Source organism: Chiloscyllium punctatum, chromosome 36 (genome assembly GCF_047496795.1).
Source record: "Chiloscyllium punctatum isolate Juve2018m chromosome 36, sChiPun1.3, whole genome shotgun sequence".
NCBI classification, from domain to species: Eukaryota; Metazoa; Chordata; class Chondrichthyes; order Orectolobiformes; family Hemiscylliidae; genus Chiloscyllium; species Chiloscyllium punctatum.
The window spans coordinates 64,781,191-64,920,122 of NC_092774.1; the positions used below are offsets into that span (position 1 = coordinate 64,781,191).

The following is a 138,932-nucleotide window of genomic DNA, read 5'->3' on the forward strand; positions in this document are numbered from 1 at the left end:
CTCACACCCACGCATACATCTTCGCACATGATTACACTCCATCACACACACACTTTACCCAGCCTGCACGCGCACATACGCACTGTCTCTCTCATTCATGCACTCACACATTTGGGGTGAATTTGCATTTGCAGGATTATATATTTGGAAATAGAACCAGTCTGACTCAAGATTGGGATACAGAGAGAATCTCACCTCACAGCTTTCATGCGTTGTTTGATGTGAGGTGTTACCTCCTTTTATAAAACATCAAGTTTCCTGGAGAACGTGACTTAAAAGAAGTTCTGGAATGTACAAATTAGTGAACCAAAATCTGCAGCCCATTTTAAAAGATGAAAGATTTAACAGTAATCTCGGTTTCTTCAATATGTCACTTATGTTGCATGACAGTCTAATGTTTTTGCGATATATTCTGTGTCTTGTGATTCTACACCACAGCTACCTGAAGAAGGAGCAGCACTTCGAAACCTAGTGTTTCCAAATAAACCTGTTAGAATATACTCTGGTGTTTGTGAGATTTTAAAACTTTGTTTCCAGTGAATACAGCCCACACCTCCCACTGTTGCCAGTAAACTTTGCAATTTCAATGAAACAATGAACCAGAAGTCCTGAAAAAATATACAGTTTGGAACAATATTAGCTACTCATTCACTGGTCCTTCTGAGACATGACATTAGTGCTGGAGGCTGAAAGAAATGAGCAGCTTTAAAACAAAAACCTGTTGGACCTCACAGAGTCTAAGCCGGGCGGTAAGTTCAGGTAACCTTTACTCCGACCCTATTTTGTTACAGCTTCAGATTTCCCCAGGAAATAGGCTTACAAAAAGTAGTTTTTAAAGAAAACACCTCCAGGTCAAAGTGCACCCAGTCCCCCCACCCCACTTTCTTTGTTGGTCAGCTGAGTTGTCCGTTTGTAACTGGATCCCTGGTACAGCCGGGTAAAACATGCAGCTGGGATGACTGAGTGAACCCTTTCCCGCAACGGCAGTTTCCTTCACTAAAAAGGACATAAGTGAATCAGATGGTGTTTTTCCCCCGAAACGTGGTTTCATCCTGAGATTCTGAAGTCCAGGTTACTGACCGAACTCCAATTCTGCAATCTACCACAGTGGGATTCGAACCTGGGACGCCCCAGTGCTGGGTTGATCGGAGCACTTGGCCATCGCTTCTTTCATCTCCTTGCGCTGGCACGTGAACTCGATGGCGCCGCCGCAGGTGGGAGGAGCAGATGAAGCCATTTTGGAACTTACAGCAGGTGAAAGGCCTCTCTCCAGTGTGGACCCACTGGTGGGAGGGCAGTGCAGCTGACTGAGTGAACTCTCCCCAGCACATGGGGCACGTGAATGGCTTCTCTCTGACTGAACCCCTTCCTGCACACTGAGCAGGTGAACGTCCTCACCCCATTCTGAATTCCTCTGTGGGTTTCCAGCACTGATGGGAAAGGGAATCCTTTCCCACAGTCCCCACATTTCCACGGTTTCCCCATTGGGTGGAGCTTTCCTTGTGTTGCTCTGCGTTTGAAATTACAAACAGAGCGGGGACATTGTCTTTCCCACTGCGAGGGGTGTGATTTTAATTCCCCAATCTGAGTAAATGGTTTAAAGCACTTTTCACAGTCAGCGCACTGAATCTCCCTCACTCGGTATCTCAGTATTCTCCCTGCCACACCAGTGTCCAAAGTCTCTCAAGCAGACAAAAGCAAACATTTCTTCAGGACCATGGGGGCAATGGATGACGTATCTGACTCCACCTACTTGTTTCAACTGCAGCTCACAGCTTCTTCACACATCCCAATTAAGCTTTCTCATTGTCATGAAACCGGCGTATGGGTACAATTCCTAATCTGCAGGAATGAGAATATTTTCACTGTCTCGCGTCAGTAAATGTCCCTGAGAACATCAGAGTCCCGTCACAGCGCTGTCAGAGGAGGGGAAGCTGAAAGAGACCCACATGCTGCTCATGGGCACATTTCACTTTCCCCAACTCACCGCCCCAACCACTGCGGCTCTTGGGAGTGGAAAGGGAACAAACACCAAAACCCAGTCTCAGCTTTGTAAATCTTCAGGAAATAGGAAAACTGTACATCCTTTCGGATCTTCCATCGTGGGCTGACAGCGTTGATTTTAAATGGCTCTCCAGTCAGTGTCGATTCGTTTTGGCTGAAAAAATCTTCCTTATCTTATCCCAGCATTTCTTGCCACAGAGAACTGTGCGGCAGATTTCATGTATATATTTCCTTGTATGGTATTTTGTAAATTACATTCGTTTTCTGGTTGTTTGTATCGGGTATTTCAGGTTCATGAGCCGCTGTTTAAGTTGTGTTGGTAGGTTTGTGGGCTACCTTGATGCTGAGAGGATTGAGTTTTCCGGACATAATTTCCCAGATGTCTTTATTGTAAAGTAATGTGGCTAGGGTTTCTGCAGACGTTGTGTCTACTTGTGTCAGTTTGTTGATGTGAAATTGGCACACTGAGTTTATTGGGTCGGCAAAAATGAGGACTGCAGATGCTGGAAACCAGAGCTTAGATCAGAGTGGTGCTAGAAAAGCACAGCAGGTCAGAAAGCATCCGAGGAGCAGGAAAATCGACGTTCCGGGCAAAAGCCCTTCATCAGGAATAGAGGCAGGATCCCTCCAGGGTGGAGAGATAAATTGGGGCTGGGGTGTGCTGGGCCAAAGGTAGCAAAAAGTACAATAGATGAATGGGGGTGGGGATGGAGGTGACAGATCAGAGAGGAGGGTGGAGCGGATAGGTGGGGAGGGAGATTGGCAGGTAGGACAGATCATGTGGACAGCGCTGAGCTGGAAGGCTACAATTGAGGTAAGGTGGGGGAGGGGAAATGAGGAAACTGATGAAGTCCACATTGATGGCCTGGGGTTGAATTTACCCCAAGCGGGAGATTAAACGTTCATCCTCCAGGCATCGAGTGGGGAGGGAGCGGCGATGGAGGAGGCCCAGGACCTGCATGTCCTCGGCAGAGTGGGAGGGGGTTTGAAATGTTGGGCCAGAGGGCGATGGGGTTGATTGGTGCCGGTGTCCTGGAGATGTTCCCTCAAGCGCTGTGACTTGACTCTGCGAGGAGTCTCCAGTCTCCCCAATGTAGAGGAGACTGCATCAGGTGCAATGGATACAAGAAATGACATTGTTGGATACACAGGTGAAAGCCTTCGAACGACCACGGCCCGGATTCGATTTCCGGGCAGGGAAGTAATTTTCAGTAGAGCTATCAGGCTGTGCTTGCAACTCCCTGGTGGTCTAGTGGTTAGGGTTCGGCGCTTTCACCGCCGCGTCCCGAGTTCGATTCCCGGTCAGGGAAACTGTTTTCAGGGGGTATCTAGGCTCCCCGTTCTTCGTAATTGCTCTAGACAGTTATTTATTGATCTTCGTAGTTCCTGGGTGCTGCAGTGTGTCGTGGCTCGTTGAAATAGTGTCCTGATTCAGATATGTTTGTATGCATCGGGGTGATTGCTTCTGTGGTTAAGTTCTTGGTTCGCGTGCATTGTTTTCCGAGAGACGCTTTTTTGAATTTACCATTAACTGTTCGCTCTCCTGTGACATCTAGAAATGGCACTTTGTTGTTGTTCTCCTCTTTTGTGAATTTTATGCCAGTAAAGATATTGTTGATGGTGTTGTAGGTTTCCTCTAATTTGTTTCAATATTTGATGACAAAAGTGTCATCGCTGTAGCGGACCCAAAGTTTGGGTTGGATCGTTGGAAGGGCTGTCTGTTCGAGTTTCTGCATTATTGCTTCTGCGAGGAATCCTGATGCTGGAGGTTTCGTGCGTATTTCGTTGATTTGTTTGTCGGGCTTGTTATTGAATATGAAGTGGATGGAAAGGCACAGTTCCACGAGCTTGACAGTGCTATCTTTGCTGATGAAGTTGATGCTGTGTTTGTGTCTTTGGTTCTTCGAGTAGTGTCTTCAGTTTTCTTTGGCCACGTTGATGTTAATGGATGTGAACAGGGCTGTTATGTCAAAGGACAACATTAATCCATCCTTTTCTATCTCAGTGTCTTTGGTGTTCAGGAATTCTTGGATGGAGTAAATGGAGTGGAGTGAATCTTCGACTAGGTGTTTTAGCCTTCAGTCGTGGCCTTTGACTGGTCTGTATATTGGTGTTCCAAGTACTGAGACTATGGTCTAAGGGTGGCTCCTGGTTTGAAGGGAAGGAGAACAACAACAGAGGGCCATTCCTTGATGTCACAGTAGAGCGAACAGTCAATGGGGAACTTCAAACTGGCATCTACAGAAAAACAACAGACCCAAACCAAGTACTTAACTGCAGAAGCAATCATCCCAACACCCACAAACGAAGCTGCATCAGGACATTATTTCAACGAGCCACTACACACTGCAGCACAGAGAAACTACGAAGAGCACAAGAGAAATACGTATATAGTGTATTTAAGGAGAACGGGTCCCCAATAAACCCTCTCTGCCGATTTCTCATTGATGCTTCCAAGGTGACACTCAAAAATTCGGTTTATCCCTCCATTCTTTCCTGTTTGTTTTTTGTGGGTTTTGAAAGCTTTCGCAATCCTCTGACTGAGTATTGGAGTTGGAAGGTTGTGTTGTGGTTGTACAGGACATTGGTTAGACCACTTTTGAAATATTGTGCACAATTCTAGTCTCCCTCCGATCAGACGGATATTGTGAAATTTGAAAGGGTTCTTAAGCACCAAAGGGTCCACAGAGATGAAGAGGCCCTTCTGCTGCCGTGAGTGTGGGAAGGCCTTCAGTGATTCCTCTGCCCTGCTGACGCACCAGTTGGTCCATACCGGGGAAGGATGTTCTCCGGCCCCAAGTGCGAAATGGTCTTCAGCAGTTCTTCCCATCTGCAGAGACACCAGTGGGTCCACACTGAGGAGAAGCCGTTCTTCTGCCCCGACTGCAGAAAGGGCTTTGCACTTTCCTCCGACCTGCTACCCCATTGGTGGGTCCACATGGGGGAGAGGTCGTTCAGTTGCCTAAGTGCAGGAAGTCCTTCATCAATTCCTCAGCCCTGCTGATGCACCAGTCCGTCCACACCGGGGAGATGCCATTCTCCTGCCCGAGTGTGCTAAGGGCTTTACCCGCTCCTCCACACTGCTGAAGCACCAGCTGGTCCACACGGGGGGATGGGGGGTGGAGAGGGGAGGCCTTTCTGCTGCCCTGAGTGCGGGAAATCCTTCAGCAATTCCTCCGCCCTGCTGAAGCACCAGTGTGTCCACACCGGGGAGAGGCCCTTCAGCTGGCCCGAGTGTGGGAAGAGGTTCATGTTTTCCTGCAACTAGCGGAAGCATCAGCGGGGGCACCAGCGCACCCAGCAATCAGATCCCACCGGTAACGCTGCCTTTAGTCACCCCCCAGGACTGAACCTCCTGCCAGTTCTGACAGTGGGTGCACTGGGAGAGTAGGTAGGCTGTTTTAGTCTTCTGCTGGACGGCAATTGCCTGCCCAACCCCCCACAACTACAACCCCATGGTGGCTCAGGGTTAGCACTGCAGCCTCATGGCACCAGGAACTCGGAATACTTCCACCCTTGGGGATCTGTGTGCAATTTATGGAGGATAGGAAAATGGATCTGAGTGGGTTACTCTTCGGAGAATCTGTGCAGATGTGTTGGGCTGAAGGACCTGTTTCCACACTGTCGGAGTTCAACCAACATATGAGCTTTGTTTTCATTGGAAACTGCTGCTCATTGAGCCAGGGACTGCACATTGCCAAATGAAATGATCCAGAGAAACGTAAGACCGCAAGACCATCGGAGCAGAAGTTAGGCCATTCGGCCCATCGAGTCTACTCAGCAATCCGTTAGTGACAATAGTAGCGCAGATGAGATTAGCTACAGTGTGGAAACAGGCCATTTGTCCCAACAAGTCCACATCGACCCTCCGAAGAGTAACCCATCCAGACCCATTTCCCTCTGACGAATTTACCTAACTCTATGGGCAGTTAAGCATGACAAATCCACATGACCTGAACATCTTTGGACGATGGAAGAAAACAGGACCACCCAGAGAAAACCCACGCAGACACTGGGAGAATATGAAAACTCCTCACAGACAGCCACCCAAGGCTGGAAACAAACCTGGGTCCCCGGCACGGTGAGCCTGCAGTGGTAAACACTGAGCCACTACATATTGCAACCCGAAGTAGGCAAGCAGGAGGTTGGGAGAATGCAGCAAGCCAGGCAGCACCAGGATGTGGAGTAGTCAGCGGTTTGGGTATTAACCCTTCTTCAGGACTGAAACGTTGACTTCTCTGTGAGAAACGATTTACGGGAATGTTGCTGGGGGTTGGAGGGTTTGAGCTACAGGGAGAGGCTGGACCATCAGAGGCAGAGGAGTGACCTCATAGAGGTTACAAAATCATGAGGGGCATGGACAGGGTAATAGACAAGGTCTTTTCCCTGGGATGGGGTAGTCCAGAACTTGAGGGCAAGGGTGTAGGGTGAGATGCGAAATATATTAAAGGGACAACTTCACAGGATTTGGGTCAGGTGTTGTCAAATGGGACTAGATTACTTTAGGATATCAGGTCAGCATGGACAAGTTGGACCAAAGGGTCTGTTTCCATGCTGTATGTGTCTCTGACTACTGGTCCTGATGTAAGTTTAAAATAGAGTCCAAGTAACTTTGAATAGTTCAATCTTGTTGAACTCACCTCCTGAAAAGTTTCAGATGAATCCCTCTGAGAGATACTGTTTAAACATGCTGAGTTGGACAAAGTATCCCATCAAGTTCAACACAAACCCAGAGTTGAAGAAGTCAGAAGTCAGAACACCAAGGGGACCAAAACTGATCATAATATTCCAGGTGCAGCCTCATCAACGTCCTGTATAACTACAACATAACTATATCTATACTCAATTCCCGAACTGATGAAGGTTAGTGTGCCTAAACCTTTCTACATTGCATTGTGTATCGATGTAATCAGAGATATAGGACCTACTTTACACTGAACCACAATCCTGCTTCTGGGAGCACAGTGACTAATAGGGAAGGCAAAAGGGAGATTGACCTTTAAATGGAGTATAAAAGTAGGGAGGTTATAGTGGAGGTTTTGATTGAAAGTGCAGTGAAGATTCAACCAGCTGACAGTGGATCTGAATCACATGTAGATCAGACCAGGTTCGGACAGCACGAAACCAGATAAGTTTTTACAACAAACCACAACGAGGTCATCATTAGACTCTTAATTCCGGATTTATATTGAATTCAGATTCCACCATCTGCCGTGGCAGGTTTTGAACACAAGTCCCTAGAACATTACCTGGGTGAATAGTCTGGTGACAATAAAGTCGGCCATCGCCTCCCCTGAACACATTGGCTTATTGTGTTCAGAGGTAACAAAGGAACAAGAGGTTTTAGCAACTGTTAAGTTGTTGATGTTACACAAGGGAACATCAGAACTCTCAGTAATGGCACATACTGAAGTCAGTGTCCTGGATCAGAGGTAAGGGCTCGGGAACAATAAGAAATAGGAACAGGAATATACCATTCAGCCCGTTGAGCCTGCTTCTCCATTCAGTAGGATTCTGGGTGATCTGGCATTCCCCACAGTCACTTTCCAGCCCTTTTCCTGCAACTGTTCATCCCCTGACTCTTCACAAATCTATCCATCCTAGTTTTAAAGTGACATAAAGGCTGTCAACAGAGTTACTGGGGTGGGGGTGGGGGGGTGGGGGGCGGGTACGGGGGCTCAGGTCGAACTTGGGGACTAAAACAATGGCTTCACACTTCACAACATTTAACTAAGGGAATGTTTATGGTTATCCAATGCTGGAAATTGGGCAGGCATTCAGGTAAAATTATTGGTAAATTATGAATGACAGAGGAGTCGGGAGAGAAGTGGTGTTCAGGTACAGTTGGATATCATTAGTATAGATGCCAACACCAGCAGCTACGGTAAAACAAATCAGAACGGAAGACGCTAAAATCATACCCTCCCAGAGGATAGAGTGATGCTAGAGAGGGTCAGTACTGTCATTAACCCTGATCAAGGCTGTCCGCAGGTCGACGAGGGAATGTTCATCCCTGTCACCGTGACAAAGGATGTCAAATATCACCTTGATAAGAACTGTTTCAGGGGTGGAAACCAGACTCGAGGGCTTTAAACACAGAATTCTGGAAAAGATGGGAATGGCTAATTCAACAATGTTACATCCAAATTAACACTTCTTTTCGTGCGATAATAATAGAAGTGTTTTGGTTTTATGTTTGAAGATTCTCAGCAACACTGAGTAAGAAGCAACAAAATTAACACAAGAAATACTGCAATTGCTACAATGTGCCTGCTCCCAATAGGGGGCCATCGGTGTGAAATTAACTGTCTACAAGGGGCAATATTGGAAAGGAATTACCCAGTTCATAGCTATCAGAGGGGAGACACAGACTGATTGATACAAACATATAATGGGCGGGAGTTGGCCACTCGGCACTTCGAGCCTGCTGCAGCATTCAATAAGATCATGGCTGATCTGAATTCAACCTCAACTCTACATTCCAACACATCCCCGACAATCTTTCATCCCCTTGGTTATCAAGAACCTATCTACCTCTGCCTTAAAGATTTTGAATCCACTGCCTTTTGAAGAAGACACACAACCCTCAGAAAGAAAAGAAATCATCCTCATTTTTGTCTTCTACATTTAAAATATGACCCTGTACTTTCAGATATTAAGATAGGGACACAAGCTGCATTGAAATAATACTTGTGGTACAGTTAACTATCTCAAAGTGCTTCACGTGAACATTATGAGAATTCCTTTAAAAATCACAAGACCGGAGCACAGATGAGACAGGTGACAAAATACTTGGTCAAAGGGACAAGTTTAGGGCAATCTTTTAAACAGGTTCAATTTCCCAAACATCAGAAGACAAAGACGTGAACAACAAACACAAAATAGCAACGAATGGGAAACAACAGTGTAGTCATAACGTCACAGGATGAGTAATCCAGGGAACATGAGTTCAAATCCCACCACAGCAAGAGGTGAGATGAGAATAATTCAAATCATCAATGGGGAACACAAAGTAAGTCTCAGTATGGTATCGATGACACTGACGTCAATTGTCCTAAAAACCCATGTTCACCAATGTTCTTTCAAGAGGGAAACTGCCATCCCTGCATGGTTTGACTTACATGTGACTCCAGACCGACAGCAATGTGGTTGACTCTTAAACTGCCCTCTGAATTGGCACAAGCAAGGCACCTTGCACTTAGGGATGGATAACAAATATCAACCGTGTGAAAGTGTCATAACAGAAATTGCTGGAGAAACTCAGCCAGTCTGGCAACACTGGTGGAGAGACAGAGAAAGAAACAAAGACAATATCCTGGCTTGAGTCCAGAACAGTTGTGAAGAAGGGTCACAGCACTTGAAATACTAACTCTGCTTCTCTCTCCACATGTGCTGCCAGTCCTATTGAGTTTCTCCAGCATTTAACGCATTTTTGTGTTTCAGATCTCCATCATCTGCAGTTCTTCATTACACTGACTTAGGGAAGCTCAAATCCCATAAAAGGGTCGAGCAGAAGGGCTGGAATTACTCAGCAAGTCTGGCACCAGTTATGGAGATAAAAACAGTTCGTACTTCGGGTCATTGAATGATCTTACATCAGGGACAAACTTTTGGGGAAGCTGCAAGAGTAAAAGGCACTGGTGTAACTTCAACATCTGAGAGAACTCTCTCAGCCATGGAGGTCAGGCTGACTCAGCATTCTGGTCCTGCTCATTACCTGTTAAATTCTCCATTTGTTTTTCTTGTTATATTTCTACATGGTTGACACATTCCTATGTTTTAAAATGAAATTACAAACAGACAAGAATTTTCCATGTAAGTAATCATACATTAGAAGGTTTGGAACGTGAATGTAAACTTTTAAACAGAAAGTATTTATTCATGCATGGGGTGTGGACATCGCTGGCAATGCCAGCATTTATACCCATCCTTAACCACCCTGTGGTTGGTTGGAAAAGTGCATGAAGGTGTCTGAGATTGTCTTGATCAGCACAGCAATCTCAAAGATGGGTGTGCTCAGGTACAAGTACCCTGCACTCCCACAGCCAAGTCTGCATTCACTTCAATTATAGATGCCATCTAAACCTCCCAGGACAAGGACAGCATGGGATGACAATCAGAATAAAGCTTCCTCTACTCTTGAATTTCAAGTGAAGCTACCTCAACACTGTCCCCAACAAACACTGCCAAGACAGACACAGCATTGGGTTAGATACAGAGTAAACCTTCCTCTACACTTCCCCATTCATACAGTCCCAGGACAATGACAGCAGAGGTTTAAATAAACAGTAGAGCTTCTTCCATTCTGACTGACACTTAGTACGTCCTACACTAACCCTCAAGGAAAATTCAGAACTGAAGTATTATCTGGTACTGAATTCACACATCCTAATGGGAATGACAGCAACAGAAAATCATGTAGTGAAACACAGATAAAACACACACAATGTACAACAAAACTAGACTGTTATTTGGATCAAAGACATAGTCCCTGCAGTGATCCGAATGTGAGCTGAACAAATTTCACACTTGAACAATATTCCCTGAGAATGCAATGTCCACCTCACTGCTGTCTATTCAGTTCCTCTGCTCTCGTTCAGGGCTGAGTTGCGGCTGACCACATTGTGGCGTGGAGGTCAAGAGGTTGGACAGTTAAGGTCAACTTGGATTGAGGGCATCCTTTGTCATGCCAGTGAGGTCGAGGGTCGCTCATTTACTCAACTTATAATCGGGGACAAGGGGATGTCAGGCTGGGCTTGTATCAGTTTGAGTTTAGAAGAAACAGATGATCCGATGGAGCTGTATAACATCTGGAGAGGACTTAATGCAAATGTAATGTCAACTCAATTCTAGCCAGAGACTAGTCTCTCATTTAAGATAGGAGAGTTTTGTTTTTCTCTCAAGTGTTCCCGAGTCTTTGAAATTCACTTGTTTAGAGAGCAGCATGTGGTGGTGGCACGGTGGTGAGCACTGCTGCCTCACGGCATCAGTGACCTGGGTTTGATCCCACCCTCGGGCAGACTGTCTGTGTGGAGTTTGCACATTCTCCCCTTGTGTCTGCGTTGGCTTCCTGTGGTGCTCTGGCCTCCTCCCACGGTCCAAAGGACATGCAGTTGATGGTAGACTGAACATGGGAGATGCAGGGTTACAGGGATAGGGTAACGAACTGGGTCTGGGTGGGACGGTCAGTCAATGTTGACTCGATGGGCTGAATGGCCTACTTGCACGCAATTGGCCTATAATAATCAATACTATGCACTTGCTTTATGGTTATCGACATCAAATTACATGAGTGGTTTTGGTTATTTCATCTCTTATTATCGTATTCAACCAACTACAGCATCTAGAAACTTGCTTAATTACAATATCCAATATTTGCCGAGTACTGTTTCTTTTTGTCACGACCATTATCTTGAACTCTGACGTGTGACCTCCTTATTGCTGTCAAAGTTCTTTATTTGTCTATACATTGTCATGTTTTTACTTTGTCGAATGTCTTCCTGACATTTGCAGTTAAGACCCTATATTCTGCCCTCGTCAACATTTTCCCTTACAATTCTCTACTAAGGATTTCACGAAAAACCTCAGAGTGTGGTGAGACTGCAGAACTCACTACCATAGTGAATACTTGGTTTGGAAGACACGACAACTAAGGGTAAGCAACCCAATACAAATGACTGTCACTGACACCAGATTCACAACACAGTGAAATTTAAACATGCAATATCCCTCAATTTCTCAACTGTCCCAAACCAGACTTGGTGAAGAACAGGTCTTGCACATCAACATTATAATTTAAACAAAAACGAACAATTATAAATACGGCAAATTTTCTAGGGCAAAGTTAAAGAAGATAATTTAATTAATAGCAATGATTTAAACCCTTTGATCAAGTCCCCCACCATCTCAGAGACAGAGACTTCAGCGCCAAATTAAAAAAAATTTTTTAAAACATACCAATTCAAGCAAACAGTTTCCAACATAGGATTGCCAAGCCTTTGTGCAATCTTTGGACTATTACTGTTTCACAGACACGTAACTGTAAATCTAATTTAAAAGTCACTGCTGAATGTGAATAGACACCCCAGTATTCAGCTGTTTCTTACAGGCTGGGACTCATTCACAGAAAGAGACAACAATTCTTTAACAGGACAGTAGAATCTGGAGAGAACAGCTCCTGGTCTCAACGAGCAGCAGTGCCCAATGGAAGCAAAGTTGCAGGGGTGGGGGAGCACGACGGCATAAAACAATAAAAACCGACCGACTCTCCCACTATAAGCACTGTCAGAATGTGCAGGGGTTCAGTCCTCTCAGTGACCCACAGCAGCTTCACCAGCAGAATCAGATTGTTGGGAGCACTGGTGTGCCCGCTGGTGCTTCTGCAAGGTGCAGAATGATGAGAACCTCCGCTTCCACTCGGGGCAGGTGAACGGCCTCTCCCCGGTATGGGCCCACCTGTGCCTCAGCAGGTGGGAGGAATTGCTGAAGGCCTTCCCGCACTCTGGACAGGTGAAAGGCCTCTCCCCCGTATGGACCCGAAGGTGGGATACCTGGGTAAAGCCCTTCCCACACTTCAGGCAGGAGAACGGGCTCTCCCCGGTCTGGACCCGCTGGTGCCTCAGCAGGGCAGAGGTATCGTTGAAGGCCTTCCCGCACTTGGAGCAGCTGAAGGGCATCTCTAATATGTGGACCTGGCGGTGGGTCCGTCCGACGGAGGAATAGCTGAAGGCCTTCCCGCATTCGGGGCAGGAGAATGACCTCTCGCCTGTGTGGACCCCCTGGTGCCTCTGCAGTACAGAGGAATTGCTGAAGGTCTTCCCGCACTCAGAGCAGGAGGACAGTCTCACCCCGGTGTGACTGCGCCCATGAGTCTCCAAGTCAGATGGGAAACGGATGCCTTTCCCACAGTCGCCATATTTTCATGGTTTCTCCACGGGACGGGATTCCTTGGGTTTCTCCATGACCGAAGCTTCAGCTGCACACAAACGCGTGTACAGCACCTCCCTGCCGTGAATTCCACTTCCCAATCTGTATAACGTTTACTGGCTCCACAATCAGAGTGCTGCAATAGTCGGGTCTCTCAGCCAGTCTCACTGATGCTGAAAACGTAATGAAAGAGGAACCAAAAAGCTTGTTTCCTTCTCACAGAATCATAGTCGAAAATTGTTATCGTCCCGATGGATTCAGTGACTGCCAGACATTGACGTGAAATTGAGGGCTGCAAATGCTGGAGAGTCAGAGTCAAAGCACAGCAGATCAGGCAGCATCGGAGGAGCAGCAGAGTCAATGTTTCAGGCAAAGCTCTTCATCTATTGATATTGAAACGTCCGTCTTCAGATCTTCAAATAATCTGTAAAAAGAGATTACAAAAGACATTACTGTCAGTCCAGGTTAGAAATTCCAAACAAGCAATTCTACTTTCTGCAGAATATTCTTTTCTTTTTCCACAAAATTGAAAGTCCCATCGCACTCCCTTTCATCCCTCTATTCTCACTCCGCTCAAACTAATTCACCCGACGGTACTGATTCAGGATCTTACAGAGACCGAAAAGTGAAAACATCAAGACAGACACCTCTGAATTTAGGATACCTCCACCTGAAAGTTAGTATCTTTCACGACATCTAGGAGTGAGTAAGTCTGATTTTGGGAAGCAAAAAAAAGTGTTAATTCAGGATGAACCTTCAATGCAGCTTCTTGAGAAACAACCAGACACGAAATGGTTAACATCTGGGGAGGTGGAAGTGGGGGGATGGAGGAAATGAGATATCAAGGCATTGACACCGACACCAGACAGAAACTGAACACATAGGCAGGGCAAACATGACGGGCAAGCCAGAGTCATAGAGATACACAGCACAGAAACAGGTCCTTCAGGCCAAATCATTCGTGCCCACCACATAGCCTAAATTAATCTCGTCACATTTACCAGCACTTGGCCCATATCCCTCTGAACTCTTCCTATTCATATACCCGTCCAGATGCCTTTCAAATGTTATAATTGGACCTACATCCACCACTTCCTCCGGCAGATCATTCCTTACACTTGCCTCCCTCACCTCAAACATATTATCCTCCTGTTCTGGACTTCTCCCATCCCAGGGAAATGACCTTGTCTATTTACCCTATCCATGCCTCTCATGATTCAATAAACGTCTGTAAGATCACCCCTCAGCCTCTGGTATACCGGGGAAAACAGCTCAAGCAATGCACTGCGTTTCCTTTTAGCTTCACACTCACAGAACCTTACTCCCGTGTAAAACATTGTTTCCCTCCCCCACACTGTCCATGGGAAAAGCCAAGGCTGCTGAGACTCTGGAGTTGGGGGAATGCCACGTAGAATTCCTGCAATGTGGAAACACGCCATTCAGCCCAACAAGTCCACACCGACCATCCAAAGCGTAACTCATGTGGACACATTCCCCTATCCCATTCCACTACACTTACTGCACACTATGGGCCCATCTAGTATGGCCACTTCTCCCGAAACTGAACACCTTTAGATGTTGGGAGGAAACCAGAGCACCCAGAGGAAACCCAGCAGACACGGCAGGGAGAATGTGCAAAATCCACACAGAGAGTCGCCCCAAGGCTGGAATCGAAAGTGGATCCCTGTCGCTGTAAGGCAGCAGTGCGAACCACTGATCCATCGTGCGGCCCATGTGTGCGGAAAGAAGTGGGGGCTGGGAACTTTGTTAATTGTACCACACAGTGGATTGTTGAGTAAGGTTAAATCTCACGGGATCCAGGGAGAGCTAACCAACTGGGCACAAAATTTAGAAACGCGCTGTTGGAGATGCTGGAATCCTTCCTGAAAACAACAAATGCTGGAGATCACAGTGGGTCAGGCAGCGCTGTGCTACTCTATGACTGGACAGTGTGGACGTGGAGATGATGTTTCCACTCGGAGAAGGGTTGAGGATGCCAAGTCATTTCGGGCATTTAAGACAGAGATAGGTTCTTGATTAATAAGGGGTCAAGGGTTATGAGGAGAGGGCAGCAGAATGGGATAGAGAAACATATCAGCCATGATCGACTGGTGGAGCAGACTCGATGGGCCAAATGGCCTCAGCCTGCTCCTGTGTATTATGGTCTTAAAGCTCGGCAGATGACTTAAGGGGTTCTCACAAACTATTTCAGAATCCTGAAGAGGAGTTGTTGGACTCGAAACTTTAACTCTGCTTTCTCTCCACAGATGCTTCCAGTCCTGCTGAGGTTTTCCAGTGTTTTCAGTTTTTGTTTCAGATTTCCAGCATCCACAGTTCTTTGTCTTATTTATCAAATTCATTTCTTGCCCTTCCCAAGTGTCTGGAACTTCATCTCCCTGATCTACAAACTGTTCACTTACCCTAGAAATGACCACTACCTCCTTATCAGAGTAGATCCCTTTGTTGCAAAATGATTGTTCAATTCTGTGACCAAAATTATTGCATTCGTAATTACTTACACCAGGGACTCTCAATATCTCAGGCCAGAACACAGCTAGATTGTTTCAGACAGTACATTTATGTGATTTGATGCAATTCCCTATTCCCGACCTTTCCAGCGTGTTGCAGGGAATGGAGGGTTTGAGTTAAGAAGAAGTTGGGACATTTTTCCAATGGAGCCGAGGAGGTTGACAGTTAACCTTATAGAGATTTTTAAAATCAGAAGGGGTATAGATAAGGTGTCATTCCCAGGAGGCTCAGAATATTTTATTGCTCCAGAAGGTGTAAAAGGGGGTCAAAGCTTCAACAGAAATCGAGCAGAGCTGAGAACAGATAATATTTAACCCTGTGGGAAGAGGGAGATCAGAGGACAGAGAAATCAGGACCTGAAATCCGAGCTGACACCAGACTACCATGTTATCAGTGCTTTGATTAGCAGTGCCCACCCTCTACCTTTACTGAGCCTCTCACTCGACTTGAATGCCACGTATCCCCTCGATATTCCGGATCCAATCCTTGCCATTCTGAAGCCATATCTCTGTAAGGAGTCTCAGATCATAATTATTCTCTACAATGTGTGCAGTAAATTAATTCGCTTTTGTTACAATGCAGCACACATTCATATACTGAGCTTTTAGTCTTATTTTTTGTGATGGTTAGAATCCAGTTTTGATTGCTAGTACATTTATTCTTCTTGTCCCTTTCTATCATTCTCTGGTGTTTGGTTTCCACATCACTACATTGCTCACTGGCCTTGATTTGGATTGGCTATGCTAAATTGCCCAGTGTTTAGGGATGTGCAGGTTAGGTGGGTTGGCCATGGGAAACGCAGGGTTATCGTTTCAAAGTAATAGAAGGAGTAGGCCATTTGGCCCATCGACCCTGCTCCGCCATACATTAAAATCATGGCGGATCGATCAATCGTCTCAGCTCCTCCTAATTGCATTATCCCAACTTCCCTGAGTTCCCTTACCTCGCAAAAAACCCATCCAACAGTGTCTTAATGAAGCTGCCTCTACTGCTTCCTTGAGCACAGAATTCCATTAATTTACCATTAACCACATAGGTCCTGCCCTGAGTTGCCTCATCAAAATGCAACAGCTCATATTTGTCTAAATTAAACTCCATCCACAATCCTTGGCCCATCGGCTCATCTGATCAATTATAATTTATATTAAACTTTCTTTCCTACGTTATTCCCTAAAAGCTGAAAATCTCCATCCCAAACTCTCGCCCTCCGTTCTCACTTTGTTGAATCTAATCACGGATGTCCTCAATCTGAAGGGTTTGGTTCATGCTGATTAACAGGCCCACATTCAAGGGGGATCTAACTGAAACGGACAGAACATTGAACGGCCTGGACAGAGTGGATATTGGGAAGATGTTTTCATTGGGAGGAGAGACTAATACCAATGGGCATAGCCTGAGCATAAAGGGAGAATGGAGATTAGGAGAAATTTCTTTAGCCAGAGAGTGGTGAATCTATGGAATTCATTGTCACAGAAAACTGTGGAGGCCAGGTCACTGAGTATGTTGAACATTGAGATAGAGATGTACAGCACAGAAACAGACTGTTTGGTCCAACTTGTCCATGCCGACCAACTATCCCAACCCAATCTAGTCCCACCTGACAGCACACGGCCCCATATCCCTCCAAGCCATTCCTAATCATACACCTACCCAAATGCATTTTAAATGTTGCAATCGGACTAGCCTTCACCACTTCCTCTGGCAGATCATTCAATAAACGTACCATCCTCTGCGTGAAAAAGTTGCCCCTTTGGTCTCTTTGTATCTTTCCCCTCTAACACGAAACCCATGCCCTCTCGGTCTGGACTCACCCACCCCAGTAAAAGACTTTGTCTATTAATCCTATCCATGCCCCTCATGATTTTATACCTGTACAGTTACAACGTTGAAAAGATATTTGGATAAGTACATGAATACGAAACTTTCGAAGGTTTATGGGCCAAACACTGGTAGGTGTGCCGAGTTTAGTTTGAGAACATACTCAGCATGGACTAGTTGGATGAAGGGTCTGTTCAGTGCTGTCAGACTCTGTGACTGATCTGTACTGGTCTTAAAACCATTTTCTTACCTCCCCCGATAAGCATCCACTTCTTTGTTGTTCAAAACTCAGATGAACTTAGCCTTGAATATGTTCAGTGACCCCACTTCTGAACTCAATTCCTCTTCGTAATATATCACTTGCCTCGCTCATTGCCTGCTGCATCTGCCCGACAACTGGCATTGACTGGTGTGGAGGGACTCTGAGACCCCTTAGTACATCCATACATCATTCCTGATGAAGGGCTCGTGCCCGAAACGTTCCCTGTCCTGCTCCTCAGATGCTGCCTGACCTGTTGTGCTTTTCCAGTGCCACATTTTTCGATTTTCACCTCCAGTCCTCACTTTCTCCACATTCCAATATGTCACCATTTCAACAATGCACTGCTTTTTTTTAAACAGCAAAGGCTATAACTTCACATTGCAGCACTGCACTTGCCATGTGTTTGTCAATTGAGACACAGACCTGGACCAACTTCGGGAAGAGGCAGAACACTGAGTTCTGAACAAAAACCGTAGCACACTCAAAACGTCGGCTCTGTTTACCTTTCCACTGATGCTACTCGACCCGTTGGCTTTCTGCAGTATTCGCTGTGTTTGTTCGACACAAATGCTGCTTTCCATTAAAGAACTGCAATCCCTGTCCTCTGGTAACTGACCCTAGTCAGTGGCAATAGGTTCTTCTGATCATTAAGGTAAAAACGATGACTGCAGATGCTGAAAACCAAATACTGGATTAGTGGTGTTGGAAGAGCACAGCAGTTCAGGCAGCATCCAACGAGCAGCGAAATCGACATTTCGGGCAAAAGCCCATCATCAGGAATAAAGGCAGTGAGCCTGAAGCATGGAGAGATAAGCTAGAGGAGGGTGGGGGTGGGGAGAGAGTAGCATAGAGTACAATGGGTGAGTGGGGGAGGAGATGAAGGTGATAGGTCAAGGAGGAGATGGTGGAGTGGATAGGTGGAAAAGAAGATAGGCAGGTCGGACAAGTCAAGGAGACAGTAACTGAGCTGGAAGTTAGAAACGAGGCAAATGTGGATGTGGTACCGAGTTTGTTTCACAACATGGTTGAAGAGCTTCAGAGCAGAGGAAATGACCTGGGAGTTGCCGTGGGAGAGGGACTCCCTGAGATTCTTGTAGAGAGGAGGAAAACTTCTTCAAGGCAGGCATCCTTGCAAGAGGATTCGCAGTAGGGTTAAAATCAACAAGGTAAAAACAATGACTGCAGATGCTGAAAACCAAATACTGGATTAGTGGTGCTGGAAGAGCACAGCAGTTCAGGCAGCATCCAACGAGCAGCGAAAACACCACGTCTTCTCCCATCATTGACAGAAACCCCTGGAAATCTCCAGTTAACCTTCTTTGCTCCAAAGAGAACATTCCCAAACTTGGGAATGTCTCCACAAAATGGAAATTGCTCATCCCTGGACATGATGCAAATGTTACAATGGGGCAGAGGTTTTGGCAAAATATTGTCAGTTAGCAGGTGGAAAAATGTTCAGGAAGTAAAACATAAATCCCAGTCTCCAGCTTTGTGAATCTTTAGAAACTCTTTGGGAAGTGGAATTAGAGGAGAATGAAGGATGAACTGACGGACTGAGCAGAGACTGTCCAGACACCGTCCCCTTGTTTAAGAGGCTGATTGACTCTGATATTCTCGGGAGATGAACTGACCCGAGACATTGAACGAATTCTCTGCACATCAGGAATTCAAACCCATTCTCGGCTCGGGGCCAATGAGAAAATTCGGGAAGAGGCAAAACACTGAAAGGCTCGGAGGGCGACGGTCCCGGTGTAGGAGAGCTCGTTCCTCGTGACATGGATGTGCCTGCAGATGGTGGGATCAGGCTGTCCCCATGTCTCCATAATGTATGTCCAAGTCTTTATTATGGAAAAATAAAACCGATAGAAGACAATGGTAATTTTTGGGCGGGGCGGGTTGAACTATGAATTGAATAGTAGGTTCCTCAAAGACACTGCCAGTAGCGTTCGGGCCTGTCTCTGTGGCGCAATTGGTCAGCGCGTTCGGCTGTTAATCGAAACGTTGGTGGTTCGAGACCACCCAGGGACGGGTTGTTTCTTGTTCTCGCTCCTACCGCTTTCTTGGCTGCGGAGATGCACGTTTTTAATGGTTTCAGGAAAATGTTTCCCAAACGGAAATCTTCTCCACTGAGGCAGGACAAAGGGGTTTCTGAATTTATTGAATTTCTAACGTAAAGGACTGCGGATGCTGAGAATCCGAGACAGAAAGCGAAACTGCTGGAAAAACTCAGCAGGTTTGGCTGTACTTGGATGAGGCAAAAAACGAGTTCTGAAATGTTGTCTCTGATTCTCTTTCCACAGATCCTGCCTGACCTGCTGAGGTGCTCCTGCAATTTCTGTTTTTGACTGAACGTCCATTTCATCTTTCGGGATGAAACACCCAGACTCGCCATTTGCAGATATTTAACCCTTTCGAAACCTGTGAAGTGATTGGATTCAAACAAACTCTGCGATGATTCACTCTTTCTCAGCTCCACAGGCAGAGAGACCTGGGAAATGAAGCTGTCATTGTGGTTCTGTATTGATGGGTCGAGTGGTTAATGCGATGGACATGAAATCCATTGCGGTTTCCCCACGCAGGTGTGATCCCTGCCGACTACAGTTGAGAAACGACGTCAAAAGAAAAGGGAGATTGCTCCACGGTTTTTTTTAAATGCAATCAGTGGAGGGGTTGAAATATTTCAATCACATTGGGACTGGTCGGGAATCTGCAACCCACTGCCTGTCAGGGTGGAACAAGCAGATACCCACAGAGCTGCTTTTGAGGCTATGAGCCAAGAGTTTGGAAATGAGAATAGAACAGTGAGGGGCGTGAAGTCGTGATCTAAATGAAGCAGGCACCTGAGGACAAAGGTGTTTTATTTGCCAGTGAAAGATACTGCTTCACAAAGTTGGGACTAAGGAAGGGAATCAGTGACGGTGATTATCTTTGGCTGTTCCTCTTGTGAATGTTCCCATTGCTGCGCATGTCCGTGTTAACGTCAGAACTCTGCAGCATGGCGGCGTCAGGTCCGCACAGTGTCAGGAGTCCAATGGATGACTCATCTGACTCCACCCACCTGTTTGAAATGCAGCTCACAGCTTCTTCACACACCCCAATTAATCTTTCTCATTGTCCTGAAGCCGGCATACGGTTTGAATTCCCGATCTGCGGGAACGAGACTCTTTTCACTGTCTCGCGTCGGGAAATCTCCCTGAGAACATCAGAGTCAAGTCACAGCGCTGTCAGAGGAGAGGAAGCTGAAATAGTCCCACACGCTGCTCATGGGCACATTTCACTTTCCCCAACTCACCGCCTCAACCACTGCGGCTCCTGGGAGTGGAAAGGGAACAAACACCAAAACCCAGTCTCAGCTTTGTAAGTCTTCAGGAAAGAAGAAAACTGTCCATCCCTTCGGATCTTCCATCCTGGGCAGACAGCGTTGATTTTAAATGGCTGTCCAGTCAGTGCCGATTCGTTTTGGCTGAAAAAAATCTTCCTTATCTCATCCCAGCATTTTTTGCCATAGAGACCTGTGTGGCAGAGTTCATGTATATATTTCCTTGTATGGTATTTTGTAAATTACATTCGTTTTCTGGTTGTTTGTATCGGGTATTTCAGGTTCATTAGCCGCTGTTTAAGTGTGTTGGTAGGTTTGTGGGCTACCATGATGCTGAGAGGGTTGGGTTGTCTGGACATCATTTCCCAGATGTCGTTAATGTAAAGTAATGTGCTAGGGTTTCTGTAGACGTTGTGTCTACTTGTGTCAGTTTGTTGATGTGAAATCGTCACACTGGGTTTATTGGGTCGGAAAAAGTGAGGACTGCAGATGCTGGAAACCAGAGTTTAGATCAGAGTGGTGAGGGAAAAGTACAGCAGGTCAGACAGCTTCCGAGGAGCAGGAAAATGGACGTTTCGCGCAAAAGCCCTTCATCAGGAATAGAGGCAGGACGCTTCCAGGGGTGGAGAGATAAATTGCGGGGTGCTGGGCCGAAGGTAGCAAGGAGGACAAGAGGTGAATGGGGTTGGGGACGTAGGTGACAGGTCAGAGAGGAGGGTGGAGCGGATAGGTGGGAAGGGAGATTGACAGGTCCTGAGGACAGCGCTCAGCTGGAAGGTTGGAACTCAGGTAAGGTGGGGGGAGGGGAAATGAGGAAACTGGTGCAGTCCACATTGATGTCCTGGAGTTGAATGTACCTGAGGCAGAAGTTGGGGTGTTCTTCCCCCAGACATCGGGTGGAGAGGGAGGGGCGATGGAGGAGGCCCACGTCCTGCATGTCCCTGGCAGAGTGGAAGGGGAGGTTGAAATGTTGGGCCACAGGGCGATGGGGTTGATTATTGCGGGTATACTGGAGATGCTCCCTCAAACGCTGTGACTTGACTCTGCGACGGGGCTCCAGTCTCCCCAATGTAGAGGAGACCGCATCGGGAGCAATGGATACAAGAAACAACTTTGGTGGAAGCCTTCGAACTGCCGTGACCCGGTTTCGATTTCCGGGCAGGGAAGCAATTTTCAGTAGAGCTGTCAAGCTTCAATGTTGTCTCGCTGGTGGTCTAGTGGTTAGGATTCGGCGCTTTCACCGCTGCGGCCCGGGTTCGATTCCCGGCCAGCGAAGCTATTTGCAGTGTGTTTCTTTGGCTGCCCATTCTCCTTAAATGCGCTGTAGAGTGAGTTATTGGTCTTCGTAGTCACTGGGTGCTGCACTGTGTTGTGGTTCGTTGAAATAGTGCCCTCGTTCAGATTTGTTTGTATGTGTAGGGATGATTACTTCTGTAGCTAAGTACTTGGTTCACGTGTGTTGCTTTCCTGCAGCGGCTGTTTTGAATTTATCATTGACTGGTCGGTCCACTGTGACTTCTAGAAATGGCACTTTGTTGTTGTTTTCCTCTTTTGTGAATTTTATGCCAGGAAGATAATTGTTGATGGTGTTGTAGGTTTCCTCTAATTTGTTTCATTTTTTGATGACAGAAGTGTTTCATGGGCGTTTCGTTGATTTGTTTGTAGGGCTTGTTACTGAATATAAAGTGGGTGGTAAGGCACAGTTCCACGAGGTTGACAGTGTTATCTTTGCTGCTGAAGTTGGTTCTGTGTTTTTGTCTTTAGTTCTTCGAGTAGTGTCTTCAGTTTTCTTTGGCCACGTTGATGTTAATGGATGTGAACAGGTCTGTTATGTCAAAGGACAACATTATTCCATCCTCTTCCACCTTTGGTGTTCAGGAATTCTTGGATGGAGTAAATGGAGTGGCATGAATCTTCGACTTGGTGTTTTAGTCCTCAGTAGAGGCCTTTGACTAGTCTGTATATTGGTGTTCCAAGTAGTGAGACTATGGCCTGAGGGGGGCTCCTAGTTTGAAAAAGAGGAGAACAACAATAAACTGCATTCTTAGATGTCACAGTCGAGCGAACAGTCAATGAGGAACTTCAAACTAGCATCTACAGAAAAACAACACACACAAACCAAATACTTAACCACAGAAGCAATCATCCCAACACCCACAAACGAAGCTGCATCAGGACATTATTTCAACGAGCCACTACACACTGCAGCACAGAGAAACTACGAAGACCACAAGAGAAATACGTATATAGTGTAATTAAGGAGAACGCGTCCCCAATAAACCCATTCCGCCGATTTCTCAGTGATGCTTCCAAGCTCACTCTCAAAAATTCGGTTTGTCCCTCCATTCTTTCCTGTTTGTTTTTTGTGGGTTTTGAAAGCTTTCCCAATCCTCTGACTGAGTATTGGAGTTGGGAAGGTAAAAACAATGACTGCAGATGCTGGAAACCATATTCTGGATTAGTGGTGCTGGAAGAGCACAGCAGTTCAGGCAGCATCCAAGTCGCTTCGAAATCGACGTTTCGGGCAAAAGCCCTTCGTCAGGAATAAAGGCAGTGAGCCTGAAGCATGGAGAGATAAGCTTATCTCTCGATGCTTCAAGCTCACTGCCTTTATTCCTGACGAAGGGCTTTTGCCCGAAACGTCGATTTCGAAGCTGCTTGGATGCTGCCTGAATTGGAGTTAGGAAGTTATGTTGTGGCTGTACAGGACATTGGTGAGACCACTTTTAGAATATTGTGTGCAATTCTGGTGTCCCTCCAATCAGAAGGATATTGTGAAATTTGAAAGGGTTCTGAAGCACCAATGAGTCCATAGAGGGGAAGAGGCCCTTCTGTTCCCCTGAGTGTGGGAAGGCCTTCAGTGATTCCTCTGCCCTGCTGACGGACCAGTTGGTCCACACCGGGGAAGGCTGTTCTCCAGCCCCAAGTGCGAGATGGCCTTCAGCAGTTCTTCCCACCTGTTGAGACACCAGTGGGTCCACACTGAGAGGCCGTTCTTCTGCCCCAACTGCAGGAGGGGCATTGCTCTTTCCTCCGACGTACTGGCCCATTGGTGTGTCCAAATGGTAGAGAGGTCGTTCAGTTGCCCTATGTGCAGGAAAACCTTCAGCAATTCCTCAGCCCTGCTGAGGCACCAGTCTATCCACACCGGGGAGAAGCCCTTCTCCTGCCCCGAATGTGGGAAAGTCTTTACCTGCTCCTCCACACTGCTGAATCACCAGCTGGACCACACGGCGGTTTGGGCGGGGGGTGGGGGGGGACAGTGGCGGAGGAGGGGAGACCATTCTGCTGCCCTAAGTGCGGGAAGGCCTTCAGCAATTCCTCTGCCCTACTGAAGCACCAATGCGCCCACACCTGGGAGATGCCCTCCAGCTGGACCGAGTGTGGGAAGAGGTTCATGTTTTCCTACAACTTGCGGAAGCACCAGCGGGGGCACCAGCGCTCCCAGCAATCAGATCCTACCAGTGATGATGCCTTCAGACACCTCCCAGGTCTGAACCTCCTGCCAGTTCTGACAGTGGGTGCAGTGGGAGAGTAGGTGGGCTGTTTTAGTCTTCTGCTGGACTGCAATTGCCTTCCCGACACCCCAAAATCACAACTCCATGGTGGCTCACGGTTAGCACTGCTGCCTCATGGCACCAGGAACCGGAATAATTCCACCCTTGGGAGTCTGTGTGCAAGTTATGGAGGGTAGGAAAATGGATCTGAGTGGGTTAGTTTTCGGAAGATCAGTGCAGATGTGTTCGGCTGAAGGACCTGTTTCCACATTGTGGGGGTTCTATGATTCTATGAGCTTTGCCTTCAGTGGACACTGTTGCTCATTGAGCCAGGGACTGCACATTGCCAATGAAATGATCCAGAGAAACCTAAGACCGCAAGACCATCGGAGAAGAAGTTTGGCCTACTCTGCCATTCGTTAGTAACAAAAGTATTGGATGAGATTAGCTACAGTGTGGAAACAGGCCATTTGTCCCAACAAGTCCACACCGACCCTCTGAAGTGTAACCCATCCAGACCCATTTCCCTCTGACTAATGTACCTAACTCTATGGGCAATTAAGCATGGCCCATCCACATGACCTGCACATCTTTGGTTTATGGAAGAAAACAGGACCACCCAGAGAAAACTCACTCAGACATTGGGGGAAAGTGCAAATTCCTCACAGACAGCCACCCAAGGCTGGAATCAAATCTGGGTCCCCGGCACTGTGAGGCTGCAGTGATAATCACTGAGCCACTACACATTGCAACCCGAAGTTGGCAAGCCGGGGGTTGGGAGAATACAGCAAGCCAGGCAGCACCAGGATGTGGAGTAGTCAGCGTTTTGGGTATTAACGCTCCTTCAGGACTGAAAGAGTGACTTATCTATGAGAAAAGATTTACATGAATGTTGCTGGGGATTGGAGGGTTTGAGCTGCAGGGAGTGGCTGAATAGCGTGCGGTTGTTTTCACTGGAGCATCGGAGGCAGAGAAGTGACCTAATAGCGGTTATAAAATCATGAGGGGCATGGACAGGGTAATAGACAATGTCCTTTCCTTGGGTAGGGGAGTCCAGAACTAGATGGCATAAGTTTCGGGTAAGAGGCGAAACAAATTAAAGGGACAACTTCTTCATGCAGAGGGTGGTACATATATGAAATGAGCTGCCAGACTATATGGGTCAGGTGCTGTCAAATGGGAGTAGATTAATATAGGATATCAGGTCAGCATGGACAAGTTGGATCGAAGGGTCTGTTTCCATGCTGTACGTGTCTCTGACTACTGGTCCTGATGTAAGTTTAAAATAGAGTCCAAGTAACTTTGAATAGTTCAATCTTGTTGAACTCACCTCCTGAAAAGTTTCAGATGAATCCCTCTGAGAGATACTGTTTAAACATGCTGAGTTGGACAAAGTATCCCATCAAGTTCAACACAAACCCAGAGTTGAAGAAGTCAGAAGTCAGAACACCAAGGGGACCAAAACTCATCACAATATTCCAGGTGCGGCCTCATCAACGTCCTGTATAACTACAACATAACTTGCCAACATCTATACTCAGTTCCCTAACTGATGAAGGCCAGTGTGCTGAAACCTTTCTTCACTGCCTTGTGTACCGATGTAATCAGAGATATAGAACCTCCTTTAAACTGATCCACGATCCAGCTGCTGGGAGCACAGAAGTAGAGAATTGCTGCGTGAGTGTGGTGGGTAGATAACCCAGAGGTCGATGGGTAAAAACCATGTGATTCTATTGCTCAATGTCTCTGTAAGCTGCTTTCATATACAAAGGTTCTCTGTTCTGCATCTTGCCTTTGCATCTGCTTCCCAAAGCTTCTTCAATGGAGGCGCGGCCGCTGGAGCCCAGGGGTTCAACAACCCCCGGGAGCTGGAGGAAGGTCCAAGCTCCAATAAGAGGGGGGGGGGGGGGTAAGGCTGGAAGCTGGATTTGCTCAATGCTTGTATTTTTGACTCATTTAAATGGTACCTTCTGTATGGGGCTATGGTTTACATTAAATCCGAAGGATCATATCAGAGTGTTTATATTTTGCAGTGGTAGTTGGTAAAATGCACACTCTGGGGGAGCACTTTCTATGATGCTGCATTTCTCGCCTTCTGCCCTTCCCCCATTTCTTATCTCCCATCTTGATTTTATATTTGTTTGGTCAAATTTAATTTCAGATTAATCAGACTTGTGATTCACTGTGTGCTATTAATTTGTTTGTTCGAATATTTCAAGTCAACATTAATGCTGTAATTTAATTTCTGATGTCAGAGTTTGACATTGAATGTGCAGGTGTGAATACCAGTAAGTTGTGAAAATAAATCAAGAACTTGTGGTTTTTAACAAAAGGAGCAGTTCACTGATATTCATGGCATCGTCTCATTTGGGAGTGATTATTCAAATCTGACCAACAAACCGTTTCATGCAGTCATCCAATTGAATAAAAATTTTCTTTAATTTAATAAAAGAAAATAATTCTGGCAGGCTAAGACTTATGCAATCTATTTATAAGATTTTGTCCATTGCTCGCAATATGGTCTCAACCACATTGGGGAAACTGGATGCCAACTAACCGAATATTTCAGGGAACAACTCTTGGACTCTAATTCTAACCGACACACCGCCCTGTGGCTGAACACTTTATCCCACCCTCCTCTAGCTTATCTCTCCACGCTTCAGGCTCACTGCCTTATTCCTGATGAAGGGCTTTTGCCCGAAACGTCGATTTCGCTGCTTGTTGGATGCTGACTGAACTGCTGTGCTCTTCCAGCACCACTAATCCAGTATTTGGTTTTCAGCATCTGCAGTCTTTGTTTTTACCACTTTAACTCCCCCTCCCATTCCACCAAGGACATGCAAGTCCTGGGCCTCCTCCACTGCCAACCTCTTGCTATCCGACACTTGTAGGAAAAACACCTCAACTTCTGCTTTAGGACCCTCCAACCTCATGGTATCAATGCAGATTTCATCAGTTTCCTTATTTCCTCTCCCCCACCTTGTCCCAATTCCAACCTTCCAATTCGACACCAACCTCTTGACCTGTCATACCTGTCCACCTTGCTTCTCACCTATTTACTTCACCCTCATCTCTGATCTATCACCATCAATTCCTACCTCCATCTACCTATTGCACTCCCAGCTGCCTTCCCTGCAGCCCCACTTCCTTCCCATTTATCTCTCAGCCCCCTTGGGCCACCCTTTATTCCTGATGAAGAGCTTATGCTCTAAACCAAGACTGTGATGAAGCAACATCCTCAACAAATAGGAAATAGCTCCCAAGTCAGATTTCATTCCCTCTTCTGTTTCCCAGTTCTTTCAGAAATAAGGAATGTCTTTTTCTTCCACTAGAAAGTGGTCTTCCACTTTGCGCTGTCTGAAGTGTTATCCCTCACGACTACTTCAGACACCTTTTAAGAATCCTTTCAACCTGTTTTTCTAACAATTGTGGAGGTGACCAAAAGCAAACATTTCACTTCTCCTCAATGTCCCATTTCTCCTCCTATGAGCCATTTTGTCATGTTGTCTCTGTTACAAGCAGCCGAGTGCACTTGGTTTCTGAATTGAAATTTGGCCATTGAAGTGAACAGGATTAATATTTATCGATAGCTAGCTGTGTTTGCACTAACTGTAATTTTCCATCAATATGATGTCTTTTGTTCCACAAAACTGGAAACAATGATCTGTGTTTATATTGCAGTCGGATGCAGAAAATCATCCCAGTGATCTTCACGTTATTATAGTTTACTGAGGCCATAACATCATTACGTGGCAGTTTGATGTGACTAAAACCTGGATGGAAATCTCTAGATTATGTTGTAAAAATATCGGTATAATGTTATTCACACTGCGCTGTCACCAACTGAATGAACCGGCTGTGTGTTTAAATCCCGTGATGAACAGTTTGTATTCGACTTCGCACGTTGCGGGGAGCTGAGCATTTCCCCAAATAATGGGCACACCACATTCTCTCACTTTGTCTCCATAACCCTCCATCATCTTGATGCTCAAGAACGTCTTCATCTCAGTCTTAAATATCCTCAGTGACCTGGCCTCCACCACAGCCTTCTGTAGCAGTGAATTCCATATATTCACCGCTTTCTGGCTGAAGAAGTTTCTCCTTACCTCAATTCTAAAAGGTCTTCCCTTTACTCTGAAGCTGTGCCCACTAGTCCTAGTCTCTCCAGTCAATGGAGACACCTTCCCAACTTCCACTCTTTCCAGGCCATTCAGTATTCATTACGTTTCAGTTATTACACCCCTGCTTGTGGGCCTATTAACCAGCGTCAACTGCATCCTTCAGGATGAGTTACAGCAGGGATTAGGTTCAGCAAACTGAGAATGGAGGGAGAGTGTGTGGGATAGAGATTTTCAACTTCTAAGGAATAAGCAAGGAAAGAGAGTTCACTATAAATTAGAACTGATCAGGTGGGCTGATTGGCCAAAGTGTGGTAGATGGAGTTTAAATCCGAGAAGTGTGTGGTTTGCATTTTGGTTAAGCAATCCAGGCAGAACTGACACGGTAAAGGGGGATATTGCAGAACAAAGAGACCTTAGAGTGCAGGTTCATAGTTCCTTGAAAGCGGAGTCACCGGTAGACAGGATAGTGAAGAAGGCATTTGGTATGCTTTCCTTTATTGGTCAGTGCATTGAATATAGGAGTTGGGAGGTCATGTTGTGGCTGTGTAGGACATTGGTTAGTCCACGTTTGGAAGACTGTGTATTCATTTCTGGTCTCCCTTTTTAAAGGAAAGACATTGTGAAACTTTGAAAGGGGTCGGAAAAAATTTACAAGTCTACAAGTGACAAGGAGAGGCTCAAATGGCTGGGGATATTTTCCCGAGAGCATTGGAGGCTGAGGGGTGACCTTATAGACGTTCATAAGAGGCATGGATAGGGTGAATATCCAAGGTCTTTTCCCCAAGGTAGGAGAGTCCAAAACTAGAAGGCATACGTTTGAGATGAGTCGGAATTTTTAAAGGCATCTGAATGGGTACATGAATAGGAAGGGTTTAGAGAGATGTGGGCCACATGCAGGCAAATTGGATGAGATTAATTTAGGATATCTGTTTGGCCAGACGAGTTGGAACAAAGGGTCTGTTTCCGTGCTGTATGACTCTAATCTCCTTCGGTGAAAGCAGTAGTGTGATTATGAAGGCTGGAGTTTCAGAGCAGCTTTCAAAGATGTTTTGCCCTTAATGGGAGCAGAAGAAGTAACAATGAAATCCTGCATTTGTGAGACAGCAACTGAGTGAGTGAGTACATCCGGGATTTTGGTGGAAAGTGGGAATTCATTGCACTGTGGGGATGAAGCTCTACCTATTGAGTCATTTCTGCTGGTGAATGAAACCAGGCCTCAAGACGAGGAGGAGTAGATTCAGGACAGAGATGAAGAAGAACTGTTTTTCCTGGAGAATAGTGAATCTGTGGAGTTCTCTGCCCAAGGAATCAGTAGAGGCAGCTTCATTAAGTATATTCAAGACACAGTTGGAGGTGGTTTTTGCATGGTAGGGGAATTAAGGGTAGTTGGGACAATGCAGGGAGGAGGAGCTGAGACAATAGATAGATCAGCCATGATCTTAATGAATGGTGCAGCAGGCGAGATGGGCCAAATGGCCTACTCCTGCTTCTATTACTATGAAACTACAAACCTGCATCTCCCATGGCTAACCCACCTAACTTCAACTTTCTGGGCAATTTAGCATGAACAATCCAAACCAAGACCAATGAGCAATGTAGTGATGTGGGAAATGAACTTCAGAGAATGATAGAAAGGGACAAGGAGAGTAAATATTCCAGCAATCAAAACTGGATTCTAAAGATCACAAAAATTGAAACCAGAAATGGTATCTGAATGTGTGCTGCATTGTGACAAAAGTAAATGAGTTGACTGCACACATTGAGGAGAATAATTATGATCTGAGACTCCTTACAGAGACATGGCTTCAGGATGACAAGGATTGGATCCTGAATATCGAGGGTTTGGTCATATGGGAAGCGAGGTAAAGGTATAAGGTTGGTGCTGCTAATCAAAGCACTGATCACAGGGTAGTCTGGTGTCAACTCGGATTTCAGGCCCTGATTTCTCTGTCCTCTGTTGATCTCCCTGTTCCCACAGAGTAAGGTGTCGGTCTGTTCTCAGCTCTGCTGGATTTCTGCTGAAGCTTTGCCCTCCCCCACTTTTTTTTGTCACCTTCCGGAACAATAAAGCATTCAGCCAATCAAGCCCCAACCCACGATCTCCCAGCCCGTCAACCATCCAGACACACAGTGTAATCATAGCAGGGAATCACACAAGAAAAATGAAACCAAATTTGAAACAAATAGGCGCTCGTGTTTAATGTTTGTTCATTCGGAAGTAAACCAGAAATGGGGGTCTCCCAGGATTCTGAGACTGTCATACCTGAGGAATTCTCTCTCTCTTACATCTATCTATGAGAACCCAGCTATGATTTACAACAATATTTACACCAACAGAAATAGACAGAGATATACAGGATGGAAATAGACATTTTCTCTCTCATGCACACACACACACACAAGTCCACGGGAGTGAATGTATATTTGCAGAGCTGAGCTGAAATGTCACTTTTTGTTATCAAAATTTAAGTTATATGGAGAAGGTGCCTTCCAGGGATTTCTGGGATTTGCATATTAACGAAACCTGCAACCCATTTGTAAAGATGAAAGGCTTAACAATCCAGGTTTGTTCAATGTATCATTTCAGTGGCAGGACACTGTCATCTTTTTCTATAAATTCTATGTATTATGATCTTATTCTCCACAATCACCTGATGAAGGAACAGCGCTCCAAAAGCTAGTGCTTCTAAATAAACCTGTTGGACTATAATTTGGTGTTATGATTTTTAACTTTGTCCAGGTTAGGGGGGATTGGCTATGCTCAATTATCCATAGTGCCCAGGGATGTGCAGGTTAGGTGTGATAGTCAGTGAGTAGAGCAAGAGGTGTAGGGTAATGGGTGTGGGTGGGTTACCCTTCGAGGGTTGGTTTGGACTCGTTGGGCTGAGTGGCCTGCTTCCACGCTGTGGGGATTCTGTGAAGGAAAGGGATTCCTGCAAACTGTGCACCTCACCTCGCCCCTTCTCCCTCCCCCTCCCCCACCCTCGACCCATTGATGGCGTCACAATGCGGAAGTGGCCCTGTCAGTTTGAGTGAAGCTCCCTCTCTTTGGGCAACTCTTCGTCCTGGGAGGGAGAGGGAGGGGAGGGGGGAAATCTATTCACTTGTGGCAGTTGGAGTGAATCCAGGGAGGGAGCAGGCTTGGCAACCTCAGGTATGTGTCTTAATTACCCGGGTGAGGAGGGACGGAAGGATGGGGTGGGGCTGTTTTCCCCATCACACAAGAGCCTGAGAGGTGACATTATAGACTTTTATAAAATCATGAGGAGCATGGATAGGGTAAATAGACATGATCTTTCCCTTGGGATGGGGGAGTCCCGAACTGGAAGGTCATAGGTTCAGGGTGACGGCAGTGGGGAGATGTAAAAGAGACCTCAGGGGCAACCTTTTCATGAAGAGGGTGATGCGTATATGGAATGAGCTGCCAGAGGAAGTGGTGGGGGCTGGTACAATTCCTACAGTTAAAAGGCATCTGGATGGGCGGATGAATACAAAGGGTTCAGATGGAGAGGGGCCAAGTGGTGGCAAATCATAGAGATGTACAGCATGGAAACAGACCCTTCGATCTAACTCGTCCTTGCCAACCAGATAGCCAACCCAATTTAGTCCCAGCACCCAGCCCATATAGGGGCTAAGTGATAACAAATGTGACTAGATTAATTTAGGAAATCTGGTCAGCTTGGACAGGTTGGGCCCAAGGGTCTGTGTCTGTGCTGTGTGACTCTAATCGTCTTCAGTGAAAGCAGAAGTGTGGCTGTGATGACTGGACTTTCAGAGGATGTTTTGCCCTGACTGGAAGCAGAAGAGTTTGACTGAAGTGTATCGGTATTAATGCCTTGACGTCTCATTTTGCTCCCACCTTCCTGGGGTCGTTAACCATTTTGTGTCTGGTTCTTCCTCAAGAAGCTGAATTGCAGGTTCACCCTGAATTGACACTTTTTTTTGCTTCCCAAAAGCAGACCTGCTCACTCTTAGCAATATCCCAGTGTTGTGAAAGATATTAACTTTCAGGTGGAATTATCCAAAATTCAGAGAGATGTCAGTCTTGATGTTTTTTGCTCATCTGCCCCTGTAAGATCCTGAATCAGCACCTTCAGGAGAATTAGTTAGATTGGAGTGAGAACAGAGGGGGAGAGAGAGTGGGATGGTGCTTTCAATTTTGTGGAATAACAAGAATATTCAACAGAAGGTAGAATTGCTTGTTCTGAATTCTACCCTGCACTGACAGTGATGACTTTTGCAATCTCTTTTTAAACAGTGTATTTGAAGATTTGAAGATAGAAGTTTCAAAATCAACGTATGAAGTTCTTATGCCCGAAACGTTGACTCTCCTGCTATTCGGATGCTGCCTGACCTGTTGGCCATTTCCAGTACCACACATTTCAACACTGATTCTCCAGCGTCTGCAGTCCTTACATTGACGTCAATGATTCAATCCCTCGGGACCAGAAAGAATTTTCAACTATGAGTCTGTGAGAAGGACCAAAGCATTTTGGTTCCTGTTTGAGTACGTTTTCAGCATCAGTGGGCCTGGATGAGAGACCCTACTGTTGCAGCGCACTGAGTGTGGGGCATGTAGCAGCAGGAATTGACAGCAGGGAGGGGCTGGAAACATATTTGTGTGCAGCTGAAGCTTCGGCCATGGAGAAACCCGAGGAATCCCGCCCCGTGGAGAAACGGTGGAAGTGCAGTGATGGCGGGAATGGCTTCCATTTCCCGTCTGCCCTGCAGATTCATCAGCACATCCACACAGGGGACAGGCCATTCTCCTGCCCTGAGTGTGGGAAGGGCTTTGCCCAGACCTCCGCCCTGCTGAGGCACCAGCGGACCCACACCGGGGAGAGGCCATTCCCCTGCCCAGAGTGCGGGAAGGCCTTCAGTAATTGTTCCGACCTGCTGAGGCACCAGCGGTCCCACTCGGGGGAAAGGCCCTTCAGCTGCCCCAACTGCGGAAAGAGATTTACCCAGGCCTCCCACCTGCTGAGGCACCTGCGGGCCCACGCAGGGGAGAGGCCGTTCTCCTGCCCTGAGTGTGGGAAGAGATTTACCCAGGCCTCCAACCTGCTGACCCACCGGCGGTCCCACACAGGGGAGAGACCCTTCAGCTGCCCCGAGTGTGGGAAGGCCTTCAGCAATTCCCCCAACCTGCTGAGGCACCAGCAGGTCCACACGGGGGAGAGGCCCTTCAGCTGCCCAGATTGTGGGAAGGCTTTCAGCGATTCCTCTTCCCTACTGACCCACCAGCGGACCCACAGTGGGGAGAGGCCCTTCAGCTGCCCCGAGTGCGGGAAGACCTTCAACAATTCCTCTTCTCTGCTGACCCACCAGCGGATCCACACTGGGGAGAGGCCCTTCAGCTGCCCCGAATGTGGGAAGGCCTTTAGCAATTCCCCCAACCTGCTGAGGCACCGGCGGGTCCACACGGGGGAGAGGCCTTTCAGCTGTCCCGAGTGCAGGAAGGCCTTCAGCAATTCCTCAAACCTACTGAAGCACCAGCGGATTCACACGGGGGAGAGGCCCTTCAGCTGCCCCGAGTGCAGGAAGGCCTTCAGTAATTCCACCGCCCTGCTGACCCACTGGCGGGTCCACACGGGGGAGAGGCCGTTCAGCTGTCCCGAATGCGGGAAGGACTTCACCCGCTCCTCCCACCTCCAGAGGCACCAGCGCATTCACCTACCATCGCAGGGTGTTTGAAGGAGCAACGGCTGAGTGTCATTATCGACTGGACTATTGACCCAGTTCCAGGTGCTCCCGGGTTTGAATCCCACTGCAGCAGATGGCGCTATACAGGGTACAGGTTGAAATTGCCGAGTGAGGCAACACATCCTCCGGGTTAAGGCTGTACCAAGGACCCAATTAGAAAGGGACATCTCAGTGCTGATCAATAGTAAAGAAAGTGGTGGGGCGAAATGTGTGCGCTTTGATTTTGAGCTGTTCAACAAGCAACTTTATCTCTGCCTTTTTGCTGAGGAGATCTGAAGTTGTAACAAAGTTGGGTCACAATAAAGGTTACCTGAACTTACTGCCGGGCTCAGACTCTCATTGAAAGCTTTGAGCGCCAAGGGGTTTTTGTTTTAAAGCTGCTCATTTCTTTCAGTCTCCTGCACTAAGCTTCCAATGTCGCGTATCAGATGGAGTCGTGAATGAGCAGCCAGTATCGTGAGAAATTGTCAATTTTTCAGGAGTGCAGAGAGTGTCATTTCATCGGCGTTGTAAGATTTCTTGGCAGCATCAGGAGGTGTGGGCTGTGTTCGCAAGAAATTATGTGGAGGAGCCAATGTTGGACTGGGCTGGATAAAGTTAAAAATCACACAACACCAGTTTTTAGTCCAACAGGTTTATTTGGAAAGCACTAGCTTTCGGAGCACTGCTCCTTCAGCAGGTAACTGTGGAGCAGAATCATAAGACACAGATTTTATAGCAAAAGATCACAGTGTCATGCAACTGATAGGATATATTGAACAAACCAAGATTGCTGTTAAGTCTTTCACCTTTTAGACTGAGTTGCAGGTTTCAGTTCATTAATCTGTAAATCCCAGAACTACTATTAATTCACGTTCTCGAGATGACTTAAGGTTTTTTATTTTAAAAAGTGACATCTCAGCCCAGACAATGCATTAAAAGTGTGAGGTTCAAGTCTGACAGTATCCCAATCTTGAATCAGACTGGTTCTAGTTCCAAAGTAGGAATTTATAAAATATTACATGGATTGACTGCCTGCAGGTTGTGCACTTTTTGAGCAAAGTAGAATGTATCTGCAAACATAATTCTGCCAATATAAGTTTGCCCAAAAAGTGATGTGTGAATGCATGCATGTAAGTGTGTGTGTGCATGCTTGGTAAAGTGAGAGTGTGATGGAGTATAAGCCTGTGAGAGTGTTGGGGATGTGTATATGTGGGTGTCTGAGAGAAAGCGTGTGTATGAGTGAGCTATTAAAAGTGAGGGCTTGCATTTTGCTAAAACAAGGAAGGGCAGGACTTGTACGGTAAATGGTAAGGCCCTGTGCTGTGCTGTAAAAGAGAGACATGGTGGGGTTCAGGTACATAGTTCTTTGAAAGTTGCATCGCTGCTAGACAGGGTGGTCAAGAAGGCATTTAGCATACTTGTCTTCATTGTTCACACCATTGAGTAGAGGGATTGGGACATCCGGCGGGTCGGTGTGGACTTGTTGGGCCGAAGGGCCTGTTTCCACACTGTAAGTAATCTAATAAAATCTAATCATGTTGAGGTTGTACAGGATGTTGGTGAGGCCACTTGTAGAGTACCGAGTATGGTTCTGGTGATCCTGTAAGAGGAAGAATTCTATTAGAGAGGGTTTGGTAAAGATTTACCAGGATGTTGCCAGGACTGGAGGGTTTGAGTTATAAGAAGATTTTGGGACTTCATTCACTGGAGCACAGGAGGTTGAGGGGTGACATTATTGAGATTGATAAAATCATGAGGCGTGGAGGTAAGGTGAACACCAAAGGGCTCTTCCTTAGCGTAGGGGAGCTCAAGACTAGGGGGCATATTTCTTTAAAGTGAGAGGAGAGAGATTTAAAAGGAACCTGTGGGGCAACTTTTTGACAGAGGGTGGTTTGCATGTGGAATTTGGATGAGTACATGCATAGAAAAGTTTAGAGGGATATGGGCCAAACACAGGCAAGTGGGACTAGTTTAGTTTGGGAATCCTGATCGGCATGGATGAATTGGACCGAAGGGTCTGTTTCTGTGCTGTATACCTCTCTGAACCAGAAGTGATCTTATTGAAACCAGTAGAATTCTGAAAGGGGCTTGACAGGATAGATGCATATAAAATGCTGCTTTGTCGGGGGGAGTCATAGAATCCCAATAACATGGAAGCAGGCCATTCAGCCCATCTATTTTAATCTGGCCCTCCGAAGAGTATCTCATCCATATCCATCCCCTTTCTCCGTATTTCCCATGGACAATCTATCCTAAATTGCACATCCCTGGTCGCTATGGGTAATTCAGCACAACCAATCCACCCTAACGTCTACACCCTAATCTGTAAATTACTTCCTCAAAAATGAAGTCTAAATGCAAAAATTTTTCTCTAAGAAAAATCTCAGTCTGACTCAACATTCGGACGCAGACAGGATTCACACCTATTGTTAGAAAAGCTCTGCATTTGAATGATATTCGTGAGAAGGTAATTAAAATCAAATTCTAGGATTAACATACCTTTCGAAACCCATTCAAAAGGTGAAAGATTTAATCTAAAATTGTTTGATGTATCACATCTCCATGCCACTGGACTCCATTGGCTATAAACTCCGTGATCGTGATCTCATTCTCCACAACCACCAGATGAAGGAGCGGCGCTTCGAAAGCTAGTGCTTCCAAATAAACCTGTTGGATTATAACCTGGTGTTGTGTGAATTTTAACTTTCTCCATGGTTGCTGGTTCCATCACCCCTTCAAGACCATTCCAAATCGTAATACCTTGCTTATTTTCTTAAAAATTAAACCATCTCACGGCCACTACAACCCCCTTTTTAAAAATGGCTGCACTATTTCCAATACGGTCATGCTTCCTTAATGTTACCATGTACTTCTACTTATGAACAAGTCTCTTCAGATTTCAATGTATCTTTTTAAATATAAAAATGCCCCTTTACATGTAACTCACCCTTTAAATGTGTTATGTTCCTCACAACGCAATCTCACTCCTCGATAATGTATATTTACCCCTTTAGATATCAGTATGTCTCTTAAAGGGGTACTTCTGCTTAAAAATAGGGCAACGTTTCTTCGAAATGTAGATTCACTTAGATATAACTGCGTGACTTTACATATTAAGATATCCCTTTGAATGTGCCCACATCCCTTTTGAAATATAATCTTGTCCATTTAAATCTATTTATTTGCAAAAATAGGCCGTTAAAATGTCCACGTCACTTTAAAATGCAGATTGCCCCCCTTTTAGATATGATGCCGTTCCGTTATATGTCGGAATATCTGTTTAAATTGAGCCGTGAACTTTCCCAATGTAGACAGGGCTCCTCGAAACGTGGCAGTGTCCCCCCTGCAGCTGCAGAGTGAGACAGGAGAGTTTGTTTTTGTGAATGAGCAGTTGTAGCGCGAGGTGGCTGTTACTTGGTGACGGTGAGGCTCCCCGGCCCCGCCCATCCCCCTGAGCTGACGTCACGCGGGGGTGAAGGCGGTTGGGAGGAGAAGTCGCTCGAGCGGGGAAGGGGCGGCCGTTAGGAAAATGGCGCCGTGCGGCCCCGGGGCAGACACCCGTCACTGGGCACCGCCGCCTTCCTGGTGCAGCTGCTGTGTCACGGGCCACACCGCCCGGCTGTACAGCAGGCAGGAGCCGGTGACCATTCTGGAGGCGGATGGGGTTAAGGGCCTGTTTGGGAACCCGTCGGCCGCCTGGGTGGTGGAGTTCTACTGGTCGTGGGGCGGCCCCTGTGTCAACTCTGGGGCCACCTGGAAGGTACTGGGCCCGGGAGGTGAAAGGTGAGGCAGGTTGGGGGGGGGGGGGGGGGACGGAGGGGAAGGAATGTGGGGCCTGTCCTGTCATAGTGACATTTTACACTCACTTTACATCTGATTTTACTGGGGCTTGTGCTGTTTACCCCTTCACTGTTTGTTTAATCCTTGTGCTGTTTACCCTCACTGTTTGTTTAATCCTTGTGCTGTTTACCCCCTCACTGTTTGTTTAATTCTTGTGCTGTTTGCTCTTTGCTGTTACTTGTGCAATTGCTGAGGGTAGTGTGTAAATACTATTGAAGGAGATTATGCACCAGCATGTGTATGTTCCTCAATCATTGAAGGGGCAGGACTTGTTGAGAATGGTTAGTAACGTATGTGGTGCACTAAGCCTTGTTAACATGGATATAGTTTGTTATTTGGAAAAGTAGACTATTTATTATTTAGAGTCATAGCGATGTACAGCACAGAAACAGACCCATTCGGTCCAACCTGTCCATGTCAACCAGATATCCTAACTTAATCTAGTCCCCTTTGCCAGCACTTGACTCATATCCCTCTAAACCCTTACTATTCATATACCCAGCCAGATAACTTTTAAATGCTGTAATTATATCACCTTCCACTACTTCCTCTGGCAGCTCATTCCATCTCCGCACCACCCTCTGCGTGGAAACGTTGCCCCTCAGGTATCTTTGTGGTCTCACCCTAAACCTATGCCTTCTAGTTGTGAATCTCACCCCAACACTGAGGAAAAGACTTAAACATTGAGCAGCCACACAAATGCAAAAGCAATCAAATATCGAGCCACATGGGGGAGAAAAAAATTATGGCTGTACCCTTTTTGTTAGCCTATAGGCATTTGGAAACTTAAAATCTGTCAATAACACCAGCATTCCTACAGAGCATATTGAGGAAAAGACATAAAAACATTGAGCAGCCAGACAAATGCAAAAGCAATCAAATATTGAGCCACATGGAAAAAAATGGCTCTCCCCTTTTTGTTCTCCCATAGGAATTTGGACACTTAAGTTCTGTCAATAACACCAGCATTGCTACAGTGCATATTGTGTACACTCCTCAGTGTCAACAAGCAGGCACATGTTTGCCAGTGTCACCAAAACATTGGGCGTGTTCCTCGCTGTCAGCAGAATAGGGGTGAGTCCTACGTTTGATGGACAAATAAGGAGCACTGGAGGACCGGAGGGAGAATTGTCCTCCTGCCATTCGGAGCTCCCCTATTGGTGAATGTGGAAGCTGGACCATGAGGTTCTGAAGCTCCTGCTTCTCCTCTCTCTGAATGAAGATTGAGCTTGACCTCAGACTGCAACTCCTTTCCTCTGTCCAACATCTGAGAGTACGGCACTCTCTTTTCTCACCCCCATTTCCATTTACACTTCATTCTGAGGTTCAGTTGTTGACTTGGAGCAACTGAAAGGAATGGGAGTGAATCCAGCGAGGGGACAGACTCTGGAAAAGTTAGTCCAGGCCTTTGTTCTCAATTGGCAAAATAGACAGGCAGGAGACTTAAAGAATGTAGCAAGCCAGGCAGTAGTAGGAGGTGGAGAAGTCGAGGTATCTGGTGTAACTCTTGTTCAGGACTGGGGGGTGGGTATAGGGAGAGCTGTGGAACAAGGGTGTGCTGGGGCAGGGTATTGAAGTGTGGATAGGTGGAGACAGGTAGAGGGTACAATAGACAATAGGTGCAGGAGTAGGCTATTCTGCCCTTCGAACCAGCACCACCATTCATTGTGATAATGGCTGATCATCCTCAATCAGTATCCTGTTGCTGCCTTATCCCCACAACCTGGTACGACCTGGTTGGTGAATGGGAGGAAGGAATCTAGTTGGCAGGGAAGAGTGGAAGGGGCTGGGAAGTGAGTTGGGGGATGGGATGGGAGATTATTTGAAATTGGAGAACTCAGTGTTGAGTCCTCCAGGCTGTTGACTGCTCAGACAGAAGATGAGGTTTTGTTCCTCCAATTTGTGGTTTGGTTTGTTGTGGTAATGGAGGAAGCCAAAGATAGTCATGTCAGAAGGGGAGTGGGAAGGGGCATTAAAATGGGTGGAGACTGGGAAGTCCGCTCAGCCTCTGCGATGCTCAGCAAACCGTTCCCCGAGTTTACACTCTGTTTTCCCGATGTAGAGAAGACCACAATTGGCAAAGCACAGCAGGTCAAGCAGCAGTAGGACAGTCGAAGTTTTGGGCATGAGCCCTTCATCAGGAATGATGTGTGGATGTTCAGAGGGGTATTAGTGTCCTTCTGTGCCAGTTGTCAGACAGGTGCAGCAGGTACTGAGCAAGGCAAGTGGTGTATTAGCAAGAGGAATTCTGATCGGAAGTGGGAATGTCTTCCTACAGTTAGGGGGTCATTGAATATATTCAAGGCTGAGTTCATCTGATTTTTATGTGAATGTTTATGGGGAAGGCAAGAAAATGGTTTTAAGACCAGTATAGAACCGAGTTACAGAGCCATACGGCACAGAAACAGACCCTTCAGTCCAACTAGTCCATGCTGACTATGTTCTCAAACTAAACCAGTCCCACCTGCCAGTATTTTGGCCCATATCCCTCCAATCCTTTCCTATTCATGAACTTATCCAAATGTCTTTTAAACGTTGTTACTGTACCTGCATCCACCACTTCCTCTAGACATTTAGTCTGCATGTGAACCACTCTGTATAAAAAAAATTGTGGCCTTCAAGTCTTTTTAAAATCTCTTTCTCCTGTCACCATCAAAATTTGCTCCCTAATCTTGAAACCCCAACCCTAGGGGAAGGATACCCGTCGTTCACCTCATCTCTCCCCTCATGATTTTGTAAACCCTGATAAGGTCACCTCTCCACCTCCTATGTGCCAGTGAAAAAGTCTCAGCCCATCCACCTAGATGCAGGTAGATCCATATCCAGTCATGATCTGTTCAACGCTGGTCCCAATTCTCTCTCTCGGTGAATTGGCCATTCTCTCTAACGAAACCAGCTACTCAGTCACTGCTCCATCTGATACACAACATTGGAAACTTAGTGCAGGAGGCTGCAAGAAATGAGCAGCTTTAAAACAAAAACCGCTTGGAGCTCTCAGCTTTCAATGAGAGCCTGAATCCGGCAGAATGTTCAGGTTACCTTTATTACGTCCCAACATTGTTACAGCTTCAGATCCCCCCAGCAAAAAGGCAGAGAAAGAGTAGCTGTTTGTTAGACAGCTCAACAACAGGGGGAGGAGCAAGGGGCGGAGCAAGGCCAACAGCAGGCCCCCGCACTACGCCTACGTTACCTTGCACAGTTTACAAAAATCCCTTCCCGTTCAGAGACTCCCCACAGTGTGGGAACAGGCTACTCAGCCCAAAGACTACACACCGATCCTCCGAAGGGTAAACCCACCCACACAATTCCCCTACCCCTATTGCATAACATTTACCCCTGACTAATGCACCTACCCTGCACATCCCTGTGCACAATATCCCAACCCAATCTAGTCCCACCTGCCAGCTCGGGGCCCATATCCCTCCAGTTGCCTTTTAAATGTTGTAATTGTACCAGCCTCCACCACTTCCTCTGGCAGCTCATTCCATACACGTACCACCCTCTAAGTGAAAAGGTTGCCTCTTAGGTCTCTTTCATATCTTTCCCCTCTCACTGTAAACCTATGCCCTCTAGTTCTGGACTTTCCCACCCCAGGGAAAATACTTTTTCTATCTATCCTATCCATGCCCCTCATGATTTTATAAACCTCTATAAGGGTACCCCTCAGCCTCTGACGCTCCAGGGAAAACAGCCCCAGCCTGTTCTGTCTCTCCCTATAGCTCAAATCTTCCAGTCTTGGCAACATCCTTGTAAATCTTTTCTGAACCCTTAAGTTTCACAACATCTTTCTGATAGGAAGGAAACCAGAATTGTACTATTCCAACTGTACAGCAGTAACATGACCTCCCAACTCCTGTACTCAATATTCTGACCAATAAAGGAAAGCATACAAAACACCATCTTCACTATCCTGTCAACCTGCAACTCCACTTTCAAGGAGCTATGAACTTGCACTCCAAGGTCTCTTTGTTCAGCAACACCCCCTAGGACCTTACCATTAAGTGTATAAGTCCTGCTAAGATTTGCTTTCCCAAAATGCAGCACCTCACATTTATCTAAATTAAATTCCATTTGCCACTTCTCAGCCCATTGGCCCATCTGATCAAGATCCCATTGTAATCTGAGGTAACCTCCTTCGCTGTCCACTACACCTCCAATTTTGGTGTCATCAGCAAACTTGCTTACTATTCCACTTATGCTCACATCCAAAAAGTAGTGGACCTATTATCTATTTTCAAAGTGGAATTTACAATATATTACATGTATTGACTGCCTGCAGATTGTGCAGTCTTTCAGCAAAGTAGAATGTTTAGGGTGTAGGTTTGATATCCAGACGTTTCATTACCTGGCTAGGGAACATCAGTGGTGACCTCCAAGTGAAGCGAAGCTGTTGTCTCCTACTTTCTACTTTTGTTTGTCCTCGATGGGGTTCCTAAGATTTGTGGTGATATCAAAGTTACGAAGAGAGATACATAATTTATTTAACCAAATACAATGGCAGTGCAGAGAATTTCAGAAAAGTGCAATAAATATTTATTTTTTACCCCTTATTCAAATCATTCAAGAATTTCAAATTGAATCTGAGCTAACTTGAGAGCAAATGGCAACATTTGTTTGTTAATAGACTCACCATAGATAAAAGTGATCTTTCATAATTTAAGTCATAATGTTTAATCCCAAACGGAGCAATTAAGTGCAAAGTTACTTTCACCATTTAATAAAACACTGCAAATTTTATTTCAGATGAAAATACATTCATTTTATAATTTAGATAAGATCTTTACAAAGGAAATATACTAAACAAAATAGCTTTCCTGGGTATCAATATTGACAACAGTTATGCAGCTATTATTTGGCAATTGACCAACTAATTGAAATAATTTCAGAATAAATGAGCTACTTCATTATTATACATGGAGATATTGCATATCTTGGCTCTCACCCAAGTATTCTCGGAGCTCAAAGCTTTCAATGAGAGTTGAGCCAGGGGGTAAATTCAGGTAACTTTTATTGAGATCCAACTTTGTTACAGCTTCAAACCCCCTCAGCAAAAAGACAGAGAAAAAGTAGCAGCTTTTTAAACAGCTCACGGTCAAAGCGCACACGCTACCCCATCACCCCCCAACCCACCTCACTTCTTTACTTTTGGTCACCACCAAGTTGTCTCTTTGTAATTGGATCCTTGGTACAGCCTTAACCCAGAGGAAGTGTTGCCTCACTCAGCAATTTCAACCCATACCCTGTATCGCACCATCTGCACTGGGATTCAAACCCGGGAGCCCCTGGAACTGGGTTGATAGTCCAGTTGATACTGCCACTCAGCCATCGCGCCTTCAATCCCCCTGCGATGGTAAATGAACTCGCTGGTGCCTCCGGAGATTGGTAGAGCTGGTGAAGCCCTTCCCGCACAGGGGGCAGCTGAAGGGCCTTTCTCCTGTGTGGATCCGCTGGTGGGTCAGCAGGTTGGAGGCCTGGGTAAATCTCTTCCCGCACTCGGGACACATGAAGGGCCTCTTCCCCCATGTGGACCCGCTGGTGTCTCAGCAGGGTGGAGGAATAGCTGAAGGGCGTCTCCCCAGTGGGATCCACTGGTGGGTTAGCAGGGTGGAGGAAGTGCTGAAGCCCTTCCCGCAGACGGGACAGGGGAACGGGCTCTCCCCAGTGTGACTGCACCTCCAGGACATATGGGACACGGAAGCTTTTCCCACAGTCGCCACACTTCCACCGTTTCTCCACTGGGCTGAATTCCTCGGGTTTCTCCACGGCTGAAGCTTCAGTTACACACAAATGCGTGTGGAGCCCCTCCCCACCGTGAATTCCTCTTCCCAGGCCGTATAACTGTTTCAGGCTCCACACACACTGCGCTGTAACAGTAGGGTCTCTCATCCAGTCCCACTGATGCTGAAAATGTACTCAAACAGGAACCAAAACGCTTTGCTCCTTCTCACAGAATCATAGTTGAAAACCGTTGCGGTCCCGATGGATTGAGTGACTGTTAGACGTTGACGTCAAAGTGAGGACTGCAGACGCTGGAGAGTCAGTGTTGAAAAGTGTGGCGCTGAAAAAGCACAACAGGTCAGGCAGCATCAGAGGAGCAGGAAAGTCAATGTTTCGGGCATAAGCCCTTCCTCTGTTGATTTTGAAGCTTCAGTCTTCAGATCTTCAAATACACTGTTAAAAACAGATTACAAAAGTCATCACTATCAGTGCAGGGTAGAAATTCAGAACAAGCAATTCTACTTTGTGAGATATTCTTTTCTTTTGTTGTTCTACAAAATTGAAAGCACCATCCCACTCTCCCTTCCCCTCTGTTCTCACTCCGCTCTAACTAATTCCCCTGCAGGTGCTGATTCAGGATCTTGCAGGGGCAGAAAAGCAAAAACATCAAGACTGACATCTCTCTGAATTTTGGATACCTCCACCTGAAAGTTAATATCTTTCACAACACTGGGATACTGCTGAGAGTGAGCAAGTCTGATTTTTGTGAAGCAAAATAAAAGTGTGTCAATTCAGGGTGAACCTGCAATGCAGCTTCTTGAGGAAGAACCAGACACAAAATGGTTAACGACCCCGGGAAGGTGGGAGCAAAATGAGACATCAAGGCATTAACACCAATACACTTCAGTCAAACTCTTCTGCTTCCCAGTCAGGGCAAAACATGCTCTGGAAGTCCAGTCTTCACAACCACACTTCTGCTTTCACTGAAGACAATTAGAGTCACACAGCAAGGAAACAGACCCGTTGGCCCAACCTGCCCAGATATCCTAAATTAATCTAGTCACATTTGCCATCACTTGGCCTCTATATGGGCCAGATGCTGGCAGCTGGGACTAAATTGGGTTGGCTATCTTGTCAGCAAGGACGAGTTGGACCGAAGGGTTTGTTTCTGTGCTGTACATCTCTATGACTCCAGTTTACCATCACTTGGCTTTGACCCATCTGAACCCTTCAAATTCAGATGCCCATCCAGGAGCCTATTAACTTGTCATCACATCAGCACCCATCACTTCCTCTGGCAGCTCATGCCATCGCTCAAGCGACACCACATTGAAAGCGTCTGGTCTGGTGCACCAGATGACATCAGAATAATCTCAGATCGTTCCAGATCGCATCGATACTCAGTCAGTGGCTTTCCCGATCAGGATGTTGTATGTGATCAAGAAGGTCAGTGGGTAGGCAATCCCCAACCTCTTAGTTCAAGTATCTCTATGAGAATTCCCTTGCTGGAGGGTCCCTTGGAGACACTTCAACTGGACTTCATTGAGTTGTAGAAATGTCAGTGCTATAAATATGTTTTGCTTATTGTTGATGTCTTTTCTAAGTGGATTGAAGCCTACCCTCCTCCTAACGCTACTGCTGAGACTGTGGTGAAGATTTTGTTTAAGGAAATAATTCCCCGCTTCAGTATACCTGCGTGCATTAGCTCGGACAATGGACCACACTTTGTAGGTAATATTAACGGAGAACTCTGCCAGCTTTGTATTTGTCGGCAACTGCATGGTGCTTATCATCCTCAGGCGGCCGGCCTTGTTCAATGTTTTAACCAGACTCAAGACTAAACTTGTCAAATTAATGGTAAAGTCTGGCCTGTCCTGGTTATGCTAATCCCTGTGGCTTTATTCCAGATGCAATCTGTGTCTGCGGGCAAGACACGACTGTCTCCAGTTGAGAGTCTCTCTGGTCACCCTCTCCGTACCCCTTGGAACGATTCGGCTCCCTTCTCAGTCCACTTCCACCACGTGACCAAAGCAATCATTGGTTATGTTCTTGCTCTAACTAGTGTTATGCGTGCCTTTTACTCCCAGGAGCGTGCGGCCTACAGCGATGTTCCCTCCCTTTCAGCCTCATCACGGGTAGAGCCTGGTTCGTTGGTGCTTCTCAAGAACTGGACTCGCAAAGGTCTCCAACCTCGTTGGGATGGCCCCTTCCAGGTTTTACTCCCAACCCCTACAGCGGTCAAAGTCGCTGGGTGCTCAGCTTGGGTCCAACTGCACCATTGTAAATTGATTGACCACACCAATCAAAAGAGGTGAAGAGGAGGAGAGAATACTGGAATCCCAACAAAAGGAGTGGAACCTGTCCAGTTTGGTTTTTGAATTTTGCTGTTGTTCTAATGTTAATCTTATTACAGATACTTGAAGTAAGAGGAGGGACATGTGGGGGATCGCTTATCTCCTCAGCTTTCTGATCACGTACAACATCCTGATGGGGAAAGCCACTAAGTATGGATGCGACCAGGAATGATCAGAGATTATCCACCACCCATGCTGAGGAGATGTCGTCCAGTGCACCGGACCAGATGCCTTTGATGTATGGAACATGATGAAGATTGATTATTGCAATGGACTCTTACATCAGAAAGACCAGATGGTCCATCTGGACAGTAGAAATCAGTGGGAGGTACCATGTCGTTACCGAACATGTCTTTTTGATTTTACCTGCAGACACAAGCCTAGTGAGGATAAAAATGATCAACCCTGTTAGTATGGTAAATATTTTAAGGGCGCCCAGGAACTCCATTCCTTTTTGCAGGGCGGGCTGACTCAAGAAAAGGGAAGCCTGATAGGGGAAACTCCTCAATCCACAAACAACTTATTTATACAGGCCCACAGAATGCTCTTCACCCCAGAGGCAGTAGTATGTTATTCCTCTCTATCGGGAGATGACTTACTTGCCCCGTCCCCAGTCCCGATTCCAATCTATTCATCAGAATTCCTACTGCCGACCCTGCGAAGAGAAATATCACTTTCCAACACCTCCGGTCTGTGTATACAAACAGCTGGTGTAACACTGACTGGGGTACAACAGGCCTTATGCGGCACATGGACCTGGAATGGAACCCTTCCCTTGCGCATTTATAGGCCTTTTCTCTTTTCAGAATCTGATACTGTCACTAAGACCATGTACAATAGAGCTAAGGGAGATCCCAATGGGAACAGCATTCTGAGGACCATTGTCTCCCATACAGTGCGAGTGCTCGAGTCACTTGGCCCATTTTTTACAGCGCTCAAGCAACTCCTCTCGCAAAACGTCGACCCTTTACTCCTGTAGACCTGACCAGACCCCCTTCTGTAACATTTCAGTAACCTATTTTGACAAACTCTCCCTAATATACACCAAACCAGACTATTATTTCTTCAGCTAAGGTAAAGCTACCAATTTCCTTTTCCTTGATGGCAAAGATGTCCCTCATGAGGTCACTATCGGAGCCCTTGTTCCCACAACAGTACCTTGTCCTGGCCAGTGGACAAGTCGATGGAACCTACATCTGAGGAAGATGCAGCGGTCGGTCTCAGCCAACCTTGCTCCAACTGGAAGGATCCCAAGGGACTGGGTGACAATACAGGACACCCGATAGGCTGGGGAATGCAGAGTACCCTGAGGTTGGAACGATCAGAATCGGTATGCCTTAGATTATATACTTGCCCAGGAGGGCGAGGTCTGCACGATTGTCCAAGATAAATGCACTATGGGCATTCCCGATCTCACTGGCAATATTACTGAGATACAAGAAGAGATCCAGGTATTCCTTGACAGAATGACTGAAGGGACCAGTTGGACAAACTGCAGATCGGGCTGATGGTACAATTAGTTTATCAATTTAGCTATGTCTGTTTGTCGGTATTGGTATTCTTAGGTATTTAAATGCTAGGCTTATGAAGTCCCTTAGTGATGTAGATTTGTCCTAGAAGATGTTCCTTTCACGATCTGATGGCTCTTTTCTGCCTCTCAACTTCAATGTGTTCCATTTATACTGGTTTTCAAAGGGAGTTGGCTTATTGGGACTGTTGTGTATATTCAGAACAGCATAACTGAGTCTAGTTGGCAAGGTTGAGTTCTGTAGCGGTTCTTTATTCTGATCTTTGTGTTTCATTGTGTAATTTTGTGAATAAATTTTTGTCTGTTTTGAAATCTAGTAGTCAACCGAGCTAACTTACTCCAGGTAATTTTCACTGTACACTTACCAAATCAAATTGCAAAGTTATGGTCTGGGGCTGCCTGCTTAAGAATGTTTTGAGTGGTCTGGCTTAGTCCATAACACAGCCCCACACTCACACTCAGGGGAGATATAATTGAAACATACAGAACATTGAAAGGCCTAAACAAAGTGGACATTGGGAAGATGTTTCCATTGGTGGGCGAGACCAGACCTGATAGAGACTAGAAAAGTGAAGACCTTTTAGAAGGGAGATGAGGAGAAACTTTTCAGCCAGAGAGTGGTGAATCCGTGGAATTTATTGCAACATGAGGCTGTGGAGGCTAGGTCACTGAGGGTATTTAAGATTGAGATAGATAGGTTCTTGAGTATCAAGGGGATCAAGGGTTACAGGGAGGAAGTGGGAGAATGAGGTTGAGAAACTTATCAACCACGGTTGTGTGGTATGAGCAGACCTGATGGGCTGAATGGTCTAATTTCTGTTCTTATGTTTTATGGTCTCTTGCTGTCTTGGACATAGTGTGAGAGAATTGAGAGCAGGCGTCGGCCATTTGGTCTTTTGAGCATGCACCAGCACGGAACAGATCATAACTGGATATGAATATACCTACATCTGAGTAGATAGGCTGGGACTTTTTTCACAGGAGCACAGGAAGTTGAGAAGTTTATAAAACCAAGAGGGGTGTCAATGAGGTGAGTGGCTGGTGCTGTTTCCTTCAGATGGGGGTTTCAAGATTAGGGAGCAAACTTTTAAGGAGAGAGGAGAAAGATTTTAAAAAGACATGAGGAACACCTTTTTTTGAAAGAGTGTGGTTTGTGTGTGGAATCAATGTCCTAAGGAAGTAGTGGATATAGGTACAGTAACAACATTTAAAAGACATTTGGATAAGTACTTGAGTAGGAAAGGTTCAGAGGGATATGGGCCAAACTACATGGGACTAGCTTAGTTTGTGAATATATTCAGCATGGACTAGTTGGACTGAAGTGTCTGTTTCTGAGCTGTATGACTGTGTAACTGTTCTGTACTGGTCTTAAAACCATTATTTTTGCCTTCCCCCATCACCATCCACTTTTTTGTTGTTCAGAAATCAGATGAACGCAGGCTTGAATATATTCAATGGCTGCCTGATCGCAGAAAGACATCCGAATTCTGAACTCTTGCTAATATACCACTTGCCTTGCTGATTGCTTGCTAGCTACACACCTGTCTGACAACTGGCAGTGACTGGTGTGGAAGGATGTTGAGGCCCCTTTGTACATCCACATATCATTCCTGACGAAGGGCTCGTGTCCAAATCACCAACAATCCTGGTCCTCGGATGCTGCCTGACCTTCTGTGCTTTTCCAGCACCACACTTTTCGACTCTAATCTCCAGCATGTGCAGTCCTCACTTTGTCCACATCCCAATTTATCACCACTTAAACAATGCACCTTTTTTCTGCATTTTCTTCCACAGCCAAGGCAAAATCATCACATTGTGGTAATGCGTTTGCCAATGGAGACACAGATCTGAACCAACGCTTGCACGTCTGTTCCCCCAACCCCCGATTCACCCCATTTCCTTTCAGTTGCTGCAAGTCAACAACTGAAGCTCAGAATTTAGAAAAGAAATTGAAAATAGGGTGAGAAAAGAGAGTGCCGTACTCACAGATGTTCGACAAGAGGAAGGAGGTTGCAATCTAGGGTGAAGTTCAATCTTTATTCAGACAGAAGCAACAACGGCAACTTCCGAAGCTCATGTTCCAACTTCCGCATTCAGACAATAGAGGCGCTCTGATTGGCAGGAGGATCAGCCTCCTTCCGGTCCTCCAGTGCTTCCTATTGGTCCATCAAAAGAAGGGCGCGAGCCGTGTGCGCGGACACCGAGCAGCTGGTGTAGTTTTTTTGCTGACTCCGAGGAGCATGCGCAGTGCTCGCTGTCACAGAGACGTTGGAGATCCTGGTAGGTGGTATTACTGACAGATTTGAAGTGTCTAAATGCCAGTAGGAGATAAAAAGGCTGGGGCCACTTTGTTTTCCCCATCTGTGGCTCGACTTCTTAGCCCTTTTGCATTTGTTCGGCTGCTCAACGTTTGTATATCTTTTCCACAGGGTTGTGGGTCCTAAACGAGAAGGTTTAGGGTAAGTGGGGAAAGATTTGAGTGACCTCGGATTAGAAAGAAAAACAGTGTGAAAGTTAATTGGCCTGAAGAAATGCCCTCTCTTACACCCCAACAAAAATAGATTGTTCACAGCCTATTGATCACTCAGTGGGAAGAATGTCGTGAAACTTGAAAGGATTCAGAAATGACTTATAAGGATGTTGTTAGGTTTGGAACTACAGGGAGAGGCTGAAAAGGCTGGAGCTGTTTTCCCTGGAGTATTGAAGGCTGAGGGAGTAGAGTTTTATAAAATCATGAGGGGCATAGATAATATAAATAGACAAGGTATTTCCCCTGGGGTGGGGAGGTCCAGAAGTAGCAGAAGTAGAAGTAGTTTAGGGTGAGGGGGGGGGGGAACTTAGAAGTGTCCTATGGGGCAACTTGTTTCATGCAGAGAGTGGTGCGTAAATTGAATGAGCTGCCAGAGGAAGTGGTACAATTACAAAATTTATAAGGTATCTGGATGGGGACATGAACAGGAAGGTTTACAGGGATATGGGCAAAGTGCTGGCAAATGAGACTAGGTTAATTTAGGATATCTGGTTGGTCGGGACCGAAGGCTTTGTTTCTGTGCTCTACAATTCTATGATTCTTTTTTGACATAGTCTGAGCCAATTTCACAAGACTAGGAATAGGCCATTCACCCATTACAGCCTGTCCTCAGCTGTGGCCTATCTGCACATATTTCAATGCGAGTTTCAAAAGATGTCTGCAGCTTTCTTATAAAATTGAACATGCTTTAATAATGTTTCTGAATATATCATTTTAGCTATTCTTAATTTTAAAAATATGCCATTTCTCAGGTACAGTCATCACCATCCATTCTCGGTTCCTGAATCCTGGCACCAGACAGACACCTATATCATCTGGCTTCCTACTGGCAACTGCAGAGAACGGAAACAATCCCTGACCCAATCAGAAGGCTGTCCTGAGGTGAATGACTGTCTCCCAGAATAAAGTGTCGGGTTAAGATCCCCCCCACCCACCACCACCACCACCGTGTCTGCAGCCTGGCTTCCAGCTGAATCTATCTGAGCTGAAGGTCCTCCAGCGTGTGTTTACCCTGGATGATAGCATCCAGAGCCTCCCACCTTCTGCGAGACAAGTGCCACTCTGTCCTCTCCGATGTGGGTTGTGTCACTGCTTAACTGTTTCCAGTGGCTGAGCAGAGGTTGATGGCCAAGTTCAGAACCCACGAGGATAACCTTGGGTGACCCCACTACATCCTACACTCTCTCACACTCACGCAGACCCTCTCTCAGACACTCACAAACCCACCATTGCACACACCCTCTCAGGCTCATACTCCATCATACACACATGCAAAAACACCCTCACATACAAGTCCATGGGATGAATTTGCATTTGCAGGAAACTTTACAATGCTGATAAAACAACGCAGTACTTGCATTCCTAAAAAAATTACAAGTTTTAATGATACTAGCTACTCATTCACTGCTCTACCTGATACATAACATTGGAAACTTAGGGCAGGAGGCTGAAAGAAATGAGCAGCTTTAAAACAAAAAACCATCTGGAGCTCAAAGCTTTCAATGAGAGTCTGAGCCCAGCGGTAAGTTCAGGTAATCTTTATTGTGACCCAACTTTGTTACAGCTTCAGATCCCCCCCAGCAAAAAGATGTAGAGAAAGTAGCTGCTTTTTAAACAGCACAAGGTCAAAGTGCACACACTCCCCCTCCCCCCACCCCACCTCACTTTCTTTCCTATCGGTCAGCAAAGAGTTGTCCCTTTGTAATTGGATCCTCGGTACAGCCTGAACGTGTGGGGCCGGGAACGGGGGGAGTGGGAAGTGAAACAGACTGCTGTGAGTCTGGAGTCACGAGTAGGCCAGACCGGGTAAAGGATGCAGCTGGGACTATTGAGTGAATCCTTTCCCACAACGGCAGTTTCCTTCCCTAAAACCGGCGTGAGTGAATCAGATTGGAGTTTTCTCTCTCCTCCCCTCCCCTCCTCTCCCACTGATCATGAAAATGTACTGAAATAGGAACCAAAATGCTTTGCTCCTTCTCACAGAATTGTAATCAAAAATCGTGGCTGTTCCAATCGATTGAGTGACTGTCAGATATTGACGTGAAAGTGAGGACCGCAGACGCGGGAGAGTCAGTGTTGAAAAGTGCGGCGCTGGAAAAGCACAGCAGGTCAGGCAGCATCCAAGGAGCAGGAGAGTCAACATTTCGGGCATAAGGTCCTCATCTGTTCATTTTGAAACTTCTGTCTTCGGATCTTCAAATACTCTGGAAAAAGAAATTACAAAAGTCAACACTGTCAGTGCAGGGTAGAAATTCAGAACAAGGTATTCTACCTTCTGTGGAGCATTCTTTTCTTTTGTTATTCCACAAAATTGAAAGCAACATCCTCCTCTCTTTGTTTCTCTCTCTCTCCACTCCCCCTCCCCGTTCTCACTCCGCTCTAAGTAATTCTTCTGAAGGTGCTGATTCAAGATCAGAACAGTAAAAACGTCAAGACTTATATATTGGATAACTCCACCTGAAAGTTAACATCTTTCACAACATTGGGATACTGCTGAGAGTGAGCAGGTCTGATTTTGGGAAGCAAAACAAAATGTGTCAATTCAGGATGAATCGGGAATGCATCTTGAGGAGTAACCAGACACATCAAGGTATTAACACAGACACCAGAGAGAAACTGAACAGAAGAGACGTGGCAAACGTTAGTAGAAAGCCAGAGTCATTAGGATATACCGCACAGTAACAGACCTTTTGGTCCAATGTGTCTATGCTGACCAGATATTGTAAAACAATTTAGTCCGATTTGCCAGCACTTGGCCCATATCCCTTGGCCAATCCACCCTACCTTGCACATCCCTGAACACTATGTGTAAGTTAGCACGCCTAACCCACACAAACCTGCACCTACTTGGGCATGATGGGTACTATAACACGGCCAATCCACCCTCACCTGCACATCACTGGGCACTATGCATAATTTAGCATGATCAATGCACCCTAACCTGGGCACAGTTAAAAATCGCGGGTTATAGTCTAACAGGTTTATTTGGAAGAACAATCGTTTGGAGCACTGCTCCTTCATCAGGTGGTTGTGGAGAATAAGACCATAAGGCACAGAATTTATGGAAAGACATTTGTGGCCTGCCACTGAAATGATATATTGAACAAATCTGGATTGTTCAGTCTTTCATCTTTTAGAATGGATTGCAGGTATCATTAATATGGAAATCCCAGAACTTCCTGTAAGGCACCCTCTCAAGATAACATAAGGCTTTACAACAAAAGGTGGCATCTCAGCTCAGACATTGCATTAAAGGTATGAGGTCAGAGTTTGCCTGTATCTCAGTCTTGACTCAGACTGTTTCTATTTCCAAAGCAGGAATTTATAAAATATTATCTGGATTGACTGCCTGCATGAAGTGCCGAGTCTCATCCACCAGCTGAAATGACTGGATAGTGAGGGCTTGATCCCCACAGTGCAATGAATTCCCACTTTCCACCAAAATCCCAAATGTCCACACTCACTCAGTTGCTCTCTCATAAATCAAATATTTCATTGTAACTTCTTCTGCTCCCAGCCTCCAGTCTTCACAACCACACTTGTGCTTTCACCGAAGACAATTAGTCATACAGCACGGAAACAGACCCTTTGGTCAAACTCGTCTGTGCCAAACAGATATCCGAAATTAATCTAGTCCCATTTGCCAGCATGTGGCTCTTATGGTTCTATACCATTCCTATTCATGTACCCAGCCAGAGGCATTTTAAATATAATTGTACCAGCCTCACCACTTCCTCTGGCAGCTCATTCCATACATCCACAACCCTCTGCGTGAAAAAGTTGCCCCTCAGGGCCCTTTTAAATCATTCCCCTCTCACCTCAAACATATGCCCTGTAGTTTTGGACTCTCCTACCTTGGGGAAAAGACCTTGGATATTCACCCTATCCATGCCCGTTATAAACCTCTATAAGGCTGCCCCTCAGCTTCCGATGCTCCAGGGAAAATATCCTGGATCTACTCAGCCTTTCCCTGTAGTTCAAACCCTCCAAGTTTAGCAACATCCTCGCAAATCTTTTCCGATCCCTCTCAAAGTTTCAGAAGTTCTTTCCGAAAGCAGGGAGACCAGAACTGGATGCACTATTCCAAAAGTCGCCTTACCAATGGACAGCCACAACATGATCTCCCAATGCCTATACACAATGCTCTGACCAATAAAGGAAAGCATACCAAACACATTCTTCACTATCCTGTCTACCTGCAACTCCACTTTCAAGGAGCTATGAACCTGCACTCCAAGTTCACTTTGTTCTGCAACACTCCCCTTCACTGTACCAGTCCTGCCTGCATTGCTTGACCAAAATGCAAAACCTCACATTTCTCTAAATTAAACTCCATCTGCCACTCCTTGGCCCATTAGTCCATCCGATCAATTCTAATTTCTAGTGAATTCTGCTTCCTCTCTTACTCTCTAGAAGCTGAAAATCTCCATCCCACACACTCTTCCTCGCTTCTCACTTTGTAGAACCTAATCCCTGCTGTATCTCATCGTGAAGGGTCTGGTTCATGCTGTTTAACAGGCCCACACTCAGGGGAGATCTAATTGAAACATAGAGAATACTGAACGACCTGGACAGAGTGGACGTTGGGAAGATCTATCCATTGGGAGGAGAGACTAGGGCTCGAGGCACAGTCTGAGAGTAAAGGGAAGACCCTTTACGTTGGAGATAAGGAGAAACATCTTCAGCCAGAGAGTAATGAATCTATGGAATTAACTGCCACAGAAAGCTGTGGAGGCCAGGTCACTGAGGATATTTAAGACTGAGATAGATAGGTTCTTGAGTATCAAGGGGATCGAGGGTTACGGGGAAAAAGCAGGAGAACGTGGATAAGAAACTTAACAGCCACGATTGAATGGTATGAGCAAACCCAATGGGCTGAATGGCCTAATTGCTGCTCCTATATCTGATGGTCTCTTGCTGTCCTGGACACAAACTGCATGAATCCAAGTAAGAGTCTGTTAATCCATTTTTTAAGATTAGAATCAGTCTAACCATTGTGGTACAGACAGCCTCACACAGGGAAACTCACACCTTCAATACATTATCTGAGACGACATGACACCAATTGGGAATGTAACGTTTAAAAATGGTTTTGCTATTTATATATGAAAGAACTGAAACCAACATGGTTATTCTAAAAGAGGAGAGACTTAACAATAACCCAGGTCTTTTTCAATATATAATTTCAGTTACATCCCACTGTAAACTTTTGCTATAAATTCAATGTCTTACAACCTTATTCTTCACAACCACCTGATGAAGGAGCAGCAGTCTGAAAGCTAGTGATTCCAAATAAACCTGTTGGACCATAATCCTGTGTTGTTGATTTTTAACTTTGGACACAGAGCGTGAGAATTGGGAGCAGGAGTTGGCCATTTGGTCTTTGGAGCCTGAATCAGCATTGAACAGACCATAATTGGATATGAATCTTCCTACATCTCGGTGGATAGGCTGGGACTTTCTTCACTGGAGCACAGGAGGTTGAGAAGTGACCTTATAGGAGGTTTATAAAATCATGAGAAGTATATATGAGGTGAATGGCAGGTGTCATTTCCCTCAGGTGGGGGTTTCAGGATTAGGCAACAAATTTTGAAAGGAGAGAGGAGAAAGGTTTTGAAAAGACTTGAGGCAGCTTTTTTTAAAATACGGTAGTTCATGTGTGGAATGAATGTCCAGAGGAAGTGACGTTACTTTCAAAAGACATTTGGTTAATTACATGAATAGGAAAGGTTCGGAGGGATATGGGCCAAACACTGGCAGGTGGGACTAGATTAGTTTGTGAATATATTCAACATGGACTAGTTGGATTGAATGGTCTGTTTCTTTGCTGTATGACTCTGTAACTGTTCTGTACTTGTCTTAAAAAGATTTTCTTGCTTTCTCCCATAAACATCCACTTTATTGTTGCTCAAAACTCAGATGAACTCAGCCTTGAATATATTCAATGACCCCTAACTGCAGGAAGACATCCACAATTCTGAACTCAATTCCTCTTGTTAATATACCACTTGCTTTGCTGATTGCTTGCTGCAACTGTCTGTCAACTGGCAGTGACTGGTGTAGAAAGACACTGAACCCCCGTTCTACATCCACATATCATTCCCTATTCCCTTTTGCCTGAAATATCAACTGTCCTGCCCCTCAGATGCTGTCTGACCTGCTGTGCTTTTCCAGCACCACACTTACTGACTCTAATCACTCGTATCTGCAGATCTCACATTCTCCACATCTCAGTATATCACCATTTAAATAATACACTTCCTTTCTGCTCTTTTTCACAACTTCACATTGTTGTACTCTTTTTCTCATGTTTCCAATTGTGGTCTTCTCTACATTGGGGAGACTGAGCATACACTTGGGAACGGTTTGCTGAGCATTGCAGGCAGGTCCACAGTCACTACCCACTTTAATTCCCCTTCCCACTCCCTTTCTGAAAAGACTACCTTAGGCCTTCTCCATTGCCACAATGAACCAAACAGCAAATTGGAGGAACAACACCTCATCTTCCGCCTGGGCAGCCTATAGCCCAGCGGACTCAACATTAAGTTCTCCAGTCTCAAATAACCTCACTTCCCATCTCTTCCTCCCCCCAACAACGACTCCCTTCTCAGCCCCTCCCCCTCATTTCCACTCCTTGTCACTAACCAGATTTATTTCTCCCATTCACCAACCAGGTCAGACCTTTCACCTGTCCCCACTTCACCACCCTGCCCCCAGGACACCCTTTATCTGCACCCATCCCCAATCCTGAAGAAGGGTTACACCTGAAACGTCGACTTCTCCACCTCCTGATGCTACCTGGCTTCTTCTGTTCTTCCAGCCTCCTACCTGTCTATTTTGCCAATTGCGACACAGACGTAGAGCAACGTTTCCAGAGTCTGTCCCCACCCCGATTCACTCCCTTTCCTTTCATTGCTGCAAGTCAACAACTGAACCCCAGAATGAAAAAAAAATGGAAAAGGTGGTGAGAAAAGAGAGTGCGGTACTCACAGATTTTGGACAGAGGAAGGAGATTGCAGTCTGGGGTGAAGCTCAATCTTCATTCAGAGAAACAGGAGCAGCAGCATCTTCAGAAACTCATGGTCCAACTTCCGCATTCAGACAATGGGGTATCTTTGATTAGCAGGAGGACTAGACTCCTTCCGGTCCTCCAGTACTCCCTATTGGTCACTCAAACGAAGATCGCGCGCCATTTTGTGCGAACTGCGAAGAGCATGCCCAGTATTTTGCTGACACCCGGCGAGCATGCGTACGACGTTGCTGACACCGGCAAACATGCGCTGTATGCTCTATCGGGATACTGGTGTTACTAACAGATTTTAAGTGTCCAAATGCCAATAGGAAAAAAAGGGGTAGAGCCACAATATTTTTTCTCCGTGGTTCGACATTTGATTGTTTTTGCATTTTGTCTCGCTGCTCAACTTTTGTATGTCTTTTCCCCTTGTTGATAGAGTCTCCCCGTGAGCTGACTTTGGGCAGCGCTTTAACCAGTTACACAGACTGAAGAAACATTACACTATTCGCAGGAGGGAGTGACTGTACACGTTTCCTGAGTGTGATCCCAGTTTCAAATTGTTCATCGGAAACACAGAACCAAAAGGACACCAGAACTGCGGAGAATTTGGGGAAATGTGGGGACTGAGGGAAGGGATTCCATTCCCTGGGGGCACTGGAGATTCATCAGCTCAGTCGCAGTGCGGACAGGCCGTTCTTCAAAAAGTTATTACAACATTATTGCCCATCGACAAAAACACATTCACGCTGCCTGATTACCTTGAACTTATACAAGTGCTCTGTCATAATATCTTTGATAATAGCTTTGAACATTTTCCCCATTACATATGTTAAGTTAAATGGTCTCCCTTTTTGAAGAAAGGATTTGTCCAATCTAAAAAAAAACCACCCCTGAAACTAATGAGGTTTGGAAAATTAAAACCAATACATTAACTCTTACGGGGAGAATGTGGGGAAGTGGAGTTGAAATGCCTATTAGCCATGATTGAATGGCGGAGTGGACTCGATAGGCCGAATGGCCTTACTTCCACTCCTACGTCTTATGGTCTTATTTCACGCCCTAATTTCTCTTTAAGAGTCTAGGATGAATTCCTTCAAATACCCGGGATTTATCAGCTCGGAGTTCCAACAGTTTACTCAGTACTAGTTCCCTGGGGATTGTAATTTTCTTCAGTTCCTCCCTCCCTTTCAATTCCTGGTTTACAGCTAGTTCTAGGGTGTTACTTGTATCCTCTCAAGTGAAGTCAGATTCAAACTCTTTTCAATTCATCTGCCATCTCTTTATCCTCTGTTACTAAATCCCCAGACTCATGTTCTGCAGAACCAACACTTATTTTGTTAACTATTTTTAAGAAAAGCTGACAAAACTTTCCACCCTTTTTTTATAATTTCTTTAGCTAACTTTCTAACCCTAAATTGCCGTGCTAGTGCCTGCATTATTTCTGATATTTTGCCATAGCTCTCAACTCTAGTATCAACTTGTCTGCGTATTCTATTGAACTAACCTTGATTAAGTGTTGCAAAACACACAAGGGCAAATCTTTCCTCTCCAGAAAGTCTTAGTACTTAACACGATAAAATTCACTTTGAAATATTGTTCATCCAAATTTTACCAAGCACATACTACAGATTCAACATCCCACAAAGACACCCAGTTTTGTTATGATCTTTAATTCTGAAGAGAAATTTGAATACCCAGTGATTAACTGGAAGAACTCTTCATTAAGATTTCACATTTTTAAACAAATAAAAATTACCAATTAACTGGTGTAACTTAGCAGAATGGGATGTATGGCCTTAAATTGTAAATCTAGTTTTCTTTACATCCCTGCAAGAGTTCCCACGAATCTTTACAAGAGTCTTGACAGTTCATTCACTTGCTGGGAATAGTCCAAGGGATACAACATCTCTGGAGGATTCACTTAAATCCTTCTCACGATTCCAAGTATTCCTGGTAATTGTATGTGGGAAAAGATCTGCCACCCTGGCAACCCACAATAGGCCCACAAAAGCAAAATTGGCCAAACTGTACCAAAACACCCAGAATGCCTTAGCAGGGACCAAGCAGGCTGACAAGTGAAACTCGACAGCACTTGCAGACAAGGGAATACCTGTACACCTCAAGTACCCACTAACAATGACAGAATACCACAGCTATCCCAAAGCCCTGAGGGCAGTTTCACAACCCAGCAATACCAAAGCCACACAAAGGACAGGTCAGACAGAGAGGCACCAGCAAGAGCATTGCTCCCAGAACAGGACAATGGAAGCACCTCACCGTTTCAGAGGAGACATTAGCACCTACGCAAACAGACACACGCGCTCTCATGCACACACACTCTCTCATGCATGCACACACAGGTCTATGGGGTGAATTTGCATTTGCATTTGCAGATACATTCAATTTTGATCAAAAAGCACACAACCTGCAGGCAGTTGATACATGTAATATTTGTAAATTCCTCCTTTGGAAATAGAACCAGTCTGATTCAAGATTGGGATACAGACAGACTCGAACCTCACACATTTCATTGTTGTCTGAACTGAGATGAAACCTATTTATATAAAACCTTAAGTCATCTCGAGAATCTGACTTCAAAGACTTTCTGGGATTTACACATTAATGAACTAAAATTTGCAACCTATTCTAAAAGACAAAAGACTTCACAACAATCTAGGTTTGTTCAATATATCCGATCAGTTGCACTATACTGTGATCTTTTGCTATAAATTCTGTCTTATGATCCTGCTCCACAGCTTCCTGATGAAGGAGCAGCGCTCCGAAAGCTAGTGGTTCCAAATAAACCATGATAACCTGATGTGTGATTTTTGAACTTGATCCAACCCAGTCCATCTCTGGCTCCTCCATATCATTTCGAGTGAAGGCAGCCCCCACCTCCCGGTGCTGCCAGGAAACTTTACAATGCTGAGGGAATGGTGCAGGACCTGCACTCATGGAAAATTTACAATTTCTAACGATACTAGCTACTCATTCACTGCTCCATCTGATACATGACATTGGAAACTTCGTGCAGGAAGATGAAAGAAATGAGCAGCTTTAACACAAAAACCTCTTGGAGCTCAAAGCTTTCAATGAAAGTCTGAGCCCGGCAGTAAGTTCCGGAAACTTTATCAAGACCCAACTTTATTACAGCTTCAGATCCCCAGAGCAAAAAGGCGTAGAAAAAGTAGCTTCTTTCTAAAAAAACAGCTCAAGGTCAAAGAGTACACAGTCCTCCCACCCCCAACTTTCTTTACTATTAGTCAGCACCAAGTTATCCCTTTGGAATTGGATCCTTGGTACAGCCTTAACCCGGAGGAAGTATTGCCTCACTCAGCAATTTCAACCCAGACCCTGTATCCAAGTAAGTTTCTCCCTGTTCATTTCCGCAGGTGGGGGAGTCGACCACACTGCTATGGGTCTGGAGTCACATGTAGGCCAGCCCGGGTAAAGGATGGGACGACTGAATGAACCCTTTCCCACATGGCAGTTTCCTTTCCTAAAAAGGACATGAGTGAATCAGATGGGGGTTCTCATGCCCCCGCTCCCAAAAATGGTTTCATCGTTAGATTCCGAACTCCAGACTTCTGACCGACTTCCAATTCCGCCATCTGCCACGACGGGATTCAAACCCAGAGGTCCAGTCAATAATGGGACTCTGCCATTGCTCCTTCAATCCCCCTGCCATGGCATGTGAACTCGCTGGTGCCTCTGCAGGTGGGAAGAGCGGGTGAATCCCTTCCCACACTGAGAGCAGGTGAATGGCCACTCCCCAGTGTGGACCCGCTGGTGGGCCAGCAGGGTGGAGGCTTGTGTAAAGCCCTTCCCACATTCAGGGCAGCTGAAGGGTCTCTCCGCTGTGTGGAACCACTGGTGCTTCAGTCTGTCGGACGAATTGGTGAAGGCTTTCCCGCACTCGGGGCAGGTGAAGGGCCTCTCCCTGGTGTGGACCCGCCGGTGGGTCAGCAAGGTGGAGGCGTGGGTAAAGCCCTTCCCACACTCAGGGCAGCTGAGGGGCTTCTCCCCCGTGTGGACCCACTGGTGCTTTAGCCTGTCGGAGGAATTGCTGAAGGCTTTCCCGCACTCGGGGCAGCTGAAGGGCCTCTCCCCCGTGTGGACCCGCTGGTGCCTCAGCAGGGCTGAGGAATTGCTGAAGGCCTTCCTGCACTCGGTGCAAAGGAACAACCTTTCTCCAGTGTGGACCTGCTGGTGGGTCAGCAGGCTGGAGGCCTGGGTAAAGCCCTTCCCGCATTTGGGACAGCTGAAGGGTCTCTCCCCTGTGTGGACCCGTTGGTGCTTCAGCAGGTCAGGGGAAATGCTGAAGGCCTTACCGCACTCTGCGCAGGGGAATGGCCTCTCCCCGGTGTGAGTGCACCGATGAGTCTCCAGGGCAGACGGGAAATGGAAACTTTTCCCACAGTCACCACACTGACATGGTTTCTCTACGGGACAGGATCCCTCAGGTTTCTCCATGGCCAAAACTTCAGCTGCGCACAAACATGTGTAGAGCCCCTCCCTGCCATGAATTCCTCTTTCCAGGTCATACAACTATTTCTGGCTCCACACTCCGTGCACTGCAACCATACGGTCTCTCATCCAGTCCCACTGATTCTGAAAACATATAGAAGCAGGAACCGAAAAGCTTTGCTCCTTCTCACAGAATCACAGTCGAAAATTGTTGTGTTCCCAATGGATTGAGTGACTGTCAGACATTGACATCAAAGTGAGGACTGCAGACACTGGACACTCAGTGTCGAAAAGTGCGGTGCAGGAAAAGCACAGCAGGTCAGGCAGCTTCCAAAGAGCAGGAGAGTCGATGATTCAAGCATAAGCCCTTCATCTGTTGATTTTGAAACTTCTGTCTTCAGATCTTCAAATACTCTGTAAAAAAAAAATTACAAAAGTCATCACTGTCAGTGCAGGGTAGAAATTCAGAACAAGCAATTCTACTTTCTGCAGAACGTTCTTTTCTTTTGTTATTCCACAAAATTGAAAGCATCATCCCACTCTCACTCTCACTCCCCCTCTGTTCTCACTCCACTCTAATTCTCCTGAAGGTGCTGATTCAGGATCTTACAGGGGCAGAAAAGCAAAAATGTCAAGACTGACATCTCTCTGAATTTTGGATAGCTCCACCTGAAAGTTAGTTTCTTTCCCAACACTGGAATACTGCTGAGAGTGAGCAGGTCTGAGTTTGGGAAGCAAAAACTGTCAATTCAGGGTGAACCTGCAATGCAGCTTCTTGACGAACAATGAGACACGAAATGGTTAACGTCCCCAGGAAGGGGGAGAAAACAAGACATCAAGGTATTGACACCGACACCAGAGAGAAAGTGAACATGCCGACCAGATATCCAGAATCAATCTAGGCCTATTTGCCAGCACTTGGCCTATACTCCTTTAACGCCTTCCTATTCATATACCCATCCAGATGCCTTTTAAATGTTGTGATTGTACCAGCCCCCACCACTTCCTCTCGCAGCTTGTTCCTTACACACACCACCCTCTGAATGAAAAAGTTGCCCCTTATATCCCTTTTAAACCTTCCCTTCCCCACCCCACCCTTAACCTATTACCCTTACATTCTGGAGTATCCCATCTCAAGGAAAAGACCTTGACTATTTACCCTATCCATGCCTCTCATGATTTTATCAACTTCAGCCTCCAGCGCACAAGGGGGAAACAGCCCCAGTCTGCTTGGCCTCTCCCTATCACTCAAACCCTCCAACCCTGGCAACACCCTTGTATATCCTTTCTGAACCCTTTCAAGTTTCACAACATCCTTCTGATAGGACTGAGACCAGAACAGCACACAACATTCCAAAAGTGGCTATGGTTCTGCTGAACAATGGCAATTTAATTCCAAAATATTAATTTCTTCATGAGAAGGGAATAATTGGCATTTAGCTGTAAGAGGTCTCTTGCAGAAGAGTGAAGAACCAAGGGAGAGAACTTTCCATTAAAATGGAGAGGAACAGAGGTGATTCTGAGACTGGGGACTTAAATCGAAAGCAAGGAAATTACAACGGCAGAGGCACAAACAGGCCACAACAAATGAGGAACATTATTGAAAGAAATGACAAACATTTATAGAGCACCTGGAGGAACTGCAACAGTTGGCCATTCCTGTCTGAAAAAATAAAACACAGAAGGTGGCACAGCCACGGCTAACACGGGACATGATGGATAGGACGAGATCCAAAGGAGTGGCGTACAAATTGGCTAAAAATAAAGTACCAGATCTGAAGACTGGGAGCAGTTCAGGTTTCAACAAAAGGATTGATCAAAAGGGGAAAATAGGTATGTGAAGACAAAAAAAAATTAGAGAAAACAATAACAACTAGAACAGGCAAAGTTCTCATGTGGAACAAAGAGATGGCAGACCAATTAACCACATATGTTGCTTCTATCATCACAAAGGAGGACACAGGTAACATCCCCAAAATGTTGGGGAACACATGGTCCACTGAGAGGAGAACTGAAGGAAATGAGTAGTTGTGGGGAAATGGTGTTGGGGCAATTGATAGGATTAAAAGTTTACAAATCCCGGCAAATCTTGAGCTGATCTTAGCAGAACTATTTAATGGTAAGGTCCTATGGAGTGTTGCTGAACAAAGTGACCTTGGAGTGCAGGTTCAAAGCTCCTTGAAAGTAGTGTTGCAGATAGATAGGATAGTGAAGAATGTGTTTGGTATGCTTTCCTTTATCAGTCAGAATATTGATACAGGAGTTGGGAGGTCATGTTGCAGGTGTACATGACATTGGTTCGGTCACTTTTGGAATATTGCATGCAATTCTGGTCTCCTTCCTATCAGAAGGATGTATGAACCTTGAAAGGGTTCAGAAAAGATTTACAAGGATGATGCCAATGTTGAGGGATTTGAGCTAGAGGGAGAAGTTAAACAGTCTGGTGGTTTTCTGCGGAGAGTCGAACACTGAGGGGTGACTTTATAAAGGTTTATAAAATGATGAGGTGCACGGATAGAATAAATAGACAAAGTCTTCTCTCTGGGGTGGGGGAGTCGATAACGACAGAACATTGGTTTAGGATGAGAGGGGAAAGATTTAAAGGAGAACTAAGGGGCAACTTTTTCATGCAGAGAGTGGTAAGTGTATGGAATGAGCTGCCGGAGGAAGTGGAGGATGCTAGTGTAATTCCAACATTTAAAAGGCATCTGGATGGGTATATGAATAGGAAGGGTTTGGAGGGATATGGGACGGTGCTGGCTCAAGTTAACCCTCCTCCTGTATTGAATTTCACATCTATCTTCATCATGTCTTTCCTCCACTCCTGGCGTTCTCTTTTCTCCTGTCTACAAACTGAAAATAACATCAACACATCAATGCTCTCCTGGCCACTGCGATCTTGGAAGTACCCAGCGCCACAAATGATCAGATTCATTCACCTCAAATTCACAGTCCGCCTTCGTGTCATTCTAGATCTCTCTCTCTCTCCCTTTTCCTGTCTTAAGGCCACACAGACCAAGCTCAGGGACAGGTCTCTGAGTGAAATGAGGAAATTCTAGTTGAATGACACCAACTGTCATTTCTCTCCCGGAAATGACGACTGATGGTGCCCTCACCAAGATGGCCGCCCGCGCTCCCCGCCCCAAGTCAACATGCGCCTTATCCTTACAATGATGGCGCTCAGTTGCCCGGGCAACACGAGAGCTCCTTCGCCGGTGAAGTGGGCCTGGGGAGGTTTTATTCACGGCCTCAGGCCTCCCCCGAGGAGTTTATAAACTCCCCAGTCTCCCTCCTCCCGCGGTTCCCAATCCTAACCTGTCTCACTGTCTCCTCTCCCCGGGATGTTTCTGAAACCTGTTCCTGTTTTGAAGGATCACTGGACCCGAAACACCTCCTCGATTTCTCTCGACAGGCGCTGCCGGACCTGCTCAGCTTTTCCAGCGATTTCTGTTCTTGTTCCTTCAGCCGCCGGCGCCATTTCGCTCACACTCACCGCACGCATGCGCACTGCCAGGGCCCCATAGAGAGGTTTCTCGATCGCATGGGATCGTGGGAATTGAAGGCGCCATTAATGTCATGAAATCCAGTATCCCATATGCCTTCTTAATTGTCCTATTCATGTGTTAATGAAGTACACGTCAGGGGCAAATCTTTCAGCGATTTTAGATTTATGCATTGAGTGGAACACTACAGGTGTTTAACTCTAAACTCTAGTTCCAAGTCAGTGTCAGTATAATCACTCTTTATCTGTTCTCAAATAAGCACCGAATCAATGCTCTTCATCTGACCCTTCTTAACGTTGATTTTCTTTAGTTTGCAGATTCCAACCCGCTGTTTCAATAATTTATTAAAATCTATTTCTGGTACATGGGCGTCGCTGGCTGGCCAGCATTTGGTTCTTGACAATGTGATGGTGAGCTGCCTTCTTGAACCTTTGCAGTCCACATCCTGGACGGTGACCCACAATGTCTTGAGGGAAGGAATTCCAGGATTTGGACCAGTGACACTGAATGAAAAGTAATACATTTCCAAGTCAAGATTTGAGTTGCTTGGAGGGGTACTTGCAAGAGGTTGTGTTCCCATGTATCTGTTTTCCTGGTCCTTCTAGATGGAAGTGGTTGTTAGTTTGAAAGGCAATTTGTAAGGTGCTTTGGTAATTTTTTGCAGTGCGTCTTGTAGATACTACACACTACTGCTTCTGAACAGTGGATATGGTACCAAGTAAGCAGGCAACATTGACCTGGATGGTATGAAGCGTTTCAAATACAGTTGAAGCTGCAACCCATCCAAGCTAGTGGGGAGTATTCCATTACACTGCTGACTTGTGGCTTTTAGAAATTGGAACACGTTTTGGAGAGTCAGGAGGTGAGTTACTCACTGCAGTATTTCTGGCCTCTGACCTGCTCTTGTAGCCACTGTGTATGTATGGTTCATCTAGTTGAGTTTCTGTTCAATGGTAAACCCCAAGGCTGTTGATCGTGGGGTACTTAGTGACAGTGACATTGTTGATATAACAGGTCCGCGGTCAAATTATCTCTTTTGGGGATGAGTCATTGTGTGACATTTGCATGGCATTCATGTTACTTGCCACTCATCAGCCCATTGGATATGGTTAAGATCTTGTAGCATTTCAAACTGAACTGCTTCAGTTTATGAGGAGTTGTTTATAGTGCTGAACATCTGCAATTGTTGCAACATCTCCACTTCTGAACTTATGATGGAGGAAGGTCATTGATGAAGATGGTTTGGTCTATGAACTCCTGCAGAGTTGTCCTGAAGCCGAGATGACTGACCTCCACAAACCATAGCCATCTTTCCATGTGCTAGGTATGACTTAACAATTAAGACATACAAAACTAATTGAAGGAATAGGTATGACACAACCCTCTTTAGGGTGTCTCCAGTTCAGATTTTTCTGTTCTCGAAACAATCTGATAAATGTTGACATTCGTAGCCTTTTGATCTTGGCAGTTTCCTTTCTCTGTAACATTTGTTTCACATTAGCAAGTTGAATTCTTCTGCATTTTTCAGGAAAATGTTTTACAGAAGGGAACATTCTTAATATCTGTGTAATGTTCCGTGGGAAAACTGTCGATAGTCCACCAGTTGGAGGAAATTTCTCTGAAAAGGTTTGTCAAATGCCCTGCTTCCACAAGGCCCAGTGTTCCCAAAGTTGAAGTACTTTTAACAGCCCTTTTATATTTTCCAGAATTCCCATGATAGGAGACATGTGCCAATTATACCCACCACAAATCTCCTGAAACTGGGTGCACTACAAAAGTCCGGCAGGAAGATTATCAGTAAAAAGGTCTGGTTTCAAATCATAGAGTTATAGATATCTAGAGACACACTGCATGGAAACAGGTCCTTTGGTTGAACTCATCCATGCTGACCAGATGTCCCAAGCTGACCCAGTCCCAAGTTCCAGCATTTGGCCCATATCCCTCCCAGATGCCTTTTAAATATTGTAATTGTACCTATCTCCACCACTTCCCTGGCAGCTTATTTTACATACACACACACACACACACACACACACACACCACCCTCTGCATAAAAAGATCGTCCTTGAGGTCACTTATTCCCTTCTTGCTACCCACAGCACCTCCTTTCCGTCCCCCCCCCCCCCCCCCTTAGCACCCCCTGTCCATCCACAGCTCCTCCTGTCCATTTCCACTCTGCCACCCACAATGCCCCATGTCCATTTCCCTCTCTCCGCCCTCTGACCCCATCTATCCTCCCTCTCTCCCCTCACCCTCTGCTCTCCATCTCTCTGTTCCCTGTCTATTCTGTCTCTCCACCAACTCTCTGCTGCCCATTCTTCCACCGCCCCCACCCTCTCCTTGCCACTCATTCTCTCTCTCCATCCATCCTCTGCCCCCATCCATTCTCTCTCTCCTCACATTCTGCACCCCACACCATTCTCTCTCCTGCCCCCCCCCAACACTCTACCTCCACTTTCTCCCTCTCAGACCCTTCCCCCCATTCTCTGGGTCCCCCACGCTCTGCCCTGCAGGCCTTTCTCTCCCCCCCCAAGTCCTTCTCCTCTCCCTTACGCACTGCTCCCCCGTCCATTCTCTCTCTCTGTTCTCCACAGCTCCACCCAGCCCCTGTCCATTCTCTCTATTCTCCCAGCCCCCGTCCATTCTCTTTCTGTTCTCCCCAGCCCCACCCTCTAGCCGCCATCAATGAGAGGAATGAATCTGGTTGATGGCAGGGAGGAGGAGGAGCTAGAAAGATAGAGAGCTTATTTGAAATTGAGTTCCCCAATGTTGAGTCTCCCAACTCTATGCAGCCCGGGCGGAAGATGAAATGTTGTTCCTCCAATTTGCAGTTTGATTCATCGTGGTAAGGGAGGAGGCCAAAGATGGTTATGTCAGAAAGGGAGTGGGAAGGGGAATTAAAATGGCTGGTGACTGGGAGGTCCGGTTGGCCTCTGCGGGCCCAGGCACGATGCTGTTTTCCAAGTCTCCCCGATGTAGAGAAGTCCACAATTGGCAAACACGTGTCAAATGCAGTACCAAAATGTAAAATTATAGCCTCTGCTGTGAAAAAAAAACAGAGGAGGTGTATAGTTTAAATGGTGATGTATTGGGATGTGGAGAAAGTGAGGACTGCAGATGCTGGAGATCAGAGTCGAAACGTGTGGCACTGGAAATGCACAGCAGGTCAGGCAGCATTCAAGGAGTAGGAGAGTTGACGTTTTGGGCATGAGCCCTTCACCAGGAATGATGTGTGAATGTAATTGAAACCAGTCAATACCAGTTGTCAGAAAGGTGCAGCAAGCAATCAGCAAGGCAAGTGGTATTTTAACAAGAGGAATTGAGTTCAGAAGTGGGATGTCTTCCTGCAGTTTCGGGGTCATTGAATGTATTCAAGGCTGAGTTTGTCTGATTTTTGAACAACAAATAAGTGGATGTTTATGGGGGAAGGCAAGGAAATGGTTTTAGAGCAGTTTCAGTCCAACTAGTCCATGCTGACTATGTTTTCAAACTAAATTAGTCCCAGCTGCCTGTGTTTGGCCCATATCCCTCCAAACATTTCCTATTCATGGACTTGTCCAAATTTCTTTGAAACGTTGTTACGGTACCTGCATCCTTCCTCTGGACATTTATTCCACACACAAACCACGCTCTGTGTTTTTTAAAACAAACTGGTGCCCCTCATGTCTTTTTAAAATCTTTCTCCACTCACTGTCAAACTTTGCTCCCTAATCTTGAAACCACCCTAGAGAAAGAAGACCCACCGTTCACCTCATCTATATCCTTCATGATTTTATAAACCTCTATAAGGTCACCTCGCAGCCTGCTGTGCTCCAGTGAAAAAGTCCCAGCCTATCCACTTTGATGTAGTTAGATTCATATCCATTATGATCTGTTCAATGCTTATGCAGGCTCAAAAAACCAAATGGCTGACTCCTGTTCCCAGTTCTCACTCTGTGTCCAGGACAGCAAGAGACTATAAGACATAGGAGCAGAGAGTAGGCCATTCAGCCCATCAAGTCTGCTCATACCATTCAATTGTGGCTCATAGGTTTCTCAATCCCATTCTCTTGCTTTCTCTCCATAACCTTCTATCCCCTTGGCACTCAAGAACATATGTCTCAGTCTTAAATATACTCAGTGACCTAGCCTCTGTAACCTTCTGTGGCAATGAATTTCATAGATTCACCACTATCTGACTGAAGAGTTTTATGTTTATCTATGTTCTAAAAGGCCTTCTCTTTACTCTGAAGCTGTGCCCTCGGGCCCGAGTCTCTAATACCAACGGAAACATCTTCCCAACGTCCACTGTATCCAGGCCATTCAGTATTCTCTGTGTTTCAATTAGATCTCTCCTGAATGTGGGCTGTTAGTCAGCATGAAGCAGACCCTTCAGGATGAGGTACAGCAGGGATTAGTTTCGGCAAATGGAAAGAGAGTATGTGGGATGGAGATTTTCAGCTTCTAGGGAATAAGAGAGGAAAGAGAGTTCATTATAAATTAGATTTGTTCAGGTGGGCCAATGGGCCGATGAGTGGCAGATGGAGTTTAATTTAGAAAAATGAGAGGTGCTGTATTTTGCAGTTGTATAAGACATTGTTTAGGCCACTTTTAGAATACTGTGTTCAGTTCTGGTCTCCCCCTGCTATAGCAAAGAGATTGTGAAACTTTGGAAGTGGTTGGAGAAGATATACAAGGCTGTTGCCATGCTTGTGACCTATAGTGAGAGGCTGAAGAGGCCAGCGATATTTTCCCTGGAGAATTGGAGGCTATGGGGTGATCTTATAGATGTTTAAGAGGGGCATGGATAGGGTAAATACCCAAGCACTTTTCCCCAGGGTAGGGGAGTCCAAATCTAGAGAGCATATGTTTGAGGTGAAAGGGGAATGTTTTAAAAGGGACGTGACCGGCAAGGTTTTCGTGCAGAGGATGGTGCACGTGTGTAACAAACTACCAGATAATGACAACATTTAAAAGGCATCTGGATAGGTACATAAATAGGAAGGATTTAGAGGGATTTGGGCCAAATGCGACTAGGTTAATTTAGAATATTTGGTTGGCATGACAAGCTGGGCCGAAGGGTTTGTTTTCATGCTTTGTAACTCTAATCAGCTTTGCTGAAAGCAGTAGAGTCAGCGCACTTTCAGAGCACATTTCAAAGATGTTTTGCCCTTACTGGGAGCAATAGTCAATAGATGCATGAGTAGGCCATTCTGCCCTTCGAGCCTGCACCACCTTTCAATATGATCATGGCTGATCATCCTTAATCAGTATCCTGTTCCTGCCTTAGCTCCATAAACCTTGATTCCACTATCATTGAGAGCTCTATCCAACTCTTTCTTAAATGAATCCAGAGACTGGGACTCCACTGCCCTCTGGGGCAGAGCATTCCACAAGGCCACCACACTCTGGGTGAAGAAGTTTCTCCTCATCTCTGTCCTCAATAGTCTACCCCGTATTTTTAAGCTGTGTCCTCTGGTTCGGCACTCACCCATCAGCGGAAACATGTTTCCTGCCTCCAGAGTGTCCAATCCATTAATAATCTTATATGTCTCAATCAGATCCCTTCTAAACTCAAGGGTATATCAGCCCAGTTGTTCCAACCTTTCAGCGTTAGGTAGTCCCGCCATTCAAGGAATTGACTTTGTGAACCTACGCTGCACTCCCTCAATAGCCAGAATGTCTTTCCTCAAATTTGGAGACCAGAACTGCACACAGTACTCCAGGTGTGGTCTCACCAGGGCCCTGTACAGCGGCAGAAGCACCTCTTTGCTTCTATTTTTTTTTCTCTTGCACGTACACACACACAGAGGCACAGTCACACACTGATCCAATCTCCAAAAGGAAGGAAACACCCGAGTGGGCAGTGACAAGCAGTGGCCCTTCACATTAAAGGGCAATGCTGTGTGACCTCTTTGCTTCTATACTCAATTCCTCTTGTTATGAAGGCCAGCATGCTATTAGCCTTCTTCACTACCTGCTGTACCTGCATGCTTACCTTCATTGACTGGTGTACAAGAACACCCAGATCTCTTTGTACTGCCCCTTGACGTAAATTGATTCCATTTAGATAGTAATCTGCCTTCCTGTTCTTGCCACCAAAGTGGATAACTATACATTTATCCACATTAAACTGCATCTGCCATGCATCTGACCACTCACCTAACCTGTCCAGGTCACCCTGTAATCTCCTAACATCCTCCTCGCAATTCACCCTGCCACCCAGCTTTGTATCATCAGCAAATTTGCTAATGTTATTACTCATACCATCTTCTATATCATTAATATATATTGTAAAAAGCTGCAGTCCCAGCACTGATCCCTGCGGTACCCCACTGGTCACTGCCTGCCATTTCAAAATGGAGCCATTTATCACTACTCTTTGTTTCCTGTCAGCCAACTAACTAACTTTCAATCCAAGTTAGTACTTTTCCCTCAATAGCATGTGCCCTAATGTTGCTCAATAACCTCCTATGTGGGACTTTATCAAAAGCTTTCTGAAAGCCCAGGCACACTACATCTACTGGATCTCCCCCATCCATCTTCAGAGTTACATCCTCAACAGATTCCAGAAGATTAGTCAAGCATGACTTACCCTTCATAAATCCATGCTGACTCTGACCTATTCTGTTACTACTATCCAGATGTGTCGTAATTTCATCCCCTATAATACACTCCAGCATCTTTCCCACCACTGAGGTCAGACTAACTGCTCTATAATTTCCTGTTTTCTCTCTCCCACCTTTCTTAAAAATGATTCAAAACTAGCCACCCTCCAATCCGCAGGAACTGATCCTGAATCTATCGAACTCTGGAATATAATCGCCAACGCATTCACGATTTCTGGAGCCACCTCCTTCAGTACCCTGGGATGTAGACCATCAGGCCCCGGGGACTTATCAACCTTCAGACCTAACAGTCTCTCCAACACCAATTCCTGGTAAATATAAATTCCCTTAAGTTCAGGTCCTTCAGCCACTGTTACTTCAGGGAGATTGCTTGTGTCTTCCCCAGTGAACACAGATCTGAAGTACCAATTCAATTCTTCTGCCATTTCTTTGTTCCTCGTAATATATTCCCCTTTCTTCAAGGGCCCAATTTTAGTCTTAACCATTTTTTTGCCTTTCAAATACCTAAAAAAGCTTTACTATCCTCCTTTATATTTTTGGCCAGTTTACCTTCGTACCTCATTTTTTCTCTGCGTATTTCCTTCTTAGTAATCCTCTGTTGTTCTTTAAAAGCTTCCCAATCCCCCGTTTTCCCACTTATCTTTGCTATGTTATACTTTTTCTCTTTTAACTTTATATGTTTCTTAACTTCCCTCATCAGCCACGGCCACCCATGCCCCCAATTTTAGTCTTAACCATTTTTTTGCCTTTCAAATACCTAAAAAAGCTTTACTATCCTCCTTTATATTTTTGGCCAGTTTACCTTCGTACCTCATTTTTTCTCTGCGTATTTCCTTCTTAGTAATCCTCTGTTGTTCTTTAAAAGCTTCCCAATCCCCCGTTTTCCCACTTATCTTTGCTATGTTATACTTTTTCTCTTTTAACTTTATATGTTTCTTAACTTCCCTCATCAGCCACGGCCACCCATGCCTCCTCCTAGGATCTTTCTTCCTTTTTGGAATGAACTGATCCAGAATCTTCTGCATTATACACAGAAATATCTGCCATTGTTCCTCCACTGTCATCCCTGCCAAGGTATTGCACTATTGAACTTTGGCCAGCTCCTCCCTCATAGCTCCATGGTTCCCTTTATTCAACAGAAATACTGTCACTTCTGATTGTACCCTTTCCCTCTCAAATTGCAGATTGAAGCGTATTGTATTATGGTCACTACTTCTCAATGGCTTCTTCACTTCGAGGTCCCTGATCAATTCTGGTTCGTTGCACAGAACAAGTTACAGTGAAATCTTTAATTTGTGGGACAGCAACTGAGTGAATGAGTACATCCAGAATTTTAGTGGAAAGTGGGAATTCATTGCACTGTGGGGATGAAGTGCTTTACCGGCAGTAAGTACAGTTTGCTGAGTGGGGTGCTAAGTGAAGGGTTAGGTGGGTTCTTGTTTTAAACTGCTCATTTCTTTCAGCCTCCAACATTGTATTTCCACTGCTGTACATCAGAAGGAGTGAATCAGTCACTGTTATCATTAGAAACCTTACGGTTTTCAGTACCTCAGGTATTACATTGTTTTCAAAGTTTGGGAGAAGATTTGTAGCTCGGGTGCTCATTGTTGTGGTTCTGTTCGCCGAGCTGGGAATTTGTCTTGCAAACGTTTCGTCCCCTGTCTAGGTGACATCCTCAGTGCTTGGGAGCCTCCTGTGAAGTGCTTCTGTGCTGTTTCCTCCGGCATTTATAGCGGCCTGTCTCTGCCGCTTTCAGTTGTCATTTCCAGCTGTCCGCTGTAGTGGCCGGTATATTGGGTCCAGGTCGATGTGTTTGTTGGTAGAGTCTGTGGATGAATGCCATGCCTCTAGGAATTCCCTGGCTGTTCTTTATTTGGCTTGCCCTATAATGGTAGTGTTGTCCCAGTCGAAGTCATGTTGCTTGTCGTCTGTGTGTGTGGCTACTAAGGATAGCTGGTTGTGTCGTTTCGTGGCTAGTTGGTGTTCGTGTATACGGATCGTTAACTGTCTTCCTATTTGTCCTATGTAGTGTTTTGTGCAGACCTTGCATGGGATTTTTGTACACTAGATTAGTTTTGCTCATGTTGGGTATCGGGTCCTTCATTCTGGTGAGTTGTTGTCTGAGCGTGGCTGTTGGTTTGTGTGCTGTTATGAGTCCTAGTGGTCGCAGTAGTCTGGCTGTCAGTTCAGAAATGCTCCTGATGTATGGTAGCGTGGCTAGTCCTTTGGGTTGCGGCATGTCCTCGTTACATTGTTTCCTGAGCATTTTAAAGTTTACTGACAGCAGCGGGGTTTGGGCCGTATTCACTGGAAACGATTAAGCAGACAGATAACACACATACGAGAGGGCAGGGTGGGACTTGTCTTTTGATTTGGTGGAAGGTGGGAGGTTCTGCGCGCTGAGATCCGGGGCAAACATGACTGCAATAAATCATTCAATCTCCACAGTGTGGAAGTAGGCCATTCAACCCCTCTGAAGAGCATGCCATCCAGACGCACGCCCACCAGCTCCCTGCCTTGTCTAGTAGTTTCTGTTGGTGGATGAGACTCGGCCATAAAATTAGGGGGAGTAGATTTAAGGTAGAGTTTAGGAGGAGCTGTTTTTCCCGGAGAGTAGTTAATCTGTGATGGGTGAGGGTGGATTGGCCATGCTAAATTTCCCCACATGGTCCAGGGATGTGCAGATTAGGGTGGATTCACCATGTTAAATTACCCATAGTGCCTAGATATGTGCAGGTGAGGTCTATTCGGGGGATAAATATCGGGCAGGAGAGGAAAGGGAATGGATGTGGATGGGTTACCCTTCAGAGGGTCGGTGTGGTCTCATTGGGCCGGGTGACCTGCTTCTACATTGTGCGGATTGTCTGACGGGAAAGGATTTTTGCAAACTGTGCAGAACAGTGCGGTTCGTCAATTCGGAGCAGGCGCAGTGCGGAGCCGCCGTTCGCCCCGCCCCTTTGTTTCGTCACGCCCTATCTCGTGGGCCGTCGCTCGACACTTGCTCCTCCCACTGTCCCGGCCGCACTCCGCCTCCGTACCCGCCTCTCGCTTCACTCTGTCGCCCCGCCCCTGACCCCAATCGTCTCTCCGCCCTATCGCTCCGCCCCCTCCTCGCTGTTCGCCCCTCCCCTTCCTGTCTCTCCTTTTCCCGCATCGACCCATCGATGACGTCACAACGCGGAAGTGGCTCTGCTCGTTTCAGAGTAAAACCCTTTCGCTGAGCAACTGTTCAATCTAAGAGGGAGAAAATCTGTTCACTGGTAGCAACTGGAGTGAATCCAGGGAGGGAGCAGACTCTGCAAACTCAGGTATGTGCCTTAATTGTCCGGGTGAGGAGGGACGGAAGGATAGGGTGGGGCTGTTTTCCCCAGCCCGCGCCAGAATCTTAGGGGTAACTTTATAGACTTTTATAAAATCATAAGGAGCATGGATAGGGTAAATAGACATGGTCTTTTCCTTTGGGTGGGGGAGTCCAGAACTAGAGGGTGATTGGTTTAGGGTGAGGGCGGCGTGGGAGGGGGCGTGGAGATTTAAAAGAGACCTAAGGAGGCAATTTTTTCACAAGGTTTGGTCGGGTGTGAATGTGTGTATGGAATGACCTGCCAGAGAAAGTATGGAGGCTGGTATCATTTAAAAGGCATCTGCACGGGTGTATCAAAACGAACGGTTCAGAGGGCCAGGGAACACGTGCTGGCAAATGTCACTAGATTAATTTAGGATATCTGGTCAGCACAGAATAGTTTGACTTAAATGCCTATGTCTGTTTCTGTGTGTATATCTCTATGATTCTGGCTTTCCAGTAACGTTTGCCACGTCTGTATGTTCTGTTTCTCTCTCTGGTGTCGTTGTTAATACCTTGAAGTCTCATTATGCTTCCCTTCCCGGGGACATTAACCATTTCTTGAGGTTGTTCCTCAAGAAGCTGCATTGCAGGCTCATCCTGAATTGGCACACTTTATTTTGCTTTCCAAATCAGACCTGCTCACTCTCAGCATTATGCCAATGACGTGAAAGATATTAACTTTCAGGTGGAGTTTCAGAGAGATAAGCCTTGACGTTTTTGCTTTTCTGCACTTGTAAAATCCTGAATCAGCACCTTCAGGAGAATTACTTAAAGTGGAGTGAGAACAGAGGGGGAGAGAGAGAGAATGGGATGACGCTTTATGTTTTGTGGAATAATAAAAGAAAAGAATGTTCTGCAAAAAGCAGAACTGACAGTGATGACTTAATATTCTCTTTTTACAGCATTTGAAGATCTGAAGACAGAAGTTTCAAAATTAACTGTAACGTCAACTCTCCTGCTCCTCGGATGCTGCCTGATCTGCTGAGCTTTTCCAGTGCCGTACTTTTTGACAGTGACTCTCCAGAGTCAGCAGTCTTCACTTTGGTGTCAATGTCTGACGGTCACTCAATCCATCAGGACCACAACGATTTTTTACTGTGATTCTGTGAGAAGGAGCAAAGCTTTTTGGTTCCTGTTTGAGTACATTTCCAGTATCAGTGGGACTGGATGAGAGACCTACTGTTGCAGTGCACTGAGTGTGGAGAGTTTAACAGCTATACCGCCTGTTAAGAGGAAATCACGGTGCGAAGGGGCTCTACACGCATTTGTGTGCGGCTGAAGCTTCGGTCGTGGAGAAATCTGAGGAATCCCGCCCTGTGGAGAAACCATGGAAGTGTGGTGACTGCGGGAAAGGCTTCTGTGTCCCATCTGCCCTGGAGACTCATCGGCGCAGTCACACCGGAGAGAGGCCCTTCAGCTGCCCTGAGTGTGGGAAGGGCTTTACCCAGGCCTCTGCCCTGCGGACTCACCAGCGGGTCCATACAGGGGAGAGGCCGTTCCCATGTCCCGAGTGCGGGAAGGCCTTCAGCAATTCCTTCAACCTCCAGACCCACAAGCGACTCCACACTGGTGAGAGGCCGTTTTCTTGCTCCGAGTGCAAGAAGGCATTCAGACATTCCTCTGACCTGCTGACCCACTGGCGGGTCCACACGGGGGAGAGGCCCTTCAGCTGCCCCGAGTGTGGGAAGGCCTTCAGCAATTCCTCCCACCTGCTGACTCACCAGCGGGTCCACACAGGGGCGAGGCCTTTCACCTGCCCCAAGTGCGGGAAGGGATTTAGTCAGGTGAGCAACTTGTGGAAGCACCAGCGTCTCCACACTGGGGAGAAGCCCTTCAGCTGCCCCGAGTGCAGGAAGGCCTTCAGCAATTCCACCACTCTGCTGACCCACCGGCAGATCCATATGAGAGAGAGGCCATTCCCCTGCACAGAGTGCGGGAAGGCCTTCAGCAATTCCTCCATCCTGCTGAGACACCAGAGGGTTCACACAGGGGAGTGGCCCTTCAGCTGCCCTGAGTGCAGGAATGGGTTCAGCGATTCCTCCAATCTCCAGACCCACCAGCGGATCCACACTGGGGAGAAGCCTTTCAGCTGCACAGAGTGTGGAAAGGCCTTCACCCGCTCCTCCCACCTGCGGAGGCACCAACGAGTTCACGTGCCATCACAGGGTGATTGGAGGAGCAACAACTGAGTGCCATTAGGGACTGGACTATCAACCCAGTTCCGGGGACTCCTGAGTTTGAATCCAGCCATGGCAAGATCACGGAATTGGAATTCTGTCAGAAATCTGCAGTTCAGAATCTGATGATGAAACCGTTTTTAGGGTGGGGGTCCTATCTGATTCACGCATACTCTTTTTTTAGGGAAGGAAACTGCCATTGTGGGAAAGGATTCATTCAGTCACCCAGCTGCATCCTTTACCTGGTCTATCCTACACGTGACTCCCGATCCACAGCTGTGTGGTTAACACTACACTGCCCAGCACCTCCCCTCTTTCCCCCCCCCCCTCCCCCCCCCCCCCCCCCCACACACTCAGCCCCTGGCAGATGAGCAGGGAGAAACTTACTAGGAGACAGGGTATGGGTTGAAATTGCTGAGTGAGGCAATACTTTCTCCAGGTTACGGCTGTACCAAGGATCCAATTACAAAGGGACAACTCGGTGATGACCAATAGTAAAGAAAGTGAGGTAGGATGGGGGAGTGAGGAGTATGTGTGCTTTGACCTTGAGCTGTTTAAAAAGCAGCTACTTTTTCTACACCTTTTTAGATTAGATTAGATTAGATTACTTCGTGTGGAAACAGGCCCTTCGGCCCAACAAGTCCACACCGCCCCGCCGAAGCGTAACCCACCCATACCCCTACATCTACATCTACCCCTTACCTAACACTACGGGCAATTTAGCATGGCCAATTCACCTGACCTGCACATCTTTGGACTGTGGGAGGAAACCGGAGCACCCGGTGGAAACCCACGCAGACACGGAGAACGTGCAAACTCCACACAGTCAGTCGCCTAAGGAGGATCTGAAGCTTTAACAAAGTTGGGTCACAATAAAGATTACCTGAACTTACCGTGGGCTCAGACTCTCATTCAAAGTTTTGAGCTCCAAGAGGATTTTTGTTTTGAAGCTGTTCATTTCTTTCAGCCTCCTGCACTAAGTTTGCAATGTTGTGTATCAGATGGAGCAGTGAATGGGTAGCTAGTATCATTAGAAATTGTAAATTTTTCAGGAGTGCAGGTACTGTGTTGTTTCATTGGCATTGTAAAGTTTACTGGGAGGTATGCGCTGTGTCCACTAGAAACCACTGGGGTGGATAAAGTTAAAAATCACACCAGACCAGGTTATAGTCCAACAGGTTATTTGGAAGCACTAGCTTTCAGAGCGCTGCTCCTTCCACAGGTAGCTGTGGAGCAGGATCATAAGACGTAGATCTTATAGCAAAATTCACAGTGTCATGCAACTGATATCGTTTAGAATTGGTTGCAGGTTTCGGTTCATTCATATGTTACTCCAAGAACAACATCTAAGTCATGTTCTTGAGATGACTTATGGTTTTATATTTTTAAAAAAAGTGACATCTCAGCTCCCACAATACATTAAAGTTGTGAGGTTCGAGTCTGTCAGTATCCCAATCTTGAATCAGACTCGTTCTGTTTTTAACGTAGGAATATATAAAATATTACATGGATTGACTGCTTGTAGATTGTGTGCTTTGTGAGCAAAATTGAAAGTATCTGCAAATATAATTCTGCCAATAAAAATTCACTCCATAGAGGTGTGTGTGTGTGCGCATGTGAGTTTGTATGTGAGAGTGCATGTAAGAGTGTGTGCATGCTTGGTTGAGTGTGATGGAGTATAAATCTGTGAGTGTGTGAGAGTGTTAGGGTGTGCGTATATGAGAGAGGTAATAAAAGCAAGGGGTTGCATTTTGCTAAAACGAGGAAGGACAGGGCTTGTATAGTTAAAACAGAGACGTAAGAGGGTTCAGATACATAGTGATGCAACCTGCAAAGAACTGGTAGACTGGATGGTTAAGAAGGCATTTAGCACCATTGCCACCCAGACCCACTCCCTTACTTCATATTTCTCATAGCTAATCCCCCCTACCTTGCATATCCTGAACAATAAGGGTAATTTCGCATGGCCAATCCAGCCTAACCTACACCCTAATCTAAAAACTACCTTCTCAAGAATGTAATTTAAATGCACAACATTTCTAAGAAAAATGTCTGTCTGACTCAACACTGGGACCCAGACAGAATTCACACCTATTGTTAGAAAAGCTCTGCATTTGAATGACTTTCTTGAGAAGGTAATTAAAAACAAGTTCTGGAATTAACATGCCAAAGAGCAGAAACCCATTCTAAAAGATGAAAGATTTAATCTAAAATTGTTTAATATATGACATCTCCATGACACTGGACTCCTTTGGCTATAAATTCCATGAACATGATCTCATTCTCCACAACCAACCTGATAAGAGAGCGGTGCTCCAAACGTTAGTGTTTCCGAATAAATCTGTTGGTTTATAACCTGGTGTTGTGAGATTTTTAACTTTGTCCATGGGAAACACGTGTTGTGGGACTGGTAACAGTTATTTTGTGATCTGTTCCACCTGAAATTTCTCCTCTACGCAGACATGGGTGAGCAGTCTGTTTTTGTGCTTTTGTGAGAGATCAGGCTAGCAGCTTTTAAATCCTTATATTCAACAGCACAAGAAAACTGTAGGTCAGCAATCGTATTTCAAGTGTGGTACTTCCAGCTCTGGTAGTCCTGTTGGGTCACCAGAGAGGGAGGGAGAGAAGATGTCACATCTAAAAAGCAAACCGAAAAGTTTTTGTTGGTTCTACACTCAGATGAGACTGGATACTGATTTTAATGGATCAGAATTGAACACTACAATGGAACACCTTACATTTCAAGAACGTTGAAAGGGCAAATCAAACTGTAACCTTGAAGAGATATGCTTCCATTTCTAACCTTGGGTGATCCAAATGAGACATTTTTACTGATCGCTCCATTTCAGAATGCTGCTCTTTCATCAGGTGGTCATGGACAATAAGATCATGATCACAGAATTTATAGCCAAAGGAGTCCACGGTCATGGAGATGTCCTTCACTAAACAATTTTAGATTAAATCTTTCATATTTCAGAATGGGCTTCTGTTCTTTGGTACATTAATCCCAGAATTTGTTTTAAATTACCTTCAAGAATGTCATTAAATGCAGAGCTTTTCGAACAACAATGTCAGTCTGACTCGATATTGGGACACAGACAGACTTCACACCTATTGTTAGAAAAGCTCTACATTTAAATGACTTTCTGAAATGGCTGATCTTTAACATTGAGAATAGTTACATTGATACTTTCAGACTTTAACAATGTTTCTGAATATATGTTCACTTTTTGAAAAGAACTGCTGAAATCTTTCTAAAACTTGCATCGAAATGTGCGCAGTTAGACAGGCTGTAAAGGATGAATGGCCTAATCCGAGTTTTGTGAAATTGATTCTGACTATGGAGAAATAGAATCATCGAGTTGTAGAGCACAGAAGCAAACCCTTCAGTCCAGACAACCAAATATCCGAAATTAATCCAGTGACCCATTTGCCAACATTTGGTCCATATCCCTCTGATTCTTTTCTATTCATGTCTCCAACCAGACGCATTTTTTCCTTTTTCAGTTAATTGAAGCTGGAGAAGTCTTAAATCTTTAAAGGATTTCCTGAAAAAAACTTTTATGCAAGATTTGGCTCAGTGGTGGATTTTCTAAAGCTTTGCTGTTGTAGTTGTCAATTTGTTAAAAAGCTTTCAGTTGTTGTTGTCCAAGGCAGAGTAAATATTCATTTATGATATAATTGAGATATATACATTCTTTACAATGTTTGTCCATCATTTAGTACATTGAGCATCATCTTTTTGTGATTCAACAGATATGATTTGAAGTGAATTCTGCAAGATACTTTTGTAATTTATCGAACTTTGCTTTGTGTTAAAGATTTCCTTTGTGACATTTTAATTAAAATATCTCAATATATAATAATGAAACAGCTAATTTATTCTGAAATTATTTCAATTAGTTGGTCGATTGCCAAATAATAGCTGCTTTACTGTTGTAAATATTGATACCCAGGAAAGCTATTTTGTTTAATATATTTCCTTTGTAAAGATTTTATAAAATGATTGTATTTTCATATGAAATAAAATTTGCAGTGTTTTATTAAATGGTTGAAGGTAACTTTACACTTAATTGTTCCATTTGGGATTAAACATAGATTATTTATGAAAATCATATTCACAATTTATGGTGAGTGTATTAACAAACAAATGTTGCCATTTGCCATTGAATTGCCTCAAACACAATTTGAAATTCTTGAATGAGTTGAATAACTCACTGTGAATATTTATTGTGCATTTCTGAAATTCTCTGCACTGCCATTGTGCTTGGTTAAACAAGATATGTATCCCTCCTCATAACTTTGTATTTCTTTGATATTTCATTTGCTATTGCACAAATAACTTCATCAAATGCCAAAACATTTTTTAGGCTGTGAATTTTCAGTCTGGTAATGTTATTCAGTTGTGAACAATCTGAAGATTAATTTAAATACATATAAAAAAATTAAAGAGATTGTGATAATAGAAAGTCAACATGTAGAATTGCCAATGAAACGTAAACCAAGGTTGCTCTTAATTTGGTACAGACTAAATCGCAATCAAAATAAGTAGAAATAACGGCATTGTGCACAAACTGTTTGTCGTGAGTTCAGAATTTTTCTGATCATTTAATTCTGACCCATGCAGTGATGGCAGCACCATGATCCGTTTTATTTGTTCATGGAACGTGAGCATCACTGGCAAAACCAGTATTTTTCATCGTCCCCTCTTTCCCTTGACTGATAAGCACACAGATATGAATATTGGGTGAGGACACAATGAGGTTGAGTTGCAAGGCCTACTCTGGCATAACAAATTGTGCTGGCTTACACTGCACCCTGACAAGACAGATTTTGGGAGGAGAACAAAAATTGGAATTCCTATTTAAATATTGATGCTCCCATTTATATCTCTCAAAAGGATTTTGTTTGCTCCATAAATTTGTAATGGCTCTTCTGTTGAATTATTTCCCTGCATCCGCATATATCTGGAATCATTTTCTTTTCAAGAATTTTGTATTAACGTTTGCCACTTACTGGTGCCATCACCCCTTCAAGATCATTCCAAATCGTAATAACTTGCTTACTTTCTTAAAAATTAAATCTTCCCCCGCGCCCCAGCCCAAAACCCTTTTCTTATAAAGTGGCTGCACTGTGTGGTCATGCTTTCTAAGTATTACCATGTACTTTTAATTATGAGATTTCAATGTGTCTTTTTAAATATAAAAATGCCCCTTCAAATGTAGTTATGCCCTTTAAATGTGTTGTGTTCCTCTAAGTGCAATCTTGCCTCTCGATAATGTATATTTACCCCTTGAGATATGACTGTCTCTTAAAGGGTCATTTCTATTGATAAATAGGGCAGCGTCTCTTCGAAATGTAGATTCATTTAGATATGACTGCGTCATTTTGCATATTAAGATATCCCTTTGAATGTGCCTACATCCCTTTGAAATGTAATCTTGTCCATTTCAATCTATTTGCAGAAACAGCCCGTTAAATGTCCATGTCCCTTTTAAAATGCAGATTTCCCGCTTCAGGGAGCAGCAGTTGTAGCGCGAGGTGGCTGTTGCTTGGTGACGGTGAGGCTCCCCCGGCCCCGCCCATCCCTCTGAGCTGACGTCACGCGGGGGTGAAGGCGGTTGGGAGGAGAAGGCGCTCGAGCGGGGAAGGGGCGGCCGTTAGGAAAATGGCGCCGTGCGGCCCGGGGCAGACACCCGTCACTGGGCACCGCCGCCTTCCTGGTGCAGCTGCTGTGTCACGGCCACACCGCCCGGCTCTACAGCAGGCAGGAGCCGGTGACCATTCTGGAGGTGGATGTTCCTCAGTCATTGAAGGGGTAGGACCCTGTTGAGAATGGTTAGTGAAGTGTGTGGTGTACTAAGCCTTATTAACATGGATATAGTTTGTAATTTATCAAAGTATACATTTTATTATTTAGAATGGTAGAGATGTACAGCACGGAAACAGACCCTTCGGTCCAACCCGTCCATGCCAACCAGATATCCTAAATTAATCCAGTCCCACTTGCCAGCACTTGGCTCATCTGCCTCTAAACCCTTCCTACAGTAGACCCATCCAGAGACCTTTTAAGGGCTTTAACTGTAGCAGCCTCCACCACTTCCTCTGGCAGCTCATCCCATTCACGCACCTCCCTCTACATGGAAACGTTGCCCCTGAGGTACCTTTTATATCTTTCTGCTCTCACCCTGAACCTAGGCCCTGTAGTGCAGACCTTCACCCCCTACACTAGGGAAAAGACATAAGAAAGTTCTACCTTTTTTTTTCTCCTATTGGCATTTGGACACTTCAAAATCTGTCAATAATACCAGCATCACCACTGAGCATATTGCTCTGTGTCAACAAGCATTGCGCATGTTCCTTGCTTTGGGTGTCACCCTTGTTCAGGACTGGGGGTGGGTGTTGGGAGAGCTGCAGAACAAGGGTGTGCTAGGAGCAGGGTGGTGAATTGGGGATAGGTGGAGACAGGCAGAGGGTACAAACTGGTTGGTCACTGGGAGGAAGGAATCTGATTGGTGGCGGGAGGGGGGTGGGGATGAGCCTGGGAAGGGATTTGGGGTGTGGGGAAGGAGGTTATTTGAAATTGGAGAACTCAGTGTTGAGTTCTCCAGGCAGTAGGCTGCCCAGGTGGAAGATGTGGTGGTGTTCCTCGAATTTGTAGTTTGGTTTGTTGTGGCAATGGAGGCGGCCTAAGATGGTCATGTCAGAAATGGAGTGGGAAGGGTAATTGGGTTGTGATTGGGAGGTCAGGTCGGCCTCTGCAAACCCAGCTGTGACGCTCGGCGAACCGGTCCCCGCGTTTACCCTCTGTCTCCCGAAGACCACAATTGGCAAACACATGGCAAATTCAGTACCCCAATGTGAAGTTAGAGCCTTTGCGGAGTTAAAAAAATGCAGAAAAGTGCATTATTTAAATGGTGACATATTGGGATTTGGAGAAAGTGAGGACAGCAGATGCTGGAGATCAGAGTCGAAAAGTGTGGTGCTGGAAATGCGCAGTCAACATTCTACGAGCAGGAGAGTTGACGTTTCGGGCACGGGCCCTTCATCAGGACTGACGTGTGGATGTACAAAGGGGCCTCAGCGTCCTTCTACAACAGTCAATGCCAGTTACCAGGTGCAGCGAGCAATGCAAGTGGTATATTAGCAAGTGGAATTGAGTTCAGAAGTGGGGATGCCTGTCTACAGTGAGGGAATTATTGAATATATTCAAGATGGAGTTCATCTGATTTTTGAACTACAAAGAGGAGGATGTTTATGGGGGAAGGTGAGAAAATGGCTTTTAAGACCAGTACAGAACAGTTACAGAGTCATACAGCATAGAAACAGACCCTTCAGTCCAACTAATCCATGCTGACTATGTTCTCAAACTGAACTAGTCACACTTGCCTGTGTTTGGCCCATATCCCTCCAAAGCTACTTGGATGCTGCCTGAACTGCTGTGCTGTTCCAGCACCACTAATCCAGAATCTGGTTTCCAGCATCTGCAGTCATTGTTTTTACCTCGTTTTTTCCCTCTGAACCTTTCCTATTCATGTACTTATCCAAATGTCTTTTAAATGTTGTTACTGTACCTGCATCCACTATTGTGTCGGGATGTTCATTCCACACACAAACCACTCTCTTAAAAAAAATGCTGCCCCTCAAGTCTTTTTAAAATCTTTCTCCTCTCACCTTCAAAGTTTGATCTCCATTCTTAAAATCCCCACATGTGGGGAATGACACCCACCATTCACCTCATCTACCCCCCTCATGATTTTATAAATCTCTAAGGTTACTTCTCAACCTCCTGTGCTGCAGTGAGAAAAGTCCCAGTCTATCCACCTAGATGTAGGTAGATTAATATCCAGTTATGTATGGGACTTTGGTGGAAAGTGGGAATTCATTGCACTGTAGGGATGAAACCCTACCCTATCCAGACATTTCTGCTGGTGGATGAGACTAGGCCACATAATTTGGAGGACTGGATTTTGGACAGAGATGAGGAGGAACTATTTTTCCTGGATAGTAGTCAATCTATGGAATTCTCTACCCGAGGAAGCAGTAGAGACAGCCTCATTAAGTATATTGAAGACACAGTTGGTTAGGTTTTTGCATGATAGGTTAATTAAGGATAGTTGGATAATGCAGGGAGGAGGAGCTGAGACGATAGATAGTTTGACCATTATCTTAATGAATGGTGGAGCAGGCTGGATGGGCCAAATGGCTTGCTCCTGCTTTTATTACTATGAAACTATAACCCTGCATTTCCCACGGCTAACCCGTCTAACCTGCACATCCCTGGACATGATGGGCAATTTAGCCTGGTCAATCCAAATCAAGGCTGGTGAGCAATGTAGTGATGTGGAAATGAACATCAGAGAATGATAGAAAGGGACAAGGAGTGTAAATATACCAGCAATCAAAACTGGATTCTGAATGATCACAAAAATGGAAACAAAAAGTGGAGTTTCTGCATGTGTGCTGCACTGTAACAAAAGTAAGTGAATTGTCTGCACACATTGAAGAGAATAATTATGATCTGAGGCTCCTCACAGAAACATGGCTTCAGGATGACAAGGATTGGATCCTGAATATCGAGGGGGTAGTCAAATGGGAAGCTAGGTAAAGGTAGAGGGTTGCCACTGCTAATCAAAGCACTGACCACAGGGTAGTCTGGTGTTCACTCTGATTTCAGGTCCTCATTTCTCTGTCCTCTGATCTCCGTGTTCCCACAGAATAAGATGTCAATCTGTTCTCAGCTCTTCTGGATTTCTGCTGAAGCTGTGACCCCCACCCCCTCTTTTTTACACCTTCTGGAACAACAAAATATTCAGTCAGTCAATCAATGCCCAATCCATAATCTCCCAGTCTCTCAACCAACCAGACACAAAAGTGTAGTCATAGCAGGGAATCAAACAAGAAAAATGAAACAACAACATGAGAAATAAATAGGTGCTCGTGCTTAATGTCTGTTCATTAGGAAGCAAACCAGAAATAGGGCTCTCCCAGGATTCTGCTTGTGCCCAACTTGAGGATCCTCTCTCCCTTACATCTAACTGTTAGTACCCAGCTATGATTTCCAATATTTTCACCAGAAATGAAGCATCTTATCAAATAGAGATAGACACGTACTGCACGTAAGTAGACTTTCTCTCTCTCACGCGCGCGTACACAGAAGTCCATGGGGGTGAATTTTTATTTGCAGATACATCCTATTTTGCTTAAAAATGCACAATCTGCTGGCAGTCAATACATATAGTATTTTGTAAATTTGACTTTGGAAATAGAACCAGTTTAATTCAAGGTTTGGACTCTGACCTCACACATTTAATGCATTGTCTGAGCTGAGATGTCATCTTTTGTTACAAAACCTTAAGTTATGTTGAGAAGTGCCTTACAGGAAGTTGGAAATTTACATATTAATGATGCCTGCAACCCATTCGAAAAGATGAAAGACTTAACAATCCAGGTTGGTTCAATATATCATTTCAGTGGCAGGACACTGCAATGTTTTTCCATAAATTCTGCCCCTTATGATCTTATTCTTCACAACCACTTGATAAAAGAGTTTCGCGCCGAAAGCCAGTGCTTCCAAATAGCTTGGTGTTATGGGATTTTTAACTTTGTCCAGGTTAGGGTGGATTGGCCATGCTCAAATTACCCAGAGTGCCCAGGGATGTCCAGGTTAGGTGCATTAGTCAGGGGTGAATGTAGAGAAATGGGGGTAGGGGAGTTACTTTCTGGAGGGTCGGGTGGACTCGTTGGGTTGAGTAACCTGCTTCCACACTGTGGGGATTGTCTGAAGAGATGAGATTTCTGCAAACTATGCAGGGCAGCACAGTTTGTGCGTGAGTGTGTTCTTGCATGTGTGCTTGCTTGGTGAAGTGTGTGTTATGGAGTATCAGCCTGTGCGAGGGGGAGTATTGGGGATGTGTATGTGTCAGAGAGTATGTGCATAAGAGAGGTGTGGATAAAAGCCAGGGGTTGCATTTTGCTAAAACAAGGAAGGGCAAGAGGGTCTGCAGAGGCTGACCAGATGTCCCAGTCACCACCCATTTTAATTCCTCTCCCCTCTCCATTTCTGACATGACCAGCTTTGGCCTCCTTCATTGCCACAACGATCCAATCTACAAATTGGAGGAACAACACCTCATCTTCCACATGGAGTTGTCCATCCCCCAACTCCCTTCATGGCCTCTGCCCCTCCCATTCACTCTTCCCTGCCACCAACCAGATTCCTTCCTCCCATCGACCATCAGGTTGTATCCTCTGTCTTCACCAATCCCCACTTCAACACCTTGCTCCCGGCACCCCTTTATCTGCATCTTGTCCTACACCCATCCCCCATCCGGAAGAAACACCTGAAACGTAGACTTCTCCACCTCCTGGTGCTGCCTGGCTTGCTGTGTTCTTCCAGCCTCCTGACTGTCTATATTGTCAATTGAGACACAGACCTGGACCAACTGTTCCAGAATCTGGATTAGTGGTGCTGGAAGAGCACAGCAGTTCAGGCAGCATCCAAGTAGCTTCGAAATCGACGTTTCGGGCAGAGTCTGTCCCCTCCCTGGATTCACTCCCTTTCCATTCAGTTGCTGCAAGTCAACAATTGAACCCCAGAATGAATAATAAATTGAAAAAGTAGGTGAGAAAAGAGAGTACTGTACTCACAGATGTTGGACAGAGGAAGAAAGTTACAGTCTGGGGTGAAGCTCAATCTTCATTCAGAGGGAGGAGTAGCATCTGTAATCAAATAGACAGAGTCATAGATGTAAACATAGAAACAGACCCTTCCCTCGAATCTGTCCATGCGGAGCAGATATCCTAACCAAATCTAGTCCCACTTGCCAGCACCTGACCCATATCCCTCCAAACCCTTCCTATTCATAAACCCATCCAGATGCCTTTTAAATGTTGCAATTGTACGAGTGTCCACCACTTCCTCTGGCAGCTTACTCCTTAAATGCACCACACTCTGCGTGGAAAAGTTGCCCCTCAGAACTCTTATATCTTTCCCCTCTCACTGAAAACCGATGTCTCTAGTTCCCCCCCACCCCCGCCACTGACTCCAGGGAAATGACCTTGTCTATTTATCCTATCCATGCCCTTCATAATTTTATAAACCTCTATAAGCTTCCGACCCTCCAGATAAATTATCCCTGGCCTACTCAGCCGCTCCTTGTAGCTGAAACCTTCCAACTCTGGCAACAGCCTTGTAAATCTTTTCTGATCCTTTTCAAATTTTCACAACATCTTTCCGATTGAAAGGAGACAAGAGGTGGATGCAGCATTCCAAATGTGGCTTAACCAATGTCCTGCAAGCCACAACGTGACCTCCCAACTCCCATACTCAATGCTGTGACAAATAATGGAAAGCATACCAAACACTGCCTTCACTATTCTGTCTACCTCAGACTCCATTTTCAATGAAGTATGAACCTGCACTCCAAGGTCTCTTTATTCTGCAACACTCCCCAGTCAGTCCTGCCTGGATTGCTTGACCAAAATGTATTTCTCTAAATTAAACTCCATCTCCCATTGGCCTATCTGATCAATGCTAATTTATAATGAACTCTTTTTCTCTCAATCCACAGAAACTGAAAGTCTCCATTCCTTCATACCCTCCTTTGATGCTGCCTGACCTGTTGTGCTTTTCCAACACCACACTCTGATCTTCAGCATCTGCAATAGTCATTTTTCCAACATTTCCAGAGTCTGCCCCCGTCCCCTGATTCACTCTCTTCCATTTCAGTTGCTGCAAGTCAACAACTGAGGCACTAAATGGAAAAAGAGGGTGAGAAAAGAGTGCCATACTCACAGATGTTGGACAAAGGAAGGAAGTTACAGTCTGGGGTGAAGCTCAATCTTCATTTAGAGAGAGAGGAACAGCAGCAGCTTCAGAAGGACATGGTCCACCTTCCACATTCAGACAGTAGGGGGGCTCTGATTGGCAGGAGGATGTTTCCTTCCAGTCCGCCAATGCTCTCCATTGGTCCATGAAGATCGTGAGTCGTTTCCGGGGACAGCGACGAGCATGCAGTTTTTGCTGACATCGGCTAACTCGCACAGACCTTGCTGACACCGAGGAGTATGTGCAGTGTGCTCTGGAGATACTGCTGTTACTGACAGATTTTAAGTGGTCAAAAGCCAATAGGTGAAAAAAAAGTAGAGCCACAATTTTGTTCTCCTGTAGCTTGACGTAACCGTACATGCTCGTCGCTATTTTTGCTATTTGTCTTACCAACACCACTCATGATTTTCCAAGTCTCAATACGGTCACCCCTCAACCTCCTGCATTCCACTGAAAAAAGTTCCAATCTGTCCTTATAACTCAATCCCTCCAGTCCTGGCAACATCCTGGAAAATGTTTTCCAAATCCCCTCCAATAGTATTCTTCCTATTATAGGGCGACCAGAACTGTACTCAGTACTCAAAGTGGCTTCACCATCATCCTGGACATCCTCAACATGATGTCCCAACTCCTATCTCAACGGTGTGAACAATGAAGGCAATGCTGCTAAATGCCTTCTTAACCATCCTGTCTCCCAGCAATGCACCTTTCAAGAAGAATGTACCTGAAAGCCACCATGTCTCTCTGTTCTACAACACGACCCAGTGCCCTACCATTACCTGTACAAGTCCTGCCCTTGTTTTAGCAAAATGCAACCCCTCGCTTTTATCCACAACTCTGTCATAGACATGCTGTCTCTCAGACACACACACACACACACATATGCACCACCCACCCCAACCAAAATACTCACCCTCTTACAGACTTAATCTCCAATCACACTCACACTTTACCAAGCATGCACACACGCAAACACACATACACAGATAATAGTCTATGGGGTGAATTTGCAGATACATTCTACTTTGCTCAAAAAGTGCACAATCTGCAGGCAGTTAATCCATGTAATATTTTATAAATTCCTACTTTGGAAATAGAACCAGTCTGATTCAAGCAAGAGTGGGATACAGACAGACTCGAAGCTCATACCTTTCATGCATTATATGAGCTGAGATGTCACCTATTTTTATAAAACCTTAAGTCATTTTGAGAATGGGGTCTTAAAAGTAGTTCTGGGGTTTACATATGAATGAACTGAAACCTGCAACCCATTCTAAAAGATGAAAGACTTACTATCATTCTAGGTTTGTTCAATATATCCCATCAGTTGCTTGACACTGATCTTTTGCTATATATTGTGTCTTATGATCCTGCTCTGCAGCTATCCGATGAAGGAGCAGTGCTCTGAAAGCTAGTGCTTCCATATAACCCTATTGGACTATAACTGGTGTTGTGTTTTTAACTTTGTCTATCCCAGTCCAACACTGGCTCCTCCACATCATTTCTAGTGGAGACAGCCCATACCTCTCGGTGCTGTCGAAATGACGCAGTAACCGCACTCCTGAAAACTTTACAATTTCTAACGATATTAGCTCGTAATTCACTGCTCTATCTGATACATGACATTGGAAACTTAGTGCAGGAGGCTGAAAGAAATGAGCAGCTTTAAAACAAAAACCTCTTGGAGGTCAAAGTTTTCAACTGTACTATTCAAAACCAGAGACAATTACACAGAGTAGTGAACTTAGCCCAGACAATCACAAAGGTCATCCTTCCATCTATATAATCCATCTATCGGGCCCACTGTCAAGGAAAGGCCGCCAGCATTCTCAAAGACTCATCACAGCCTGGCAATGTTTTTCTTCAACCTCTACCATCGCGGTGGATAGTACAAAAACCTGAACACATGCACCAGCCGGTTTTGAACCAGTTCCTACCACACTGTCATTAGAATACTGAATGGACTCTCAAGCTCTTAACATTCGCCTGGACCTGTGTTTTTGTTTTTGCAGCTGTTTATGTATTATTTACATATCTTTGCTACTTAACTCTATGATCTGCCTGTACTGCTCACAAGACAAAGCTTTTCACTGTATCGCGGCGCACGTGACAATAAATCAATTCAATGAGAGTCTGAACCCTTCAGTAAATTCAGGTAACCTTTATTGTGACCCAAATGTGTTACAACTGCAGATCCCCCAGCAAAAAGGTGTTGAGAATGTAGCTTTTTCTTTTAAACAGCTCAAGGTCCAAGTGCTCACACTCTTCCCACCCCCCACTTTCTTTACTATTGGTCAGCACCAAGCTGTCCCTTTGTAATTGGATCCTTGGTACAGCCTTAACCTGTATTGCCTCACTCAGCAATTTCAACCCACACTCTGTATCCAAATACATTTCTCCCCACTCATTTGCTGGGGGTGGCAGTGTAGAGTCAACCACACTGCTGTGGGTCTGGAGTCACGCAAAGGCTAGACTGGGTAAAGGATGCAGATGGTTTTCAGTGTCAGTGGGACTGGATGAGAGACCCTACTGTGGCAGCGCAATGAGTGTGGAGTCTGAGACAGAAATACGGGCCTAGAAAGCGGAGTTCACAGCAGGGAGGGCCTGTACACAATTTTGTGTGCAGCTGAAGCTTTCGCCACCAAGAAACCCAAGGAATCCCGCCCTGTGGTGAAACCGTGGAAGTGTTGCAACTGCGGGAAAGGCTTCTGTTTCCTGTCTGTGTTGGAGACTCATCGGCGCAGTCTCACCGGGGAGAGGCCGTTCTCCTGCCCTGACTGAGTGAATCCTTTCCCACAATAGCAGTTTCCTTCCCTAAAAAGGACATGAGTGAATCAGATGGGTGTTTTCTCCAGCTCCCCCCACCCATGAGAACAGTTTCATGATTAGATTCTGAACCCTAGATTTCTGACCAAATTCCAACTCCGCCATCTGACTCAGCGGGATTCAAACCCGGTAGTCTCTAGAACTGAGTTGATAATCCAGTCAATAACGGTACTCTGTCATCACTCCTGCGATCCCCTTGCGATGGCACATGAACTCTTTGGTGCCTCCGCAGGTGGGAGGAGCGGGTGAAGCCCTTCCCACAGTGAGAACAGTTGAATGGCCTCTCCCCAGTGTGGACCCACCGGTGTGTCAGTAGGTTGGAGGAATTGATGAAGCCCTTCCCACACTCGGGGCAACTGAACGGCCTCTCCCCAGTGTGACTGCGCCGATGAGTCTCCAACACAGACGGGAAACAGATGCCTTTTCCGCAGTTGTCACACTTCCACGGTTTCTCCATGGGGCGGGATTCCTTGGGTTTCTTCATGGCTCAAGCTTCAGCTGCACACGAAATTGTGTACAGGCCCTCCCTGCTGTGAATTCCTATTTCCAGGCCCGTATATCTGTCTCAGGCTCCACACTCATTGCGCTGCAACAGTAGGGTCTCTTATCCAGTCCCACTGATACAGAAAATGCACTCAAGCAGGAACCAAAAGCTTTGCTCTTTCTCATAGATCCATAGTTGAAAATTGTTGCAGTCTCAGTGGATTGAATGACTGTCAGACATTGACGTCAAAGTGAGGATTGCAGACACTGGATAGTCAGAGTCTGAGAGTGCGGCACTGGCAAAACACAGCAGGTCAGGCAACATCTGAGAAGCAGCAAAGTCTGTTTCGGGCATAAGCCCTTCATCTGCTGATGTTGAAACTTCAGTCTTCAGATCTTCAAATACTCTGTTAAAAGAGATTACAAAAGTCGTCACTGTCAGTCCAGGGTAGAAATTCAGAACAAGGAATTTTACTTGCCATTGAACATTCTTTTCTTTTGTTATTTCATACATTTGAAAGCACCATCCCACTCTCTCTCCCCTTCTGTTCTCACTCTGCTCTAACAAATTCTCCTGAAGGTGCTGATTCAGCATCTTATAGGGGCAGAAAAGCAAAAATGTCAGGACTGATAGCACTGAATTTTGGATAACTCCACCTGAAAGTTAATATCTTTCACAACAACATTAGAGATATTGCCGAGAGTGAGCAGGTCTGATTTTGGGAAGCAAAACAAGTGTAAATTCAGGTTGAATTTGTAATACAGCTTCTTGAGAAAAAAACCAAACATGATATGGTTAACATCCCCGGGAAGTGGGAGTGGAATGAGATATTAAGGCATTGACACTGACACCAGAGAGAGACTGAACATACAGACGTGGCAAATGTCTAGTGGAAAGCCAGAGTCATAGAGATATACAGCACAGAAACAGTCCCCTCGATCCAACTTGTCCATGCGGACCAGATATCCCAAATTAATATCGCCCCGTTTGCCAGCACCTGGCCTCTATTCCTCTGTACCCTTCTAATTCATATACCCATCCAGATGCCTTTTAAATGCTGTAATTGTACCAGCCTCCACCACTTCCTCTGGTAGCTCATTCGTTGCAAGCACCATCATCTGAATGAAAAAGATGCCCGAGGTCCCTTTTAAATCTGCACCCCCACCCCACAGCCCTCACCCTGAACCTGTTACCCTCTAGCTCTGTACTCTGTCATCCCAAGGAAAAGGCCTTGTTTATTTACCCTATCTATGCCTCATGATTTTATAAACGTCTATAAGGTCACCTCTCAGCCTCCGGCACGCAAGGGGAAACAGTCCCAGTCTGTTTGGCCTCTCGCTATCACTCAAACCCCCTGGCTACATCATTGTAAATCTTTTCTGAACCCTTTCAAGCTTCACAACATCCTTCCAATAGGAGAGAGACCCGAATTGCACACAATCTCCCAAAAATTGCAATGATTCTGTTGGCCAATGGCAATTTAATTCCAAAATGTTAATTCCTTCATGAGAAGGGAATAATTGGCAATGTAGCTGTGAGAGGTCCCTTGCGGAAGAGTGAAGAACTGAGTGAGAACTTTCCATTACGCTGGAGAGTAACAGAATTGATACTGAGACTGGGGACTTAAATCTAAAGCAAGGAAATTACAGACACAAACAGGCTGCAACAAATGAGGGAACATGATTGAAAGAAATGACAAACATTTAGATAGCACCTGGAGCAACTGCAATAGTTGTTCCATTCTGTCTGAAAAATAAAACACAAAAGGTGGCCCAGCCACCGCCAACAAGGGATATTATGGACAGGACGGGATCCAAAGAAGTGGCTTACAAATTAGTTTTTAAAAAAGAAGCTAATCTGAAGACTGGGAGCAGTTCAGGTTTCAACAAAAGGATTGATTAAAAGGGGAAAATGGGGTAATGTGAAGAGGGAAAAAAAGGATTGGTGAAAACAATTACAATTAGAAATAGGCAAAGTTCTCATGTGGAACAAAGATGGCAGACCAATTAACCACATATGTTGCTTATATAACCACAAAAGGAGGGCACAAGTAACGTCCCCAAAATGTTGGGGAACACATGGTCCATTGAGAGCAGAACTGAAGGAACTGAGTAGTTGTAAGGAAATGGTGTTGGAGAAATTGATGGAATTAAAAGTTTACAAATCCCCAGCACCTGGTAATCCACACCCCAGACTATGGCCCGAGATGCATCATGCAATTGTTGAATTTAGGCTAATCTTAGCAGGACTTCAACACATAATGATAAGGTCTTTGGGTGTATTGCTTGACAAAGAGACCTTGGAGTCTAGGTTCATAGCTTCTTAAAAATACATTAGGAAGTGCGGTGGAGTTCTCTCCAAAGTTCTCTCGACGTGAGAAAGATTCATTGAGTTTATTTAAGAGTGAGATAGGTAGGTTGTTGATTGTCAAGGTGATCAAAGGTAATGGGGAGGAAGTGGGAGAATGGGGTTGAGAAACCAGTCGACCATAGTGGGGCAGACTCGATGGGCTGAATGGCCTCATTTCTACTTCTATATCTTATGGTTCCACTGGATTTGAAAAATGCTAATGTAACACCTGTATTCAAAAAGGGAGGGTGGCAATTTGTGGGAAATTGCAGACCAGTCAGTTTAACACCTGTTGTTAGAATCAATTATCAAGGAAGCAATATCAGAATGCTTTCAAAGTCAAAACTCCATCCATCGGAGTCAGCATGGTTTTATGAAGGGCAAATCAGATTTGACTCAGTTCTTCAAAGATGTAACAACCAAAGTGGATAATGGTGATCCGGTAGATGTAATATATCTGGCCTTTCAGAAGGCATTTGCTGAAGTGCCACACAAAAAATTAATTCACCGGTGGGATCATCTGGGATTAGGGGTAATTTATCAGCTTCAATAGGTGACTCGCTGATTGGCAGAAGACAGACAGTCCAAATCTATGGCTTTTTTTCTGGACGGCAAGATGTAACTAGTGAGGTGCCACAGAGTTGGGTCCTTGGACCCCAGCTATTTACAATCCACATTAGTGACTTGGATACAGGGATAAAAGGCTCTTTTGTCAAATTTGTGAATGACACAAAAATAGGTGGGATGGTAAATTGCAATGAGGAAATAAGAACCTTAGAAATTGATATATATATAGGTTAGGAGAGTGGGCCCAAATGTGGCAGATGGAGTTTAAGGTGGATAAGTGTGAGGTCATGCATTTTGGTCAAAAAAATGGAAGGTGATCTACAGTCTAAATGGGGAGAGACTTTGGGGTGCTCTGGTGCAGAGGGATCTGGGTATCATCATTAATGAGTCACAGAAAACTAGCATGCAGGTACAGTAGATAAAAAAAAAGTGAGTAAATGCAACGTTGGCTTTGATAGCTAAAGGAATAGAATACAAAAGGTAAGGAAATGTTGCTGCAACTATACATGGCATTGCTGAGCCTGGACCTGGAGGATTGTGCCCAACTTTAGACCCTTTTTTCCCCTTATATGGTTATGGTAGGGGATTTAACTGCCCAAACATAGACCGGGACTGCCATAGGTTTAAGGATTTCGTTGGAGAGGAATTTAAGTGTGTACAAGAAAATTTCTGATTCAGTATGTGGATGTACCTACTAGAGAAGGTGCAAAACTTGACTTAGTCTTGGGAAATAAGGCAGGGCAGGTGACAGAGGTGTCAGTGGGGGAGCACATTGGGTCAGCGACCATAATTCTATTAGTTTTAAAATAGTGATGGAAAAGGATAGACCAGATTTAAAAGTTGAAGTTCTAAATTGGAGGAATCCTAATTCTGACAGTATTTCAAAAGCTAATTGGGGGCAGATGTTTGCAGGTAAAGGGATGGCTGGAAAATGGGAAGCCTTCAGAAATGAGAATGAGGAGACCAGAGACGGTATACTCCTGTTGGGGTGAAAGGAAAGTCTGATAGGTGGAAGGAATGCTGGATGACTAGAGAAATTGAGGGTTTGACTCAAAAAAAGAAGGAAGCATATGTCAGGTATAGACAGGATAGATCAAGTGAATTCTTAAGAGTATAAAAGGTACAAAGTATAAACAAGTATACTTAACTGGGAAATCAGGACGGCAAAAGGGGGACATGAGATAGCTTCGGAAAATGGTGTGAAGGAGAATCAAAAGGGTTTTTAAAAAATACATTCAGGACAAGAGGGCAACTAGGAAGAGAATGGGGCACCTCAAAGATCAGCAAGGTGGATTGTGTGTGGAACCGCAGAAAATGGTGGAGATACTAAATGAGTATTTTGCATCAGTATTTACTGTGGAAAAGGTTATGGAAGATATAGACTGTAGGGAAATAGATGGTGACATCTTGAAAAATGTCCACAATACAGAGGTCGTGGTGCTGGATGTCTCGAAACACAAAGGTGGATAAGTACCTAGGACCTTATCGGGTGCCCCTAGAACTCTGTGGGAAGCTAGGGAAGTGATTACAGGACCTCTTGCTGAGATATCTGTAAATCAATAGTCACAGGAGAGGTACCAGAAGTCCAGAGGTTGGTTAACTTCTGAACTCAATTTTTCTTGCTAATGTACCATTGCCTTGCTGATTGCTTGTTGCCCCTGTCGGACAACTGGCATTGATTGGTGTGGAAGGACGCTGAGGCCCCTTTGTACGTCCATTTATGATGAAAGACCCATGCCCAAAACGGCGACTCTCCTGCTCCTCCGTTGCTGTCTGACGTGCTGTGTTTTTCCAGCACCACATTTTTCGACTCTGATCTCCAGGTCTCACTTTATCCACATCCCAATATATCACCATTTAAATAATGCACCTCTTTCTGCTCTTTTTTTGACAGCAAACTTCACATTGCGGTACTGCATTTGCCATGTGTTTGTTAATTGTGGACTTCTCTACATTGGGGAGACCAAGAGTAAACTTGAGGAACGGTTCGCCGAGCATTGCAGCCGGGTCCTCAGAGACTGACCGGTCCTCCCAGTCACCACCCATTTTAATGCCCCATCTACAGTTCCCCCTGCACTCTCCCACTCCGCCACGAAGAAGGTTTACACCCAAACATCGACTTGTCCACCTCCTTCTGCTGCCTGGCTTAGTGTGTTCTTGCAGTCTCCTGCTGATGTATTTTGCCAATTGAGACACAGACCTGGACCAACTTTTCCAGAGTATGTTTCTGCCTGGATTCACTCCTTTTCCTTTCAGTTGGGGCAAGCCAACAACCGAACCCCAAATTGAAAAAATGTTGTTGAGAAAAGAGACTACCATACTCACAGATGTTGGATGGAGAAAGGAAGTTGTAGTCTGGGGTGAAGCTCAATCTACATTCCAAAGAGAGGAGCACGAGCAGTAGCTTCAGAAACTCGTGGTCCAACTTCGGCATTCAGACACTGCGCTGGCTCTGATTGGCAGGAAGACCAATCGCCTTCTGGTCCTCCAGGGATCCCGATTGGTCCATCAAAAGCAGGTCGCGCGCCTTTTGTTTGGGCAGCGATGATTATGTGCACTGCGTCACTGACACCGGCAAATATTGGCAATATACTCTTGTGGGGATGCTAGTTTTACTGACACATATTAAGTGTCCAAATGCAAATAGGAAAACAAAGGTAGAGCAACAATTTTGTTCCCCCGTGGCTCGACATTTTATTGCTTTTGTACTTTGTCTGGCTGCTCAACTTTTGTATGTCTTTTCTGCATGTTTGGGGGAGAGGGGAGGGGAGGGGAGACCAGAACTGGAGGGCATAGGTTGAAGATGAGAGGGGAAAGATTTCTGAGGATCTTAAAGGCCAACCTTTTTGCACAAAGGGTGGTATGTGTATGCAATGAAGTGGTGGAGGCTGGTACAGTTACAATATTTAAAATGCATTCTGATAGAGCTATGAATAGGAAGGATTCAGAGGGAAATGGGCCAAATGCTGGCAAATGGGTCACTAGATTCATTTAGGATATCTGGTCGGCATGAACCGAAGGGTTTGTTTCTGTGCTATACAAATCTATGACTCTATTTTGACATAGTCAGAACCAATTTCATGAGACTAAGAATAGGCCATTCACCCCTTACAGCCTGTCGCCTAACTGCACCTATTTCAATGCAAGTTTCAGGAAGATTTCAGCAGCTCTTAAAAATTGAACCTGCTTTCAGACTTTAATGATGTTTCTGAATGTATCATTTTAGCTATCCTCAATTTTAAAGATCAGCCATTTGTCACCCCTCCTGGCTCTGGGTTGAGTCATCACCATCTATTCTCTCTCTCTTCTGAAAAGGCCTTGATACAGTGATCAAAGAGGGCTCGAGGCATGAGAAAGGATGGGGAGAAAAGAGAGAGAATGGATAAGAGGGCAGAGGGTGGTGTGTAGAGAAACAGAAAATGGACAGGAGCAGAGGGTGAGGTTAGAGAAAGACTGGGGGGCAGAGGTTGGTGGAGGGGAAGAGAAAGACCTGCAGGGCAAAGGGTGGGGGGCAAAAAGAGAGAATGGGATAGCAGAGAATGGTGGAGGGGGCCAAGAGAGAATGGGGTACAGAGCATTGTGGGGTAGAGAAAGAGTGGAGTGCAGAGTGTGAGGGGAGAGGGAATGGATGGGAGTCATTGGATGGCTGGAGAATGGACAGAGGGCAGAACATAGGTGGAGAAAGAGAATAGATGGGGGAACAGAGGGATGGAGAGCAGAGGGTATGGGGGAGAGAGAAAATGCATGGGGAGTCAGAAGATGGGAAGAGGGACTGGACAGGGATGCAGAGGGTGGGGTGAGAGAAAGAAAGAGAGAGGGAATGGACGGTGTGCCGGGGGTGGCGAGGGAATGGACGTGGGTGCCCTGGATGGCATGGGGGAATGGAGAGGGGGGAGCCATGAATGGTAGGGGAGAATGGATGGGGGTGCTGTGGGTGCTACAGGGGAGAATGGGCAGGTCGTGCAGTGGTTGGTGGGGGAGAATGGGCAGGGGATGCTGTGTGTGGCGGGGAGAATGGACAGGGACGCTGTGAGTGGCAGGGAGAATGGACGGGGGCACTGTGGGTGGCGGGGAGAATGGACGGGGGCACTGTGGGTGGCGGGGAGAATGGTAAGGGGATGCTGTGGGTGGCAGGGAGAATGGACCGGGATGCTGTGGGTGGCAGGGAGAATGGACCGGGATGCTGTGGGTGGTGGGGAGAATGGACAGTGGCACTGTGGTTGGCAGGGGTTAAGGCCAGAGGCACTGCGGTGGTGGAGGAATGGACAGGTGGTGCTGTGGGGATGTTTGGGTCTTGGAGGGAGATGGTGGTGGTGAAAGCATCCCACTCACTCCCAGCATCCCCTTCTCTGCACACATGCGGTGCACATTTTTGTGAGTCTGGATGGGATGCTGTTTGGAGGGTCAGCATTGACTCGATGGGCCAAATGGCCTGCTCCCACACTTTAGGGATTCTATGATTAGGAGAGCTGTCAAACCAACAACTTCTAATTGGTGAAGTAAAAGACCAGGAGCCAATCTTTAAGCAGTTTTCCATTTATTCACTCAAATTGCCCTTTCAATTGAATCCCTTGAATTTAATGTGTTCCATTGTAGTTTAATTATGATCCATGAAAAGCAACATCCAGTCACATTTGAGGGCAGAACCAACTCAACTGACTGAACAAGTGTGACAACTCTTCTGTATGCACTTTAGATGTGACATCCTCTCCCTCTCTCTCTCTGTGACCCAACGGGATTACCAGGGCTAGAATTACCACTCTCAAAATATAATTGCTGATCTACTGTTTGCTTCTACTGCTTAACATAAGGATTTAAAAGCTGCTAGTCTGATCTCGCAGGAAGCACAAAAACAGACTGTTCACTTGCGCCTGCGCAGAGATAAAATTTCATTTGGAATAGATCACAAAATAATAACAGGTGCCAATCCCACAACCCTGTGTTACACATGGAGGGAGGGGAGGGGAACTAAAGTGTTTTACTCTCAGATGTTAGAGGGCATCTTCAAAGTTTCACCAGTGGGAAGTTAAAATTAAACCCTGTGCTGTTTTCTGTTATAAAAACTCAAACCACATGGATTTGGTGGGATTACAAAATGAAGGAAAGGGAGCTTGAAAAGTTTCCAAGCCCCCACAGCACGCACACACAATTCTCTCTGCTTTGATGGAGACAGTGCTGCCCACCTCTGTTTAGGAGTAAACTCTGCAAAGGTGGTGGTTTTGATAGTGAGGACGATGGTCTCTGGCCACAGTTTGATACCAATCAGCTGGTAAATGGGGGCAGAGAGATGGAATTTAATCTCCAGGCATTCTGTGAAATGTAACAATGGAGGAAATTAATCAATAAATAGTAGGTCCCTACAGAGTGCTGAGGAACAAAGGAACCTTGCTGTCCAAGTCCAGAGATCTACCATAATATGGTAGAGTTCAGTCTGGAGTTTGAAAGGGAGAAGGCAAAATCGGATGTAATGGTGTTACAGTTGAATAAAGGTAATTATGAGGGCATGAGAGAGGAACTGACTAAAATAGACTGGAAGGAGAGGCTAACCGGGAAGACAGTAGAGCAAAAATGGCAGGAGTTTGTAGGTATAATTGAGGACACTGTACAGAGGTTCATCCCCAAGAAAAGAAAGATTACCCGGGGAGGGATTAGACAACCTTGGCTGACAAAGGAAGTCAGGAAATGTATTAAAGAAAAAGAGAGATCCTATAAAGTGGCTAAGAACAGTGGGAAATCAGAAGATTGGGAAGGATACAAAAGCAAACAGAGGATAACAAAGAGTGTAATAAGAAATGAGAGGATCAAATATGAAGGTAGGCTAGCCAGTAATATTAGAAATAATAGTAAAAGTTTCTTTCAGTACAAAAGAAACAAACGACAAGCAAAAGTAGACATTGGGCCACTTCAAACTGATGCAGGAAGCCTAGTGATGGGAGATAAGGAAATAGCAGGAGAACTTAACAAGAACTTTGCGTCAGTTTTCACAGTGGAAGACATGAGTAATATCCCAAAAATTAAAGGGTGTCACGGGGCTGAGTTTAGTATGGTTGCCATTACGAAAGAGATAGTACTAGAAAAGTTTAAAAGTCTTAAAATTGATAAATCTCCTGGCCCTGATGGGATACACCCTAGAGTTCTGAGAGAGGTGGCTGAGGAAATAGCAGAGGCATTGTTTGAGATCTTTCAAGAGTCACTGGAGTCAGGAAAGGTCCCGGATGATTGGAAGATGGCTGTTGTCACCCCCTTGTTCAAGAAAGGATCAAGGCAAAAGATGGAAAATTATAGGCCAATCAGCTTAACCTCGGTTGTTGGTAAAATTCTAGAATCCATCAATAAGGATGAGGTTTCTAAATTCTTGGAAGAGCAGGGTCGGATTAGAACAAGTCAACATGGATTTAGTAAAGTGAGGTCATGCCTGACAAACCTGTTGGAATTTTTTGAAGAGGTGACAAGTAGGTTAGACCAGGGAAACCCAGTGGATGTGGTCTATCTAGACTTTCAAAAGGCCTTTGATAAGGTGCCACACGGGAGGCTGCTGAGCAAGGTGAGGGCCCATGGTGTTCGAGGTGAGCTGCTGGGATGGATTGAGGATTGGCTGTCTAACAGAAGGCAGAGAGTTGGGATAAAAGGTTCTTTTTCAGAATGGCAGCCGGTGACGAGCGGTGTCCCGCAGGGTTCGGTGCTGGGGCCACAGCTGTTTGCATTATATATTAATGATTTGGATGAGGGAACCGGTGGCATTCTAGCAAAGTTTGCCGAAGATACGAAGTTAGGTGGACAGGCAGGTAGTACTGAGGAAGTGGGGAGGCTACAGAAGGATCTAGACAGGTTGGGAGAGTGGTCCAGGAAATGGCTGATGGAATTTAACGTGAGCAAGTGCGAGGTCTTGCACTTTGGCAAAAAGAATAAAAGCATGGGTTACTTTCTAAATGGTAAGAAAATTAATAAAGCCAAAGCACAAAGGGATCTGGAAATGCTAGTCGAGGATTCTCTAAAGGTAAACATGCGGGTTGAGTCTGTGATTAAGAAAGCGAATGCAATGTTGTCTCTTATCTCAAGAGGGTTGGAATATAAAAGCAGAGATGTACTACTAAGACTTTATAAAGCTCTGGTTAGGCCCCATTTGGAGTACTGTGTCCAGTTTTGGTCCCCACACCTCAGGAAGGACATACTGGCACTGGAACGTGTCCAGCGGAGATTCACACGGATGATCCCTGGAATGACAGGTCTAGCATATGAGGAACGGCTGAGGATACTGGGATTGTATTGGTTGGAGTTTAGAAGATTAAGGGGAGACTTAATAGAGACGTACAAAATAATACATGGCTTAGAAAAGGTGGATGCTAGGAAATTGTTTCCGTTAGGCGAGGAGACTAGGACCCGTGGACACAGCCTTAGAATGAGAGGGGGTCATTTCAGAACAGAAATGCGGAGACATTTCTTCAGCCAGAGAGTGGTGGGCCTGTGGAATTCATTGCCACGGAGTGCAGTGGAAGCTGGGACGCTAAATGTCTTCAAGGCCGAGATTGATAGATTCTTGTTGTCTAGAGGAATTAAGGGCTCCGGGGAGAATGCTGGTAAGTGGAGCTGAAATGCGCATCAGCCATGATTGAATGGCGGAGTGGACTCGATGGGCCGAATGGCCTTACTTCCACTCCTATGTCTTATGGTCTTATGATCCCCGAAGTTATCAGTACAGATAAAACTAGGGAGTGAGGAAGGCATAGATTTGTATTTTTTTTTCATACAGAGGGTGGTGCGTGTGTGGAATAGGCTGCCAGAGGAAGTGATGGAAGCTGGTACCATTATAACATTTAAAAGGCATCTGGTTGGGTATATGTATTGGAAGGGTTGAGAGAGATATGGGTCAAATACTGGCAAATGGGTCACGAGATTAATTTAGGGTATCCAGTCAGCATGGGTGAGCTGGACTGCAGAGTCTGTTTCTGTGCTGTATGACTCTACCCGCCTAATTCAATGCAAGTTTCAGCAACATGTCTGCAGCTTTATGCTTTTAGACATTAACAATGTTTCTGAATATATCATTTCAGCTGTTCTCAATTTTAAAATCAGCCATTTCTTGTGCACCCCTGTCTTCCAGGTTGATTCATCACCATCCAGTCTCTCTCTTTCCCGAGAAGGGCTTGATACAGCAATCAAAGAGGGCTCGAGATACGAGAAAGGATGGGGGGTGGGGTGGGGAATGGACAGGGGCACAGAGGCTGGGGTAGAAGAGAGGGAGAGAGAATGGATAGGGGAGCAAAGGGTAGGGGTAGAGAGAGAGAAAATGGACAGGGGACAGAGAGTGGAGGGGAGGAGAAAGACTTGGGGACAGAAAATGAGGGGGAGAGAGGGAGAATGGCTGGGCAGAAATATTTGGTGAGTGCAGACTGTGAGGTGAGAGAGAATGCATGGAGACAGTGGGATGGGGAAGTGACAGCACAAATCCCACCTTACCCATGAACTGGAACCCACTCCATTAACAGCAGACTTGGGGGCAATCGTTTCTCAATAGACACATGGCTAAGACGGTAGATTCATATAATGCCTACGGGCCATTCGGCCCATAAATTTCAGACTGACCTTCCAACCACCCACTTTCCCCATAGTTAACCCACCCTAGGTTGCAGATCCCTGGACACTTCAGCATGGCCAATCCACCCTAAACTTCAGATGGTAAGACTATCGGAGGAAACTGGAGCACCCAGAGTTCACCCACGCAGACACAAAGGTGAGAACATGCCAAAGTCCACACAGAGAGCTGTATGAGAGTGGAATTGAACCCAAGTCCGTGGTACTGTGAGGCAGTGGTGCTAATCACTGAGCTACCATGCCACCCAGAGCTTTGGAGTTCTGTCTTGTCTTTGTTGCTTCTGAATTCTCATGAGCCTTCAGCAGAGGCTCTCTCCTCCTGACATTGTTAGACCACGCCTGCTGCAACTTCCCTTTCCCATTTCTCCAGCCCTGAGCACACCGGTTCCCAAATCCTGGCGCCAGGCAGACACTGATGCAATCTGGTCTTCTGCTGCCAACTGCAGAGAATGGTGACAATCCCTGCCACTATTCTCTCCCTGACCACCACTGCCCATCCCCAACATTGTTCTTACTCCCACCACGCAGCCAGTTAGCTCCTCACTCGTGCAGACCTCTCTCAGATCCCCTTTATCTGTCTGACCTGTGCTGACACCCTCTTGACCTTGTCCATTGACCCAGTCAGAAGGCTTTGTCTGTAGAGGAATGACCATCTCCCAGAATAAAGTGTCCAGTTAACTTTCCCCTTTTCCCCCCAACGTGTCTGCAGCCCGGCTTCCAGCTGCATCTTTCTGAGCTGAAGGTCCTCCAGCCTGTGTTTGCCCTGGATCACAGCATCCAGAGCATCTCAACTTCTGCAAGTCGAAAGACAAGCCCAACCCTTGGAAGAGAAGGGGGAGAAACACAACAGACATGAACGTAAAATCATTGTAGTGCGATCACTTCCCTTAAGCATGAATAGAGGGTACCAACCGTCCGTGAGCTTGTGGCGCAATGGTAGCGCGTCTGACTCCAGATCAGAAAGTTGCGTGTTCAAATCACGTCAGGCTCACTGCAGTCAACTTCTTACATTTCAAATCAAGGAAGGAGTACGTTCTTTCCGTATATTGGTCGTGTCTAATCTTCTTTGTGGAAACTTTCGATCAGTTTGATTTGTAAACACTGTGTCGGGGCGGTGGTGTGCCCATTGTTTGGGTAAATGCTCAGCTCCCCACAATGTGAGAAGTAAAACACAGACTGGATTTAAACATCACGGGATTTAAACACACAGCCGCTTCGTTCAGTTGGTGACAGCGCAGTGTGAATAACATTATACCGATATTTTTACAACATAATCTAGAGATTGCCATCCAGGTTTTAGTCACATCAAACTGCCACGCAATGCTGTTATGGCCTCAGTAAACTATAATAACGTGAAGATCGCTGCGATTTTCTACATCCGACTGCAATATAAAGACAGATCATTGTTTCCAGTTTTGGTGGAACAAAAGATATCGTATTGGTGGATAATTACAGTTAGTTCAAGCCATCGATAAATATTAATCCTATTCACTTCAATGACCAAATTTCAATTCAGAAACCAAGTGCACTTGGCTGTTTGTAACATAGACAACAGGACAAAATGGCCCTTAGGAGGAAAAATGGGGCATTGAGGAGGAGTGAAATGTTTGCTTTTGGTCACCTCCACAATTGTTAGAAAAACAGGTTGAAAGGATTCTTAAAAGGTGGCTGAAGTAATGGTGTGGCATAACACTTCAGACAGCACAAAGTGGAAGACCACTTTCTCGTGGAAGAAAAAGACATTCCGTATTTCTGAAAGAACTGGGAAACAGAAGAGGGAATGAAATCTGACTTGGGAGCTATTTCCTATTTGTTGAGGATGTTGCTTCATCACAGTCTTGGTTTAGAGCATAAGCTCTTCATCAGGAATAAAGGGTGGCCCAAGGGGGCTGAGAGATAAATGGGAAGGAAGTGGGGCTGGAGGGAAGGCAGCTGGGAGTGCAATAGGTAGATGGAGGTAGGAATTGATGGTGATAGGTCAGAGATGAGGGTGGAGTAAATAGGTGAGAAGCAAGGTGGACAGGTATGACAGGTCAAGAGGTTGGTGTCGAATTGGAAGGTTGGATCTGGGACAAGGTGGGGGAGAGGAAATAAGGAAACTGATGAAATCTGCATTGATACCATGTGGTTGGAGGGTCCGAAAAAAGTAATTGAGGTATTTCCTACAAGTGTCGGGGAGCAAGAATTTGGCACTGGAGGAGGCCCAGGACTTGCATGTCCTTGGTGGAATGGGAGGGGGAGTTGTCTTTTCGATTTAGAGTCCAAGAGTTGTTCCCTGAAATGTTCCGCTCGTTGGTGTCCAGTTTCCCCAATGTGGATGAGACCATATTGCGAGCAATGGACATAATCTTATAAATAGATTGCATAAATCTTAGCCTGCCAGAGTTATTTTCTTTAATTAAATTAAAGAATTTTTTTATTCAATTGGATGACTGCATGAAACGGTTTGTTGGTCAGATTTGAATCATTACACGCAAATGAGACGATGCCATGAATATCAGTGAACTGCTCTTTTTGTTCAAAACCACAAGTTCTTCATTTATTTTCACAACTTACTGGTATTCACACCTGCACATTCAATGTCAAACTCTGACATCAGAAATGAAATTACACCATTAATTTTGACTTACAATATTCGAACAAACAAATTAAGAGAACACAGTGAATAAATACCAAGTCTGATTAATATGAAATTAAATTTGCCAAAAAAAAATAAAATCAAGATGGGAGATAAGAAAAGGTGGAAGGGCAGAAGGCAAGAAATGCAGTATCATAGAAAGTGCTCCTCCAGAGTGTGCATTTTACCAACTACCACTGCTAAATATAAACACTCTGATATGATCCTCCGGTTTTAATGTAAGCCATGGCCCCATACAGTAGGTACCATTTAAATAAGTTAATAGATACAAGCCTTGAGCAAATCCAACCTCCAGCCTTACCCCCCCCCGCTTATTGGAGCTTGGACCTTCCTCCAGCGCCGGGGGGTTGTTGAACTCCTGGGCTCCAGCGGCCACTCCTCCACTGAAGAAGCTTTGGGAAGCAGATGCAAAGGTAAGATACAGAACAGAGAACCTTTGTATATGATAAGCAGCTTACACAGACATTGAGCAATAGCATGACATCGTATGTACCCATCGACCTCTGGGTTATCTACCCAGCACACTCATGCAGCACTACTCTACTTCTGTGCTCCCAGCAGCTGGATCGTGGATCAGTTTAAAGTAGGTCCTATGTCTCTGATTACATCGGTACACAAGGCAGTGAAGAAAGGTTTCAGCACACTGGCCTTCATCAATTAGGGAATTGAGTAAAGATGTTGGCAAGTTATGTTGTAGTTATACAGGACGTTGATGAGACTGCACCTGGAATATTGTGATCAGTTTTGGTCCCCTTGGTGTTCTGACTTCTGACTTCTTCAACTCTGGGTTTGTGTTGACCTTGATGGGATATTTTGTCCCACTCAGCATGTATAAACAGTATCTCTCAGAGGGATTCATCTGAAACTTTTCAGGAGGTGAACTCAACAAGATTGAACTATTCAAAGTTACTTAGACTCTATTTTAAACTTACATCAGGACCAGTAGTCAGAGACACGTTCAGCATGGAAACAGACCCTTCGGTCCAACTTGTCCATGCTGACCTGATATCCTATATTAATCTACTCCCATTTGACAGATTTATCTATTCCCATTTGACAGCACCTGACCGATATACTCTGGCAGCTCATTTCATATATGTACCACACTCTGATTGAAGAAGTTGTCCCTTTAATATATTTCGCCTCTTACCCTAAACTTATGCCCTCCAGTTCTGGACTCCCCCACCCCAAGGAAAGGACATTGTCTATTACACTGTCCATGCCCCTCATGATTTTATAACCGCTATTAGGTCCCTTCTCTGCCTCCGATGCTCCAGTGAAAACAGCCCCACGCTATTCAGCCTCTCCCTGTAGCTCAAACCCTCCAACCCCCAGCAACATTCCTGTAAATCGTTTCTCATTGAGAAGTCAACGTTTCAATCATGAAGAAGGGTTAATACCCAAAACGCTGACTACTCCACATCCTGGTGCTGCCTGGCTTGCTGCATTCTCCCAACCTCCTGCTTGCCGACTTTGGGTTGCAATATGTCGTGGCTCAGTGATTACCACTGCAGCCTCACAGCGCCTGGGACCCAGGTTTGATTCCAGCCTTGGGTGGCTGTCTGTAAGGAATTTGCACTTTCTCCCAATGTCTGAGTGAGTTTTCTCTGGGTGGTCTTTTTTCCTTCCATAAACCAAAGATGTGCAGGTCATGTGGATTGGCCATGCTTAATTGCCCATAGAGTTAGGTATATTAGTCAGAGGGAAATGGGTCTGGATGGGTTACTCTTCAGGGGGTTGGTGTGGACTTGTTGGGACGAATGGCCTGTTTCCGCACTGTAGCTAATCTCATCCAATAATTTTGTTACTAATGAATGGCAGAGTAGGTCAAATGGACTAACTTCTGCTCCGATGGTCTCGCTGTCTTAGGGTTCTCTGGATCATTTCATTGGCAATGTGCAGTCTCGAGCTCAATGAGCAGCAATGTCCACTGAAGGCAATGCTCATAGAATCATAGAACTCCCACAATGTGGAAACAGGTCCTTCAGCTGAACACATCTGCACTGATCTTCCGAAGACTAACCCACTCAGATCCATTTTCCTACCCTCCATAAATTGCACACAGAGCCCCAAGTGTGGAATTATTCCTGGGTTCCTGGTGCCATGAGGAAGCAGTGCTAACCCTGAGCCACCATGGGGTTGTGGTTGTGGGGTGTAGGGGAGGCAATTGCAGTCCAGCAGAAAACAAAAACAGCCCACCTACTCTCCACCTGCACCCACTGGCAGGAGGTTCAGTCCTGGGAGGTGACTGAAGGCATCATCACTGGTAGGATCTGATTGCTGGGAGAGCTGGTGCCCCCACTGGTGCTTCCGCAAATTGTAGGAAAACATGAACCTCTTCCCACACTCGGGCCAGCTGGAGGGCATCTCCCCGGTATGGGCACATTGGTGTTTCAGCAGGGAAGAGGAATTGCTGAAGGCCTTCCTGCACATAGGGCAACTGAACGACCTCTCCCCCATGCGGACACACCAATGGGCCAGCAGGTCGGAGGGAAGAGCAATGCCCCTCCTGCAGTTGGGGCAGAAGAACGGCCTCTCAGTGTGGACCAACTTGTGTCTCAGCAGGTGGGAAGAACTGCTGAAGGCCATCTCGCACTTGGGGCCAGAGAACAGCCTTCCCCAGTGTGGACCAACTGGTGCGTCAGCAGGACAGAGGAATCACTGAAGGCCTTCCCACACTCAGGGGAACAGAAGAGCCTCTTCCCCTCTGTGGGCTCATTTGTGCTTCAGACCCCTTTCAAATTTCGCAATATCCTTCTGAGATGAGGGAGACCAGAATTGCACACAATATTCCAAAAGTGGTTTAACCAATGTCCTGTACAGCCACAACATAACTTCCCAACTCCAATACTCAGTTCGAGGATTGAGAAAGTTTTCAAAACCCACAAAAAATAAACAGAAAAGAATGTAGAGACAAACCAAATTTTCGAGAGTGAGCTTGGAAGCATCACCGAGAAATCGGCAGAATGGGTTTATTGGGGACGTGTTCTCCTTAAATACACTATATACGAATTCCTCTTGTGCTCTTCCTAGTTTCTCTGTGCTGCAGTGTGTAGTGGCTCGTTGAAATAATGTCCTGATGCAGCTTCGTTTGTGGGTGATGGGATGATTGCTTCTGTGGTTAAGTACTTGGTTTGTGTGTGTTGTTTTTTCTGTAGATGCTAGTTTGAAGTTCCCCATTAACTGTTCGCTCTACTGTTACATCTAAGAATGGCAGTTTATTGTTGTTCTCCTCCTTTTCAAACCAGAAGCCCCCCTCAGGCCATAGTCTCACTACTTGGAACACCAATATACAGACTAGTCAAAGGCCTCCACTGAGGACTAAAACACCAAGTCGAAGATTCATGCCACTCCATTTACTCCATCTAAGAATTCCTGAACACCAAAGACACTAAGATCGAAGAGGATGGAATAATGCTGTCCTTTGACATAACAGCCCTGTTCACGTCCATTAACATCAACATGGCCAAAGAAAACTGAAGACACTACTCGAAGAACCAAAGACACAAACACAGCACCAACTTCATCAGCAAAGATAACACTGTCACCACCCACTTCATATTCAGTAACAAGCCCGACAAACAAATCAACAAAATACCCATGAAACACTTCTGTCATCAAAAAATGAAACAAATTAGAGGAAACCTACAACACCATCAACAATCTCCTTACTGGCATAAAATTCACAAAAGAGAACAACAACAAATTGCCATTTCTGGATGTCACAGTAGAGCGAACAGTCAATGGTAAATTCAAAACAGCCTCTGCAGGAAAACAACAAACCCGAACCAAGTACTTAGCTACAGAAGTAATCATCCCTACACGTACAAACAAATCTGAACGAGGACGCTATTTCAACGAGCCACGACACACTGCAGCAGCCAGTAACTACGAAGACCAATAAGTAACTGTACAGCGCATTTAAGGAGAATGGGTAGCCAAAAAGCACACTGAAAATTGCTTCCCTGACCGGCAATTAAACCCGGGCCGCAGCTGTGAAAGCGCTGAATCCTAACCACTAGAGCACCAGGGAGATGTGGACGGAGCGTGACAGCTCTACGGAAAATTGGATTCCTGCCCGGAAATCGAACCTGGGTCACGGAAGCTAGAAGGCTAACACCAATGTCATTCCTTGTATCCATTGCTCCCGATGTGGTCTCCTCTACATTGGGGAGACTGGAGCCTCCTCGCAGAGTCAAGTCACAGCGCTTGAGGGAACATCTCCAGGACACCCGCAACAGTCAACCCCATTGTCCTGTGGCCCAACATTTCAACCTCCCCTCCCACTCTGCCAGGGACATGCAGGACCTGGGCATCCTCCATCGCCGCTCGCTCCCCACCTGATGCCTGGAGGAAGAACGCCCCAACTTCTGCTTCGAATACATTCAACCCCAGGACATCACTATGGACTGCACCAGTTTCCTTATTTCACCTCCCCCCACCTTACCTCAGTTCCAACCTTCCAGCTGAACGCTGTCCTCAGGACCTGTCTTACCTGCCAATCTCCCTTCCCACCTATCCGCTCCACCCTCCTCTCTGACCTGTCACCTCCATCCCCACCCCCATTCACCTATTGTACTCTTTGCTACTTTCGGCCCAGCACTCCCCAATTTATCTCTCCACCCTGCAAGCGTCCTGCCTCTATTCCTGATGAACGGCTTCTGCCCGAAACGTCGATTTCCCTGCTCCTCGGAAGCTGTCTGACCTGCTGTGCTTTTCCCTCACCACTCTGATCTAAACTCTGGTTTCCAGCATCTGCAGTCCTCACTTTTGCCTACCCAATAAACGCAATGTGACGATTTCACATCAACAAACTAACACAAGCAGACACAACGTCTGCAGAAACCCTAGCACATTACTTTACATTAACGACATCTGGGAAATGATGTCCAGACAACTCAACCCTCTCAGCATCATGGTAGCCCACAAACCTACCAACACACTTAAACAGCGGCTAATGAACCTGAAATACCCGATACAAACAACCAGCAAACGAATGTTATTTACAAAATACCATACAAGGAAACATATACATGAACTCTGCCTCACAGTTTTCTGTGGCAAGAAATGCTGGGGTGAGATAAGGAAGATTTCTTTTCAGCCAAAACGAATCGGCACTGACTGGACAGCCATTTAAAATCAACGCTCTCTGCCCAGGATGGAAGATCCGAAGGGATGTACAGTTTTCTTATTTCCTGAAGACTTACAAAGCTGAGACTGGGTTTTGGTGTTTGTTCCGTTTCCACTCCCAAGAGCCGCAGTGGTTGGGGCGGTGAGTTGGGGAAAGTGAAATGTGCCCGTGAGCAACGTGTAGGGCTATTTCAGCTTCCCCTCATATGACTGCGCTGTGACTTGTCTCAGATGTTCTCAGGGAATTTCCTGACGCGAGACAGTGAAAAGAGGCTCGTTCCTGCAGATCAGGAATTCAAACCGTATGCCGGCTTCAGGACAATGAGAAAGATTATTTGTGGTGTGTGAAGCTGGGAGCTGCATTTCAAAAAGGTAGGTGGAGTCAGATGCGTCATCCATTGCGCCCCGGCACTGTGCGTACCTGACACCGCCATGCTGCAGAGTTCTGACGTTAACACGGACATGCGCAGCAATGGGAACATTCACAAGAGGAACAGCCAAAGATAATCACCGTCACTGCTTCCCTTCCATAGTCCCAACTTTGTGAAGCAGTATCTTTCACTGGCAAATAAAACACCTTTCTCCTCAAGTGCCTGCTTAACTTCGATCACAACTTCAAGCCCCTCACTGTTCTAGTCTTATTTCCAAACTCTTGGCTCATCGCCTCAAAAGCAGCTCTTTGGGTATCTGCTTGTTCCACCCCAACAGGCAGTGGGCTACAGATTCCCGACCAGTCCCAATTTGATTGAAATATTTCAACCCCCTCCACTGATTTGCATTTTAAAAAAACCGTGGAGCAATCTCCCTTTTCTTTTGATGTCGTTTCTCAACTGTAGTCGGCAGGGTTCACACCTGCGTGGGGGAACCGGAATGGATTTCATGTCCATCGCATTCATCACACGGCCCACCAATACAGAACCACACTGACAGCTTCATTTCCCAGGTCTCTCTGCCTGTGGAGCTGCGAAAGAGTAAATCATTGCTGAGTTTGTTTGAATCCAATCACTTCACAGGTTTCGAAAGGGTTAAATATCTGCAAATGGCGAGTCTGGGTGTTTCATCCCGAAAGATGAAACGGACGTTCAGTTAAAAACAAAAACAGAAATTGCAGGAGCAACTCAGCAGGTCAGGCAGCATCTGTGGAAAGAGAATCAGAGACAACATTTCAGAACTCGTTTTTTTCCTCATCCAGGTACAGCCAAACCTGCTGAGTTTTTCCAGCAGTTTCTCTTTCTGTCTCGGATTCTCAGCATCCGCAGTCCTTTACGGTAGAAATTAAATCAATTCAGAAACCCCTTTGTACTGCCTCAGTGGAAAAGATTTCCGTTTGGGAAACATTTTCCTGAAACCATGAAAAACGTGTACTTTCGCAGCGAAGAAAGCGGTAGGAACGAGAACAAGAAGCACTCCGTCCCTGGGTAGTCTCGAACCACCAACCTTTCAGTTAACAACCGAACGCGCTGACCAATTGCGCCACAGAGACAGGCCCCAGCACCGCCTGCACAGTGTCTTTGAGGAACCTACTAATCAATTCATAATTCAACCTGCTCCGCCCAAAATTACCATTGTCTTCTATCAGTTTTACTTTTCCATAATAAAGCCTTGGACATTCATTCTGGAGACATGGGGACAGCCTGATCCCACCATCTGCAGGCACATCCATGTCACGAGGAACGAGCTCTCCTACACCGGGGCCATCGCCCTCCGAGCCTTTCAGTGTTTTGCCTCTTCCCGAATTTTCTCATTGGCCGCAAACCGAGAATGGGTTTGAATTCCTGATGTGCATAGAATTCTTTCAATGTCTCGGGTCAGTTCATGTCCCGAGAATATCAGAGTCAATCAACCTCTTAAACAAGGGGACGGTGTCTGGGCTATCTCTGCTCAGTCCGTCAGTTCATCCTTCATTCTCCTCTAATTCCACTTCCCAAAGAGTTTCTAAAGATTCACAAAGCTGGAGACTGGGCTTTGTGTTTTACTTCCTGAACATTTTCCACCTGCTAACTGACAATATTTTGCCAAAACCTCTTCCCCATTGTAACATTTGCATCATGTCCAGGGATGAGCAATTTCCATTTTGTGGAGACATTCCCAAGTTTGGGAAATTTCTCTTTGGAGCAAAGAAGGTTAACTGGAGATTTCCAGGGGCTGTTGGCAATGATGGGAGAAGACGTGGTGTGAATGGGCAGGTTAATGATCAGAAGACCCTATTGCCACTGACTAGGGTCAGTTCCCAGAGGACAGGGATTGAAGTTCTTTAACGGAAAGCAACATTTGTGTCGAACAAACACAGCGAATACTGCAGAAAGCCAACGGGTCGAGCAGCATCTGTGGAAAGGTAAACAGAGCCGGCGTTTTGAGTGTGCTACGGTTTTTGTTCAGAACTCAGTTTTTTGCCTCTTCCCGAAGTTGGTCCAGGTCTGTGTCTCAATTGACAAACACATGGCAAGTGCAGTGCCGCAATGTGAAGTTATAGCATTTGCTGTTTAAAAAAAAGCAGTGCATTGTTTAAATGGTGATATATTGGAATGTGGAGAAAGTGAGGACGAGAGGTGAATGTCGAAAAATGTGGCACTGGAAAAGCACAACAGGTCAGGGAGCATCTGAGGAACAGGACAGGGGACGTTTCGGGCACCAGCCCTTCATCAGGAATGATGTATGGATGCACAAAGGGGTCTCAGAGTCCCTCCACACCAGTCAATGCCAGTTGTCGGGCAGATGCAGCAGGCAATGAGCAAGGGAAGTGGTATATTACGAAGAGGAATTGAGTTCAGAAGTGGGGTCATTGAACATATTCAAGGCGAAGTTCATCTGAGTTTTGAACAACAAAGAAGTGGATGCTTATAGGGGGAGGTAAGAAAATGGTTTTAAGACCAGTACAGGTCAGTCACAGAGTCAGACAACACTGAACAGACCCTTCATCCAACTAGTCCATGCTGAGTATGTTCTCGAACTGCTAATCAAAGCACTGATAGCATGGTAGTCTGGTGTCAGCTCGGATTTCAGGTCCTGATTTCTCTGTCCTCTGATCTCCCTCTTCCCACAGAGTTAAATGTTGTCTGTTCTCAGTTCTGCTCGATTTCTGCTGAAGCTTTGACCCCCCTTTTACACCTTCTGGAGCAATAAAATATTCTGAGCCTCCTGGAAATGACACCTTATCTATACCCCTCCTGATTTTAAAAATCTCTAAAGTTATCTGTCAACTTCCTCGGCTCAATTGTAAAAATGTCCCAGCTGCTTCTTAATTCAAACCCTCCATTCCCTGCAACACGCAGGTAAAGTCGGGAATAGGGAATTGCATCAAATTACATAAATGTGCTGTCTGAAACAATCTAGTTGTGTTCTGGCCTGAGATATTGAGAGTCCCTGGTGTAAGTAATTTCGAATACAATAATTTTGGTCACAGAATTGAACAATCATTTTGCAACAAAGGGGTCTACTTTGATAAGGAGGTAGTGGTCATTTCTAGGGTAAGTGAACAGTTTGTAGATCAGGGAGATGAAGTTCCAGACACTTGGGAAGGGCAAGAAATGATTTTGATAAATAAGACAAAGAACTGTGGATGCTGGAAATCTGAAACAAAAACTGAGAACACGGGAAAAACTCAGCGGGACTGGAAGCATCTGTGGAGAGAAAGCAGAGATAAAGTTTCGAGCCCAACAACTCCTCTTCGGGATTCTGAAATAGTTTGTGAGAACCCCTTAAGTCATCTGCCCAGCTTTAAGACCATAATATACAGGAGCAGGATGAAGCCATTTGGCCCATCGAGTCTGCTCCACCAGTCGATCATGGATGATATGTTTCTCCATCCCATTCTGCTGCCCTCTCCTCATAACCCTTGACCCTTTACTAATCAAGAACCTATCTCTGTCTTAAATGCCCTCAATGACTTGGCATCCTCAACCCTTCTACTAGTGGAAACATCATCTCCACGTCCACACTGTCCAGGCATAGAGTAGCACAGCGCTACCTGACCCACTGTCCACTTCCTGTTGTTTTCAGGAAGGAATCCAGCATCTCCAACAACGCGCTTCTAAATTTTGTACCCAGTTGGTTAGCTGTCCCTGGAGCCCGTGAGATTTAACCTTACTCAACAATCCACTGTGTGGTAAAATTAACAAAGTTCCCAGCCCCCACTTCTTTCTGCACACATGGGCCGCACGATGGATCAGTGGTTCGCACTGCTGCCTTACCGCGCCAGGGATCCGCTTTCGATTCCAGCCTTGGGGCGACTGTCTGTGTGGAGTTTGCACATTCTCCCTGCCGTGTCTGCTGGGTTTCCTCCGGGTGCTCTGGTTTCCTCCCAAAATCTAATGATGTGCAGTTTCGGGAGAAGTGGTCATACTAAATGGGCCCATAGTGTGCAGGAAGTGTAGTGGAATGGGATAGGGGAATGTGTCCGCATGGGTTACGCTTTGGATGGTCGGTGTGGACTTGTTGGCCTGAATGGCGTGTTTCCACATTGCAGGAATTCTACGTGGCATTCCCACAACTCCAGAGTCTCAGCACTCATGGTTTTTCCCATGGACAGTGTGGGGGAGGGAAACAATGTTTTACACGGGAGTAAAGTTCAGTGAGTGTGAAGCTAAAAGTAAACGCATTGCTTCAGCTGTTTTCCCCGGTATACCAGAGGCTGAGAGGTGATCTTACAGAGGTTTATAGAATCATGAGAGGCATGGATAGGATAAATGGACAAGGTCATTTCCCTGGGATGGGAGAAGTCCAGAACAGGAGGATAATATGCTTGGGGTGAGGGAGGCAAGTGTAAGGAATGATCTGCCGGAGGAAGTGGTGGATTTAGGTCCAATTAGAACATTTAAAAGGCATCTGGATTGGTATATGAATAGGAAGAGTTCAGGGGGTTATGGGCCAAGTTCTGGTAAATGAAACGAGATTAATTTAGGCTATCTGGTCGGCATGGATGAGTTGGACTGAAGGACCTGTTCCTGTGCTGTGTAACTCTATGACTCTGGCTTGCCTGTAATGTTTGCCATGTCTGTATGTTCAGTTTCTGTCTGGTGTCGGTGTCAATGCCTTGATATCTCATTTCCTCCATCTCCCACTTCCACCTCCCCAGATGTTAACCATTTCGTGTCTGGTTGTTTCTCAAGAGGTTGCATTAAAGGTTCATCCTGAATTGACACTTTTTTTGCTTCACAAAATCAGACTTACTCACTCCTCGATGTCGTGAAAGATACTAACTTTCAGGTGGAGGTATCCAAAATTCAGAGGTGTCTATCTTGATGTTTTCACTTTTCGGTCTCTGTAAGATCCTGTATCAGTACCGTCGGGAGGATTAGTTTGAGCGGAGTGAGAATAGAGGGGTGAGAGGGGGTGGGATGGTGCTTTCAATTTTGTGGGAAAAGAAAAGAATGTTCTGCAGAAAGTAGAATTGCTTGTTTGGAATTTCTAACCTGGACTGACAGTAATGACGTTTGTAATCTCTTTTTACAGATTATTTGAAGATAGACGTTTCAATATTAATAGATGAAGAGCTTTGCCTGAAACATTGACTCTGCTGCTCCTCAGATGCTGCCTGATCTGCTGTGCTTTGACTCTGACTCTCCAGCATTTGCAGTCCTCAATTTCACGTCAATGTCTGGCAGTCACTGAATCCATCGGGACGATAACAATTTTCGACTATGATTCTGTGAGAAGGAACCAAGCTTTTTGGTTCCTCTTTCAGTACGTTTTCAGCATCAGTGAGACTGGAAGAGAGACCCTACTGTTGCAGCACTCTGATTGTGGAGCCAGTAAAAGTTATACAGACTGGGAAGAGGAATTCACGGCAGGGAGGTGCTGTACACGCGTTTGTGTGCAGCTGAAGCTTCGGTCATGGAGAAACCCAAGGAATCCCGTCCCGTGGAGAAACCATGAAAATGTGGCGACTGTGGGAAAGGCTTCCGTTTCCCATCTGACCTGGAGACTCATGGGCGCAGTCACACCGGGGTGAGACTGTCCTCCTGCTCTGAGTGCGGGAAGACCTGTACTGCAGAGGCACCAGGGGGTCCACACAGGCGAGAGGCCATTCTCCTGCCCCGAATGCGGGAAGGACTTCAATTATTCCTCTGTCCGACTGACCCACCGCCGGGTCCACATATTAGAGAAGCCCTTCAGCTGCTCCAAGTACGGGAAGGCCTTTAATGATACCTTTGCCCTGCTGAGGCACCAGCAGGTCCACACCGGGGAGAGCCCGTTCTCCTGCCTCAAGTGCGGGAAGGGCTTTACCCAGGCATCCCACCTTCGGGTCCATACGGGGGAGAGGCCCTTCCCCTGCCCAGAGTGCGGGAAGGCCTTCAGCAATTCCTCCCACCTGCTGAGGCACAGGTGGGGCCATACCGGGGAGAGGCCGTTCACCTGCCCCGAGTGGAAGCGGAGGTTCTCATCATTCTGCACCTTGCAGAAGCGCCAGCGAGCACACCAGTGCTCCCAACAATCTGATTCTGCTGGTGAAACTGCTGTGGGTCACTGAGAGGACTGAACCCCTGCACATTCTGACAGTGCTTATAATGGGAGAGCCGGTCGGATTTTTTTGTTTTATGCCGTCGTGCTCCCCTACCCTTGCAACTTTGCTTCCAGTGGGCGCTGCTGCTGGTTGAGACCAGGAGCTGTTCTCTTTAGTTTTTTTCTTGTCCAGTTAAATAATTCTTGACTCTGTCTGGGAACGAGCCCCAGTCTGTGAGAAATAGCTGAATACTTCAGGGTGTCCATTCCCATTCAGCAGTGACTTAGAAATTAAATTTACGGTTATGTGTCTGTGAACAACTCATCATCGAAGGATTGCCCAACGGCTTGGCAATCCATTGTTGGAAACTGTTTGCTTGAATTGATAATTTTAAAAATTCTCTCCCTTAATTTACCCCTTAGGTTTCTGTCTATGAGATGGTGGAGGACTTGATCAAAGGGATTAAATCATTGTTATTAACTCGATTATCTTGTTTAAGTTTGCCCGAGTAAATTTGTGGTATTCGTAATTGTTTGTTTTTGTTTAAATTATAGTTCTGGTGTGCAAGATCTGTTCATCAAGTGTGGTTCTCTTGATGAAACTGCTGTGGGTCATTCCCAGTACTGAGCCCCTGTGTATTCTGAGTGTGTGTGAAGTGGGAGAGTCAGTGAGCTTTTTTGTTTTATGCCCTTGCCCCGCCCTGCCCCACCGGCAACTGCTTCCATCGGGCATTGCTGCTTGTTGAGCCCAGGAGCTGTCCTCTCTAGATTCTACTGTCCAATTGAAGAATTGTTGGCTCTTTCTGGGAATGAGTCCCAGCCTGTAAGAAATAGCTGAATATTTTGGGGTGTCTATTCACATTCAGCAGTGACTTTTAAATTAGATTTACAGTTAGGTGTCTGTGAAACAGTCATACTCCAAGGATTGCACAAAGGCTTGGCAATCCATTGTTGGAAACTGTTTGCTTGAATTGGTAAGTTTAAAAATAATTCTTTCTTAATTTGCCGCTTAAGTTTCAGTCTCTGAGATGATGGGGAACTTGATCAAAGGGTTTATATAATTGCTATTAATTAGATTATCTTCTTTAACTTTGCCCAAGAAAATTTACGATATTTATAATTGTTGGTTTTTGTTTAAATTATAACGTTGATGTGCAAGATCTGTTCTTCATCAAGTCTGGTTCAGAACAGTTGAGAAATTGAGGGACATTGCATGTTTTAATTTCACTGTGTTGTGAATCTGGTGACAGTGACATTCATTTGTATTGGGTTGCTTACCCTTAGTTGTAGTGTCTTCCACCCCAACTATTCACTATGGTAGTGAGTTCCACAGTCTCACCACACTCTGAAGTTTTTCATGAAATCCTTAGTAGAGAATTGTAAGGGAAAATGTTGACAAGGGCAGAATATAGGGTCTTAACTGCAAAAGGCAGGAAGACATTCGACAATGTAAAACCATGACAACGTTGGGACGAATAAGGAACTTTGACAGCAATGAAGAGGTCACACGTCAGAGTTCAAGATAATGGTCGTGACAAAAAGAAAAAGTACTCTGCAGATATTGGATATTGTAATTGAGCTAGTTTCTAGATGCTGTTGTTGGTTGAATACGATAACGTAAGAGATGAAATAACCAATACCATTAATGTAATTTGATGTCGGTAACCATAAAGCAAGTGCATATTATTGATTGATATAGGCCAAATGCGTGCAAGGAGGCCATTCAGCCCATCGAGTCAACATTGACTGACCGTCCCACCCAGACCTAGTTCGTTACCCTATCCCTGTAACACTGCATCTCCCATGGTAAATCTACCCTCAACTGCACGCCCTTTGGACCGTGGGAGGAGGCCAAAGCACCACAGGAACGCAGACACAAGGGGAGAATGTGCAAACTCCACACAGACCCGAGGGTGGGATCAAACCCAGGTCACTGATGCCATGAGGCAGCAGTGCTAACCACCGCGCCACCAGCACATGCTGCTCTCTAAAGAAGTGAATTTCAAAGACTTGAGAACACTTGTGAGAAAAACAAAACTCTCCTATCTTAAATGAGAGACTAGTCTCTGGCTAGAATTGAGTTGACATTACATTTACATTAAGTCCTCTCCAGATGTTATACAGCTCCATCGGATCATCTGTTTCTTCTAAACTCAAACTGATACAAGCCCAGCCTGACATCCCCTTGTCCCCGATTATAAGTTGAGTAAATGAGCGACCCTCCACCTCACTGGCATGACAAAGGATGCCCTCAATCCAAGTTGACCTTAACTGTCCAACCTCTTGACCCCCACGCCACAATGTGGTCAGCCGCAACTCAGCCCTGAACGAGAGCAGAGGAACTGAATAGACAGCAGTGAGGTGGACATTGCATTCCCAGAGAATATTGTTCAAGTGTGAAATTTGTTCAACTCACATTCGGATTATTGCAGGGACTATGTTTTTGATCCCAATAACAGTCTAGTTTTGTTGTACATTGTGTGTGTTTTATCTGTGTTTCACTACATGATTTTCTGTTGCTGTCATTCCCATAAGGATGTGTGAATTCAGTACCAGATAATCGTCTCAGTTCTGAATTTTCCTTGAGGATTGGTATAGAACGGACTAAGTGTCAGTCAGAATGGAAGAAGCTCTACTGTTTATTTAACCCTTTGCTGTCCTTCTCCTGTATGAATGGGGAAGTGTAGAGGAAGTTTTACTCTGTATCTAACCCAATGTTGTTTCTGTTTTGGCAGTGTTTGTTGGGGACAGTGTTGAGGTAGCTTCACTTGCAATTGAAGAGTAGAGGAAGCTTCATTCTGATTGTAATCCCATGCTGTCCTTGTCCTGGGAGGTTTAGATGGCATCTATAATTGAAGTGAATACAGACTTGGCTGTGGGAGTTGAGGGTACTTTTAGCTGAGCACACCCATCTTTGAGATTGCTGTACTGATCAAGACAATCTCAGACACCTTCATGCACTTTTCCAACCAACCACAGGGTGGTTAAGGATGGGTATAAATGCTGGCATTGCCAGCGATGCCCACACCCCATGCATGAATAAATACTTTCTGTTTAAAAGTTATATTCACATTCCAAACCCTCTAATGTATGGTTACTTGCATGGAAAATTCCTGTCTGCTGGAATTTCATTTTAAAACATAGGAATGTGCCAACCATGTAGAAATATAACAAGAACAACAAATGGAGAAGTTAACAGGTAATGAGCAGGACCAGAATGCTGAGTCAGCCTGACCCCCATGGCTGAGAGAGTTCTCCCAGATGTTGAAGTTACACAAGTGCCTTTTACTCTTGCAGCTTCCCCAAAAGTTTGTCCCTGATGTAAGATCATTCAATGACCCGAAGTACGAACTGTTTTTATCTCCATAACTGGTGCCAGACTTGCTGAGGAATTCCAGCGCTTCTGCTCTACCCTTTTATGGGATTTGAGCTTCCCTAAGTCAGTGTAATGAAGAACTGCAGATCCGGGAGATCTGAAACACAAAAATGCATCAAATGCTGGAGAAACTCGAGGACTGGCAGCACATGTGGAGAGAGAAGCAGAGTTAGCATTTCAAGTGCTGTGACCCTTCTTCACAACTGTTCTGGACTCAAGCCAGGATATTGTCTTTGTTTCTTTCTCTCTCTCTCCACCAGTGTTGCCAGACTGGCTGAGTTTCTCCAGCAATTTCTGTTTTGACACTTTCACAAGGTTGATATTTGTTATCCACCCCTAAGTGCAAGGTGTCTTGCTTGTGCCAATTCAGAGGGCAGTTTAAGAGTCAACCACATTGCTGTCGGTCTGGAGTCACATGTAAGTCAGACCATGCAGGGATGGCAGTTTCCCTCTTGAAAGGACATTGGTGAACATGGGTTTTTAGGACAATTGACGTCAGTGCCATCGATACCATACTGAGACTTACTTTGTGTTCCCCATTGATGATTTGAATTATTCTCATCTCACCTCTTGCTGTGGTGGGATTTGAACTCATGTTCCCTGGATTACTCATCCTGTGACGTTATGACTACACTGTTGTTTCCCATTCGTTGCTATTTTGTGTTTGTTGTTCACGTCTTTGTCTTCTGATGTTTGGGAAATTGAACCTGTTTAAAAGATTGCCCTAAACTTGTCCCTTTGACCAAGTATTTGGTCACCTGTCTCATCTGTGCTCCGGTCTTGTGATTTTTAAAGGAATTCTCATAATGTTCATGTGAAGCACTTTGACATAGTTAACTGTACCACAGGTATTATTTGAATGCAGCTTGTGTCCCTATCTTAATATCTGAAAGTACTGGATCATATTTTAAATGTAGAAGACAAAAATGAGGATGATTTCTTTTCTTTCTGAGGGTTGTGTGTCTTCTTCAAAAGGCAGTGGATTCAAAATCTTTAAGGCAGAGGTAGATAGGTTCTTGATAACCAAGTGGATGAAAGATTGTCGGGGATGTGTTGGAATGTAGAGTTGAGGTTGAATTCAGATCAGCCATGATCTTATTGAATGCTGCAGCAGGCTCGAAGTGCCGAGTGGCCTACTCCCGCCCATTATATGTTTGTATCAATCAGTCTGTGTCTCCCCTCTTATAGCTATGAACTGGGTAATTCCTTTCCAATATTGCCCCTTGTAGACAGTTAATTTCACACCGATGGCCCCCTATTGGGAGCAGACACATTGAAGCAATTGCAGTATTTCTTGTTTTAATTTTGTTGCTTCTTATTCAGTGTTGCTGAGAATCTTCGAAATAAAAACCAAAACACTTCTATTATTATCGCATGAAAAGAAGTGTTGGTTTGGATGTAACATTGTTGAATTAGCCATTCCCATCTTTTCCAGTATTGTGTGTTTAAAGCCCTCGAGTCTGGTTTCTACCCCTGAAACAGTTCTTATCAAGGTGATATTTGACATCCTTTGCCACGGTGACAGGGATGGATATTCCCTCGTCGACCTGTGGACAGCCTTGATCAGGGTTAATGACAGTCCTGACCCTCTCCAGCATCACTCTATCCTCTGGGAGGGTATGATTTTAGCGTCTTCCGTTCTGATTTGTTTTACTGTAGCTGCTGGTGTTGGCATCTATACTGATGATATCCAACTGTGCCTGAACACCACTTCTCTCCCGACTCCTCTGTCATTCATAATTTACCAATAATTTTATCTGAATGCCTGCCCAATTTCCAGCATTGGATAACCATAAACATTCCCTTAGTTAAATGTTGTGAAGTGTGAAGCCATTGTTTTAGTCCCCAAGTTCGACCTGAGCCCCCGTACCGCCCCCCCACCACCCCCATCCAGTAACTCTTTTGACAGCCTTAATGTCACTTTAAAACTAGGATGGATAGATTCGTGAAGAGTCGGGTGATGAACAGTTGCAGGAAAAGGGCAGGAAATTGACTGTGGGGAATGCCAGATCACCCAGAATCCTACTGAATGGAGAAGCAGGCTCAACGGGCTGAATGGCATATTCCTGTTCCTATTTCTTATGGTTCCCGAGCCCTTACCTCTGATACAGGAAACTGACTTCAGTATGTGCCATTACTGAGAGTGCTGATGTTCCCTTGTGTAATATCAACAACTTAACAGTTGCTAAAACCTCTTGCTCCTTTGTTACCTCTGAACACAATAAGCCAATGTGTTCAGGGGAGGCGATGGCTGACTTTATTGTCACCAGACTATTCACCCAGGTAATGTTCTAGGGACTTGTGTTCAAAACCTGCCACGGCAGATGGTGGAATCTGAATTCAATATAAATCCGGAATTAAGAGTCTAATGATGACCTCGTTGTGGTTTGTTGTAAAAACTTATCTGGTTTCCTGCTGTCCGAACCTGGTCTGATCTACATGTGATTCAGATCCACTGTCAGCTGGTTGAATCTTCACTCCACTTTCAATCAAAACCTCCACTTTCACCTCCCTACTTTTCTCCTCCATTTAAAGGTCAATCTCCCTTTTCCCTTCCCTATTAGTCACTGTGCTCCCAGAAGCAGGATTGTGGATCAGTTTAAAGTAGGTCCTATATCTCTGATTACATCGATACACAAGGCAATGAAGAACGGTTTAGGCACACTAACCTTCATCAGTTCGGGAAATGAGTATAGATATAGTGATGTTGCAGGTATACAGGACGTTGATGAGGCCGCACCTGGAATATTGTGATCAGTTTTGGCCCCCTTGGTGTTCTGACTTCTGACTTCTTCAACTCTGGGTTTGTGTTGAACTTGATGGGATACTTTGTCCAACTCAGCATGTTTAAACAGTATCTCTCAGAGGGATTCATCTGAAACTTTTCAGGAGGTGAGCTCAACAAGATTGAACTATTCAAAGTTACTTGGACTCTATTTTAAACTTACATCAGGACCAGTAGTCAGAGACACATACAGCATGGAAACAGACCCTTTTGTCCAACTTGTCCATGCTGACCTGATATCCTAAACTAATCTAGTCCCATTTGACAACACCTGACCCAAATCCTGTGGCAGCTCATTTCCTATAAGTACCACCCTCTGCATGAAGAAGTTGTCCCTTTAATATATTTCGCCCCTCACACTACACCCGTGCCCTCTAGTTCTGGACTCCCCCATCCCAGGGCAAATACCTTGTCTATTAACCTGTCCATGCCCCTCATGATTTTGTAACCTCTATTAGGTCACTCCTCTGCCTCTGATGGTCCAGTGAAAACAGCCCCAGCCTATTCAGCCTCTCCCTGTAGCTCAAACCCTCCAACCCCCAGCAACATTCCCATAAATCGTTTCTCACAGAGAAGTCAACGTTTCAATCATGAAGAAGGGTTAATACCCAAACCGCTGACTACTCCACATCCTGGTGCTGCCTGGCTTGCTGCATTCTCCCAACCTCCTGCTTGCCTACTTCGGGTTGCAATATATAGTGGCTCAGTGTTTACCACTGCAGACTCACCGTGCCGGGGACCCAGGTTTGATTCCAGCCTTGGGTGGCTGTCTGTGAGGAGTTTTCATATTCTCCCAGTGTCTGCATGGGTTTTCTCTGGGTGGTCCTGTTTTCTTCCATCGTCCAAAGATGTTCAGGTCATGTGGATTGGCCATGCTTAACTGCCCATACAGTTAGGTATATTAGTCAGAGAGAAATGGGTCTGGATGGGTTACTCTTCGGAGGGTCGGTGTGGACCTGTTGGGACGAATGGCCTGTTTCCACACTGTAGCTAATCTCATCTGCACTACTTTTGTCACTAACGTATTGCTGAGTAGACTCGATGGGCCGAATGGCCTAACTTCTGCTCCGATGGTCTTGCAGTCTTACGTTTCTCTCGATCATTTCATTTGGCAATGTGCAGTCCCTGGCTCAATGAGCAGCAGTTTCCAATGAAAGCAAAGCTCATATGTTGGTTGAACTCCCACAGTGTGGAAACAGGTCCTTCAGCCCAACACATCTGCACTGATTCTCCGAAGAGTAACCCACTCAGATCCATTTTCCTACCCTCCATAAATTGCACACAGACCCCCAAGGGTGGAAGTATTCCTGGGTTCCTGGTGCCATGAGGCAGCAGTGCTAACCCTTAGCCACCGTGGGGTTGTAGTTGTGGGGGGTGGGGCAGGCAATTGCAGTCCAGCAGAAGACTAAAACAGCCCACCTACTCTCCCACTGCACCCACTGTCAGAACTGGCAGAAGGTTCAGTCCTGGGGGGTGACTAAAAGCAGCGTTACCGGTGGGATCTGATTGCTGGGAGCGCTGGTGCCCCCGCTGGTGCTTCCGCAAGTTGCAGGAAAACATGAACCTCTTCCCACACTCGGGCCAGCTGAAGGTCCTCTCCCCGTGTGGACACACTGGTGCTTCAGCAGGGCGGAGGAATTGCTGAAGGACTTCCCGCACTCAGGGCAGCAGAAAGGCCTCCCCTCTCCACCCCCCATCCCCCCGTGTGGACCAGCTGGTGCTTCAGGAGTGTGGAGGAGCGGGTAAAGCCCTTCCCACACTCGGGCAGGAGAATGGCATCTCCCCGGTGTGGACGGACTGGTGCATCAGCAGGGCTGAGGAATTGATGAAGGCCTTCCTGCACTTAGGCAACTGAACGGCCTCTCCCCCATATGGACCCACCAATGGGCCAGCAGGTCGGAGGAAAGTGCAAAGCCCTTCCTGCACTCGGGGCAGAAGAACGGCCTCTCCTCAGTGTGGACCCACTGGTGTCTCAGCAGGTGGGAAGAACTGCTGAAGGCCATCTCGCACTTCGGGCCGGAGAACGGCCTTCCCCGGTGTGGACCAACTGGTGCGTCAGCAGGGCAGAGGAATCACTGAAGGCCTTCCCACACTCAGGGCAGCAGAAGGGCCTCTTCCTCTCTGTGGGCCCATTGGTGCTTCAGAACCCTTTCAAATTTCACAATATCCGTCTGATAGGAGGGAGACCAGAATTGTACACAATATTTCAAAAGTGGTCTAAAAAGTGTCCTGTACAACCACAACACAAACTTCCAACTCCAATACTCAGTCGGAGGATTGCAAAAGCTTTGAAAACCCACAAAAAACAAACAGGAAAGAATGGAAGGTTAAACCGAATTTTTGAGAGTCACCTTGAAAGCATCAATGAGAAATCGGCGGAGGGGGTTTATTGGGGACCCGTTCTCCTTAAATACACGAGATACGTATTTATCTTGTGCTCTTCGTAGTTTCTCTGTGCTGCAGTGTGTAGTGGCTCGTTGAAATAATGTCCTGATGCAGCTTCGTTTGTGGGTGTTGGGATGATTGCTTCTGCAGTTAAGTACTTGGTTTGGGTCTGTTGTTTTTCTGTAGATGCTAGTTTGAAGTTCCGCATTGACTGTTCGCTCTACTGTGACATCAAGGAATGGGACTTTGTTGTTGTTCTCCTCCCCGTCAAACCAGGAGCCCCCCTTAGACCATAGTCTCACTACTTGGAACACCAATATACAGACTAGTCAAAGGCTTCTACTGAAGGCTAAAACACCAAGTCGAAGATTCACTCCACTCCATTTACTCCATCCAAGAATTCCTGAACACCAAAGACACTGACATACAAGAGGATGGATTAATGTTGTCCTTTGACATAACAGCCCTGTTCACATCCATTAACATCAACGTGGCCAAAGAAAACTGAAGACACTATTCGAAGAACCAAAGACACAAACACAGCATCAACTTCATCAGCAAAGACAGCACTGTCAAGCTCGTGGAACTGTGCCTTACCACCCACTTCATATTCAATAACAAGCCCTACAAACAAATCAACGAAATACGCACGAAACCGCCAGCATCAGGATTCCTAGCAGAAGCAATAATGCAGAGACTCGAACAGACAGCCCTTCCAACGATCCAACCCAAACTTTGGGTCCGCTACAGCGATGACACTTTTGTCATCAAAAACTGAAACAATTTCGAGTAAACCTACAACACCATCAACAATATCCTTACTGGCATAAAATTCACAAAAGACGAGAACAACAACAAAGTGCCATTTCTAGATGTCACAGTAGAGCGACCAGTGAATGGTAAATTCAAAACAGCGTCTCCAGGAAAACAATGCACGCGAACCAAGAACTTAACTACAGAAGCAATCACCACTACACATGCAAACATATCTGAATCAGGACACTATTTCAACAAGCCACGACACACGGCAGCACCCAGGAACTTCGAAGATCAATTAATAACTGCACAGAGCATTTACGAAGAACGGGGAGCCCATAAACCCCCTGAAAACTGTTTTCCTGACCGGGAATCGAACCCGGGCCGCAGCGGTGAGAGTGCCGAATCCTAACCACTAGACCACCAGGAAGATGCAGGCAGTCTGAGAGCTCTACTGAAAATTTCTTCCCTGCCCGGAAATCGAATCCGGGCTGTGGTCGTTCGAAGGCTTTCACCTGTGTATCCAACAATGTCATTTCTTGTATCCATTGCACCTGATGCAGTCTCCTCGACATTGGGGAGACTGGAGACTCCTCGCAGAGTCAAGTCACAACGCTTGAGGGAACATCTTCAGGACACCCGCACCAATCAACCCCATCGCCCTATGGCCCAACATTTTAAACCCCCTCCCACTCTGCCGAGGACATGCAGTTTCTGGGCCTCCTCCATCGCTGCTCCTTCCCCACTCGATGCCTGGAGGATGAACGTCTAATCTCCCGCTTGGGGTAAATTCAACCCCAGGCCATCAATGTGGACTTCATCAGTTTCCTCATTTCCCCTCCCCCACCTTACCTCAATTCTAGCCTTCCAGCTCAGCGCTGTCCTCATGATCTGTCCTACCTGCCAATCTCCCTCCCCACCGATCCGCTCCACCCTCCTCTCTGATCTGTCACCTCCATCCCAACCCCCATCCACCTATTGTACTTTTTGCTACCTTCGGCCCAGCACACCCCAGCCCCAATTTATCTCTCCACCCTGGAGGGGTCCTGCCTCTGTTCCTGATGAAGGGCTTTTGCCCGAAACGTCGATTTTCCAGTTCCTCGGAAGCTTTCTGACCTGCTGTGCTTTTCTAGCACCACTCTGATCTAAGCTCTGGTTTCCAGCATCTGCAGTCCTCACTTTTGCCTACCCAATAAACTCAGTGTGCCAATTTCACATCAACAAACTGACACAAGCGGACACAACGTCTGCAGAAACCCTAGCCACATTACTTTACAATAAAGACATCTGGGAAATGATGTCCGGACAACTCAACCCTCTCAGCATCATGGTAGCCCACAAACCTCCCAACCCACTTAAACAGGGGCTAATGAACATGACATACCTGATACAAACAACCAGCAAACGAATGTAATTTACAAAATACCATACAAGGAAATATATACATGAACTCTGCCCCACAGGTTTCTGTGGCAAGAAATGCTGGGATGAGATAAGGAAGATTTTTTCAGCCAAAACGAATCGACACTGACTGGACAGCCATTTAAAATCAACGCTGTCAGCCCAGGATGGAAGATCCGAAGGGATGTACAGTTTTCTTATTTCCTGAAGATTTACAAAGCTGAGACTGGGTTTTGGTGTTTGTTCCCTTTCCACTCCCAAGAGCCGTAGTGGTTGGGGCGGTGAGTTGGGGAAAGTGAAATGTGCCCATGAGCAGCATGTGGGTCTCTTTCAGCTTCCCCTCCTCTGACAGCGCTGTGACTTGACTCTGATGTTCTCAGGGACATTTACTGTCGCGAGACAGTGAAAATATTATCATTCCTGCAGATTAGGAATTGTACCCATACGCCGGTTTCATGACAATGAGAAAGATTAATTGGGGTGTGTGAAGAAGCTGTGAGCTGCAGTTGAAACAAGTAGGTGGAGTCAGATACGTCATCCATTGCCCCCATGGTCCTGAAGAAATGTTTGCTTTTGTCTGCTTGAGAGACTTTGGACACTGGTGTGGCAGGGAGAATACTGAGATACCGAGTGAGGGAGATACAGTGCGCTGACTGTGAAAAGTGCTTTAAACCATTTACTCAGATTGGGGAATTAAAATGACACCCCTCACAGTGAGAAAGACTATGTCCCCGCTCTGTTTGTAATTTCAAACCCAGAGCAACACAAGGAAAGCTCCACCCAATGGGGAAACCGTGGAAATGTGGGGACTGTGGGAAAGAATTCCCTTCCCCATCAGTGCTGGAAACCCACAGACGGATTCAGAATGGGGTGAGGCCGTTCACCTGCTCAGTGTGCAGGAAGGGGTTCAGTCAGGGAGAAGCCATTCACGTGCCCCATGTGCAGGGGAGAGTTCACTCAGTCAGCTGCACTGCCCTCCCACCAGTGGGTCCACACTGGAGAGAGGCCATTCACCTGCTGGAAGTTCCAAAAGGGCTTCACCTGCTCCTCCCACCTGAGGAGGCACCATCGAGTTCACGCGCCAGCGCAAGGGGATTGAAGGAGCGATGGCCAAGTGGTCCGATCAACCCAGCACTGGGGCTTCACAGATTCGAATCCCACTGCGGTAGATTGCAGAATTGAAGTTCGGTCAGTCATCTGCACTTCAGAATCTGAGGATGAAACCACTTTCAGGGGGAAAAAACACCACCTGATTCACTCATGTCCTTTTTAGTGAAGGAAACTGCCGTTGCGGGAATGGGTTCACTCAGTCATCCCAGCTGCATGTTTTACCCGGCTGTACCAGGGATCCAGTTACAAACGGACAACTCAGCTGACCAACAAAGAAAGTGGGGTGGGGGGACTGGGTGCACTTTGACCTGGAGGTGTTTTCTTTAAAAGCTACTTTTTGTATGTCTTTTTCCTGGGGAAATCTGAAGCTGTAACAAAATAGGGTCGTAGTAAAGGTTACCTGAACTTACCGCCCGGCTTAGACTCTGTGTGGTCCAACAGGTTTTTGTTTTAAAGCTGCTCATTTCTTTTAGCCTCCAGCACTAATGTCATGTCTCAGAAGGACCAGTGAATGAGTAGCTAATATTGTTACAAATTGTATATTTTTCCAGGACTTCAGGTTCATTGTTTCATTGGCAGTGCAAAGTTTACTGGCAACAGTGAGAGGTGTGGCCTGTATTCACTGGAAACAAAGTTTTAAAATCTCACAAACACCAGGGTATATTCTAACAGGTTTATTTGGAAGCACTAGGTTTCGAAGTGCTGCTCCTTCTTCAGGTAGCTGTGGTGTCGAATCACAAGACACAGAATATATCGCAAAAACATTATAGTGTCATTCAACATAAGTGACGTATTGAAGAAACCTAGATTGCTGTTAAAAATTTCATCTTTTAAAATGGGTTGCAGATTTCGGTTCATTAATATGTACATTCCAGAACTTCTTTTAAGTCACGTTCTCCAGGAAACTTGATGTTAAATAAAAGGAGGTAACACCTCACATCAAACAACGCATGAAAGCTGTGAGGTGAGAGTCTGTCTGTATCCCAATCTTGAGTCAGACTGTTTCTATTTCCAAATATATAATCCTGCAAATGCAAATTCACCCCAAATGTGTGAGTGCATGCATGAGAGAGAGTGTGTGTATGTGCGTGTGCATGCTGGGTAAAGTGTGTGCGTGATGGAGTGTAATCATGTGCGAAGATGTATGCGTGGGTGTGAGTGTGGGGGCGTATGAATGTGTGTCTGAAAGAGAGCATGTCTGTCGGAAAGGCTCTGCACGAGCGTGAGAGTATGTAAGAGTGTGTGTGAGAGTGAGAGAGAGTGAGAGAGAGAGAGCGTAACAGTGAAGTGGGGTTACCTGTCATGTGACATGAACCCAAGGTCGCGATTGAGGCCATCCTCCTGGTTTCCGAACTTGGCTATCAGCCTTTGCTGGCCCACTAAAAATGATTAAGCAGTTACACAACACACATTGGAGAGGGCAGGGTGGGACTTGTCTTTCGATTTGCAGAAGGTGGGACGTTCTGGGTGCTGGAAACGAAGGAATGCACATACTGGAGGACCTTCGGCACAGAGAGATGGAGCTGGAAGCCAGGCTGCAGACACGTTGGGGGATTCACTGTGGAAACAGGCCGTTTGGACCACCAAGTCCACACTGACCCTCCGAAGAACATACCCCCACCCCCGACCCACCCGATAACCCCACAGCTAATCCCTGAATTTAGAACGCCCAATCCACTCTAGCCTGCATATCTTTGGAACATGGGAGAAATCCCGAGCACCCAGACGAAACCGACGCGGACATGGGGTGGGGGAGGGGTAGGAAAGTGCAAACTCCACACAGTCACTGTGAGGGTGGGATCGAACCCAGGTCCCTGGCGCTGCGAGGAATCCCCTCTCCAGCTCTCGGCAATCGATTGGCTTCTCCCCAATCCTGGTGACACTCCAATCAGTTTGAGGAATTCAATTTGCTTCCATAGAGTTTCCACGGGGCAGGGGCCGTTGTTACTCGGCAGATTCAACGATCCAATGAAGGGCTGGTCTATAATGAGAACACTGATCCACATTTCGCTGAAAAATTAAAGTTCTCTCCGCAATTAGAAACCTTGAGTATTCCCACGCAGGCTGCGTGTATTCACAGGGATTCTCAATGCATGTTGATATTTGAAATCATTTCCTACAGACAAACATTTCCCCTCCTGGATTCAAACACTGCTGATATTCAGGCCCTGAATAAATTTCTTGTCCATGCCTGAAAAGCAAATCCTCCTCTGCTAATAGCTTGAGAAAACAGATCACTGCTGTCAGTGCAGGGCAGAAAATAGGATGAGAGAATTTTAGTTTGCACAGATCAGCCTTCTCTATCTTCGACCGGAAATCTCTGTCTCTCAATTCCTAAACCTTTCAATGTATTCCAACCCAAATTCATCCTTCCATCCTCCTGCCTTTGCCCAGCTCCCCTCTCCTGAAAGTGCTGACCGTCTGTTCAGTTTCTCAGCCACATCTCGCCATCCTTAGTATATAGCCCATATCTTTATTTAGTTTTTCAAACAGAGAGGCAGTGGTTTGCTGATGCCAGGATGTGAGGGTGACTGCACTCACACGGTGTTCCAGACTCGTCTCTCGTGTCATTCAGAAAAGTCTGCACTGCACATGTGCAGAGAAGGGGTTGCTCGGAGTGGGTGGGATGCATTCTCACCTCCCCATCCAATCATCCCCATAGCGTCCCCTGTCCATTCCCTCACCGCCGCCCATAGCATCCCCTGTCCATTCTCTCTCTCTACCCTAACCTACCAATCCCTTCTCTCTCTCTCTCCCACACATGCCACTCTCCCCACCCCGTCCATTCTATCTCTCCACCCTCTGCCCTCTGTCCAGTCCCTCATCCACCCTCTGTCCCCATCCATTCCCTTTATCGCTCCACCCTCTGCCTTCCCCAATCCAGTCCCTTCCCTTTCACTCATTTTCTCTCACCTCCCACACGCTGCCCCCATCCATTCCTTCTCTCCCCCACCTTCTCCCGCCATTCATTGTTGCTCACTTTCTCCACCCTCTACCCCGTCCATTCTCACCCCAATCTTTTCCCCGTCCATTCTGTCCCCACCCACTGCCGCCCGTCCATTCTCTCCCCACCCACTGCTCCCCGTCCAATCTCTCCCCAACCACTGACCCCATCCATTCTCTCCCCACCCATTGACCCCTGTCCATTCTCTCCCTACCCACTGCCCCGTGTCCATTCTGTCCTGAACACTGCTCCCCGTCCAATCTCCCCCATCCACTGCCCCATGAATTCTCTCCCCACCCATTGCCCCCGTTCCTTCTCTCCCCACCCACTGCCCCGTCCATTCTCTCCCCACCACAGTCCCCCGTCCATTCTGTCCCCACCCACTGCCCCGTCCATTCTCTCTCCCCACACTCTGCAACCAATTTCTTTCACTTCACACTTTTCAACTCCCCATTCTCTCTCTCCTCCCCAATCCTCTTCACCACATTCTCTCTCTCTGCTCCCACCCTGTGTACCCCCATACATTCTCTACCCCCGATGCTCTGCTCTCCTACCCATTTTCTCTCTTTCTCTTCCCCCAGTCTCTGCGCCCCCGGTCAAATCTCACTCTGAGTACCCTCCCCCCGTCCTTTCTCGTGCCTCGAGCCCTCTTTGATCTCTGTATTAAACCCTTCTAATGATAGAGAGAGAATGGATGGTGATGACGACCTGGGGTGGGGGTGGGGATGGGAAGCGTGAGAAATGGCTGACCTTTAACATTGAGAATAGCTAAAATGATGTATTCAGAAACATCAGTAATGTCTGAAAGCACATTCAAATGTTTAAAAAAAGCTGCAGACATCTTTCTGAAACTTGAATTGAAATCTGCACAGTTAGGCCACAATTGAGGACAGCCGGTAAACTTGGAATGGCCAATTCCTAGTCTTGTGAAATTGGTTCAGAATATGTAGAAATACAGTCATAGAGTTGCTGAGAACAGAAACAAACCTTTCGGTCCACGCCGACAACATTTCCTAAATTAACCTAGTGATCCATTTGTCAGCATTTGGCCCATATCTCTCTCAGCCCTTCCTATTCATACCTCCATCCAGATGCCTTTTAAATGTTGTAATTCTACCAGCCTCGACCACTGCCTCTGTCAGCTTATTCCAAACACATGCCACGCTCTGTGTGAAAAAGTTACCCCGTTCGGTCCCTTTTAACCCTTTTCCCTCTCAGCCTAAACCCCTCTAGTTTTGGACTTCCTTCACCCTGGGGAATAGATATACAAACGTTGAGCTCCCAGACAAAATCATAGAGTCACAGAGATGTCCAGCATGGAAACAGACCCTTTAGTCCAACCCATCCATGCCGACCAGATATCCCAACCCAATCTAGTCCCACCTGCCAGCACCCAGCCCATATCCCTCCAAACTCTTCCTATTCATATAGCCATCCAAAAACCTCTTAAATGTGGCAATTGTACCAGCCTCTACCGTTTCCTCTGGCAGCTCATTCCATACACGTACCACCCTCTGCGTGATTCAGTTGCTCCTTCGGTCTCATTTCTATCTTTCCCCTCTCACCCTAAACCTATGCCCTCTAGTTCTGGACTCCCCGATCACAGAGAAAAGCCTTTGCCTATTTATTCTATCCATGCCCCTCATAATTTTGTAAACCTCTATAAGGTCACCCCTCAGTCTCTGATGCGCCAGGGAAAACAGCCCCAGCCTGTTCAGCCTCTCCCTCTCGCTCAGATCCTCCAACCCTCAACATCTTTGTAAATCATTTCTGAACCCTTTCAAGTTTCACAACATCTTTCCAATAGGAAGGAGACCAGAATTGCACGCAATATTCCAACAGCGGCCTAACCAATGTCCTATACAGCCGCAACATGACCGCCCAAATGCTGTATTCAATACACTGACCAATAAAGGAAAGCATACCAAACGCCTTCTTCACAATCCTATCTACCTGCGACTCTAATGTTCAGGAGCTATGAACCTGCACTCCAAGGTCTCTTTGTTCAGCAACACTCCCTAGGACCTTACGATTAATTGTAGAAGTCCTGCTAAGATTTGCTTTCCCAAAATGCAGCACCTCACATTTATCTGAATTAAACTCCATCTGCCACTTCTCAGCTCCTTGGCCCATCTGGTCCAGATCCTGTTGTAATCTGAGGTAACCCTCTTTGCTGTCCACTACACCTCCAATTTTGGTGTCATCTGAAAACTTACTAACAGTCCCTTTTATGCTCGCATCCAAATCATTTATGTAAATGACAAAAGGTAGAGGGTCTACCACTGATCCTTGTGGCACGCCACTGGTCACAGGCCTCCAGCCAGAAAAACTGCCCTCCACCACCACCCTCTGCCTTCTACCTTTGAGCCAGTTCTGTATCCAAATGGCTAGTTTTCCCTGAGATCTAACCTTGCTAATCAATCTCCCATGGGGAACCTTGTCGAACGCCTTACTGAAGTCCATATAGATCACATCTACTCCTCTGCCCTCATCAATCTTCTTTGTTACTTCTTCAAAAAACTTAATCAAGTTTCTGAGACATGCATTCCAATGCACAAAGCCATGTTGACTATCCCGAATCAGTCCTTGCCTTTCCAAATACATGTACATCCTGCCCCTCAGGATTCCCTCCAACAACTTGGCCACCACCGTGGTCAGGCTCACCGGTCTATGGTTCCCTGTACTGTCTTTACCGCCCTTCTTAAACAGTGGCACCACATTTGCCAACCTCCAGTCTTCCGGCACCTCACCTGTGACTATTGATGATACAAATAACTCAGCAAGAGGCCCAGCAATCACTTCTCTAGCTTCCCACAGAGTTCTTGGTTACACCTGATCAGGTCCTGGGGATTTATCCATCTTTAACCGTTTCAAGACATCCAGCACTTCTTCCTCTGTAATCTGAACTTTTTGCAAGGTATCACCATCTATTTCCCTACAGTCTATATCTTCCATATCCTTTCCACAGTAAATACTGATGCAAAGTATTCATTTAGTATGTCCCCCAGTTTCTGTGGCTCCACACAAAGGCCGCCTTTCTGATCTTTGACGGGCCATATTCTCTGAGTAGAAAGTGAGGACTGCAAATACTGGAGATCAGAGCTGAAATTGTGTTGCTGGAAAGGCGCAGCAGGTCAGGAAGCATCCAAGCAACAGGAGAATCGACGTTTCAGGCCTAAGCCCTTCTTCAGGATGCACAGTTGGACCACAAGGCTGGAAGAGTGAATGAGTGAATAAAAGACAAGTCCCACCTCGCCCATGAGGAGAAAGTGAGAACTGCAGATGTTGGAGATCAGAGTCGAGAGTGTGGTGTTGAAAAAGCACAGCAGGTCAGGCAGCATCCAAGGAGCAGGGGAATCAACGTTTCAGACATAAGCCCTTCACCTTGCCCTCTCCAGTGTGTGTTGTGAAACTGCTTAACTGCTTAATCATTTCTAGTGGCCGAGCAGAGGCTAATAACAAGTTTGGAATACACGAGAATTACCTCAGCTGAAACCTTGGATTCATGTCTCACTACAGGAGAACCAGCTACACAATACACACAAACCCTATCTCTCTCTCTGAATCTCTCTCTCTCTCTCTCTCTCTCTCTTCTCTCTCATACACACACACACACACACACACACACACACACACACACACACACACACACAAGTCCTCACACGGTCTTGCAGACCCTCTCTGATAGACAGGGGTCTCTCTCAGACACACACGGATACACCCCTCACACTCTCATCCATGCACACACCTTCTCACACAATTATACACCATTACACGCACACTTTATCCAGCATGCACACACACACAGAAACACTCAGACGCTCTGTCTCATGAATGCACTCACACATAGAAGTCTTTGGGGTGAATTGCATTTGCAGGATTGTATGTTTGGAAATAGAAAAAGTCTGACTCAAGACTGTGATACAGAACGACTCTAAACTCACAGCTTTCATTCGTTATCTGAACTCAGGTGTCACCTCCCTTTATAAAACATTAAGTTACCTGGAGAATATTACTAAAAAGAAGTTCTGGGATTTACAGATTAATGAACCGAAATCTGGAACCCATTTTAAAAGATGAAAGACTTAACAGGTTTCTTCAATGTATTAGTGGGTGTGGACCCACTGGTGGGTCAGCAGTGCAGCTGACTGAGTGAACCCCCTTCCGTACATGGGGCACGTGAATGGCTTCTCTCACTTGTGGACCCACTCGTGCGTCTCCAGTTGGCTGATCCGAATGAAGCCCTTCCTGCACACCGAGCAGGTGAATGGCCTCTCCCCGCTGTGATTACGTCTGTGGGTTTCCAACACGGATGGGGAAGGGAATCCTTTCCCTCAGTCCCCACATTTCCACAGTTTCCCATTGGGGGAGCTTTCCTTGTGTTGGTCTGGGTTTGAAATTACAATCAGAACGGGGACATAGTCTATCCCCACCGTCAGGGATGAGACTTTGATTCCCCCAAGCTGAGTAAATGGTGTAAAGCACTTTTCACAGTCAGCGCACTGAATCTCCCTCACTCGGTGTCTCAGTATTCTTCCTGCCGCACCAGTGTCCAAAATCTCTCAAGCAAACAAAAGCAACCATGTCTTCTTGATTGGAATGGCTGCTGATATTCAAGTCCCAATGAATCAAGCGGCTCTGTCAGAAGTTGATGTATCATTTGTTTTCAGATTTCTTTCGGCATGTCTTCCTGCAAAAAAAAAGTCACAAAATAAGTGGTCATTGTCAGTACACTGAAACGAACATAACATAGGTGACAGTTCCTGTAGTTTGCCAGATGCCTGCTGATCACATAATACCCAGCACACAGAAACCTGAAATCCCTCATGCAGCCAGATAGGCTTAGGTGTGTTTAGAGGAAAACTTCATTCAAATATAATCTAATCTTAAACTAAATACTTCTACATATATATATATATCAATATGCCAATCCTGTCAATGCGGATCAGTTCCAAGCGAAACTACACATTTAATTGTGAACATGAGGAAAAAAGCAATCATTTTCCAGGGTGCAAACTGCATACGTGCTAAACTGAGGGAATACACAAGGAAAAGACCTAAAAGAGAGATAGAAAGTATTTGAGCACCTTTGCAGAATCTGCTCCCTCTCTGGATTCTCTCCAGTTGCTTCAAGTAAACCTCCCTGGGGGTCAGGCAGCCCTGCATCGGGAAGCACTGGGATGGTCAACTACGACCAGTTTACATGGAGAACACATCTCCACATTAAACAGTCTCGAGGCAAACTTCCCTTCCTTCCACTTAAAGTTCAAGACCCCTCAAAGCGAAATTCCCAGGTAAGTTTGGAAGAATTTCTTCCAGGTGTTCACTAATCATTTCTATGAGCACTTTGTTAAAGTTTGAATATTGCGAGTTTTGAAAATTAGTGATTCTGAGCGAAATCACAGTTCGAAAAACAGAATGTGCGTATTTAGACTGAGTTTATTTTTGCACATCGACGATATGTCTGCACAACAGCATATGACACGACAGCAGTGAAGATCTTCTGACCTCATTCTCAAACGTGCCTGCCACACGCCAGATGAAAAGCTGAATACTTCTGTGGAAAAACTGCCGAGCAATGCAGGAGAATGGCACAACGCGTGCGTGTTGGAACCAGAACCCAAAGGAGAGACCATTCTCTCCTATTCATTCAATGTCGTCTTTAGCAGCTTTCCCGTATAACGGCGCTCTGTTCTGCACCTTGCCTCCGCTTCCCAAAAAAGCTTCGACATAAATATTTCACAATGATATACTGGCCCAATGTGTACAGTTAAGGTGACAACCTCTGAGTGGTCTCCTGTTCTCTGTATCCTATGTTGAGGAGGGCAATGCTTGTCACTGGCTATTCTGGTGTCAGAGAAAAGTTTCGAAACAGTGGAGGGAGTCCGATTCCTGGGGACGGGACAAACAGCAGCAGGGAGACAGAATGAGAAGCAGCTGTTCTGGAAACTCTTTGTCACTTGCAATTCTTCGAACAATGTCAAATGTATTTGACACTAAGCAAGTCTCAGCGAGCTCAAGAGGAGTGTGGTGGATGAGGAATGAGTCGCTGTTTGGCTTGTTGGTCTAGGGGC

At 45.8% G+C, this 138,932-nt stretch overlaps 1 protein-coding gene and 5 non-coding genes across 6 annotated transcripts; 5 read left to right on the forward strand and 1 right to left on the reverse strand.

Annotated features, from left to right (window-relative positions):
- The first annotated feature begins 3,242 nt into the window (after window positions 1-3,242).
- On the forward strand, window positions 3,243-3,314 carry trnae-uuc (transfer RNA glutamic acid (anticodon UUC)). Its single transcript has one exon. It is a non-coding gene; the product is annotated as a tRNA-Glu (tRNA).
- Window positions 3,315-19,493: 16,179 nt separating this feature from the next.
- Window positions 19,494-19,567, forward strand: trnan-guu (transfer RNA asparagine (anticodon GUU)). The gene has a single exon. It is a non-coding gene; the product is annotated as a tRNA-Asn (tRNA).
- A 2,494-nt stretch (window positions 19,568-22,061) lies between these two features.
- On the forward strand, window positions 22,062-22,133 carry trnae-uuc (transfer RNA glutamic acid (anticodon UUC)). Its single transcript has one exon. It is a non-coding gene; the product is annotated as a tRNA-Glu (tRNA).
- Window positions 22,134-33,043: 10,910 nt separating this feature from the next.
- LOC140460598 (uncharacterized) lies at window positions 33,044-77,514 on the forward strand. Its single transcript, XM_072555213.1, has 3 exons — window positions 33,044-34,139; window positions 54,948-54,953; window positions 76,461-77,514. The coding sequence occupies exons 1-3, from the start codon at window positions 33,118-33,120 to the stop codon at window positions 77,254-77,256; spliced, it is 1,824 nt and encodes a 607-aa protein (XP_072411314.1). The 5' UTR covers window positions 33,044-33,117; the 3' UTR covers window positions 77,257-77,514.
- Window positions 77,515-104,811: 27,297 nt separating this feature from the next.
- On the forward strand, window positions 104,812-104,883 carry trnaw-cca (transfer RNA tryptophan (anticodon CCA)). Its single transcript has one exon. It is a non-coding gene; the product is annotated as a tRNA-Trp (tRNA).
- A 22,878-nt stretch (window positions 104,884-127,761) lies between these two features.
- trnae-cuc (transfer RNA glutamic acid (anticodon CUC)) lies at window positions 127,762-127,833 on the reverse strand. Its single transcript has one exon. It is a non-coding gene; the product is annotated as a tRNA-Glu (tRNA).
- Window positions 127,834-138,932: the final 11,099 nt, after the last annotated feature.

Excerpts from the sequence above, each read along its gene's own strand:
- LOC140460598 (XM_072555213.1), top strand. The coding sequence starts at position 33,118 with ATGGAGAAACCCGAGGAATCCCGCCCCGTGGAGAAACGGTGGAAGTGC.